Below are 144,179 nucleotides of genomic sequence, written 5' to 3'. Positions count from 1 at the left end.
AGGATCCAGAGGAGGTTCACAAGAATGATCCCTGGTATAAAGAGCTTGTCAGGTAAGGAACGGTTGCGAACTCTGGATCTGTACTCATTGTAGTTTAGAAGGATGAGGGGGGATCTTATTAAAACTTACAGGATACTTTGAGGCCTGGATAGAGTGGACGTGGAGAGGATGTTTCCACTAGTACGAAAAACTAGAACCAGAGGACACAATCTCAGATGAGGACGAATTTCTTCAGCCAGAGGGTGGTGAATCTGTGGAACTCTTTGCTGCAGAAGGTTGTGGAGGCCAAATCACTGAGTGTCTTTAAGGCAGAGATAGATAAGTCCTTGATTAATAAGGGGATCAGGGATTATGGGGAGAAGGCAGGAGATGAGGATGAGACAAATATCAGCCATGACTGAATGGCGGAGTAGACTCGATGGTCCGAGTGACATAATTCTGCTCTTATGGTTTTATGGTCTTATTATAGGGACGAACATAGAACATACAGTGCAGAAGGAGACCATTCAGCCCATTGAGTCTGCACCGACCCACATAAGCCCTCACTTCCACCCTATCCCCGTAACCCAATAACCCCTCCTAACCTTTTTGGTCACTAAGGGCAATTTATCATAGCCAATCCACCTAACCTGCACATCTTTGGACTGTGGGAGGAAACCGGAGCACCCGGAGGAAACTCACGCAGACACGAGGAGAACGTGCAGACTCTGCACAGACAGTGACCCAGCGTGGAATTGGATCTGAGACCCTGGCACTGTGAAGCCATAGTGCTAGCCACTTGTGCTATGTGCTGCCCATGAGTGCTGTCATGTAACAACTGGCACCAGTGCCTCAAGGATGGCGGTGGGGGTGGGGGGGCCGCTGCTGATTTAGCTCAGTTGCCTGGACAGCTGGTTCATGATGCAGAGCAAGGCCAACAAAACAGGTTCTTTTCTTGTATTTGGGATTTCCAAAGTACTTTAGAGTCTATTAAGTACTTTTCAGAAGTGTAGCAACTGTTGTAATGTAGCAAATGCAGCAGTCAATGTTCACACAGCAGGCTTTGCAAATAGTAATGAAGTTAATTGTCAGGTCATCTGTTTTAGTGATGTTGGTTAAGGAACAACTGTTGGGCAGCGTGCCAGGAGAGCGCTCCTTCTCTTGGATCTTTCTTTCCACCTTCGAGGGCAGACAGGGCCTGATTTTAATGCTCCATCCAGATGATAGAATCTCTGCTGCACGAAAGTGAGTCTCGAGTGTGTGCTCGATGGGACTGCGGCGCTGAGGACCCGGGTTCGAATCCTGGCCCTGCGTCACTGTCCGTGTGGAGTTTGCACATTCTTCTCATGTCTGAGTGGGTTTCACCCCCACAACCCAAAGATCTGCAGGTCAGGTGGATTGGCCACACTAAATTGCCCCCTAATTGGAAAAAAAATAATTGGGTACTCTAAATTTTTTTAAAAATAGAGTGTGTGCTCGAATCTCAGAGTGAAGTTTGTACCCACTACCATCTGATTCAGAGGTAAGAATCCCAGCATTGTGCAATGACACCAAAATATCAACCCACTGCCTTTCAGGATCTAATATTTTGAGAGAATTGTTCTTCATGAAGTGCATTTTTTCAATGGAATTGTTCAGGACATTTGAAGCTTGCTCCTTCTCCTTCAGGAAGTTTCCCACGTTCCAATCTCCCGTTTCATTCACTGCTTGGGCAACTTTCAGAAGTGTGCCCAGAACAGTGGGATAAATTGGGATCCCAAATCACATTAGAATTTATCAGTTCATGGGAAGTGCCCAGGCACTGGCATAGATTTTGATGGTACTTTAGAAAAGGGGGGAGCACGGTTTCAACTTGCCTAATGAAGAACGTTGCTGTCAATAGACAGAAACAATTTCAATTTCAAAAAACTATTTCCTGTTAAGGAGCGAGACAAATATAACCACGCCAATCTACTAGCAACAATGTACAATGCCATAATGATAACTCATAAAGGTTATTCATGAAGGCCCCGGCATCTTAACCTTGCCCATCACCTGAGGTGTGGTGATCCTCAGGTTAAAACGCCAGCAGTCAGCTCTCCCCCTCAAAGGGGACAGCAGCCTATGGTCTTCTGGGACTATGGTGACTTTTATAGATCAGGAAACTAAGTTGGTAAAATAAACCCCCAGCAAGCAGGAAGGTCGACCAGTCTGGGGGACGGGGTAGAAGCTGTGTTGGGATAACTCTGCTTCTCACAGAAGGAAGGTTTGCTAAACGGGGGCCTAGAACAAGTTGGCAGATGACATCTAAAGCAGTAGCTGAGCTAACAGACTGAGGAAGGTGGGGAGAAGTAAGTGAAGCCCAAAACCCAAATCCAAAATAATGCTGCATGCAAAACCTTGCAAATGAATGCAATAATTTGAAGAACTCTGCAATATGTCTTTCCCTAATGGAGAGCTTATCTGATCATGAAAGGACATGGTGGGAGTGGGGTGGGGCGTGGTGAAGGTTGTCAAAAAGGTTCTGCGAAAGCTTCAAAGGAAGCTAATATGATCAGTCAGATTGAACCTTCCCAGTAACAAAGCATTGTTCTGACCCGGCATTTTCCTGCTCTGATTGTCTTTCACCCTTGTGGTATGATCATCATAAAAGCAGCAACAGCAAAAGATTACTGCTTTGCATGGCATCCTTTGATGCTATCCTTGGATCATGTGACCATGTTGTGTCTGCACTGTTGTAAGAAACCACATACCAGGTGGTCCAAACCAGCTTTAAACCTCTTTGAAATTGCATCACAGCTTTAGCACGAATTGGAAGAGACATAAAGCACTCAGATATAATCTACAAGGGCCTAGTACACAGCAAAATCAGGTTGAGAAGTTGTGTAATCATTATCTTATGAATAGTTAGCAGCAAGCAACCTTTTTTCCATTGAATGAAATGCAGGTAAATACATTAGACCGTGCTAGAAAATATAGAAACAATCTTTAAAGTTGCCAAACTGGATTGGTTCGGTGATTCCATAATTGTTCAAAGTTGTTTGCAAACTGGATGTCATATTTGACCTCAAAATGATCTTCCAACCACATATTCACAGCATAACTATGGTCACCAATTTCCACCTTCTTAACATCTGCAGACTTTGCCTATGCCTCAGCGTGTCTGCTGCTGAAACCCTCATCCATGCATTTGGTACTCCGAGACTGGACTATTCCAAAATGCTCCTGTCTGGTCTCCCAGATTCTACCCTCCCTACACTTGAGGTCAGCCGAAACTCTGTTGCCCATGCCCTAACTCGCATCAAGTTCCGTCGACTATGGATGGTGACCTACATTGACGCCCAGTCAAGCAAATTTGTGATTTTAAAATTCCCATCGTGGCTTGCAAATAGCTTCAGCTTTTGTTAGCTGCATCTTCATTCCCTTCCTAAACTGCCCTGCCTCTCTATCTTGCTTCCCTCCTTTAAGAGCCTCTTTAAAATTGACCTCTTTGAACAGACTTTTGGTCTCAGATCCAACATCTCCTTATGTGGCTCAGTGCCAAGTTTTGTTTTATAGCTCTTCTGTAAGTTGCCTGAGGGAATTTTATTATATTAAAGGTGCTCTATAATTATAAGTTCTTGTTTCATAAATCTTGGGCGGGATTCTCTGTTAGCCGACGGCGAAATCAGAAAAGGCGATTGGGCGGAGAATCGGTTCCCACGCCGAAATCGTGGCAGGTGCCGATTTGAGGCCAAATCGCAATGCTCCAGCACCTCGACAGCGGCGTCACACATACAGTAGGCATCATTTGCATATCATTAGCGGGCCTGACCTGGTATTCTCCGGGGCCTCCGCGTTCTCTGACTCCAATGGGCTGAGCTCCCGACAGCGCGGTTCACTTGTGCTTTTAAAATCGTGAAACCGGCATGGCGGCTGCTGAGGGAGAGAGAAGGTGTACGGAAGGTGTCCAACATCGCCCTAGTTTGCTGACCGTTATGCCGTTGGCTGGGGGGCTTCGGCCAGGGCCGTGGGGGGGAGTAGTGGGAGTGGCGAGGAGATGGGCTGTGCGGTCGGGGTGGGTGGGCACAGAACACCATTGCCGCAGCCGGCAAGGCAGCCATGGACCTGTGCATACCGCTAACAATCCACTTTGAACTTAGTGCCATGGGTCATATAGGTGTTCCCCCCCATGGCACCCCTCTGGGTGCCTTCTGGTCCTAGTCGACCCATCAGCTGTATGGGCACGCTCCAGTGTAACCAGTCCCATCTTGTTGGCTGGGATAAGTGTGTATAGGGAGTGTAATGTGTATGTGCGGCTGTAGCTTGTCAGCCCCCCGAATGTCAATCACGGACCCGGCGATTCCCGTACCATTTTTCATTAGAATCGATTGTATTCCACGCGGCACCGGTGCTAGCCCCTCAACCTCAACAATCGCAGAATCGGTCCAGGTGCGGTGCCGGTCCACGGATTCTCCATTGGTGTCAACACATAGTCGCAGAACAGTCTCACGGCGTCGAGGTCCCAGGTTCGATCCCGGCTCTGGGTCACTATCCGTGCGGAGTTTACACCTTCTCCCCGTGTTTGGGTGGGATTCGCCCCCACAACCCAAAGGTGTGCAGGGTAGGTGGATTGGCCATGCTAAATTGCCCCTTAATTGGAAAAAATGAATTGGGCACTCAAATTTATTTTTTTTAAATTCACTTAGTCTCAGAAATGGAGATTTCCACCCCTTATTTTTGCATTTCTATTTTGTATTTAAGTGCCATGTGCGATTCAAAATACTTTTGATAATCTTAAAACGCCTCCCAACCCATTTTACATTTCAAGGGCAGTCACTGGTTATGTAGACAAAGTTAGCAACCACTGGTAATTTAGACATTAAGTAGATCCACGCACAGATGTGGCAGATTGTGCTACGTAAATGACATGTCTTGCTGCTGTATAATTAACCATGGTTTCACACTTTGGAATTGCAAGTTTATTCCGATCCGCAGGCAGCAAAAATAGATGGATTAACCGGTTAATCTGATATTGGTTGAGGGAGGAATAGTGGCTCGTATGTTGAGAAAACTGCTCTTCTTTAAATACTTCCAGGATCCTTCTGCATCCACCTGAACAAGACAGATTGGACTTCAATTCAATGTCTTGTCTCAACAATTACACTTCCAATGGTGCAGCAATCCCATCGTACAGCAAAGAAATGCCAGACTAGATTTAAAAACTCACCTTCAACTAGAGTTAAAACCCCATGTCCTTCAGCTGCAAGCGTGATCTCAAGTGAGCATAACCAGCATCTAATTTTATGGGCAAAACAAAAAATCATTTAACGTACATCTTAATTGTTGTAAGGTTGTAGTTTGTCTGCTTAAGAAATCTGGAGGTTTGTATGGGTTGAACAATAACTGTTTATTAATAATACATAGATGCAAGATACAGTCCTGACCAGTAGCTATCTTCATATTGACTCTACCAGATTCAGTTCTATTACTTCCATGTGACTCCTACATTTTAATGTGGGCAACACAAAGTCCAAAGTCCCACATTAACCCTTACAACCCAGAACACCCTAATACATACCTCCTGCCAGGTCTTTACCCCCATGTGTTTACAATAGTATTTGCATGCTACCCCTTCTCCCCGCAAGGCTCTGACTTTACAGATTTACAGGGGCTGGTTTAGCACACTGGGCTAAATCGCTGGCTTTTAAAGCAGACCAAGGCAGGCCAGCAACACGGTTCAATTCCCGTACCAGCCTCCCCGAACTGGCGCCGGAAAGTGGCGACTAGGGGCTTTTCACAGTAGCTTCATTGAAGCCTACTTGTGACAATAAGCGATTTTCATTTTCATCTGGAGGCGTTACAACTCCACCAGATCTTGCTCATTCCACGTTTGGAGTGGCCTAATTCTGCTCCTGTGTCTTATGGTCTTATGGAGGCGTGGTGGCCTCAACTGCTTTAGGTTGACGTTGTTGGTCTGGAGTTGACGTTGTAGAACTTGGTGTTTCAAATACTCGGGTGTCAACGTCTGGTTCTCTGCTTGCACTCATTGAACCATAGAATCTCTACAGTGCAGAAGAGGCCCATCGAGTCTGCACCAACCCTTAGAAAGGGTACCCTACCTACGCCCTGTGCTTACCCTGCCCACACCCCGACCCTATCCTAGTAGCCCAACCTAACATTTTTGGCACTAAGGGGCAATTTAGCATGGCCAATCCACCTAACCTGCACATCTCTGGACTGTGGGAGGAAACCGAAGCACCCGGAGGAAACCCACCTAGACATGGGGAGAAAGTGCAAACTCCACACAGACAGTCACCCGAGGCCAGAATTGATCCTGGGTCTCTGGCGCTCCGAGGCAGCAGTGCTAACCACTTTGCCACTCGTAACTCCACAGTGTTTTTTCTTTGCCGACAACCTGCGTATCTTGCTTGGATACCATGGCCCTCTCATCCAGAGGGAATGTTCACTCTATTTATTCATAGAATGGACTTGGGTTCCCTCTTTCAGTGGGTCCACCATGTTCTTCCTGGAATGCAGAAGGTTTACCTTTCCTTTATTTGTATGTTCCTTATTTTTGAGCTCAACCTGCACTTTGCCTTCTAATGCTATTTTACTCCATGAGTTCTTGTACCTCATTGAGTTTTGTTTTGATGAGTTGGTGGTTGCTTCTCTGTTGCTCCAGGATTGATTTTATGTTTTGAGTGTGAGCTTCGTTGCTGTAGCTTTTCCTGGTTCTGCGATAGCAACTGTTTGACCCTGAAGTTCCAGCTCCACCTTCAGCTGCTGCTCCTTCTCCTCTGCATCTTCTGTTTTAAGTATGTTAGTACGCATCTGAAGGTTTGACTGGTCTGACAGAAGAAAGGTATTTTCTGCCGTCTGCAAAAGAGCTGGAATGACTGCCTCTGCAAAGAGTGAGGACAATTCTGAACTGAGGTTCCAGTTGAGATCATAGCACTGGTGGACGTCTCGAGAATCTCCTGATCAGTGTAGGTGACTACAGTTGTTGTTTTGACATCTTCGGCCATTTGGAGGAGGTTGAGGACAAGAGAAAAGGGGTAATTTCAGATTACGTACAGAATTATGATCATTTGTTTGTTGTCATATCCAAGCAGCTCTTGAATCATGCCTATGACTGGTGGTCAGATTCCCCCATTATGTTGTCTGTAGCCAGAGGTCGTTTTTTTAATAAACATTTTTATTGAGATAGTTTTTCGGCATTGTAAACAGTTACAGACATCAACAGAAAGAAAGCAAAAAAGGCAAAAATGTGCAATCATCCACGTACATTCAATACTTCAATCGTAACATACTGCACAAGCCCGCTCCTCTCCCATCGGCACTACCCGCCAATTTATCCCTCCTACCCTACTCTAACCCCCGCCCCCCCCCCCCCCCCCCCCCCCCCCCTCTGCTGACGCTCACTCTCCCGCAAAGAAGTCAATGAATGGTTGCCACCTTCGGGCGAACCCCTGCACAGATCCCCTCAAGGCGAACTTAATATTTTCCATACCCAGAAAACTCGACATGTCCGAAAGCTACAACTCAGTCTTCGGGGGCTTTGAGTCCCTCCATGCCAATAATATTCATCACCGGGCTATCAGGGAAGCAAAGGCCAAAACATCGGCCTCTTTCTCACCCTGGAATCCCGGGTCTTCCGAAACCCCAAACATTTGGGGCAGCACGGTAGCATGGTGGTTAGCATCAATGCTTCACAGCTCCAGGGTCCCAGGTTCGGTTCCCGGCTGGGTCACTGTCTGTGCGGAGTCTGCACGTCCTCCCCGTGTGTGCGTGGGTTTCCTCCGGGTGCTCCGGTTTCCTCCCACAGTACAAAGATGTGCGGGTTAGGTGGATTGGCCATGCTAAATTGCCCGTAGTGTCCTAAAAAGTAAGGTTAAGGGGGAGTTGTTGGGTTACGGGTATAGGGTGGATACGTGGGTTTGAGTGGGGTGATCATTGCTCGGCACAACATCGAGGGCCGAAGGGCCTGTTCTGTGCTGTACTGTTCAAAGAATTGCCACCCCTGGACCCATCGCCACCCTTGCTTTTAGCACCCGGGACATGATCCCCGCAAATCCCTCCCAGTACCCCCTGAGCCTTGGGCATGCCCAAAACATGTGGTAGCCAGAGGTCTTTTAGCCACCTTTCCTGATCCAACAGGACCATCACACTGTCTCCTGGGTCTAATTTAAAAAATAAAAATTAATTTAGTGTACCCAATTCATTTTTTTCCAATTAAGGGGCAATTTAGCGTGTTCAATCCTGCACTTCTTTGGGTTATGGGGGCGAAACCCACACAAACACGGAGAGAATGTGCAAACTCCACACGGACAGTGACCCAGAGCCGGGGATCGAACCTGGGACCTCGGCCTCCTGGGTCTAATTTAAAATTCATGAGGCGTCTAATTTCTGACATAGCAACATTCCAAAATGGGAACCTGGGATCCTTAGCACTGCTGCCTCGCAACACCAGGGGCCCAGGTTCGATACCGGCCTTGGGTGACTGTGTAGAGTTCACATTTTCTCCCCGTGACTGTGTGGGTTTCCTCTTGGTGCTCTGGTTTTCCACAATCTAAAGATGTACTGGTTAGGTGAACTGACCATGCTACATTGCCCCTCAGTGATCAAAGATGTGATGGTTAGGTAGGGTTACGGTGATAGAAGAGGAGGGAGTGGGCCTTGGTAGAGTGCTGTGTCGAAGGGTCGGTGCAGACTCGATGGGCGGAATGATCTCCTTCAGTACAAGATGCACTGTTGAGGCTATACAAGCATCTGGTCAGACCCCATTTGGAATATTGTGATCAGTTTTGTGCCCCGTATCTAACGAAGGATGTGCTGGCCTTGGAGAGAGTCCAGAGGAGTTTCACAAGAATGATCCCCGGAATGAAGGACTTGTCATATGAGGTGCAGTTGAGGACTCTTGGTCTGTACTCAATGGAGTTTAGAAGGTTGAGGGGGGAATCTCATTGAAACTTACAGAATACTAAGAGGCCTGGATAGAGTGAACGGGGAGAGGATGTTTCCATTAGTAGGAGGAACTAGAACCCGAGGGCACAGCCTCAGACAGAAGGGATGATCCTTTAAAACTGAGATGAGGAGGAATTTCTTCAGCCAGGAGATGATGAATCTGTGGAACTCATTACCCCAGAAGGCTGTCGAGGCCAAATCACTGAGTGTCTTTAAGACAGAGATAGGTAGGTTCTTGATTAATAAAGTGATCAGGGGTTATGGGAAGAAGGCAGGAGAATGGGGATGAGAAAAATAACAGCCATGGTGGAGCAGACCCGATGGGCCGAATGGCCTAATTCTGCTTCTAGGTCTGTCTTAATTGCTTCCAAGAAGCATTATTTGGCTTCTTCTTGGTGTGGGGCCTGAATTTGGCACTCATTGGGAATGTGTGATCGACGGGAGTGGAAACAGCTGTGTTGACCGCTTCTGCCCGCAAAGGTCCAAAAGACAAAACTTCAAGCTGGCTGGCCCAGTAAGGGCCGGCGTGAAATATGCCTCTTCCCATTGGAGAAGGACTGCCGGCAGGAGAAGGAGCATGGCAGACGCCGGGTCTATTGAGGACCCAGAGGGAGGTATACACACGGTTGTATCAATCCACAGAAGACAGCTGGGAGTCACAGAGGAGGCAGATGGAGCTAACCAAAAGAACAGACCGATGGCACCAGAATCACAGCGGGGGTGGGGGTGGGGGAATGCCTGGGGATTCCCTCATTGGGATTTGGGGGTGCTCGGGGGTCGTTCAGGGTTCCAGGACTTCTCAGCACACTGAGGGGTTCTGGCGAGTGGAGCTCCTCAGCGAAGGAAACGGGTCCATATGCAGCCTCAGCTCCGAGGTCCATGCTGAGGCCCCCTTTTTAATCCGAGTGCCATTCAATAGCGTTGTGTTTCTCGGCGCTGCGAGCACTGGGAAACTCGCAGCCAAACGTGCTCACTGTTGGATTTGTTCCCATTTAGTTAAATACCGCCCAGAATCTTTGTAGAGGTCCATCTTCTTTCTCCAGCAGGACCATCTTCTTAGTTCAGTGATGGGTCAGTTACATTGGGCGCCTTTTCAATATGGCACACAGGTATTACAGCAGGAAGCAGTCCATCAAACTCTCCCCACCACGGAAGACAAAATCCCCCGATGCATAACTAATAACGTTGGGGATGGACGATATGGCGTGGTTTCCTGTCGGCCTTCGCAGCGGAAAACACTCCTCATCCTCGCCCTTGCCACAGGACTTAGTCCCAGATGGGAGACCTCCGCCGCATATCCCTGTAATCTCCTCCAGCTTCACAACCTTCTGAGACATCTGTGCTCCTCTAATATTCCGGCCTCTTGAGAAACCCCATTAGGCCCTAGGTACCTTCAGGTACCTCGGGCCTAAACCAGGGATTACCCTCCTCATGCCTCTCTGCCTCGCCTCGCATTCCTCCTTCCAGACACTCCTCAAAATCCCTACCTCTTTGACCAAGCTTTTGGTCATCTAACCTAATATCTCCTTATGCACCTCAGTGCCACACTTTGTTTTATAATGTTCATGTGAAATGCCTTGGGATCTTTTCTTATGTTAAAGGCGCCAAATGAATAAAGGTTGTCGTTGTTGTTGGTGGGAGTGGTGTTCTCGGGTCAGGGTACCAGGACCACTGCTCCTAATGTGCGTGCAGCTCTCCACCTCAAAGTAAACTTGCTAGATTCACTCGGGCAGACGGAGAGAGGATCTGGTGAAAACAGGTTCTTCCAGCTGTGGCTGAAGGAGACATGACAATTCTGCAGTTAGCTAACCAAGATGTAGACACACTGAAAGCAGCTCAACACCTCACTTAACACAGTTTAAAAATACTTTTCTCTGAGGGAATCATGTACTCTAAAGCCACATCCTATCATCCTGCAATGTAGAACGTGAGGCCACCAACAGACAGACCTACATGACCTCTCTCTCTCTTACTTTAGTTGGGTTCAGCAGTGAATAAACGAATGGGAGTGTCCCGCTCTCCAGTGCAAACATTCCTATCATCTGCAGACTATAGCCTTTTTCCAGCATGTTTATATTTAATTAAATCCTCCTATATTTGATGATTGTTAATAATCATGATTCAGTAAAGAGGTAATTGCATTTTCTGCTAAACGTGCTTCAAAATTTGACACGAATACCTGGGACAATATCAATTAAAGAGTTGCTGTCACTGTCTGTAACTATCATTACTCCGAGAAGATTTGTATATAACTGAATAAGCCTTTTAAAGAAAAGAAAAGCTGGGAGGTCTCTTTTAGGGGGAGCTTTTTAGCGCTGCCTAATACATTAAGTGCATGTTAACAGATGTGCATATTTTACACGGGGTATACTTTGGTCATTATTCTGTTTTATGTGAAGGAGGGAAGCAGCAGTAACTAGTTGTAATAGGGCATTTCTGGGATGTGACTTTCTGCTACTACTGCCTGGTGGGGTGAGAGCCATGGGGCCTCAATGTCTGGATCACTGGCGACTGGGGCACCTGACCAGCAAATGGCCCTTCGTCTCTCTTACCTCCATCACAGCTTTACCTTAACTCCCTTACCTCATTCAAATGGATATTTGAGGTTGCCAAACGGGCACCAGCAAGGTATTTGAGCCGGGCAGTGGTAGGTACACTTGAATTGCCTCAGCAGCTCGTGGAATTACACAAATCAATTGTCCCATCCGACACAAGTGGCACATGGCGGGAACTGTGGGCGAAATTTGCCACAAAACTGTCAAGGTGTCAGGTTCTGACTGAAAACCGACGTGTTTCTCTCCAGAAACACAGCCAGGTTTTTCTGACCAGATCTTCTGACACTCTGTCAAAAAGAAAATCGGGGGTGGGGAATCCGCAGTTTGCGCCGTCACTTTGGTGGGGTGGGCCTGATCGGGACACCGTTTTAAAGAGTGCCCTGATCTGTGAGAACCCCCCCCCCCCCCCACAGCCATGGAGGAACGCCCCCGACAAGCCTCAGGGGACCCCTCGCCAACCACAGAAGTATCAGGGGGCACTCTCCCCCATATCCCCCCTTTGTGTGTTCGTCGGCATGCACCCCACCCACACCACACACAAGGGGAACCCCCCTCCAATAGAGAAGGGTTACCCCACTGGCACTGCCCTCTGGCAGTGCCCACCTCACTGCCTCAGCACTGCATTGGGGAGGTGCCAGGGGATTGCCCAGCCTTGACCCCCGAGCCACCAGACACCTCCACCCCAGGTGTGGTCAGCACGACTGTTTCTTATTTTTGAAACCCAGCAGTGATTTACGCCAATATGGCGTCACGTCACTCGTGCAGTGGGGGAGGTGGGGGGAGCTCTCAAACCAAGATCTCCCCAGCGCAAATTCTGTTATGGCCCTCTCTTGAGATTTAGTGGCCATAGCTGATTTTCATCCATGGCGAACGGACCGGATAAAATTACCCCTCTGTGTGTTTTCTCTGCTATTTTGCATTGAGCGATGAAGGTAACAACATCACTACATTTAAAAAGTTGCAAACGTGGTCATTTTGACTGCTTCAATTCCTGTGTCCCAATGCAGCAGCACTAAACTCAAGCAATAAGTACTTTGTTAGCTTATAATAATCTCTCTTTAGTTTTGACTCCAGGAGGTTGATGTTCTTCAAAGGCCCTGGTAAGATGTGCAAGTTGCCCTGGTGACACAGTTAGCAATAGATGATACCGCGATCCACACACTCAGGACCTGGTTTATATCCAGACAGATGAATGGTTGAAAGAATGCTTCTTCTCTCAACTAAATGGGTTGGCTAACCCTAATGTAATTCGTAACCATGCAGAATTGAACCAATTTTGTACTTATTGGTCCTTTCGTTCAGAGAGCTCATAGGTAGGCTGCTGTTAGGTCAGATGTAAGCAGCCAACCATCAGTCGTAGGTTAGAGCACAAAGAGATTTATTATTACTTACAGCCAAATTACCACCACCCCCCGGAGGGTCTCCTTCACAGGTCGGGGTTTTTATACTAGAAGGGTTACACCCTTGACATCAAGGCAGCATTTGATTGAATATGGCATCAAAGAACCACAAAGACATCAGAAGATCTGGTCAGAAAAATCTGCCTGTGTATCTGGAGTCAATGGGAATTGGGGGATAACTCTCCACTGGTTGGAGTTCAATCATCTCAACTCCCGGACATCACTGCAGGAATTCCTCAGAGTAGCGTCCTAGCGTCCGTGCTGCCTAGGGGCAGCACGGTAGCATGGTGGTTAGCATAAATGCTTCACAGCACCAGGGTCCCAGGTTCGGTTCCCGGCTGGGTCACTGTCTGTGCGGAGTCTGCACGTCCTCCCCGTGTGTGCGTGGGTTTCCTCCGGGTGCTCCGGTTTCCTCCCACAGTCCAAAGATGTGCAGGTTAGGTGGATTGGCCATGATAAATTGCCCGTAGTGTCCTAAAAAGTAAGGTTAAGGGGGAGGGGGGGGGGGGGGGTTGTTGGGTTACGGGTATAGGGTGGATACGTGGGTTTGAGTAGGGTGATCATGGCTCGGCACAACATCGAGGGCCGAAGGGCCTGTTCTGTGCTGTACTGTTCTATGTTCTATCTTCAGTTGCTTCATCAATGACCTCCCTTCCATCATAAGGTCAGAAGTGGGGATTGTTATATTATCCTTGGTGGTAATATGTCATGTTCTTTGTCTTCTGTTCCAGAATGGTCAGTCGAGTTGATGACAAAGAATTCACCAATCATTAGATTGAAATAAAACTAATTTATTGTATAACGATTAATTAAATGAAGTTCGCACATGCTACTGAGCTATAGTTAATAATAAAGTAATATTGAATCTGTCTAGCAATGATCAATGATCTAATAGTCACCAATAATATCCTTGTGTAACTCTCTCTGATCTAATACTCTCCTAGTACTGTTCTCAGGTTTTTTCCTTCACCAACACTATTCAGCATTCCCTGAGGTCTGATTTATATACAGAGAAATGGTGGTGCTCTCTAGTGGTTGAATTACACAGAGTGGTAATAATTAACCCTTCACTGGCTTGCCTGTATAAATATCATTACAGGGATGCTTGCAGATGACTGCACAATGTTCAGCACCATTTGTGACTCCTCAGATAATGAAGCAGTCCATGTCCAAATGCAGCAAGACCTGGACAATATCCAGGCTTGGGCTGACAAGTGGCAAGTTACATTTGCGCCACACATGATGATGATAATTTGATTTAGTGTCACATATACCGATGTACAGTGAAAAGTATTTTTCTGTGGCCAAGGGAACACATACAGTGCGTACATAGTAGACAAAAAGAATAATCAACAGAGAACATTGACAGATGGTACATCGACAAACAGTGACTGGTCACAATGCGGAACAAGGGGCGAAGCAAATACATGAGCAAAAGCAGCACAGGGTGTCGTGAATAGTGTTCTTACAGGGAACAGATCAGTCCGAGCGGGAGTCGTTGAGGAATCTTGTAGCTGTGGGGAAGAACTGTTCCTATGTCTGGATGTGGGGTCTTCAGACTTCTGTATCTTCTGCCTGATGGAAGGGTCTGGAAGAGGGCAAAGCCTGGGTGGGAGTGGTCTCTGACAATGCTGTCTGCCTTCCTGAGGCAGCCGGAGGTGTATACAGAATCAATGTGGGGGTGGCAAGCTTGTGTGATACGTTGGGCTGAGTTCCTTTAAGAAATGTTTTGTCTTATCACATGGCTCCAGAGATGTCATTGTGTGGGTGGAGCTGGGCTGTGCCTCTGAGTTTTACTTTCGCTTTTGTTTGGGGTTGTTTTGTGGCTCTGAGTTTTTTGCTTTCATTTTCACAATTGGCTGCTGTATTCAGACATCTTGGAGTGTCTCTCTTTCACTGCATTTTAAAAGCTGTCTCCAGATTACTTGATAACTTAAAAGTGATAACTGTTTTCCGGAAGGAATTCAAACGTACTATTTTGGTAAAAGGGTTTTTTGGTATTATGGGATGTTGTTATTAAATTGAAACAGTTAAGGGAAATTTATTAAGGGTTATACATAGAGTACTCTAGTTGTGTGGGGTATTTATGTTGGTAGTTGATAAAAGTAATAGTGTGTGTTTACAAAAATGTTAACGTAATTCGCAGAATAAACTTTGTTTTTGATTAAAAGTGCTTACAGTCTCTGTTGAATAACACCTGGAAAACAGGCCCTTGTGCTCCCCGTAACCAAAATGAATAAACAGTTGTAGGTAAGGTGAACTCCATGATATACTTTGGCGTTTTCTAAACCCTGACCCATAACAGCAGGAAAACACGAGGTTCCGTTGGTCCCCATGGCACCGGGGCTTGATGGATGGCCTGGGCCCTCTCCCCCATGGAGTGCAGACCGCGGCGGTCCACATGGTACCCGAAGTACACCAGCTCGGCTGCGTTAAAGACTCACTTCTCTCGGCGGAGATGGACCCAGTCGCCTCAAGTGGCTGGTTTAGCTCCAAGGCTAAACCACTGGCTTTTAAAGCAGACCAAGCAGGCCAGCAGCACGGTTCGATTCCCGTACCAGCCTCCCCGGACAGGCGCCGGAATGTGGCGACTAGGGGCTTTTCACAGTAACTTCATTGAAGTCTACTCGTGACAATAAGCGATTTTCATTTTCATTTTCAAAGCATTATAGCACATCTGCCAAGTTATGCAGGGGCTCCTGGTTGGACAAACCGATCATCACTAAGTAGACCGCCACACAGGTAACTTCCGCAATTTTTTCTCCATGATTCTCTGAAATGTTGCGCATGTCGAGGAGACCCCGAATGGTTGCTGGGTTACTCATAGAGCCCCTGGTGCGTGTTGATGGTGATGAATCTTCTTGATTTGGCGGTCAGGACCAGCTGGAGATAGGGTGGCTCATATCTAGCTTGGTGAACAGTTCCTTGTTTGGAGTCTACGTGACTCTTTGAAGTGTAGATGAACTGTGTATATGGTATTCTTTTATTGTATATCAGGCCCATGCACAAGATGTACATGGAGGCCATTGGGAATTTTTACATCATCCATTCAGGGAACATAAATTACCTTCTGCCATTATTCAACTCGATCTTGTATAAAGACCGCTTCAAGGACTGATCACTCTTTTAAAGCAATTCTCCCATAAAGTTGTTCCACGTTGATCTTTCAGCAGTCTTAACCTATACCTCGTTGGTCGAATGTCTTTCCTAACCTTTCAGTTAATGCTGCTATCAAGTCGGTTCTCAGCTTCTTCCTTTGAAGATCCAAGTGGTCCCATTTTTCCAGTCTTTCCTCATAAACCCCAGCTTTTTATACCCGGGGTCAATTTGGGTGTTCTTGCCAGAAGCATTTGAGCAATTTGAATGTGTTCCTTTGTGACTGGCTGACCACAAAACTGGATTTAAGGGCTGGAATTTTCCGACCGTTGAGATTCTCTGCTCCCGCCGGCAGCGCACCCTGCCTGTATGTTTCCCGGCGGTGTGGGGTGTTTTTGATGGGAAATCCCATTGATGGAAACAGAGAATCCCGCCGCCAGTGAACGCCATGCCGCCGAACAACACCTGCCTGGGGGACCGGAAAATCCAACCCAAGGTATGATTCAGTCAGAACTAATTGCATGCACTAATTTGCTTAGCATTGTCACGTTGAGACTTTATTCTGTGTGCACCCAATTTGACTGAAGGTAGCAGAGATCATTTGGACTGGAGGCAGTTAGTTGCAGGTCTCCAACACTCTTTCAGTTATGAACCTAAAACCTGACCAATTTTAATGAATCTAAGTACAAATGATGAGAGGTTGGGAAAGAGTGGAAAAGGAGAAACTGTTCCTATTCCCAGATGGTTTGAGAACCAGAGGACACTTATTTAAGGTGAATTGGTGAAGGAAGCAATGATATGATTTTATTTTTTTTGATTTGATTTGATTTATTGTCACATGTACCAAAGTACAGTGAAAAGTATTTTTCTGCGGCCCAGGAACATACACAGTTCATACATAGCAGACAGAAAGAATAATCAACAGAGAACATTAACAAATGGTACATCGACAAACAGTGATTGGTTACAGTGCGGAACAAGGGGCGAAACAAAGCAAATACATGAGCAAGAGCAGCATAGGGCGTCGTGAATAGTGTTCTTACAGGGAACAGATCAGTCAGAGGCAGAGTCGTTGAGGAGTCTTGTAGCTGTGGGGAAGAAGCTGTTCCTATGTCTGGAAACAGTGTACATACAAATATAAACATAGTGCAAAGGTCGTCTTCCTCCCTCACAAGGCCCACCTTGTCTCCAGGCTACCAGGGAAGCAAAGGCCAGAACGTCTGCCTCTTTCTCCTTCTGGATTCCCGGGTCTTCCGACACTCCGAAAATCACCATCTCTGGACTCGGTGCCACTCTTGTTTTTAACATCTTGGACATGACATCAGCAAACCCCTGCCAGAATCCCCTAAGCTTCGGGCATGCCCAGAACATGTGGACATGGTTCGCTGGTCCTCCCGTACACTTTGCGCACCTGTCTTCTATCCCAAAGAACCTGCTCATCCAGGTCACTGTCATGTGTGCTCGGTGAATGACTTTAAATTGTATCAGGCTGAGCCTGGCACATGCTGTGGACGCTTTGACTATACTCAATGCATCTGCCCAGAGACCATCCTCTATCTCTCCTCCTAACTCCTCTTCCCATTTGTGTTACAGTCCCTCGGTCAGCATTTCCTCTGACCCCATGAGTTCTTTACAGATGTCCGAAACCCTCCCCTCTCCCACCCATACTCTGGAAACTACCCTGTCCTGTATCTCCCTGGGTGCTAGGAGCAGGAAGATTGAGACCTGCCTGCGTAGGAAGTCCCGTGCCTGCAGGTAAACTCATTCCCTCCCGTCAATTCAAATTTCTCCTCTAACTCCCTCAGGCTGGGAAAGCTCCTCTCTATGAACAGATCTCCCATCCTCTCAATCTCTGCTCTTTGCCATCTCCAAAACCCTCCATCCAGCCTCCCCGGGGCAAACCGATGATTATTGCAGATTGGAGACCAGACCGATGCTCCCTCTGTTCCCATATATTTCCTACATTGCCCCCAGACTCTCAGGGTCGATACCACCATGGGGCTGGTGGAGTACCGTGCAGGCGGGAATAGCAGAGGTGCCATTGCCAATGCCCCCAAACTCGTGCCCTTACATGATGCCGCCACTACTCGCGTGGGAAGGATCTCTGACAATGCTGCCTGCTTTCCTAAGGCAGGGGGAGAACCAATGTGGGGGTGGCAAGCTTGTGTGATACGTTGGGCTGAGTTCACCACACTCTGCAGTTTCTTGCGAACTTGGACCAAGCAGTTGCCATACTTGGCTGTGATGCAGCTGAATAGGATGCTCTCTTTCGCACATCTGTAGAAGTTTGTGAGAGTTGATGCAGACACACCAAATTTCTTTAGCTTCCATAGGAAATAGAGATGTTGTTGGGCTTTCTTGACTGTTGCATCAATGTGAGTGGACCAGGACAGTCTGTTGGTGATGGTGATCCCCAGGAACTTAAAGCTAGCGACCATTTCCACTTCGGAGCCATTGATGCAGATGGGAGTGTGTGTCGTGCTATGCCTCCTGAAGTTGATGATCAGTTCCTTGGTCTTTCCGACATTTAGCTTGAGGTTGTTTTCGGTACACCATGCAACCAAGTGATTTATCCCCCTCCTGTAGTCTGATTCATCGTTATTTATGATATGGCCCACCACAGACATATCATCTACAAACTTATAGATTGAGTTGGAAATCTTGCCTCACAGTCATGTGTGTACAGGGAGTACAGTAGAGGACAGAGCACACATCCTTGTGGGGCCCTGGTGTTGAGGACTATTGTGGAGGAGGTGCTGTTGCCTATCCTGACAGATTGCAGCCTGCTGGTGAGGAAATGTTGTTGAGGTAAATGGCGACATTTACTCAGTGACTGGTTGTGATCGGGAATGAACTGCCTGCGAGGAGGCAGATTCTGCTTTTTGAATAAATTTAGAGTACCCAATTCATTTTTTCAAATTAAGGGGCAATTTAGCGTGGCCAATCCACCTAGCCTGCACATCTTTGGGTTCTGGGGCCGAAACCCATGCAAACATGGGGAGAATCTGCAAACTCCACACGGACAGTGACCCTCGGCTCCGTGAGGCAGCTGTGCTAACTACTGCGTCACTGTGCTGCCCTGAGGAGGCAGATTCAATTGCTGCCTTCAAAATGGAATTGGATAACTATCTGATGGAAATTATATTGCAGGGCTATGGGGAAAAGGAGGGACTAGGTGAGTTGCACAAGCAGAGACCCATCATAGACGTGATTGCCAAATGGCTTCCGTTTCCACTGTAACCAATCTATGATTCTACTTTTTACAGATGGCCAATATACTCTGTGTGCTCCGGATTCCTCCCACGAGTCCCGAAAGACGTGTCTGTTCGATAATTTGGACATTCTGAATTCTCCCTCAGTGTACCCGAATAGGCGCCGGAGTGTGGCGACTCGGGGCTTTTCACAGTAACTTCAGTGCAGTGTTAATGTAAACCCACTTGTGACAATAATAAAGATTATTATTGTTATTACTGCTTATTTTAATTAACTTTCTTTCACCTCTTTCAATGAATAGTAAATAGTTTCCTTCTGCCCTCTCAGTTTGTACTGAGTAAAATATTGCAGCTAATACTTTCCCTCCTTCAATATGTACAAGGTTAAAGTCCAACCTGTTGGACTTTAACCTGGTGTTGTAAGACTTCTTACTGTGCTCACCCCAGTCCAACGCCAGCATCTCCACATCATAACATATACAAGGACAGTTTTGAACCTCCATCAGAAGATTGGTTAAAGAGCTGTCTCATATTTCAAGAGCTCCCATATTGTTGGTTGCACATCAGCAAGTTTTGTTTTATGGAGATTTTTATGAGCAGTGAACATTAGGCCAGAGTCTGTAAACCACATTAACACATTAACCCTCTACCCTTACTGAGGGGCACTTTTCAACAGAAGCCATTCACTTCATGCAAACAGTATTTTTCTTTCTTTTATGACGGGCGGGGTGGGGGGCTGCTGGGGAACTGGAGGGGTGGTGGTGTTAAAGCATGAACCATGACAGCTAGCTTTAGCACTGAAGTTTAAAAGTACAGATTAAATTGAGGTAAAAAGACAGATTGACTTGCAGAGTTAAAAAACAAATAGTTTTCTTGGATTTTCAATGGATAAACCAGAGTTTTGGTCCACAAAGTAAGTAAATGTTGAATTGGAACCATACTGGACATTACTTTGAAGGGAATGCTACTCCTTTATAGATTATACCTGTTTATACATGTTCCCTATTGAGTTCCCAGACGCACTGGGAATGAAAGGTTTATTTACAGAGGTATAAAAAGACTATGTACAGTTCCCGGCAGGGACTACCACACCCGGCTCACACTCGGACCAGGTTTAAATACTCGTATTTTGGGCGGCACGGTGATGCAGCGGTTAGCACTGCTGCCTCACGGCGCCAAGGACCCGGGTTCGATCCCGGCCACGGGTCAATGTCCGTGTGGAGTTTGCACGTTCTCCACGTGTCTGCCTGGGTCTCACCCCCACAACCCAAAGATATGCAGGATAGGTGGATTGGCCACGCTAAATTGCCCCTTAATTGGAATTTTAAAAATAAATAAATACTCTAATTTCCTCTCCTGCTGGTAAGGGGGCCCTGCCCTTCAGCAGGGAAGCTCGTACCCCACAAGACCCCAATGGAGCCTAATTGGCCTGGCCCCGTGGGGGGTTACAACAGTCCCCTTTCATAAATGATCATTAATGAGGAAGGGAGCAGCTCACTTTCCTGCTGGATTCACTGTTGATCCTTAGCTCCTCTTCACTTCTGAACTTGGTTTTACACAGCTTCTGTGGGATCCTGTGGCCGTCAGACTCGATTATGTAATAGCTGTATTTTTGACACGACGGATACTTTTTCAGCTCCAAAATAACATTTTCACTGTGCATGCACATTTCTAGTGCTGACCATATTAGGCACCATTTTGCAATAGGTATTAGCACAGGTGCAGAGAGCCTGCAATGGAAGTTTATCCCAGCCTCCTCAGTCTGCAGTCTCAGTTTGGGATGAGGGTGGAAATGCTAGTGGCTGGGAAGACTCTCACGGTGACTATGAACTTTTATACATCTTTTCTTTACAGTACAGCACAGAACAGGCCCTTCGGCCCTCGATGTTGTGTCGAGCAATGATCACCCTATTCAAACCCACGTATCTACCCTATACCCAACAACCCCCCCCCCCCCCCCCCCCTTAACCTTACTTTTTTTTAGGACACTACGGGCAATTTAGCATGGCCAATCCACCTAACCCGCACACCTTTGGACTGTGGGAGGAAACCGGAGCACCCGGAGGAAACCCACGCACACACGGGGAGGACGTGCAGACTCCACACAGACAGTGACCCAGCCGGGAATCGAACCTGGGACCCTGGAGCTGTGAAGCATTTATGCTAACCACCATGCTACCTGGTTCCTTCTGGGCTGGAGCAGGCAATACTACCAACATCACCGAGTTTGGCATCTTGGCATAAGAGGTGCTCACTGAGGTATGCAAATGGAGTGTTGACTACATTTCATTCTCTCTTGCCAGAGACCAGTGGGCAAAGTGAGCATGTGTCTTTGCATGGATTGTAGATTTCCCCACTGTGCAATCGATCGCGCACGCGTCACCTTGTGGTGTGAAATGCAAATCCCCTCAATACTCAGCTTCTGTATGATTATGCTATACCCAGGGCATTCTGTAGGTCAATGTCTGAAATCCTGGCACCAGTCATGGTGCCTTCATTCTGTGGCATCCTGCTGTACCATCTACATTTCAGTCACCATAACAACCACTGGGCGACAAGGGCTTTCTAGTGATTACTTGTTCATGATTTTGTTATGTAACCAATGCACACTCCATCAGTATGCATAGAACAAACGCCATGCTGCCATATGAAAGGTCATCAAGTGGACCATTGGGATGCTTAAGCAACACTTCAGCTGCCTGGACCCCAACTCTGCAGTATTTGCTGAAGCACGTTTCATGGTTCATCATGGTCTGCTGCATTCTGTAACCCTGCTTCCTGCTGATTTTACTAACATTCTGTCTAAGAAGACTTCTCTAGTTCTCCTCAGATTATTCCTTGTTAAGAAACTCGCAACCATACTTCTTGTCTTAGTTTGTTATTACTCACAATGTTGACCTTGCCACAGACTCACGACTTGCATTTAACTTTTTCCTGATCAGAATATTGCTATTTTACACAACATGGGGATGATTTCTTTTATATTCCTTCCTGAGGGTTACTCATTTCTCATCCCATGTTTTGTAACAACTGCTGTTTAATTACAAATTACAAAATGAAAATGTTCAAAACAGAACAACTTTGAATATTGATGGCTGCAACCTTCCTTTCTGAAGTCTAAGTTAGGTGGCAGGTGTGGAGGTGAGAGTGATTTCCGCTGTGTGCTGGGTGTCTGACCATGTGCGATCTCATTCTGTTCAACTTATTAAATGTGCATCCACGAGGATCCTGCCGATTCCCGCAATGGGACAGGCGTGAAGTTGCCATTACCTCATGGGGGTTGTAGGCCCGGACACCATATTTAAAGGGCACACGGGCACTGCACCACCCCTTCCACTTTTGCCCGACCACTGCTGCACCCCGTCCCCACTAACCCTTCCTCCCTTCCTTGCTCACCCTCCACACAACCCGCCCTGCCACCAGCCAGTCTCAAGCCTAGGCTGGCAGTTACAGATGCTCCCCAAAGAGGGCAAGGCAGCGGCAACTCACCGTTAACCATGGAAGAAACCTCACCATGTCCATGCCACTTGTGTGGAGTCGTTAAAGTGAACATCCGAATTTCGTCCTGGTGAGGGACTTAATTTTGGAGGGGGAGGTGAATTCCGATGTGGTGGCCTTCTAATGAGTGTGCATGACATGCTAATGAATGCAAACTGGCTTCCTGACATTGATCGGTTGGAAGCTGGACCCGCCTTTAACCCACCTTGAAAGTCCTGAGAACTTCATTCCTGAAGTTCACCCCGCCGTCGGGAAGCTGAATCTTGGCATCGCGCTGAATTAAATTCCCCTGCTCGTCAAGCTTTCAGCTGCTGGTGGGGCCGGAAGATTCCACCCCAAAGCAGGGCTTCCCAAACCTTTTCCCATGTGATCCCATTTTAATGCTGGAAAATTGTACAACCCCAGAATGTGAGAGAGGGGTGGGGAGTGGGAGAGCCGTTGCGTGGTGGAGCGGGTGGTGGTGGTGGTGGGGGGGGGTGGAAAACAAGGCCTAATGATTTTAACCACAGCCGTTTTGAAATTCTGATGGGGCCCATGGAGCTAAGAACCACACCCACTGGTGTAAAGAACCCTTAGTGCTAATTCCAGGATTGCCTGGCGAGAGTCTCCACTCGACATTGGCCATTGCTGCCTCGGCGATCAGGACTCTGATGACTATTAACTTGCCAACCCTCACAACTAAGCTTAGCTATTCGGACAGAATACAATAAAACACATAATTCAAGGAACCCTTGATATTGCTGCGCCAATAAAAACTTGAAATAAAAGGGCAGCACGGTGGCCTAGTGGTTAGCACAGCTGCCTCACGGCGCTGAGGTCCCAGGTTCGATCCCGGCTCTGGGTGACTGTCGGTGTGGAGTTTGCACATTCTCCCCGTGTCTGTGTGGGTTTCACCCTCACAACCCAAAAATGTGCAGGATAGGTAGATTGGCCACACTAAATTGCCCCTTAATTGGAAAAAATAATTGGGTAATCTAAATTTATATTAAAAAAAATTGAAATAAAAGAATTCGGATTAGTTGCTGACACCCTCCCTATAAGTGAATTAACAGCTGCTCTGAAGAGACTGCCTTACTGATGGAGTCTCTCAGAAGCTTGAAATCTTGATTATACTGGCACTAGGACATACCTGGTTTATTCTCCATATTACTAAAATGAGAATCTGAGCTTCTTTGTTTTTTTCGACAGTCAGGACAAAGGAGTTCAGGGAAGGAAGGCCGCTGTGTCTGGACTGCGTGAAAGTGCAAGATATCCAACAGGATGAAATGTACATCATTACATACATGGTAATCCTTTGTGAATGCGCTACTGAAACAATTTAAAAGTCTCTAATCCCGGCGTTATAAATACTGCCTTTTGAAGAACGAACAATGTTGCCAGTGTGAACCGTGGCTAACATAAAAACCCAGCATGAAAGTAGCACAAAGATTTACCTCTCAGGAATTGGTTTCAATGTGCTTTGATATCAGCTTATGTGTAGGTATGAATTCTTTCTGGTTTAAATCTGATATCCATCTTTCTTTCCTCTGTGATTAGAAACAATAAAACGCTGAAATGTTTTACATCAGCAATTGTTAATGGGGATGACATGATGCTATAGTCATACAGTTCTATCTAGTTCATGATGGACAACACTAAGGGGTTTGCTTTATGCCCATAAGATTAGGTGAAACCACTGCTAATTATAAGGAGTGATTTCAGCCATGTTTTAACAGAATGGTTAAGAAGTACCATCTTTTGGATTAGCGTGCTGATGTGATTGGCGATCTACCTGTTTCAAACATGTGTGTCTATTAGCAGGGCAGCACAGTGGCGCAGTCGTTAGCACTGCAGCCTCACGGCACTGAGGTCCCAGGTTCGATCCCGGCTCTGGGTCACTGTCCGTGTGGAGTTTGCACATTCTCCCCGTGTTTACGTGGGTTTCACCCCCACAACCCAAAGATGTGCTGGTAGGTGGATTGGCCACGCTAAATTGCCCCTTAATTGGAAAAAATGAATTGGGTACTCTAAACTTTTTAAAAATGTGTGTCTATTAGCTATTACAACATGACCTACTGAGAGATTTAAACAAATTCAACATCAGAGAAGTAAAGTGAGATGGACGACTTTAAAGTTCGGGGTATAGAATCATAGAATCGTAGAAATTACAGTGCAGAAGGAGGCCATTCAGCCCATCGAGTCTGCACTGGCCCTTGGAAAGAGCACCCTACTTAAGCCTCAGCCTCCACCCTATTCCTTTTATCCCGGTAACCCAGTAACCCCACCTAATCATTTTGAACGCCAAGGGGAATTTAGAATGGCCAATCCACCTAACCCGCACACCTTTGGACTGTGGGAGGAAACCGGAGCACCCGGAGGAAACCCAGGCACACACGGGGAGAACGTGCAGACTCCGCACAGACAGTGACTCAAGCCGGGAATCAAACCTGGAACCCTGGAGCTATGAAGCAACTGTGCTAACCACTATGCTACCTTGGGTAGACCAAGTATGTAATTTGATTGATGCTTTGTTTTTCCCAGAATATTATACATATACTCATTGTTTTCAGCTCCCTCATTAGAATAGGAGCACTAGCAAATTCATCATTTACAATGACGTTTTTGAATTTATTTGTACACTTTCAGTGGAGAGTCTCATACAACAATTTCCTGTACTGAGACATCCGGGGCTGAGCTTTGTACAATGTATCATCAATTTGATGATCTGGGGGTTTTCACAGTAACTTTATTGCAGTGTTAATGTAAGCCTACTTGTGACAATAATAAAGATTATTATTATAAACAATGCTAACCATGTGGTCATGGGTATAATTTCCTACATTACAACAGTGACTACACTTGAACAGGTGCTCCTTTGGCTGTGAAGCATTTTGAGTTGTCCAGTGATCAGAGAAGTTGCAAAATAAACGCAAGTCTTTTGTTTAATTTTTACTGAAAGCTTTACAAATTATATTTGTTCGATCCTTGAATAAAATATATTTATTTTAATTTTCCAATTAAGGGGCAATTTAGCATGTTCAATCCACCTACCCTGCACTTTGGGTTGTGGGGGTGAAACCCAAGCAGACATGGCGAGAATATGTCAAACTCCACACGGACAGTGAACTAGGGCTGGGATCGGACCTTGTGCCTTGAGGCAGCATTGTTAACCACTGTGCCTCCCCAATCCTTGAATAAAATCTTGAGTATAAATGAGAAATAGAGTTTCTCTGATTTAGTTCTGAAAGTGGAATAGTTTAACTTTCTGTTTCAACAACCGTAGAAATTGGTTGTGGGGGTGAGACCCACACAGACAAGGGGAGAACGGTCAGTGACCTAGAGCCGGGATCGAACCTGGGACCTCGTCGCTGCGAGGCATCAGAGTTTTTTTTTTTTTTTTTTTTTTTTTGTTAAAATTTAGATTAGCCAATTATTTTTTCCAATTAAGGGGCAATTTAGCGTGGCCAATCCACCTACTCTGCACATTTTTGGGTTGTGGGGGCGAAACCCACGCAGACACGGGGAGAACGTGCAAACTCCACACGGACAGTGACCCAGAGCCGGGATCGAACCTGGGACCTCAGCGCCGTGAGGCGGTTGTGCTAACCACTAGGCCACCGTGCTGCCCTCCGAGGCATCAGAGTTAACCACTGCGCCACCGTGCTGCCCTGTTGCTTTTGTTTTTAACGGGATGGCCAACCTCAACAAAAATGAAGCCATCTGGTAGCATTTCTGTGAACTAATCCGAGCTATCCCATTTTATTTCACTTTAGGTTTTGAAATCCAGTTCACAGCTTTTGGAATAAAACACCATCACCTTGAAATTTCCCTGGGCGCCAATTAATGCAAGTAAGGCGGGGTTCTCACCCATTGACTTGGGGAGCCTCTTTTCAGGAAGGCCTGCTGTATTAAATGCCCATAAGGCACTTAAGTGGACAGCTTTGGATCTCCGCTGGATCAAGGATCTTGAGGTGGACGTCCTGTCGCTCAGAGCTAACAGCCCCCCCCCCCCCCCCCCTCCAAATCGCTGGTTGAATTCCAGTAGCAGTGGAATGAGGCCCTTAAATGGACATTCATTACCCACTTAAGGGTTGGCAGCAGGGCGGGAAGGTCTTCCATGAGTATTCCTGCTCTGGACTTAATTGGGGCAGAGGTGAGAAGATGGTGGGGTCCCCATGTGCCACCCACCAACCGGGTTAATGCCCCATGCTTCAAAAGGGGCATTAAATTCTGCCCACTGTGTGAGTCGACCCACTGAATGCTGGCACATTCCTCCGAAATTCTGCTTTCTATTTTGATTATGTGTGCATTAATCTGTTTAATTAAAATTTGTGGAGAGAGGAACTTCAGACAAATCATTGAAGTGTTGTCCAAATTTCTAATTTCAATTCATGATGAAAGGCCTGTTTCTCCTTCGACGCACACTGCCTGCTGAGTGTTTCCAGCACTTGGTTTGTATTCCAGATTTCCAGCATCTGCAGTTTTCTTTTTGCCTTCAAGATAAAGACCCTACTTGATATGAGGTCCCAGAAGAAACGCTGCTAAAACAGCAACAGAAATCTGCTGTCAGACGGTTTCGGGAAGCATTTCCTTTAATAGTTATATTGTGTGAAACGACTGATAACAGTACATTGTGCCAGGATGAGTTAATACACAAAAGAATGTGCTTTGTTACTGAATACAAGTAACATGAATGAAAGTTGCATGATTGAAATGTAATGGTGTGATAAAAGCTTTCTGTGACTCTGCTTCAATCTACAGACAGACGCTGACCGGATACCGTCGATCATTTCTATTCTTGCTGGGAAAAACAAGATAAATTTTCAACAAGCCCCATGAACTCATCCCCATAAATTGGCTTTTTTTCTAATCCTTCTCTTCCTCTCTTGATAGAATTGATTACCGCTGGGCTTTGGTTCCACAAGTAACAGACCTGCTCTGAAACCTCATGCGAGTGATCACTTTTCACGTGCGAGACTGGAGAGTAAATGCCAACAGATCATTTCACCAAGAAAGGCTTTACAACCGGGATTGATCCTGCCCGCATCTGAGCCATCTTGTGGCGTCTAATATTCCCCCGACTGCCACTTAAACCAAGAAAAACTATTTCAGCATAAACTGGGAATTTTTGCTGCATATAGCTCATTTACATGTTGCTATTACCACTTGAGCTAGTTGACTTTTAATAATTGTTTATTTAAAAAAAAAGTTTAGAGTACCCAATGCATTTTTCTTTCCAATGAAGGGCCAGTTTAGCGTGACGAATCCACCTACCCTGCATCTCTTTTGGGTTGTGAGGGCGAAACCCACTCAAATACGGGGAGCATGTGCAAAGTCCACACGGACAGTGACCCAGAGCTGGAATCGACCCTGGGGCCTCAGCGCCAGGTGGCAGCTGTTCTAACCACTGTGCCACCGTGCTGCCCATAACTTTTACAAATTGTTTAAACCAGACTAATCTTTTGTCCTTTTCTCTCTGAGTAGAAGTAGGCAGGCTGTAGTGAGCCAGAGCGTTTAAACAGCACACCAAAGAACTCCTTTTTAAGTGAGTGCCAAGGAGTTCACTGGCTGGGAAAGTGCAGGTGGACTTATCAAGGGCTAGCTTTGCATTATGTTAACAGTATGGGGTAGGTCATGGGTAATTCTTCCTTTGAAAATAGAATGCTGTTTAATCATTTATTTCATGTAAAAGGACCCAGTTTTCTAGTTTGCAATTGACCGTGCCTCATTACAGTGCCAGCAGTCCACATCTGGGAAGGTGGGTCAATTACATAAGGGACATTCCTGAGGTCACAGAATTGAGGACCGAGGTGAGCACTGAAGACCCACTATTTGAAGAAGGGCATGTCTGGCGTGTCCTCACAAACATTCATACTTCAACGAGCACCCAAAACAGATGATACGGTCATTTCTTTTGATACTGTTCACAGGACCTTGTAATGTGCGGATTGGCTGCTGTGTTTCCTGCATTGAATCAGATAACACTTCAAAAGTACTTCAATGGTTGTAAAGCACTGTGGAACATCCTGAAGTCATGAAAGGCGCCAAATAAATGCAAACTTTTTAATGTTTTTGAAAAACCAGTTGCTTTGAAGTATATTTTACCAACGAGATGCTCTTTCTTTCCCTGCAGTGATTTGTGCGAAGAATTTAAGCAACACTGCTGATGACTTTTGACTTACATTTTCAAAATCAGTGAGGCTGTCGCCACTGGCCTGGCTTCGAGTGGAGGGTAAGTTAGAACTGAAATCATTAGTGCAAAGGCCTGATGAATCGATTCAACTGAGTGGCGCTGTGAACATTCTTTGAACCCCAATCAAATCTATTGAGAACATTTCCATTCATTTTTTAAAAGATTTAGAGGTCCCAATTCATTTTTTTCAATTAAGGGGCAATTTAGTGTTACCAATCTACCGACCCCACACACCTTTGGATTGTGGGGGCGAAACCCACACAAACACGGGGAGAATGTGCAAACTCCACACGGACAGTGACCCAGAGCCGGGATCGAACCTGGGACCTCGGCGCCGTGAGGCAGCAATGCTAACCACTGTGCCACCATGCTGCCCACGAACATTTCCATTCTGCCTCATAGAATCACAAACGGGAACGTTGGGCAGGATTTACCGACCTCCCGCCGTGTGTTTTTCGGCGGCGAAGGCGGCCTGCCAGCGGGTTTACCGACCCTGTCGTTGTCAACGGGATTTCCCCTCATCGCCGGGAAACCCGGGCACTGGAATATCCCACCAGCGTGAACAGCTGGTCGGTAGATTGCGGACATTGTTTTTGGGTTTCGACAAATAAAAACAGTGGATCTGGGTACAGACAATAAGGAGAAAGGCAGGCTGGCATTTGTGTCGTGACATTCCAAACCTCAGGCCATCCGAAACTGCTTTATAGCCATTGAAGTGCAGTCACTGTTATAATGTAAGAAACACAGCTGGCAGGATTCTCCGTCCTGCCGCCTGGCCGCGAGATCTTCCATCCCGGCAGCTCACCAATGGGGTTCACCATTGTGGGCACCCCCATGCCATCGGGAAATCCGTGGGCGTGAGTGCACTGCTGGCGAAGCGGAGGGTCCCGCTGACGGAGAATCCCGCCCAGCAGCTCTGGACGCCTGTAACACATGTAATAACAGGCTGTATAGTTACAGTCTGTCTCACCCTTTCTCAGATCGAAGCTGATGAAAGGAATAGAATTAAAAATGGCCACCCAAAGTTATTTCTTTCTTGTTTGTTTTTTTTCCAGCAAAGGTCACACCTTCTCGTGAAACAGATTTTTGGGTGTGTGAACACAGAGCAGCAACATTAGAAAGAGAATGACACCCAACACTTTAGGTAACTTTGTGCGTGGAAGTTACAGGTGTGCCCTGACAGCTATATACTTTTTAAAACTATGATTTGAGCTCTTAAAAAATTCTTGCCTTGAGGTTACACATTGATGAATGACGGAGAACATAACAAGGGCTTCAACTGTGAAAGATTAATGTTCAAACCCTGGATTAGGACAGCTTGCTTCTCATTTTTCATTTACACAGGCCTTTTCAGTGGTATCATTTTGCTTTGATTTTTTTTTATATGGAAGTGCTTGTCCTCAGAAGAGTGGCCTTTGAAAGTGTACAAAAAGGTAAACACAACGTTGTGGCATTTTTAAAGGATAGGCTTGCAGACCACAAAGATGCAAACAAAAAAGAGCTTTATGGAAAGGTGTTTACTCTGCAGACTGTTAGGATAGCCTGCCCATTTGTCTGCACAAACGTCCGATGACCTCATCAATACGCCACATGATCGGACTCTTAAAGTGACCATGTCCCAACTATGAACAAACATGAATACACAACACTTTCCTCCCCCTTTACATTAGAGGTGACGGCGGTGAAGCACAATTTATTGTTAATCAAAATTTACAACATGAACAATTAATAAATGATGTGTTAGGCAGGTTAGTTCGATGTGGACTGCATTTGATGCAGTGAAGCTAGAAACAGACGTCTAACACTGGAGAAGACCCAACATGGTTTTATTCAACGATAGAACTAATATACATATTCAGCTGTGGGTCGACACTCTACTGAACTGACTGGAGACCTTGTACTAGCCTGACCACACTTACTAGCTACTGCATGGTGTTTGCAGTGGCTAGCTCGTGGACTCTGACTGTCTCAGTGGCTGGGTCCAGAGAGAGCGGGAAACCTAGTGCCCTCTGGCTTTATAGTGGTAGTGTCCTGTCTGGTGATTGGCTGCACTATGCTGTGTGCTTACTGGTCATCCTGTGTGTCAATCACTGCCAGTCTGCACTTCATTATATACATGAGTGGATATTATGACAATAAACACAACAGCCAATCAGTTAGATGTCTTGGAGGATGTTAATTTTTGTGTGGTTGTTGGTGAACCTCAGGCCTCTGCTTGTTCGTGTTGACTGCAACTCTGGTGTTTTTATTTAGTTTGGCCGTATTCCGTAGTTGTCTCATCCAGAGTCGACGTCGTCTTCGGAGGTTGACTCAGTGCCAAAGTGTCCTCAACTGGGGTACTGTCTTCCGCAATTGTTTCTGGAATTGTCAGATTCTCAGGAATATGGGGCCTCACGGTAGCATGGTGGTTAGCATCAATGCTTCACAGCTCCAGGGTCCCAGGTTCGATTCCCGGCTGGGTCACTGTCTGTGTGGAGTCTGCACGTCCTCCCCGTGTGTGCGTGGGTTTCCTCCGGGTGCTCCGGATTCCTCCCACAGTCCAAAGATGTGCGGGTTAGGTGGATTGGCCATGCTAAATTGCCCGTAGTGTAAGGTTAATGGGGGGATTGTTGGGTTACGGGTATACGGGTTACGTGGGTTTGGGTGGGGTGGTCATTGCTCGGCACAGCGTCGAGGGCCGAGGGGCCTGTTCTGTGCTGTACTGTTCTATGTTCTATCTAGGTCTTCACTTGGCACAGTCTGATGCGGACTCTTGCTTGGCTCAGTCTCTGACAAACTAGTTCTAGTTGCTAAAGGTTGATCGGTGTGTCACCCACACTACACCGTCCCGAATTTGAACCAATCCTGTCTGTGCTAAGATGATGGATGGTATCCACTTCTCACTGGTAGTATAGTTCCTTGCCGTTGCTTCCTGACCTTTCTGAAAAACACAGCGTTTAGCCCAGATCTCATGTCGCAAATCCTGACTTTGCCGTTTCCTTTCAACAATTTCTCTTGTCTTAGGCAGCTTCACCAAAACAAATTCTGTGCATAACTGACATTTTACCCGAGTAATGCCGGAGAACTTTAGGCTGTCGAATGTGCTGCATTTCTGCATGTCATTGGGCATTGGCTCGTCATTCTGACAATGATCTTTGCTCACGAGTTATCTTCGATGAAGAACTTTGTGGCATTTTTAAAGGATAGGCTTGCAGACCATAAAGATGCAAACAAAAAAGAGCTTTATTGGTGTGGTGGTATGACAAGGAGGTTTACGGTAACGCTGCCATTGGTGCAGAGTACTCGCTGCCCATTGGCTCAGGCAGGTCATGTGTCTCTCGGCCTATTGGCTGAGGTCAGTCATGTGACTGCTCACCGATTGGCCGGGAGATAGGTAGCCCCTCCTACGAGGCGGGGTATAAGAACCCGTAACAGCCGGCAGTCGGCCTTTCTCTGTATGTCGACTGCCGGGCACACAATTAGTTCATTAAAGCCTGATATTTGGAACTTCTTCACGACTCGTGTCCGATTGATGGTACATCAATTAGAAAAGTGTTTACTCTACAGACTGTTAGGATAGACTGCCCATTTGTCTGCATAAACGGCCGATGACATCATCATTCAGACTCTTAAAGTGACCATGTCTGAACAAACCTATCAACCAGCCCATTTGTGGCTGTGGTTGTCAGTGGTCAATGATTTGTTGATAAAGAAAATCTCTTTCCATATAGACGTTTGATTCCGAAATGATGTCTGGAGCTTCTTTCACTATCTGTGCATAGTTCATTTTTGCTTTGTTCAAGAATCTTGATGCAAACTCTATTAGCCTCTTTTCACCACTGGCCATTATGTGAGAACAGACAGCTCCCACCCTATAAGGTGCTGCACCACAAGCCAGTTGCAAGTGTAGCTTTGGATTAAAATGCGTCAGGCTCACTGTCCATATGGAGTTTGAACATTCTCCCCGTGTCTGCGTGGGTCTCACCCCCACACTCCAAACATGTGCAGGTTAAATGGATTGGCCACGCTAAATTCCCGCTTAATTAGAAAAAAAATTAATTGGGTACTTCAAATTTTTAAAAGTGTGTCAGGACATCTGACTTCAGTAATGCCTCCTTAGCTAGTACGAAGGCCTTCTAGCATTGACCCACCCAATTCCATTTCCTATTTTGACACAAGAAGTTGTGTAGACGCTTGAGGTTAGTTGCTAGATTAGGGACAAACCTTACAGAATAGTTCTATAAGCCCAAAAACAAAGTTGATTTATGTTTTGAGGTGCAGGTGCCTCAGTTATGGCTTTTACTTTTGTAGGCAAGATGTTCAGTCTCTTTGCATTTATGACATGACCCAGCTACTCAATATAAGTTTTGAAGAACTCACATTTATCACATACGGATGGAGGGTGCATGTGAGACTGTGCTTGAACACTCAACCGTCGGTTTTTGCTGGCTTGCACAGTCTCCACAAAGTTTGCACGATCTCATTAAAACTTAATGAACAAGACTTTCTATTGGAGCAATTCCCCAATGTTTGCAATGCTGATGCGCCAAGAGATCAGTTTGCCCGTATAATCTGAGCAAAAAAGGGCAAGTGTGTTCAGGTCTTTGAGGAAATGATTAGCAGGAACCCAAGTACAAAAGTCTGTGGCTACTGATTGGAGAATACAAGTTTTATGTTGGAGCCATTAAGGCTTTATTTCAGAGAACTTGCAAAATTGATGTCATACATAGGACTTATTTGTAATTGTTGGCATCTATCCCCCTGAGGAGTGGATGGACTGTGCCCAGAATGATGCCACCACTGTATTGCTCATTCTCTGCTTGGCTGCAGAGGCTGATTGATGTGTGAGTCGCCGTCCCTTCCACAATTGTCTCAAATAAATGGGGTTGGCCCGAGGTCTGGGCTTTATTTTCCACCATCCGGTCTTTTCTTTAGTTTTTCTGTTTTTTCCATGCCCATTCTGACTGGCTGTCTCCACACACTCTGGTCAGCAGTGAGGAGTTCCACACATAATCCCCGTCAACTTGAAGTATTGGTTGACGACACCCTCGTATTGCAGGATGTGGGTAACCTGTTATTCTCGTGCCTATAACAAGCTCACCTTTGAGCATGTCTTTGGCAATGCGGCCATCGTTCATTCAGCTCACATGATTCAACCAATGGAGCCGCCACTGACCCAAGAGGGAAAATAATATGGGGATCTCCGCAAGCTGGCGTACTTCCACGTTCGGCATTCTTGCTTGACAGGAGATGCCCAATAATCATCTGAGGCAGCGGAGGTGGGAGCTGTGCATCCACTTTTCTTGGTTTGCATATCCGTACCTAGCTGCCCTGAAGGAGGATGCTGAGAACACAAGCCTGGTCCACACAGAGATTGGCATGGTCAATTAGTTTGCTGTTGGTCTACACTCAACCTCTCAGCTTTACACGACAGCTGCAGCTTTGCCAACCCTGGTACTAATTTTGGCAGCAAGGGACAGATTGCTAGCAATTGTTGATCCACGGTATGTGAAGCAGTCAATGACCTAAAGAGTGAGGATTTGTTTGGAAATACAACCTGTACGTATGTCTTTCTACCCCAGCCCCGGTGCCCCTGGGCCAATTACCCGATTTCCAAGATGGCTACTCACCTGCTCCAATCCCCACGGCAGCCATTGCGCTAGCTTCATGTTTTTAAATAGGTATGCTAAATGGTGCCCGCGTGACTGCTCACTGGGGAGCCAATTAGATCATGGAAGGCCATTCGATAGGGGGTCTTTCACAGTAATGAATGGAGATTGGCCTTAATTGGTGATTAATGGTTTCTTGCCACGCTGCATTGGGATCCAGATCTCACCAACGGGATTGGGCTGGTTAGATCAGAAACTGACCAGCACCTGGTGTGGTTCCCAATTTCGGACTCTCCCATGATCTAACCGGCTCGCCCAGATCCGTGCCCGCACGACGCGATGTTAGATCACGCCATATATTTCACACGGAATCATAGAATAGCATAGAATCCCTTCAGTATAGAAGGAGGCCATTTGACCCATCAAGTCTGCACCGACCCTTCAAATGAGCACTCTATTCAAGCCCACTCCCCCCTATCCCTGTAACCTAACCTGGACACTAAGGGGCAATTTAGACCAGCCAATCCACCTAACTGAACATCTTTGGACTGTGGGAGGAAACCGGAGCAGCCGGAGGAAACTCACGCAGACATAGGGAGATCATACAAACTCCACTCAGACAGTCACCCAAGGCTGGAATTGAACCCGGGCCTTGGCGCTGTGAGGCAGCAGTGCTAACCACTGTACTATAGTGCCGTCCCTTGTGCCGCCCACACCTATTATGAAGACCACCTGAAAGGAAATCATTTTGTTCACACCAAGGTTTGTGTACTTTTCAGCAATGGCCAGTCACATTTGTTGGACTTGTGCTGATGGCAGATTCAGAATGCAGAAGCGAAAGACAGAGATCTCAGGCAGAGTGGATGGGCCACATATTGTGGAGACGGATATCTGTAGAAAGTTAAATGTGTTCACATCAATCTAGTGACGTAGCATTTGCTATTGTTACCTGCAGTTATGGGTTGTCACCTGTATGGGCAATACTAAAGTAATCCAAAATTGCACTTTTCTCCTTCCAACCCTGCTGCTGGTCAGTTAAGAACCTCAGGTATATCTATATTACTGCTTACGATACATATCCTGCAGCACAATCTGTAAAAAAGGAACATGGAATTAAAATGCAGCTTTTGTGTCCTCGGCTTGTGTAAAGATACTTCACAGCGCATGAAATTAGGGGCTGGTTTAGCACAACATTGAGGGGCTAGGCCCGCGCCGGAGTGGTTGGCACTCCGCCGGCTGGCATGGACGGACTTTGGTGCCATGCCAGCCGGGGCTGAAGGACTTCGCCGGCCGGTGGACGTCCGCGCATGCGCCGGAGCATCAGTGGCTGCTGACGTCATCCCTGCGCATGTGCAGGGGAGGGGGCCACTTGGTGGAGGCGGAAGGAAAAGAGTGCCCCCACGGCACAGGCCCGCCCGCCGATCGGTGGGCCCGGATCGCGGGCCAGGCCACCGTGGGGGCACTCCCTGAGGCCAGATCGCCCCGCGCCCCCCCCCCCCCCCATCCCCAGGACTCCGGAGCCCGCCGTGCCACCTGCTCCCACAGGTAAGGTAGGTGGTTTGATCCACGCGGCGGGAGAAGCATGACAGCGGTGGGACTTCAGCCCATCGCGGGCCGAAGAATCGCCCGGGGGGGGGGGGGGGGGGGGGGGGGGGCGACTGGCGCGGAGCGATTTCCGCCCCCGCTGAATCTCCGGTGCCGGAGAATTCGGGACATGGCGGATGCGGGATTGACTCCGGCCCTTGGTGATTCTCCAACCCGGTGGGGGGGTCGGAGAATCCCACCACTGGCTTGTAAAGCAGACCAAGGCCAGCAGCACGGGTTCATTTCCCGTACCAGCCTCCCAGAACAGGCGCCGGAATGTGGCGACTAGAGGCTTTTCACAGTAACTTCATTTGAAGCCTATTTGTGACAATGAGCAATTTTCATTTTCATTTCAAATATTTCTTGAAGTATAGTTACTGTTGTTATGTGTGAAGAGAACATTATAAGATCCTAAGGCGACTTGACAAGGTGGTGGCTGAAAAGATGTTTCCCTTGTGGGAGAGGCTAGAATTAGGGGACACAGTATGAAGTAAGGAGTCTCCCATTTAAGACAGAAATGAGGAGGAATGTTTTTGTGAATCTTTGGAACTCTCTTCCCCAGGGAGCGGTGGAGGCAGGGTCATTGAATATTATTAAGGCAGCGGTAGATAGATTCGCATCTAACAAGGGAGTCAAAGGATGTTGGGGGTAGGCAGAATGCAGAGGCTGCAATCAGATCAGCAATCATCTTACTGAATGGTGGAGCAGGCTTGAGGGCCGAGTGGCCTACTCCTGTTCCTAATTCATATATTTGTATCTGAAATTGTAATTTTTGGGGGGCTACAATCCTCCATGGTGGCAGGTAAGGTAAAGTCGCCATAGTCTCAGGTGACATAGGCTGCTTTCCATTTTTGAGGGGGACAGCTGACTGGTGGTGATTTAGTCTGAAAATCACCACACCTCAGGCGAGGGGCAAAGTTGAGAAGGCGGGGCCTTCATGAATAACCTCAGCCGGTACGGGAATTGAACCCGCGTTGCTGACCTCGCTCTGCATCATGAACCAGCTGCCTAACCAAGGCCCCACACTTGGCAAATCCTTTTTGATGTCAACTTAAGGGCATTCGGTGAGTTACGGACATTGATGTGGAGGTACAATAAATAAGATTTTCATGCACCTCCTCAATAATTAATCACGAGGCACTTTGCTCTTAATATTAATCTTTATTATTGTCACAAGTAGGCTTACATTAACACTGCAATTAAGTTGCTGTGAAAAGCCTCTGGTCGCCACACTTCGACGCCTGTTCGAGTACACTGAGGGAGAATTCAGAATGTCCAATTCACCTAACAAGGACGTCTTTTGGGACTTGTGGGAGGAAACCGGAGCACTTGGAGGAAACCCACGCAGACAGGGGAAAACTTGCAGTCTCCGCACAGGCAGTGACCCAAGTAAATCGAACCTGGGACCCTTGCACTGTGAACCACTGTGCTACCAAAACTGGCTGCAGTTAGTATGAAGATTAAAATGGCTACAGGGTGAAGCTTGTAAACTTGACAATGGTCATTTTGCAGTATTGCCCACATGAATGTACAAATATCAGAGAGAGTTCCCATGGAGTGTGTGGGATATATCAATACTACAGCGTTGGTGTGGTATATGGTATTATTGTTATAGCAGATGGTGTGGGGTATGTCAGTGTTACAGTAAGGGGTGTGGTTATAACATTTTGTGGGAATTGAAAGTAATAGATATCTGATGATGTGATTTGACTTGTGGGCAGCGCGGTAGCACAGTGGTTAGCACAGTTGCCTCACAGCTCCAGGGTCCCAGGTTCGATTTTGGCTAGGGTCACTGTCTGTGCGGAGTCTGCAAGTTCTCCCTGTGTCTGCGTGGATTTCCTTCGGGTGCTCCGGTTTCCTCCCACGGTCCAAAGATGCACAGATTAGGTGGATTGGCCATGATAAATTGCCCTTAGTGTCCAAAAAGGTTACGTGGGGTTACTGGGTAATGGGGATAGGGTGGAAGCGTGAGCTTAAGAAGGGGGCTTTTTCCAAGAGCCGATGCAGACTCGATGGGCCAAATGGCCTCCTTCTGCATTGTAAATTCTATGATTCTATGTACTGTAACGTTGATATACCCCACACTGTAACATTGATGTATCCCACACTGTAACATTAATAAACGCCACGCCCTTTACTGGAATACCGATATACCCCATACCTCTTGCTATAACAATAAACTGTATACACTGCAGCATGTTGGAACATGTGTCCATGATATTACTTTTAACGTTGGGGCATTTTATATTACCAGTATTAAATCCTCTGGCCACAAGTTAACAAATGACTGAAATTGAAACCGGAAATCTAATTCTTGTGTGATACAGTGTACTGAACTGATATTCCTTTATTGTCTATTTGGTATTTGGATTAGATAGAATCACATGGTCTAGACATGGTTTCCCTCTATTTTTGCTGGCATGTCAGAATTTAAGAGTTCAGGGAGGATTTCGAGAGCTTGAAGCCAGTTTCTAATAACCCTGAAATTATAGTAGGAATCACGGGCGGGATTCTCCCGCAATTGGTGGGGCGGCCCATACCGGCGACAAGAGAATCGTGAACCACTCCGGCATCAGGCCACCCAGAAGTTGCGGAATCCTCTGCACTTCCGGGGGCTAGGCCAACGCTGGAGAGGTTGGCGTCGCGCCAACCGGCGCCGAAGGGTCTCTGCAGGCCGCGCGAATTGGCGCATGCACAGAACTGCCGGCATGTTTCCTGCGCATGCGCAGGGGGTTTCTTCTCCGTGCCAGTCATGGCGGAGCCTTACAGAGGCCGGCACGGAGGGAAAGTGTGCCCCCACGGCACAGGCCCGCCCGCAGATCGGTGGGCCCCGATCGCGGGCCAGGCCACCGTGGGGGCCCCCCGCGGGGCCAGATCCCCCCGCGCCGCGCCTCTCCCCCCCGAGGACCCCTCTAACCGCCCTCCAAGCCAGGTCCCGCCGGGATGGACCATGCCCATTTCACGCTGGTAGGACTGGCCAAAAACGGGCGGGCCGCTCGGCCCATCGGGGCCTGGAGAATTGCCAGGGGGGCCGCTGCCAACGGCCCCCAACCGGCGCGACACGATCCTCGCCCCGCCCAAAAACCGCCGCCGGAGAATTCACCAGCCGGCATCGGAGCAGCAGGATGGGATTCAAGCTGCCCCCCGGTGATTCTCCAACCCGGCAGGAGTTCTTTGGTGTGGATCAATTGATAATACTGCAGAATATTTCATTGTCCCGGAGAACTGTAGAGCAAATCAAAACAATTCTCTGATATGGTGGAGTTCCTGCCTGTGGCTGAGCATGTTGAAATGCTATCCAAGGAATACAGAACATTGTGTATCGCAGTTAAACTATGCTTACTTCAAAGTCCTTGATATGAAAGTGGCGGATGACTTCAAATTCTCCAAAGTTTGCAAGATAACGTTCGGTGACTTTAATGAGTGCAATAATGTTGATCAAAAAAAAACCCAGCAATACTTGGAGCCCTGTCAAAATTTACCAGTTACCTTTGATATCTCTGTGTTGGAAGCACAACTGGATGATGGACATTACAGTCACTGCATATATTCTTCAGACTCTCATCTTTGATCATTTAACTTCTTCCGGAAAGCAAGCACCTTCAGCACCCAAAGGTGCTTTGATGACAGAAGCGAACAATTCCTTCAAGTGAATGGAGAACATGACAGACCACTAGAAAAACTTGGAATTATGGAAACAAATTCCAATACAGAGGAGGTTAAAGGGGCTCAAGTCAGCATTGTTTAAATTTGGATGCTTTGCAAACTTGGAATTAATGTTCAACTGTGTTCGTGCTCCATATGGAAATGTTCCTTTAATACTCTCCCAGTTTAATCTGTACTTTCAGCACCTAACATCTAATACAGATAGAGATTGGATCATTCATCCTGATCTGATCATCAATCCAATTCTCTCTCCCACCAATGCATAGTGGCTGGTGTGTTCTACATAAAAAAATGCACAGCAGCAACTCAACAAGCCTCCTTTGACAGCACCTTCTAAACCTGTGACCACCTAGAGAGACAAGGGAAGTAGATGTGTGGGAACGCCACCACCTGCAAGAACCTCTCCAAGCCACGCACCATCCTGACTCGGAACTATATCGCCGTTCCTTCATTGTCGCCATGTCAAAATCCTGAAACTCCTTCCATAACAGCACTGTGGCTGTAACTTCTGCAGCTCAAGAAAGCAGCTCACCATCACCTGCTCAAGGGAGGTGAAGGATGGGCAATAAATGTTGGGCTTGTCAGTGACATCCACATCCGATGAATGGTTCAAAAGAAGATAGTGTCCACCTAGACTCTTATTTCATCAGTTCCAAACAATAACATACAATAGAGTACAATCGGTTTGTATTTATGAAGTACAATGCACACAACTCAAAACATTTAATGTCTGATCAGTACATCTTGTAAATGCCTCATGCCGTGTCTGCGTGGGTTTCCTCCGGGTGCTCTGGTTTCTTCCCACAAGTCCCGAAAGACATGCTTGTTAGGCGAATTAGGCATTCTGAATTCTCCCTCAGTGTTACCAAACTGGCGCCGGAGCGTGGCGACTAGGGGCTTTTCACAGTAACTTCATTGCAGTGTTAATGTGAGTCTACTTGTCACAATTATTACATCGGCTTAATTTCTCATGAACCAAATAATTATTATCATAAAACTGCAGCAAGAATACCCTAGCTATTACCATCGTAACAATGCAATTGCAATAATAAATGTATTGGGGTAGATTTCAACCTTGTATGAAATCTCTTCCAGCCTCCCCGGGAACTCTGCATTGAGGGCATTCCTGATTTTAATTACTCCGGCATTGGTGGTCATGCTTCAGATGCCAAGGTTCCTCCCAAAATATTTGAACCTCTCTACCACACATTGCATTGCTAAGTTGCTCCTTTAACCCTATTTTGCTACCAATCTTTTGGTCTAATATCTCCTTATGAGACTTTGTGTAAACGTTTGATTGATAACATTTACAAAGCCCCTCAGGACTTTTTATTGCACTGAAGGTGCTGTAAGTTCTCAATGGCAATGATATTAGGAACTCCGAAAAAAGTTACTATAATAAGAAAAACGTTTGGTTGGCTGTGGAACTCAACGTTCTTTTATTTCACGGCCACAATTTGCATGGGCAGGATCAGAAAGTTCAGTCACACTGCAGGTGAGGAATGTGAGGCTCAAGTTACCTCTTTAAAGAAGATACTGATATTTCTGCTCTTCTTCACATTAGGCTGCTGTCTGCCGGTGTTTCAATGATTGAGCTGAAGTGTGTCAAAGTATGTTGCAGATGGAAATGCCAGTTCTTAGTGAGCAACATTACTGATGGATCTAACTGATATGGTTGAAAACGTGAAAGAAAACTACCTCGGGGGTTATTTCATCGGTTGAAGACAGAGGTCGACTTATGAATTCCAATTCAGCCGTGCGTGAAGTGTGAGAGTGCAAAGACAGAGAATAATAGACGCACCAAGCATTACATCTGTAGCAGGGGTTTGCTTTTCTCTTCCCTATGATCAGATATATATATATATATATATTTTAAATTTAGAGTATCCAATTCACTTTTTCCAATTTAAGGCCAATTTAGTATGGCCAATCCACCTACCCTGCACATCTTTGGGTTAATAGAATTTACAGTGCAGAAGGAGGCCACTCGGCCCATTGAGTCTGCACCGGCTCTTGGAAAGAGCACCCTACCCGAGGTCAACACCTCCACCCTATCCCCATAACCCAGTAAACCCCACCCAACACTGACGGCAATTTTGGACACTAAGGGAAATTTATCATGGCCAATCCACCTAACCTGCACATCTTTGGACTGTGGGAGGAAACCGGAGCTGCCGGAGGAAACCCACGCACACACAGGGAGTATGTGCAGACTCTGCACAGACAGTGACCCAAGGCGGAATCGAACCTGGGACCCTGGAGCTGTGAACCAATTATGCTATCCACAATGCTACCGTGCTGCCCTTGAAACACATGCAAGCAAGGGAAGAATGTGCAAATTCCACAGGGACAGTCACCCAGGGCTGGGATCGAACCTGGGACATCGGCGCCGTGAGGTAGCAGTGCTAGCCACTGCGCCACCGTGCTGCCCTATGATCAGGGGCGGAATTCTCTGACCCCCCCGCACGGTTGGGGAATCGCCCGGGGCCGGCGTAAATCCCCCCGGAATTCTCCACAACCCGGGAATCGGCGGGGGCGGGAATCGCACCCAGCTGGTCGGCGGGCCCCCCGCGGCGATTCTCCGGCCCGCGATGGGCCGAAGTCCCGCCGCTGTCAGGCCTCTCCCGCCGACGTGGTTTAAACCGCCTCTGTGCCGACGGCACGAGCGGGCCCCGGGGTCCTGGGAGGACAGGCGGGGCGATCTCACCCCGGGGGTTGCCCCCACGGTGGCCTGGCACGCGATTGGGGCCCACCGATCGGCCGGCGGGCCTGTGCCATGGGGGCACTCTTTTTCTTCTTCCGCAGCCACGTTCTCCACCATGGCGAAGGCCGTTGCCACCTGTCGGCGGAGCGGGAGCCACTCCGGCGCGGGCCTAGCCCCTAAAGGTGTGGCGAATTCCGCACCTTTGGGGAGGCTCAACGCCGGAGTGGTTGGCATCACTCCGCTACGCCGGGACCCCCCGTCCCACCGGGTAGGGGAGAATTTCGCCCCAAATGTCATGGACTATGGTTAAAATTTTAAGATTGTAAACCAGTTAACCCAATTGGCATTATTTTAAATCCAGCAGTAGCCCATTTGAAAGTATTAATGTTTAAAACAGCGAATTAGAAAACGTAGCTTCATGAGTACAAAGAATTAATGCTAGATTTTTCTTCAAAGTACTATTTGGGCATAAGTTACAACATTTTCACTGGGAGCTTATAGCAGACCTGCTATTTACCTATATCAAGAGGAATTGGTTAATCTCAACTCTTATCATTCGGCTGAATCATCAGACCCCATTTGCAATATTGGGAGCAGTTTTGGGGCCCATATCTAAGGAAGGATGTGCTGGCCTTGGAGAGGGTCAGGGGAGGTTCACAAGAATGGTCCCTGGAATGAAGCACTTGTCATATGATGATCAGTTGAGGACTCTGGGTCTGTACTCGATGGAGTTTAGAAGGATGAGGGGGGATCTGATAGAAACTTGTAGCATACCGCGCGGCCTGGATAGAGTGAACATGGCGAGGATGTTTCCACCATTAGGAGCAACTAGAACCCGAGGGCACTGCCTCAGACTGAAGGGATGATGTCTTAAAACTGAGATGAGGAGGAATATCTTCAGCCAGCGGGTGGTGAATCTGTGGAACTCATTGCCCCAGAAGGCTGTGGAGGCCAAACCACTGAGTGCCTTTAAGACAGAGATAGATAGGTTCTTGATTAATAAGAGGAGCAGGGTTTATGGGGAGAAGGCAGGAGAATGGAGATGAGAAACATATCAGCCATGATTGAATGGTGGAGCAGACCCGATGGGCCGCACGGCCTAATTCTGCTCCTATGTCTTGTGGTCTTAGCCTATGTATGATGAACAATGTTAACATAAAATGCTTCTGATTATCTGCTCAGCAGTTCAGATGATACAAACCCAGGACACCTATATGATAAGCCTGCATTTCATACATGAAGTATGATCTTGATAATTCAGCATTCTGAACACGCTGCTGAAATCAGTCCCTCTTCTCATTGATGTTGGGGAGTCACATGCTTGACATTGCACAAAGAGGCAGCACAGTGGTTAGCACAGTTGCTTCACAGCTCCAGGGTCCCAGATTCTATTCCCGGCTTGGGTCACTGTCTGTGCGGAGTCTGCACGTTCTTCCCGTGTCTACGTGGGTTTCCTCCGGGTGCTCCAGTTTCCTCCCACTGTCCAAAGATGTGCAGGTTAGGTGGATTGGCCATGCTAAATTGTCCTTAGTGTCCACAAAGGTTAAGTGGAGTTACTGGGTTACAGGGGTAGGGTGGAGGTGCGGGGTGTTCTTTCCAAGGGTCATTGCAGACTCGATGGGCCGAATGGCCTCCGTCTGCACTGTAAATTCTATGTCTATGTCTAAGAGTATTCTTACTGAGGTGTGATTGGTTGTTTCCCTGTCAGTATAAAAGGCAGCACACACCCGGGTGTCAATTTTCTTTCTTCTGAGATGCAATGTCGAGCCTTCACCGTCTATCTTTGTTCATTTAATGCAGATTTCTGATCTGGATAGCAATAATGTAATCAACCAAACGTTCTTTAAAAAAGGGCATGCTCAACACAGCTTTATTGTGCAAGTGGCCGCTCATGATATATTATAAATTGCCTCTCTCTAACTGTTTAAACAGTCAAAACTAACAATATCTGTTGCCAGTGAAAGGCAAGTATGTATTTTTGCTAAATACCTGCCTCTGAATCGTGGCATCAACAATGACCCATCTTTCCTATGGCAGAATTTTCTGACCTTTAGAGAAATGGTCATCCATGTTCTCATAAATTTAAGGAGTTTCCCATCAGATGAACAGTTAATGCAAATAATGTCTGGTTTGAGTTTGCATCAAAGGAACTTAAACTAACTCCTTGTAGCCACCTTCAACTCCATGGCTACCAAGTATTCTATAAAGAAAGGCAAGAGGTAAATTCTATCTCCAAATTCTTATCATCTAGTAATTATTATCAAATATCGAGGTCTTCCACTGTTGTCAGAAATAAACCTCACCAACCTTGAAAATGAAAGAAATACTGTTCTCCGTACACATTGGTCCTGGTGTTTCCTGATGATCCATGAAGAAGCCTTCAGTCATTTTAAGTTCCAGCTTCAACATATCACAACATTCCTTTTGTTGAATGGGCCATGGTGCCAAAGGGAGGATTAAAGCTTCTACTGTTAGCCCCACTCCAAGTCAGTGCTTGGCACCTTTCAACTCCCAGTTGTTGATCTGGGTTGCACTAAGCAACAACAATCTCCAATGACCAACCTGCTCAGAGTGCTTCAATCTGTCTGTATTAAAGCTCCTCGGGTAGAATACAGAGCAGATCTCACAGGGTATTAAGAAGACTGGAATCTCAACAAATCTAATTTTTTTTCAAATCATTGCGATTTATGATATCAATTGACTTCCTTCCAAACCTACGTGTGGGACAAAAGTGCGTACCACCTATCTGCAGGCGAAGCATTTTGTACAGATTGACTCACTGATACCTGTCACCTATTTGCCATTCAGTGCTGTCAAATCATTATTCCAATTCCCTCACATATATCTCTTTTCCTGGGTTAGTTGACCCTTTGCCTGCAAATAACAATTTTCACCATTCTCAGTTTGATGCTCTGGGCAACTCTATCGCAGTCTTGGTTTAATCTGTAAACCATATCATTTTGCCGATATTTGAACAAACTTTATGTCATTATGAAACTCGATATGGACACCCTGCCTCCAGATTTCTAATACTCCAGTACCGTCTAGTCATGAAGGACCCAAACGCTAGAGCACTGCGGAGATTTATTTACCAAAGCTCATCAAGACAGTATTCCCAAGTTTATCAAAAATTGAATTTCAACGCTTGGAAGACACACCTGCCAAAGTTCCAAGTACAAAAAGAGAATCCTTATTGCAATTTTCCCATAAATCTTAGACTTTTCTTTCCAGAATTCATCATGTTAACCGTTCTCAGGTAAATAGTCAACACCTGTTTGGGGAACATCTGAAAGTTGACCAACGTTGAACGTCAGCTAATTATAAATTTGCATTAGTTGAATCTTTTAAAAATAAATTTAGAGTACCCAATTCATTATTTCCAATTAAGGGGCAATTTAGCATGGCCAATCCACCTACCCTGCATATCTTTGGGTTGTGGGGGTGAAACCCACGCAAACACGGGGAGAAAGTACAAACTCCACAAGCTCAGTGACCCAGAGCCGGGATCGAACCTGGGATCTCGGCGCCGTGAGAGAGCAGTTCTAACCACTGTGCCACCATGCTGCCCTTGTTGAATCTTTCATTGCATCCTTTCACATACTCCATTGGATCTTCCCTTGCTTTGAGAAATCTGTTAGACAAGCTCATTAATCTGAAACAGCGGGCTGGATTCTCTGATCCTGAGGCTAAGTGTTGATGCCGTCGTAAATGCCATCAACAGGCCCTCAGGAGTAGCAATTCCGAGCCCCTCAGTAGGCTAGCACGGCACTAGAGCGACCCACGCTGCTCCAGCTGCCGATGCCGGTGTCAAATGGGTGCCGTTTATGCGCACGTGCACTGCGACCTTCACGAATGCGCGCATGCACACTGCGACCGGCGCAGTTGCGCGCATGCGCGGTGGCTCCCTTCTCCGTGCCGACCCCGACCCAACATGGCGTAGGGCTACAGGGGTCAGCGCGGAGCAAAAGAGAACCCCAGCCCGAGAGGCTGGCCCGCTGCTCGGTAGGCCCCAATCGCAGGCCAGGCCACAGCGGAGGCCCGCCCCTGAGTGGGACACCCCCTCCACCAGGCTGCCCCCGGATGGATGCATGGCAAGGTCCCGCCGGGTAAGACCACATGTGGGTGGCGCCGGCGGGACTCGGATTTTCTTTTGCGGCCGCTCGGCCCATCCTGGCCAATGCCGCTGATTCTACACTCTCCGGCTTGGGTCACTGTCTGTGCAGAGTCTGCACATCCTCCCCGTGTGCGCGTAGGTTTCCTCCGGGTGCTCTGGTTTCCTCCCACAGTCCAAAGATGTGCAGGTTAGGTGGATTGGTGATGATAAATTCCCCTTAGTGTCCAAAATTGCCCTTAGTGTTGGGTGGAGTTACTGGGTTATGGGGATAGGGTGGAGGTGTTGACCTTGGGTAGGATGCTCTTTCCAAGAGCCGGTGCAGACTCAATGGGCCAAATGGCCTCCTTCTGCACTGTAAATTCTCTGATTCTATGATATCACTGGAAGGAATTGCCATACTGTGCATATGGTTAAATATGCTGTGTCTTGATATTATATTTTGGGTAAAGAGTCATGTAGAATTCTGTAAAAATAAAAAAGCTCTTCCTCAACCAAGGGCCTATTGATGATATCCAAGAATCTGTGTTGTAAAACAATCACAATTCACTTGGGAAGCTTGCTTATTGGGCTTTTCAAGGCCTAATAGGTTGTGGATGCTGGATCAATTCAAATGTCAAGACTGAGATCAATAGCTTTTTGTTAGGTAAATGTATCAAGCAATATTGAGCAAAGGCAGACATACGGGACTGGGATGTAGATTAGCCATAATCTAATAGAATGGTGGAATAGACGCGAGAAGATGAGTGACCTATTCCTGCACCATGTCTCAGTGCCAGTTATAATGGCCACATTTCTCAGTCCTCGTTCGTGACTGGGATTTTACGGTGCCATTGAAGGTGAATGGAATTTAAAAAAAAAAAAATTTTAGAGTACCCAATAATTTTTTCCAATTAAGGGGCAATTTAGAGTGGCCAGTCTACCTATCATGCACATCTTTGGGTTGTGGGGGTAAAACCCACACAGACATGGGGAGAATGTGCAAACTCCACACGGACAGTGACCCAGGGCCAGGATTCGAAACTGGGTCCTCAGCACCGTAGGCAGCAATGCTAACCACTGTGCCACCATGCTGCCCTGAAGGTGAATGGAATCTTAGCTAGAATGTCAGATTTTCCATTCTTGCTTGCAACGGGTCGCGCTACAGACGTGGCCAGGGAAGCCCGCCAAATATGTATTGAAATATATTTGAGTCATGGCCAATATACCAACCCAGTGGCTCTGTTAAAGGCTAACATTGGCTGGACCGTTGTCCATAATTCTGGAAATAAAATCAATGGGTACTCTAAAATTATTTTTAAAAAGGAAAAGCACATACTAGTTCATGTAAAAAAAACCCTTTATGTTTATCATGGTTGACTAATGAGAATGTAGACATATTCCTCCAGTGACCACTGCTGAAAACTACTTCGCCTTCATGGATTGGTGTGTGTAGCAAGTGTGGGCAAAACTATGGATGTTACATTTAAAGCTTGAGTGTTGATGTATTGATCTACAGGTAATTGGTTAATTAAATTAAAGTTTCAAAATACTGTGGCAGTGCAGGTATTATTGTGATGTCTGCCACTTAACAGGTGAGTGGCTGTATGTTATGCCAGATGTGGGTTTGTGCTCTGCTGGGCTAAGACTGAGACAGAAGGATGTTTAAATAATACCCTCTTCATTTAACTACATTGGCTTTTTATGTCAGGCTATTGAAGTGCAGGAGTTCATGTTGACTTTGTGCGATGGTGTAGAACAGGTATTAATGCATCATTGAAGTCATGTGTTGGGGGAGAAACAACAAATGATTTATCAAATACATTTTCCCACAAATGTTTGCTCTTTTCTCCTGGAAGTTCTTTTTTTTAAAAACGCATTTCATTCAAACTTGTATCAAAGTAGGTTACAGCAAATAAACACCCTGGGAAACATTCTTCCCAACAATCAATTGTACAGTTTGTAGAGATTTTTCTCCTTTTTCACCCCACTGCCCCATCACCAACCCCCCCCCCCCCCCCCCCCCCCCCCCCCCGCAATGAACAGCTCCTCAAACACGGTCACAAACATCCCCCACCTTTTCTCAAACTCCCCTGCTGAGCCCCTTAACTCATACTTTATCTTCTCTAACCGCAGGAAGTCATACAGGTCACCCAACCAAGCTGCTAACCCTGGTGGCAATGCCGACCGCCACTCCAGCAAAATCCGTTGCCGTGCAATCAGAGAGGCGAAGGCTAAGACATCGGCCTTCCTCCTCTCCATGAACTTCGGCTTCTCTGGAATCCCAAATATCGCCACCAAAGGGTCCGGGTCCACTCCCTCCTCCACTATCCTGGCTAAGACCGCGAACACTCCCGCCCAGAATCTTCCCAATTTTTCACAACCCAAAACATGAGCGCATGATTCGCTGGCCCTGCCCACACCTCTCACACTCATCTGCTACCCCCTGAAATAACCCACTCATTCTCACCCGAGTCATATGCACCCTGTGCACCACCTTAAACTGTATCAGGCTCATCCTTGCACAAGAGCAGGTCCCATTTACACTTCGTAGTGCCTCACTCCATACTCCCCAATTGATCTCCATTCCCAACTCCGCTTCCCATTTCTCCTTGATCTTCACCACCTGCTCGCCTCCCTGCTCCCCCAGCCACTAATATATATCCCCAATTCTTCCCTCCCCTTCCACATCCAGAAGCAGCAGGTGCTCCAGCAGGGTGTATCCCGGCAATCTAGGAAACTCCTTCCAGACCTTTTGTGCAAAGTCCCTAACCTGTAGATACCTGAACTCACTACCCCTTGGCATCTCTACCCTCTCCCTTAGCTCCTCCAGACTGGTGAACCCTTCCTCCAAATACAAATCCCTCACCTTGACCAGAACCACTTCCCATCACCTCGTGTATACACTGTCCATCCCCCCGGCTCAAGCCCATGATTCTCGCACAGCAGTGTTATCATCAACATCCCTTCCACCCTAAAATGCCTCCTCAGCTGATTCCATATCTTCACTGTGGACTGCACCACTGGGCTCCCTGAATACCTACTTGGAGCCATTGGCAATGCTGCCATCACCATAGCCCTCAAACTAGACCCCTTACAAGATTCCTCCTCCATCCTAACCCACTCTACCCCTTCTCCTTCCCACCACCACCGCACCTTCTCCACATTCACCGCCCAATAATAATGAAGCAAGTTTGGCAACGCCAGCCCCCCCTGCTGCCTCTGCCTCTGTAGCAAGGTCCTCTCCACCCACGGTACCTTCCCCGCCCATACAAAGCCAGAGATGATTGTGTCCACTTTTTCTCCTGGAAGTTCTGACTCTGACTGAACGGTGATGCTTGAGCTCAGGCAGTTTGCTTGATTGTTGAGGGTAATCACACTATATCATTTCCATGCTGGGTCACTAATTGCAATTAGCAGCAGAAAGCCAGTCTGATTTTACCTCTATCGTACCCAAGGTCGCTGAGGACAATTGTAGCTCATAATTGCTGCCAGGCTGAAACAGGGTAGAGCATTCATCTCGTGAGCGCAAAGAAGGTTTATGACCAGGTGCCTAGGGAGGAAGTCTGGAGATGTGCTAGAATTTGTGGAGACACTGAGAAGTACATATGGCTATTACAGGACATGGACAAGGAGTGTCAGACAAGGGTAAGCAGCAATGTGAGGGAGAGCGAGAGTTTCAAAGCCAAAGTTGTATTACATCGAGGATCAGCACTGAGCCCCTTTCTGTTCCTGGTTTTCATGTATGTTCTAACCAAGCAACTAAGACAGAAAGTGCCATTGTCACTGGTGTTTGCAGGTGGCATTGAGCTCGGTGGTGGAGATGATGAGAACATGACCGAATACCTTGAAAACTGAAGGAAAGCACCAGCTGAAATATAAGGGTATGATGATCAGTAGAATAAAGAGGCAATTTATGGACTATCCGTTTGAGCTCAAGGAACTGGATCAGAGTAAAGTTGTAAAGATTCTGGGTGAAAACCTGGCGTATGTGAATAGTTTCAAGTACCCAGTGTCATGGTGGCAGAAAATACAAGTATAGAAATGGAAATCATGCAATGGATTAGTTATTGAGGGGAAGATGGTGATGTATTGGTAAATTCGCTGGACCAGTGCTCCAGAGAACCCAGCTAATGCGGCAGCTGGTGGAATTTGAATTCAATTAACACATCAGGAATTGAAAACTAGTCTCATTGATGGTGGCCATTAAACCGCCATCGATTGTTGTAGAAACCCATCTGTTATCCTTACTTGGGTCTGGCTTACATGTGACTCCAGATCCATAGTATTGTGGTTGGCTCTTAACTGCCCTGCGATATGATGTGGCAAGCCACTCAGTTCAAGGGCAATTAGGGTTGGGCAACAAATGCTGATCTTGTGGGTGTAGCCCACGTCCCATGGAAGAATGAAAAGGTGGCTCTGGTTGGAGTAAGTGGAAGAGATGCAATGGGGTGTTATAGAAACTAGGAGCAGGAGAAGGCCCAGTGGCCCTTTGAGCCCGATCCGCCATCCAATGAGAGCATGGCTGGGCATCTCTCTCAATGCCCTGTTGCCACTTTCTCCCCATATTCCCTGAGGCCAGTCAAATCTGTCATAGAAAGGTCTTGTTGGAACTGAAAAGAAGAAACTACAAGACAGTTGTGAGACTGACCTTGTTGAATCATGCACAAATTAGGACTTAAAACAGCAAAAAGTGAGGAACAACTGGAGTTGCTGATGGCGAGGTGGATGTGTGGAGTAATGAGAAAGGACAAAATCAGGAACCAGCGCATCGGGGGTCAGAGAAGATTGTGGGAGCCTGAAAGACTGTAGCTGAGAAGAGGTTGAAATGGTAGGGTCAAGTATCGCAGGGAGAGCAAGGAGATGTGGTGAGGTGAGTGATGGAAATGGATTGCCTAAAAGGAAGAAGAGGAAGATCTAAGACCAGATGGAGACGCAAGTGCAGTGGGATTGGAGGACTGCGTGTCTGACAAGAGGAGATGGAGAAGGGCGATTGCATTGTGGCAATCCCAAGTAAAATGGGAGAAGGACTAAGAAAATAGAGTATTGCATGTGTTGCCCATTATATGCCCTGCCAGATATAGAGCTCTATTGATCCAATAGAACTGAATATTGAACAGGGTGTGTTAACAAGGGACTGATACTATACCGCTAGTCTTGAACTACTTCCCAAAGTGAATTCCGACCTCAAGGATTAAAATGTGGTGAATTCAGGTCTATAATGTTTTGTGCTGCATCAGTCAGTACCTTTAGCCATTCTGTCTCAAGGGATATTTGGCCCAACAGGCTTTCATGATTGACAATAACCCATTAAAAGGAAATCCAAAAGCTTATATTATTTAAAGTTTTATGACGGCCATCCCTATAGACAAAAGCTTTTACGAGCATTGAATTCAAGAAGTTTTCTTCCACAGCAAAAGCTTCAAGTTGGGACTAGAGCCTGTTTACCTCATGCATTGTTTCCACAGGGGAATTCAGACAAAAGACAACAGTTACCACAGGATAAATTGCTGTATTTCAAATGGCCTCACAACCTTCACTGCTGCAGCCAACATGAAAGTTAAAGGGAACCAGACAGGTTGGATGTTAATTAATATCATTGTCTGCCTACGAATGTGAACCAGACAAAACACAGCCTGCGGCTGGCTAAGCAGGATCCCACTCATTTTGTGACGAAAGTAGACTCAAATTAGCACCTGAGACATTAAGCAGATCTCTCATGCTAGTTAATAAAATGTTTCCCCAAGCAACTAAAACGCTCATTATTTGCCAATAGCTACCTTTGTGTGTGAGTATTGGCACCATGAAGATTGTGCAAAGCAAATGATTGGTTTCACTCGTGCTTGCCAATAGTTGCTGCTGAGCCCGGAGTTGGTAAGCAGCTAAATTTGCCCTCCTCCGCCCCCGCCAGAATCAGGCGAATGCAGAAAAACAGGAGAAGAGTTACAAAGAGAAAAACTACCCAGAAAAATACCTCCTCTGAAAATAAAATGCTTCACGGGAGATTTTTAAAATTGATGATGGAAAATCTGAAGTTTAAAAGGTACAAAAGATATACTCAACTTTCAAACGATTTAAAATCTGCAGAAGGACTGCTCCAGCATAAATGTCTGACCAAATCTCACTGAGGACATACCATCAGCACTTCACATGTTGTTGTGATTCCTCTGCCAAGTCCCTAATAGTTACTGAAAAGAATTTCTCAAGTTGGTGAAACATAGACATTTAAGGAAAAGATTGTGCTCGTCTTATACTGCCAGCATGCCCTTTCATGGGTGCCAAAGATTTTCATTCCTTCCCTCTTTCGACATGGGACTTTCCTTATTCCCTTTTTACTTAAACACAGTTACGGTGAGATTATCGGCTTACTCAGAGGAAATGAAAAATTGCTTAAATCAGGGTCGGCTGCCAATTTGTGGGAGTTTAGTTTTTCAACTCCAAATGTCAGTCAGTTTTAACTCCAACCCAAAACTACTGTTATATTTCTGTCTCAATTAGGATCTCATCTGACCTTGCATAAAGCAGAGTGTGACGTACTCCCTGGAGGAAAGGGCCTCACTCCTCTCCAGAAACAGTTTGGGCTTCAGATTTGGATTCACAAGGCAGCACGGTGGCCAAGTGGTTAGCACAACCGCCTCACGGCACTGAGGTCCCAGGTTCGATCCCGGCTCTGGGTCACTGTCTGTGTGGAGTTTGCACATTCTCCCCGTGTCTGCGTGGGTTTCGCCCCCACAACCCAAAAATGTGCAGAGTAGGTGGATTGGCCACGCTAAATTGCCCCTTAATTGGAAAACATAATTGGGAAATCTAAATTTATAAAAAAAAGATTTGGATTCACATGGCACTGTTTTAATACTGGAGCAAATTAGAAACTGCAATACATCTGTGCTAAACCCGAGGGGGTTATTTTCTACAATCATACCCAGCAGGAAACTGATGAGATTAAATTGACTGCCTGTTTTATATCCAGTTTTATTATCCAGTGACATCAAGTGGGTGTTCAATAATTGGTCAATCCACTCCAGTCAGTTTCTCAGGGCAGGTTAAAACAACTCCCTTAGTGTTAATCACAGGATGATTACAGCACAAATGGAGGCTATTTGGCCCCTCATGTTCATGCTGACTTTCTACGAGAGCAATTCATCAAGTTCCACTCTCCCCTTTTATATTCCCCGTAGCCCTGCAAATTCTTTTACTTCAGATAATGACTCAATTTAACTTTTGAAAGCCACAATTAAGTCTGCCTCCACCACATTCTCAGGCAGCTGGTACATTCCAGATCCTAACCAAAACAGGTTTTTCCCCTCATGTTGCCTCCAGTTCTTTTGCCGGTCCATTTTTAATCAGCGTCCACTGGTTCTTGACCCTTCTACCGAACAGAACAGTTTCTCCCAATCTACTTTATCCAGACCCCTTATGATTTTGATCACGGCTATCAAATTCCCTCTCAACCTTCTCTTGAGAATAGTCCCAACTTGGCCAATCTATCCAAGCAACTGAAATCTCTCATCCCTAAAACAACTCTCATCAATCTTGTCAGCATCCTCTCTAATGCCTTCACCTCCTTCCAAAGGCATGGTGCCTAGAATTGTGCGCAATCCTCCAGTTGTGGCCAAACCAGTGTTTTATCACAACAATCTCTTTGCTTTTTCACTCTCTGCCTCTATTGTTAATCCCATATGCCTTTCTCAACCCTCTCTGCCATTTCCAACTATTTGTGCAAATATACTTCAGGTCCCTCTGCTCCTGTAACCCCTTTACAATTATACCCTTTATTTTATTTTGCCTACATTATTCTACAAAAATGTATCACTTCAAACTTCACTGCGTTAAATTTCATCTGCCACACGTTCCCCGCCCCCCCTCCCCAATTGATCAGACTGTCTATGTCCTCCTGAAATCTATCACTTTCCTCCTCACAGTTCACAATACTTTCAAGTTTTGTGTCACCTTCAAATCTTGACATTGTGCCCTCTACACTGAGATCCACTCATTAATAAAGATCAAGAAAAGCAAGGATCCTAAATCGATGCCGGGGAACTCCACTATACACTGTCCTACAGCGCAAGATGCAACAATTAACCACTTCTCTCTGTTTTCTGTCACTCAGCCAACTTCACTTCCAAGTGGTTGTTGTCCCTTTTATTTAATAGGTTTCAGGTTTGCTGGCACTTCATCAAACTCCCTTTGGAAGTTCATTTACCACACATGAACAACATTACCCTCATCAATCCTCACTGTTACCTCATCAAAATAGTCAATCAAATTATCTTGACACAATTTTTCTTTAACAAGTCCATGCTGGCTTTCCTTAATCAATCCACATTTGTCCAAGGGACTAGTAAAAATATCCTGGATTATCATTCCCAAAAGCTTTCTCACCACGGAGGTTAAACCGAGTCCTATGAAGGCACATCCAAAAAAAAAGGTTTAAATGAGAGGTAATCAAACAGTGAGTTAAATATTGTTTTTTATTTCATGGAGGATGGCAAATCTCTTTCTAATTCGCCATCTGAAATGAGAAATGTTTTCCCTTTGGACTGAGTCACACAGCTCACTGTGGTTTACATGGTGACAGCTGAAAGGGAGCCAATTCTATGGCACTGACACAGAATTTGTTCAGACATATCAACGGGCAACATCACAAAAGCATAACCCTGGAGTCATGTCCCAATACCGCTCTGGAATGTGCAAAAAGCCAAGTGGTGAGAGAACCCCTTGGGGAGGTTATCTTATGCTGCATGGGCCTGACACCATGAGGAGTACAACGTCAGTGCAGTTCTGAGGCTGGGTTTAAATAACACTTAGGTGCTTGACTTTCTGCAGACTTTATAAACTTATAGTAGAAGTTTTAATAAAATGGAGGTGTGCATCTTATCTCAAAACATTAAAAATCTTCTGTCTAGAGTCCAGTGTTTTGTGTATATGCTTCAGCATACATGAATGACAAGCACCCACAATATAATTGCAAGAACATTATACACCTCCTCTCACGTCCCCAATTCCCAAAGCACTTAACCTGATTCTTGCCACCATTTTATACTGTCCAATGACTGATTTCAGACCAGTTGTACCAAAGAATATCATCTGAAATAAACCAGTATTTTAAGTGTTACTATAGAATTGTCTCTTTCCAGAGGAGCGGTCAACATTAAGGGATTTTCATATTGTGTATTAATTTGATTTCAACAGCAAGCATATTAAAATGTCATTGTTCGGAGTTCTGACATGTATGTTCATACTTTGAAAATGTATTGAACAAATAGGATTTCTGGTGACATCATTAAACTGGGTTTTAAAACATGGACTGCTAGTGCTGGCCCATGTTGTTTAATACAAACTACTTTAACATCCTAGCTACCCTGATGATGAAAAGTGACGGGCCGGTGTAAAAATTAAAAAAAAATAAAAATAAATTTAATGTACCCAATTCTTTTTTTCCAATTAATGGGCAATTTAGCGTGGCCAATCCACCAACCCTGCACATCGTTTTGGGTTGTGGGGATGAGACCCACACAGATACAAGGAGAATGTGCAAACTCCACACGGACAGTGACCCGGGGCTGGGATCGAACCCACGTCCTCGGTGCCGTGAGGTAGCAGTGTGAGCTGGTGTAAAAAAAAAGGACAAAGGAAGTTTAAATGTATAAATTAAAGAGTTACGTTTAGTACTTTTCTTTCAAATGACCAGAGCGTTCCTGTGGAGTTTTTAAAAAAGTATATTGCTGCATATATCCCTGTCTAAAACAAATCCCTGTCTAAAACAGATCAATCATTCAACTTTAGCAACTTACTGCCAATGAATACCACATTGGCTGTATTCCCAAGCTAGTTTAGGTGTGTGCATTGTCTTTGAAACAGGGGTTGAGTGCCGAAGCTCATACCAATAGTTTTGTGACAACAAATTAATTTGGCTAGAAATTAAAGTAGGCAATTCAATATTTCACAGATACATTTCTCAGAGGAGCATAAGAATCCTTTGGAAAATGTTTGACAGGTTACAATAGGAAACCCCAAACCATCCCTGAACAAGAGAAAGTGTGGGCAGATCAGGTATCAAAAGAAGTGAAGCAATTTGCTTGACAAAATTTAAGTTAAAACCAAGAGCCTTTTGATTTATGTACAAAACACGGAAAGGCTTTTCAGAAAAAAATTATAATTGCTGGACAAGTGAAAAGCAAACCAGCTCTACAGATTTGAAAGGCAGCCCACAAGGCTATTAGTAACACAATGTCTGATAAAGCACAGAACCAGCTCCAATCCCAAGGTCAAAAGTGTAATGGATGGGAATGTTGCCAAAGAATGGAAACCAAAGGGAGACTCAAGCACAAACACAAGGTTTGTTCTTCTTCCAGTTGCCAAGATTACATCGAGGTACACTATCTTCTTATATAAAAAAGGCTTTGAACATTATGTGGCCATGTGCTACCTCTTTAATAAATAAGTCATTGGTAATTAAATAGTGACTTAGTAACACAAACAGAGTGGGTTTATCAGCCATACTGTCCTTTCAATAGCATTACAACAGGTAAGTTCAGAATGATGTCATGCTTCATTCATGTTGTTGGCATGAATGACTCCAAGCTCCGTAATTAGATATTGTTTTTTCCCTTTGAAACTTCACACAGCAACTCCAATTCAAAGTGACTTAGGTTATAAGAGTGAAGTTCTGAAATATGGGTCACACTATCTGATAAAGCACCAAACTAATATCAGCTTGTTTAAGTGTGAATATGTTATTACTTGAGCCACTCATTCCGCCTTTTGTGAGTCAGCTATTTGTGCGTGGGTGGATGATTTGAGTGAGTGTGAACTACATGAGCATAGCTCAAATGACATCGTGCTTAAAGCAAGAAAATTGACCTTGGTGTTTCAATAATTTCAAAAGAATTATATCAAATGATATGAAGAATTTCCTTCTACATGACAGAATTCTCTTGGAGCCAAGTGACAATGCTTCAGATTACCTTAGCAATATGCACTTTGTGCAGTTGCTGAAATGTAGAAAACAACTGTTTCATAAAATGTTTGAATAATGCAGAGTGCCAAATGTTAGATTATCAATAAAAGATTTCAGGAAATAAGGGACTGGATTCTCCGAACTCTGACGCCGAAATCGCGTTCGGCGATGGGGCGGAGAATCGGAATTCGGGGACGGCGTCACTTTCACGATGCTCCGCCCCCTGAAAAGTGGCATACTCTAGGCGTACATCGCACGCTGTATCCACGGCCTCTGTACATTGGCTGAGGCCTGCCCCGCGATGCTCTGTCCCCGATCGGCCGTGTTCCCGATGGCGTGGGACACATGTGATCACACCCGTCGGGAACGCAGCGTAGCGGCTGCGGATGCTGCCGTGCGCATCTGCGGTCATGGACCAGGCAATTCTCCAGGCCGTATCGACAGCTAGAGCCAGGCGCTCTACGCTTCCTCCCTGCTAGCCCCCAGCAAAACGGGGCATTGGTGACCGTTTTGCGCCAGTTTTCCTGGCGTGGGGACAGAGTCTCCAAATCTGGTTGAATAGTTAGAGGTTTGTGAATCTTTGGAACTCTCTTCCCCAGAGAGTGATGGGGTAAGTGTCTATGATTGATTGATTGATATTTATTGTCACATATACCGAAGTATAGTGAATATTTTTAAGGCCGGAGTTGATCGATTCCTGACAAGTCGGGAAATCAAAGGTTATCGGGAGGGGGGGGGGGGGGGGGGGGGGGGGGGGTGGGGGGGGGGAGCTGAAATGCAGAGTTTTTTTTTAATAAATGTTTTTTTTCAGTTTTCATATTTTATATTGAACAAATTACAAATTGTTAGGAGAGAAAAAAAAAACAAACACGCAAAAATTAACATACATATTTACAGGTAAGCATCTTCTTAGTAGTAACTGCGCCCCCGCCCCCCCCCCCCCCCCCCCCCAACATGTTTATTTAGTTTGGTTTTGGGCCTTAGCTAGCCATCGAACCCCCGTAACGAACCTGTAGCCCCCCCCCCCTCCCGCTACCTTCCCCCGACTATTCTTCCTCTTGTACATTGGCCACAAATAGGTCCCGGAACAGTTGCATGAATGGCTCCCACGTTCTGTGGAAGCCGTCGTCCGACCCTCGGATGGCAAATTTGATTTTCTCCATTTGGAGAGATTCCGAGAGGTCGGACAGCCAGTCCGCAGCTCTGGGCGGTGCTGCTGACCGCCAGCCAAACAGGATTCTACGGCGGGCGATCAGGGAGGCAAAGGCAAGGGCGTCCGCCCTCCTCCCCAGGAATAGATCTGGCTGTTCTGAAACCCCGAAGACCGCCACTATCGGGCATGGCTCCACCCTCACTCCCACCACTTTGGACATAACCTCGAAGAAGGCTGTCCAGTACTCCACGAGTCTGGGGCAAGACCAGAACATGTGGGCGTGGTTGGCCGGGCCTCTTTGGCACCGTTCACATCTGTCTTCCACCTCCGGGAAGAACCTACTCATACGGGTTCTTGTTAAGTGGGCTCTATGTACCACTTTTAGTTGCGTCAGGCTGAGCCTTGCGCACGTGGAGGTGGAGTTGACCCTATGCAGTGCTTCGCTCCAGAGTCCCCACCCTATCTCCATCCCCAGGTCGTCCTCCCATTTCCTCCTTGTTGTGTCCAGTACGGTGTCGTCCCTATCTACCAGTCGGTCATACATGTCACTACAGTTCCCTTTCTCTAGGATACTTGCGTCCAGTAGGTCTTCCAGTAGTGTCTGTCGTGGCGGTTGTGGGTACGTCCTTGTCTCCTTTCGTAGGAAGTTTTTGAGCTGCAGGTACCGTAGCTCGTTCCCCCCAGCTAGCTGAAATTTCTCTGTCAGTTCGTCCAGTGTTGCGATCCTGTCGTCCGTGTATAGGTCCCTGACTGTCAGTGTCCCCCCGTCCTGCCTCCACCTTTTGAAGGTGGCGTCAGTCAGTGCTGGTGTGAACCTATGGTTGTTGCAGATGGGAGCCCTGTTCGACATTTTGGTCAGGCCAAGTTGCTGCCGCAGTTGGTTCCAGGATTGGAGGGTGGCTGTCACCACTGGGCTGCTGGAGTGTTTTTTGGGTGGGGATGGGAGTGCTGCCATGGCGAGGGCCCGGAGGGAGGTTCCCATGCAGGAGGCCTCCTCCGCACGCACCCACTCAGCTTCTGGCTCCTGGATCCATCCCCTTACTCGCTCGGCTGTTGCTGCCCAGTGGTAGAATTGTAGATTCGGGAGGGCTAACCCTCCCCTGGTTTTTGTTTTTTGTAAGACCTTCTTTGGGATCCTAGCATTTTTACCCCCCCCATACGAACGCCATGATGAGTTTGTCCAGCGCTTTGAAAAAGGTGAAATGCAGAGTTGAGGCCACAATCAGTATTAGCCATGATCTTATTGAAATGCAGAGCAGACTCGAGGGGCTGAATGGCCCACTCCTGCTCCTAATTCGTATGTCTGGATGTATGTAAGCTGATCGGCAGCTTGTCAACTTTAAGTCTGGCTGCCGCACAGCGATAATACACTGGGAGCGGCCTTAATGAGCTGGGAGTGAAATGCCTCCCCCTCAGTGACAGGAAGCCTCATCCTTGAGAGTTGCTGGGCAATTTGATTGGCTGACAGCTCTGTAGTGAAAGCAGCAGCAGAAGCAAATAGTGGCCACTTCTGGGACTACAGGCAGTTCTGTGAAGAAGGAAGATGTATCCAGGTCTTAAGGGTGCATCCAGCGATTTTGGTTGGGGAGAGACGGGGATCCCGGCACAGAGGTTGGGGGAGGAGGAGGCGGTGGGGGTTGGTTATAAGCTGTGGGGGAGGCACAAGCAGGGATGGTGTCATCTTGAGGGAGAGCATCTGCTGACCGTAGGGGCCCTGCCCAATGGAGCTACTCCCCTTTCTTCCCTCCTTTCACCCTGAGCTGTCAAAGCTGCAGGCTGGCCACCTCCCTTCTGTCTTCTCCATCTGCATGCGTTATTGTGGCAGAGGCAGAACTAACTCCTTAGGTGGCCATTAATTCGCAACTCAAGGGCCTCAATATGTCCACGGGTGACCAGCAGCCTCCCATAAGATGTGGGTCAACTCAGGGATGGGCATAATATTTTACATAATCCTGCCTTCAAATACACCAGCACGAGGCTGTAAACACAAGATGCTGGAAATACCCAACAGGTCAGGCATCATCTCTGGACGGTCGAACTGAAATAAATTTACATTCAGCTGCAGAGGTGGGACCGGAGGTAGTTGGGCCCACAATTTCCTGCGACTATATAGCGAGCCAAATTCCCACCAGGGTCCCTCCCACCTCCGGACAATTGTCATGGAGACAGCATCAGGGGGTTAGCAGACAGTTGGGGAAGAAAATGGCTACTAAATGCTAATTAAAGAGCCTCATAAGGCCATTCTGAAGATCCATACAAACAATTAGGAGGAGGTGTAGGCCATTCAGCCCCTTGAGCCAGCACCACCACATTCAATAAGATCATGGCTAATCTGATTGTGGCCTCAACTGCATGTTCTGCTTACCCCCAATAACCATTGGCTCCCTTGCTAGTGAAAAAACTTCCTCCCTGCCCTACATCGCTCTCCAGAGAAGGGAGTTTCAAAGTCCTATGATCCTCTGAGAGAAAAAGAATCTTCTTATCCCTGACTTAAATTTAAGAACCCGTATTTTAAAACTGCGTTCTACTAAGATTGCTTGTCCAGCTGGCAAACAGGCTCCTGATACTGAAGCCAACACATGTTTGATGGCTGGAGGCTGCCTCTTGACAGCAGACTGTGGGTTGTGAAGGGGTGGGACAGAGAGGGGGGTGTGGGAGGCAGTGCGCCATCCAGCTAGGATACCCTACCCTGACATGCACTCTAGCCATAGGGCTATTGCTGTGGCCACTGGTTGTCCAGTTCTGGGGTTGTCCCTCCACAATGATGGCCTGGCAGATGGGGACTCTTTGATTTTAAAAGTTTGTAAAAACTCTTCAGTGGGCACCTCCATATTGAGGTGCCCTCTCCTCCCTCTACTTACATCGGCAACTTCCCCCTCGCGAAGGGGCTTACAATCTCTGTGATAGAGGATCTCCTATTGGACCTACAGCATAAACAACCTGCCCGTTGACCTTAATTGAGCGTTGGTTAGGGCAGCATAGTGGCGCAGTGGTTAGCATTGTTGCCTGCGGCGCTGAGGAGCCGGGTTCGAATCCCGGCCCTGGGTCACTGTCCGTGTGGAGTTTGCACATTCTCCCCGTGTCTGCGTGGGTTTCGCCCCCACAACCCAAAGGATGTGCAGGACAGGGGGATTGGCCACCCTAAATTGCCACTTAATTGGAAAAAATAATTGGGTACTCTAAACTTTTTTTTTTTTAAATTGGGCGTTGGTTTTGGGGGCAGCCATTTAATTGTTTGTCCCATCTAAAACCGCATACAATGGGAAAACCCATTGACAAGCGGCGGGAACAGAGAATGCCGCCCCCAGCGAATCGCAACTGGGGATCCGGAGGACCCAGTCACAGATAAACCATACCACTGCAATCAAATCTTGGCCAACAAAATCATAGCAATAATTCCAAATTGATATTTTTCGAGGAGTGCAAGCAGCCCGTTAGAATCAACATTTTCAGCTTTTTGTTCATGATTTACACAACAAACTGGTTCCGTCCAAACAGGTCCCTCATAGAAATTCAGCAGATGATGAGGATTAACATCCCGGTCTTGGCCAAAGTTGCAAGGCTCTTGTTCCACTCCTGTCCAAGTTATGGTGGGAATGTGCTGAAAGGGCTGGCGAATATCAAGATTTTCAGGGTTAGGGTCTGGCTTCCAAGAATAAAACTATTTCTTCTGTGTAATTGTGCGCGTATTGGACTGTATTGCTTCATCTCTTATAAACTAAGAAAAGGAGACAGTCAGCCAGCATTTGGTTCTTAGATTCCAGTCATTAGGGTAAACACCATTTTGCCACTGTTCCCATTAAAGCACTTCATGTGTATATTTCAAGGTCCTTACCTGCTACATTAATGTCCGAGTTAAAATAAATCAGTGATGAATCGGATATGTTTTTACGACCCGGTTAAGGACATTTTGTTTAAAGTACACAAAAGTGTGGAATCCCGGGTATTTACTAAGGGACTAAACCACAAGATTCCACGGCTTTAAAGAAACAAAATAAACTTTGCTTTACTTTTATGATTTTGCATCATGATCAACAACATCTACTCCAACATTCAGAATTTAACACAAGGTGAATAGGAATCAACTGGCAAACTGTGGTCAAACACCCCATACCACACGCTAAATGGCAAACGCTACCAAGACAGGTCCCACAGATTTCTCAGAAACCCATCCAGATGTCACTGACCGCTGTGAGTTACAAAATCTCCTTAGAAGTTTGGCTCCCTTATGAAGGGTTTCACCTTGACACTTGTCAAGTCTCTAGATTCTGAATTTCTTCTATTTCAATCTATTTCCTGACACTAGCATGAGCCCTAGCCGTCTACAGCATGGAACCAAAGGCCTTCCACCACCATTTCAGCTTCCCAGGACTTCACTGAGCCCCAACAGCCTGGAACCTACCAACAGAAGCACCCTTTTGGTAGACAGCATCCTCCCCTACTGTTGAATATTGAGATAAATTGAAACAAGAGAACCTTCTTAATCTTCACCCATCTCCATGATGATGTAACCTTTCAGCGTCTACTTTATACGTTTAAGCTGATGTAGTTCTAATGCCCAAAATAAAACATCTCTTTGGTCCAGCAGTACAAACAATATGCTTCCATATCTCGTGAAAAAAAAATACCTACAGTTTTAGGATCTTGCCTTTCTTGTTGTTAATGCCTCAGGTCAACATTGCATCAACCTATTGATTTTAATAGGCTCCAAGGTTGCATTTATCCTATTTTTTACAGTTAAACTTTAATATTCACAGAACTTAAATATTGGGCGGGACTTTCTGGCTGTAGCAGCTGGTGGGACCATCTGGTGCTGCCAACAGCCACCTCTCACTGTGGGTTACCCGGTGAGGGAGGGTGCGAAGAATGGGAAACCCCATTGATAGCTGCGGGACTGGAAGATCACACTGCCAGCTAATTGTAGGCCACATCCGGCGCAGCAAAACATGTCCCAGGGTGCTGGAAATCCCCCCATAACCCCTAAAATATTAACATGGTCAGCATAATTTGCATGTTATGACTTTGACCATTTGATTGTTATTCCATGCGGTCAGAATAAACTTCACTGGAAATTAGAACCTTGGCTATACGAGACAGTTCCTCGGTGGGATACTCTGATTTTGAGGCTGTGTCTGCAGCATGTGTCGAGTCTTGCGACCAAAAGGTCGGCGTCGACCTGGCACCGATGCTCCACCCAGTGGGGGGATAGCAGCTGCCCCACGCCCGGTTTTATATGCAGATACGGATGGAGAATTGCCGGGTCCGTGGCCGCACATGCGCACAACGGCGACCTGTAGCGGCAGCGCTGTACAACGTGACGCTGGCCACAGTGGACCTGGCCTGCCAGATAGTGTGCCCATGTAACCACCCTCTCCACCCCCACCCCCACCAGTACCCCCCCCAGCACCAGCCCCCCCCCCCCCCCCCCCCCCCGAAGCCCACCCGGTCAGCAGAATGGTTGCCCCACCGACTGGACTGTGGCTGTGCTGGACACAGTCCGCAGCCGCCACGCAAGGTCCCCAGAAATTGAGAGCACACTCGCCCCACGCCGTCAGGAAGTCGGGCCATCGGGGGTGGAGCATTGGGGGAGGGCCTCAGGTGATGTACTGAGGCCGCCCCAATGGCGTGCGGCATACTCAGCAATTACGCCATTTTGAGGGGGCAGAGCATCTGAAAAACGACGCCGTCCCCGATTTCGGCATAAAAACGGTTCTCCGGCCAATTGCCGAACGCGATTTCACTGTCGGCAATCAGAGAATCGCGCCCAAGGTGTTGGCACTGGATTACGATTTGTGGACTCCCACGACAGCAAAACTGGCGCCGCACCTGGACCGGTTCAATGACTGTTGAGGGGCTTGCACCGGCACCACGTGGAACAATCAATTCCATGGGAAATGGTGCGGGATTCGTTGGATTCGCGATTGATACTCAGGAGGCTGACATTCTGCAGCCGCATATACACACTGCACTCCCCACATACACCAGCCCAGCCAACAAGCTGTATTGTGCTGATCGGGCATACAGGGCCTCCATGATGGCACCTGTGCACCAAGTTCTAAGAGATCCCGGATAGGTCTCCTCTCAACGCCTGGTAGGGGCCCTTAGTGTAAAACCTCCAGGTGACCATCACCTTGACGGCCATTGGGAGCAGGTGTCCTTCCCCTTACCGCCAGACCGCCAGGTGTGCCATGATCTGGCAGATATGTCGCACTGTCTCTCTGCTCAACCAGAGTCTTGGGCGGTATGCCCGGTACGGCAGGTCCTGGAATGCCAGGTGCTGCCGGTACACACGAGGCCTCATGCGACGTGTCCTTCGCACCTCCTCCTCCTTGGCCTGTTGGGCATCCGGCTCTCCACCCTGGGCGACTGGGACCTGTTCACCTGGGGCAGGCTCCACTGCTGCCACTTACTCCGAGAGCAGCTCCAGCCTTTACTGCCGCAGCCCCTAGGGCTGCAGCGACTAGGAGGAATGCCACCATTGCTGGTTGAATTCGAATATCCATTGTCTGCAGGGGTGAAAGGCTGACATGTTAGCATGATGCATGCCAATGCCCAACCAAATCCAATGGGCTACATGGTGCCCCTGGTTGGCACTATGGACTCTACCCCCACACATCCCCCCATCCTTGTACCCCTGGCCCCATCAGTGCCCGGCACCATGGGGACTCTGGTCCTGGTGCCCATCCCTGCTCCACGGGTACCATCGGCTGGTGTTGCCCTTGCTAGCGGTATGTTCAGCGGCATCTATCCGGCGTTCCTGTAGGGACGATGGTGGGCGCTGCCCTAGTTGGGCTGCATGGTGCCCCTTCGGTGGTTGGCAGCCGGTTGAGTGGGGGGGGTGGGTGGTGGTATGGAGGAGTGGGGGTACGGGGGTGGTAGGATGGAGGGTGGGACCTGGGGTATGGGGGTGGAGTGGCTGGGAGCACCAATACGTCCTGTGTCACTCTACAGAACCAGGGGCCAATGTAGCTGGTCAGTATGGCTGCAAGATGGCTGCCTTGCAGACCGCAGTAATGGCCATTCATGCCTGGACACCACCCCAGCCCTGTGGGGAGTCACCCCAACCATAAGGTCCTTTCCCCCATCACTGCCCCTCCTCCTGGCCCTGGCAGTGTTCCCACTCCAGCCAACCCGGCCAGTGCCCGGCACAGGTTTATTTTGAAAGGACTACAGATCCCAAACCTACTCAAGTACTTAATTACCTGAAAAGACTCGCATTCGGAGTATCATCTTGCATCATTGAATTTGTCTATATATGCGGTTGTGGAACCCATGTCTTCATTCACCTGAGGAAGGAGCTGCGCCCCGAAAGCTAGTGATTCAAAACAAACCTGTTGGACTTTAAACTGGTGTTGTAAGACTTCATACAGTGCCTACCCAGTCCAGCGCCGGCATCTCCACATCATATTTAATTATAGTTATTATTAATTTTTAAAAATTGTTTAAATTTACAAACCTGGTGACTGTAGTTATTGGGCTGCCAAAGTCCTTCAGAACCTAACGTTGATTCCTTTGAAAATCTATGGGTGGGATTCTCTGGCCGCGCCCACCCGAGATCAGAAGTTCCCGCCTGATGTCAATGGATCTTTACATGGTCCGCATCCCGCACATGGCGATCTTGCTGTGGGCGGCCAAAGAATCCAACCCTACGTAACACTTAAAGTTGTGATTTTTAGCAACGCAACCATAACTTCAAATGAGGACTTACTGTATGGGGCAGATCCGCTAAGGATCAGCTAAGGATTCGGGCAATCCAACAGTTACCTAGTTACCCCATTATTGATGCAGGGCAGCACAGTGGGTGGCACAGTTGCTTCACAGCGCCAGGGTCCCAGGTTCGATTCCCGGCTTGGGTCACTGTCTGTGCAGAGTGTGCACGTTCTCCCCGTGTCTGCGTGGGTTCCCTCTGGGTGCTCCGGTTTCCTCCCACAAGTCCTGAAAGATGTGCTGTTAGGTGAATTAGACATTCTGAATTCTCCCTCAAGCAACGTTATCAGTATGCTACCTCACTGTAAATGAGTTATGTGTCTAAGAATATGCAGCTGCTTTCACATTCCTTCTGTTACCAGCACATTGCCTCTTATGAGATGAGGAATGTAAGTGAGTGGAATTGATTCAATAGGCGGTCTCCCTTCAAACAACTGGGATTTTACTGGACAAGGTCATCCTCTTTTGACACAGCAGGGCCCTCCAAATTGTAAGCTGCAGAAGTAATTTTCATAGAATCCCGACACTGCAGAAGGCGGCCATTCAACCCATCGGATCTGCACTGAACCATCAGCGTGAACCACTGTGCCTGTTTTTCTCATATGCCATTCTGAACAATTACCCAGTTTTTGTGTCCCCCCATTGCGACCTGCCCATCATAGTAGCAAGTTTTGTACAATCCATGTGACAAGCAACACTCCCTCAGCGTGCAATTTCATGTGCCAGATGCCTATTTGCCAGTTTGTGAGGTCAACCTCTCGGTTTCCAGTTCAACCCGGTTTTGTTGCTCTTGCAGTCATGTCTGTGTTTTGGAACACCGAATAGTGTGGAATACTCTGCAAATAATCAAGTTTATTAAGTTACCTGTGTAATTTTACAAATAATCTGATTAATTTGATGTAAAACAAGAGGCAGTTCTAAGATAGAAGGCATCTGACGCACTTATCGAGCAAGGTGAGATTTGTCCAGGACCTTTCAAAGATAAATAATCTGCATATTGTTTCAACTGTTGAATTTACAGCAGCTTGAGTATTTCTAGCACCATCTATTGGTGAACATAAGAGCGGGAGTAAATCAAGTGGCCCTTGAATCTGCTCCACCATTCAATAAGATCATGGTTGATTTGATCTTAGCCTCAACTCCAGCTTCTGCAGAAAATAATTGACAGGGAAAGTAATTAAAAACTTTCTTCAGAGTTACTTCAATTTAGATGCGAAGAAACACCAGCAATCCAATGCTCGTAGAACATAAAATAATTCTTAATGTAGTTCCAAAGTCTGCGGTGTACTTCAAATAAAAAGTTGGTTACGTTAATATAACAGTAAATGTCAGAAGCTCTTAGCAAGCATCTTCAGAGAGTACAAAGTTGCCGTAGGTCGCGGCACACTTTTGCGTGTTGAAAAATGCTTCAAAAAACAAAGGGCACCTTACACAGAGGATCAAATGTGAACTGCTGTGGTGAAATGTGCATTTTGCATAGAACATACAGTGGTGAAGGAGGCCATTTGGCTCGAGTCTGCACTGACCCACTCAAGCCCTCACCTCCACCCTATCCCCATAATCCAGTAACCCCTCCTAATCTCTTTTTGTCACTAAGGGCAATTTATCATGGCCAATCCACCTAACCTGCACGTCTGACTGTGGAAGGAAACCGGAGCACCCGGAGGAAACCCACGCAGACACGGGAAGAACGTGCAGACTCTGCAGAGTGACCCAGCAGGGAATCGGACCTGGCACCCTGGCGCTGTGAAGCCAGTGCTAATCACTTGTGCTACCATTCTGCCCACTGCTAATTCAAACTAAATCGTTCTACAGATTTCATTGACTTAATTAATTCTACAAGAATACCTTTAACCACAGTCAAAACATTTTTAAATCTGTCAAATTCACCTGTGAACTCTCCAACGACAGTTTGTACTTTAGTAGCACACCACGGGGCGATGACAAATCTAATCAAACAGCAAGTGGAGCAGTGTGCACATTTCTACTCTTTGTGAGGGATTTTTCTGTCAGTTAACCACCTATTCTACTTGGCACAAACATCATCCTTGCCCCCCCCCCCCCGTATAATGCTAAAAACTTTTACAGGATGTGGCTGCCGCTGTCTAGTCCAGCATTAATTTCCCATCCCTAATTGCCCTTCGCTGCCTTCTTGAACCACTGTAGTCCCTGAGATATAGATAAAGATACAGGGAAGGAGTTCGAGGATTTTGACCCGCGACAGTGAATGATCGCGAGATATTTGCATGTCAGGATGGTGGAGCGACTTGGGAGGGAACCTTCAGGTTGTGGTGCTCCCAGGCACCTGCTGCTCATTCTTCTAGATGATATAGTCGTCATGGATTTGGAAGGTGCTGCCTAAGAAACTTTGGTAAGTTCCTGCAGTGCATCTTGTAGATGGTACACAGAGCTGCTGTTTGTCGGTGATGGATTAGATGTTTATGGAAGGGGTAGATATCAAGCAGGGTGCTTTATCCTGGATGGTAGCGAAGTTCTAGAGTTGCACTTATCCAGGCAAGTGGCAGGTTTTCCATTACAGTTCAGACTTGTGCTTTGTAGATGGTGGTCAACCTTTTGAGGGGAGGTCAGGAGGCGAGTTACCACAGGATTCCTAGCCATTGGCCTGCTCTGGTAGCCACATCATTGCAATTTAGATAGTAATAATCACAGGTGCCTCTTGATATCATTAACAATATGGGATCTGAAAATGTTGCACACTAACAAATGAATAACATCACCAATTGATCTACAACTGGACTTCATCCTCATCGATCCAACCGCTGTCACGGCAAGCACATAAACCATTGCAGGGTACACGGTTTTACATTTAAAAATTACAATAGGCTTTAATTTTGTTCTGTCAGCCGTTTGCCGTTTGTGATCTGCTGTGTGAGCTTGTCTTAATGAAATCTTTATTAGTGTCACAAGTAGGCTTCCATTAACACTGCAATGAAGTTACTGTGAAAATCCCCTCGTCACTACACTCCGGCGCCTTTTCTGGTACACTGAGGGAGAATTCAGAATCTCCAATTCACCTTACAAGCACGTCTTTTGGGACTTAAATTCCCATACATCTTTTTGGCAACATAGCCTATACACACCAACTTAATGAGTAAAACATGCATTTGAGGTCAATTCCTAATTAGGGGTTTGACTTGTATGTCGCGTATATGCCTACCCTTGAATTTTGGCACTGAAAATGGGGTTGTTAACCAGTATTTAAAAAGATACAAAATAAAATAAAGGTGACGAGGGCAGGGTGTGCAATTATAAGGATGTAGAATGACATGCAAATTGCTGAAAAGTTAAAGGGGAATGGATAATTAAAGTAATATTAACATAAGGTAGTATGAAAAAATGAGAATTGTAAGATACAGGTCCATGTAAATAGTTTAAAATAAATTTAAGAGTGCCCACTCATTTTTTCCAATTAAGGAGTAATTTAGTGCGGCCAACACCTACCTTGCACAACTTGGGTTGTGGCAGCGAATGTTCAAACTCCACAGGGACCCAGAGCCGGGATTGAACCTGGGACCTTGGCGCTGAGGCAGCAGTGCTAACCACTGCACTGCCCGGTATTTGTTTGGATTAAATGATTTCTTCTCAGTTGAGTATCCATCTCCACCATCACAGACAAAAGTCGTTTCATCCCAGTTTCCCTGCTCTAGTTTCATCCTTTACCATCCCCACTTTTCACGCCACTGCATTCACCTGCCTGCATATCCCATGCTAAATACATCTTTCCCTCTGCTTTCATAGATAGATCTTACTGGAAAAAATAAGACCCCGAGGATACTTCATAGGGTGGATGCTGAGAGGATGTTCCCCCTTGTGGGGAAGTCCTCTATTTCTCTAGAAAGTCCATTATGTCTGTAGAATTTTCTTCTACAGAGCAGTGGAGAGTGGGTCAATTAATATAGTCAAGGCTAAGTGAGACAGACTTTTACTCAACAAGAGTCAAGGGTTATGGGGGTGGGGGCAGACAGGAAAGTGTAGTTAAAGCCAGTCTGATGAGCCATGATCTTTTCTGATGACAGAGCAGGTTTGAAGGGTTAATGGCCTACTCCTGCTCCGAATTCTTGTGGTCTCTTGGCATTCGATTATTGGCTTGGGTCACTGTCTGTGCGGGGTCTGCATGTTCTCCGTGCCTCCGTGGGTTTCCTCCAGGTGCTCCGGTTTCCTCCCGCAAGACACGCTTGTTTGGTGAATTGGACATTCTGAATTCTCACTGTGTACCCGAACAGGCACCGCAGGGGATTTTTGAAGTAACTTCATTGCAGTGTTAATGTAAGCCTACTTGTGACGATAAAGATTGTTATCCTCCTGTGCAAGCATTTATCTACCCATTTATCACCTGACACCACTGGACAGGGCACCAACCCTTGCAGAGGAAACTGTGATCTGTGTACAGTACTTCCTCTAACTTAGCATATGGTGCCTGCCTCAATATGATCTGTTCAATACCGACTGGGATGACCAAATGCAAATTAAATTATTTTGTTTAGCACCATGATTCTGTTCACAAGTATAATCCCTGTAACCTGCCATTTCAATTTCCCATTCAGGCATCTCCATTTTAATCACATGGCTTTTGATCAAAAGTTCTTTTAAGATAGTCCTTTAGAAAGCACGCATCACAATGGTAGTCCAGGAAATAAACACTCTTCCAGTATTGTCACACCGTCAGAAACAATGGCTCTCTTGCCGGCTGACAACACTGGCCCCTCTGTATCCTTTATCAGCAGTGATCACCAGCCAATCCATTGTTATTCGTGGAAGCAAGGAAGAGCTGCTGATGGATAATGCTACATTTACACCGTAGCTATGGATGAGAGCCTGGTATCTACCTCATTATGCTTTGCAATTACAGGCTCCAAATTGCAGTGACATTGTTAACATTTTTCAAAGATTTTCTACAGGTCCAAAATTCCACCTGGATGTTTTGGAAATGTAACCGTACACTGGTTTGGAGTTGGAACGCACTCGTGTCAGAGCGTGACATGGCCCCAAGGAAAGTACATCACACTGCTTGGTTCGACGGAGCATTGATCAAAACGCAACGAGCACCTGATACTGGTTCACACTGATCGAAAAGTAACAGAGTAACTGAACCTTAAGCTGACTGATGTTTCTTTGACTTAAATTTGCATCTGCTCAAAAAATGATCATACAATTCAAAAACTACCAGATTATGCAGAAATAAATGTTTCAAGCAGATCAGATTGCCCCATTATCAGGAACTATTTACTCGCATAGGTGTATATGCTTCTTTCACCGTGCGGTCTGCTGAAAAAACGAAGTGCTTCCATCAAGTGAACAACAGCCAGTAGTAAGCTGTAGTATCAAGGAAAATCCTCAAAATGTTAAAATAAGAGGCCTGTGAGGTCAGATTTTTATTGGACCAACAGACTGGCCACACAGCAAGCAAAGGATGTGGAGAATTCTCTACATGGTTTCTCTGTATTGGGCAAATTAGTAGCACGTAGAAGCACAGTAAACCATGAAAACAATTTGAGCCAAATAACTATTTGCTTGCAACTTTAAATAAGTCGCTTTGATGGTAAGTACCTTGTGATGCACCCAAGTATCACTCATTGGGTAAAATTAAAACTACCAATTGTGTGTGGCTTGAATTTATTTTTCTCCTGTCACCAATGACAAAAAAGCATGAAGGGTCTTTATGTTTTTGCTCGGCTTTTTATTTCTATACAAACATGAAACTTCTTATAACTCGAGTCTTCAGCTTGTTAGACAGCTCTGAAAAAACAAACAAAAGGCAGAAGTTAGAAGACACATTCAGAATCAATGCAAAACAAATCCTAGGCCCAACCCACCGCCCCATCCCCCCAACCCCACCCAACTGTTGGACACTAAGGGGCAATCTAGCAGGGTCAATCCATCTAACCTGCACTTCTTTGGACTGTGGGAGTAAACTCATGCAGACACGGGGAGAATGTGCAAACGCCACAGTCACCCGAGGTCAGATTAGAACCCTGGCCCTGAGTCAGTACTGCTAACGACTGCCACCCAAACACATGTCAAAACTGTGTTTTGTGTGGCTGTACTTGCAGATAAATCCATTGCATTTTGGTACTTATTTCCAAAAATATGTGGCCTCCTTAATCTTTTTATCAAGATGCAGCATCTCACAGCTATCGATCCGTACTGAAGTTAATTTGCCAAATATTCATCAATTCTGCAAGTTTGCTAATAACTTCCTGTATTAAGGGGTGAGTGGTCGAAGGCAAAAATATCTGTATTAGCGTGCAAAGTCAGAAAGGTCTGAATATTTTTTCTCCTTTTTAAAAAATAAACTTACCAGAGTGCCCAATTCATTTTTTTCAATCAAGGGGGCAATTTAGTGTGGCCAAAAACCATGCAAACACAGGGAAAACATGCAAATTCCACAGGAACGGTGACCCAGAGCTGGGATCGAACCTGGGACCTCGGCGCCGAGAGGCAGCAGTGCTAACCACTGCTCCGCCGTGCTGCCCTGTATGAATATATGTTTGTGACAGGAAATTATTACAGCACTTTTTAAAAAAATAAAATAATTTTTATTAAGATTTTCACAAAATATAAACAACACATTAACAAAACAACCATGGTAAACACCCAAGAACAACACCCACCCAACTACAAAACAAACAAAAACCCAGCAAACAACAAAAACAAAAAGGAAAGAGATAACACCCGCCACATCCCACAAACCCATGTACACAGTTCTCCCTCCCACCGAACCAAACCCCCCCCCCCCCCCCCCCAACCCGGGTTGCTGCTGCTGCCGGCCTATTTCGCTACCGTTCCGCCAGGAAGGGCTGCCACCGCCTAAAGAACCCTTGTACTGATCCCCTCAGGGCAAATTTCATCTTCTCCAATTTGATGAACCCCGCCATCATTGATCCAGGCCTCCACGCTTGGGGGCCTCGCATCCTTCCACTGAAGAAGAATCCTCCGCCGGGCTACTAAGGACGCAAAGGCCAGGACACTGGCCTCTTTCGCCTCCTGCACTCCCGGCTCCACTGGAACCCTAAAAATTGCGAGTTCCCAGCCTGGCTTGACCCTGGATCCCACCACCCTCGACACCGTTCTTGCTACTCCCTTCCAAAACTCCCCCAGCGCTGGGCACGTCCAAAACATATGGGCGTGGTTCGCTGGGCACCCCGAGCACACCTGTCTTCGACCCCGAAAAACCTACATCCTCGTCCCAGTCATGGGGGCCCTATGCAGCACCTCGAACTGTATGAGGTTAAGCCTCGCACAGGAAGAGGAGGAATTCACTCTCTCCAGGGCATCCACCCACGTCCCCATCTCAATCTCTTCACCCAGCTCCTCTTCCCATTTACCCGTCAGCTCCTCCACAGGCCTCATCTACCTCCTGCATTACCCGATATATGTCCGAAATCCACCCTCCTCCAACCCACACCCCCGAGAGCACCCTGTCCCGTACCCAACTTGGGGGCAACAAGGGGAACCCCTCCACCTGCCGCCTGGCAAACGCCCTAACCTGCATGTACCGAAACATGTTCCCGGGGGAGCCCAAACTTCCCCTCTAACTCCCCCAAGCTCGCGAACCTCCCCTCCACAAACAGGTCCCTCAACCTCCTAACCCCTACCCTGTGCCAGCCCAGAAATCCGCCATCAATGCTCCCTGGAACAAACCGATGGTTCCCCCATATCGGGGCCTCCATCGAGCCCCCCACTTCTCCCCTATGCCGTCTCCATTGCCCCCGAAGTTTTGAGGGTAGCCGCCACCACCGGGCTCGTGGTATACCTCGTTGGAGGGAGCGGCAACGGCACCGTTACCAGCGCCTCCAGGCTCGTGCCCACACAGGACGCTACCTCCATCCTCTTCCATGCTGCCCCTTCCCCGTCCATTACCCACTTACGCACCATCGCTGCGTTGGCAGCCCAATAGTACCCACATAGGTTGGGCAGCGGCAGCTCCCCCTATCCCTGCTCCCCGCCAGTGACAGCGGTAACATATCCCACCTTTTGAACTCCTCCTCCATCTGCTTCACCAACCTTGTGAGGTTGAGCTTGTGCAGGGCCCCCCAGCTCCCAGCCACCTGGACTCCTAGGTACCTGAAGCTCTTCCCTGCCCGCTTCAGTGGGAGCCTACCAATCCCCTCCTCTTGATCCCCCGGGTGCACCACAAACAACTCACTCTTGCCCAGGTTCAGCTTATACCCAGAGAAGCCCCCAAATTCACTAAGAATCCTCATCACCTCCGGCATCCCCCCCACCGGGTCCGCCACATACAGCAACAGGTCGCCCGCATAAAGCGACACTCGATGCTCCTCCCCACCCCACCAGGCCCCTCCAGTTCCCCGACTCCCTCAACGCCATGGCCAGGGGCTCAATTGCCAACACAAAGAGCAAGGGGGACAGGGGACACCCCGTCTTGTCCCCCGGTACAACCGAAAGTACTCCGACCATTACAGCACTTTTTAAGCGGATGCAAATACTTCTAGGCCGCTGGTGGAATTATTAGATCCACCCCCAACATGGTTGGAAAACTGCACCCAGCAGGCTCATCCACCTAGTCAGAAAATCAAAGTTATTCGGAACCTGGAATGTACGAAGACTCATGGTAATGAGCAAAACAATCGACCGGAATGGAGAACTGCCCTTGTTGCCCGTAAACTCATAGGTACTTCAACGTCGTTGCCTGCAAGAGACCCAAAGAGAAGGCAAAGGGCAGCTGAGGGAAGATGGCGCTATTACACTTCTTCAGCTGAGGAAAACCCGAGGATCAGCCCAGGACGCATGGAATTGGTTTTGACATGAAGAACAAACCTGCCAACCAACTTTTGGAGCTCCCCGTCAGCATCAATGAGCGCCCCATGACCTTCTGCTTACAACTTGCCAAGAACAAGCAGGCAACAGTCATGAGTGCCTAGGCCCCAATCCTCGATGCCAATGATGAGTTCAAAAAAGGCTTGTACTCCACCCCGGACAACATCACTAAGGAAGATAAGCTGCTCCGTTTTGGGGCCTTCAACGCCAGGGTTGGAAAGAACTCCCAACTCTGGAAAGGAACCATTGAAAAGGAAGGAGTTGGAAATTGCAACTCCAAAGGGGTTCTCACCAGTACACTATTACACCAAAAAGACAAGTTCAAGTCCCTCTGAAGATATCCACAAAGGACTGGCACATGTTCGACTTCGTCATCATCCAATCCCGAGACTAAAAAGGAGGCCCTCATCACCAAAAGCAATGACCAATGCAGATGACTGCTGGACAGACCCACCGGCTCACCCGCTCCGCTATGTCCACTTAACTCCACCAGGAGTAGCGGAAGATGAAGAAAGAGTTCAGGAAAAAGATCCAACGTGGAGCGGTTTCAAGAATCAAGCATGCAGTGAACTTCCAACAATGTCTTCTCCAAAATGTCCATCCATTCTAATTCAGAAAGAGCTGAAGATAGCCATCATCTCTAGCTGTGAAGAAACCACTGGCTACTAAACCAGGAAACACAAAGACTGGTTCGACAAGGACAACCACACCATCCAAGATCTCATTGACAAGAAGAGGAAAGCTCTCCACGTCTAGTAAAACAACATACCCAGCAAGGCAAAGAGGAGAGCTCATCAATTAGCCACGGCAGAGGTACAAAGAAGAACGAAAATCAAGAAAGATCAGGAACTCAACTCCTCGCCGACAAACACAACACCCAGGCCTTCTTCAGTGCCAACAAGAACCCAATGCCCTCAGCCTCAAACTGGTGTGGAGTAAGAACATTTAGTCCTCCTCTTTTATAAAATAAATTTAGAGTACTCAATTAATTTTTTCCAATTAAGGGCCAATCCACCTATCTTGCACATCTTTGGATTGTGGGGATGAAACCCACGCAAACGCGGGAAAAATGTGCAAACTTGACACGGACAGCGACCCAGGGCCGGGATCAAACCTGGGACCTTGGCGCCGTGATGCAGCAGTGCTAACCACGGTGCCTAATTTCTAACACGAAGTTGAGCTATTTATTTGTTAATCTCCCCACCTTCCCTCAGTTCAAAGCTACCATCCACCCCCATTCCACCACTCTTCTGCTCTCCTGTTCATGGTCTCTTCTTTTATTCCCTAGTTCAGGGGTGGGCAAACTACGGCCCGCGGGCCGCATGCGGCCCGCCAAAGGTATTTCTGCGGCCCACCAAGTCATTAAAAAAAAAAAAAAAAATTTTTTTAAAAAATTTTTTTTTTGTTTTAAATTTTTTTTTAAGGTTAATGGGGGGGGGGGCTGTTGGGTTACTTACTGGTATAGGGTGGATACGTTGACTTGAGTAGGGTGATCATTGCTCGGCACAACGTCGAGGGCCGAAGGGCCTGTTCTGTGCTGTACTGTTCTATGTTCTATATGAGGCGCCCAGAATCATAACCGGGTGAAGTAATTATTTTACTTAATATACTATGCGGCCCTTTGTGAATTGTGAATTTCTGAATGTGGCCCTTGCACGGAAAAGTTTGCCCACCCCTGCCCTAGTTCATGCAGCAACCTTTGGTTCAAATTCAGCCTCTCTACTGATGGGATCAAGATTTCCTCGACCTTCTAGCTGTAATGCTAGCTATATATAGTCTTAATCAAGTTCTGATGTAAGATCATAAACTTGAAAAATTAAGACTGTTTCTCTCTCCACAGATGCTGCATGACCCAATGTTCCCACCTTTTTCTGATTTTCATCAACTTCATGTTGAGTTTGGGATCACAGGAACAAAACTGCCTCTAATTTGGTAGCCTGCGTTAGAAACATAATGTGCTCCACTCCCCAGTACTAACACCTCTCATGTGCTAGTTTCAGAAATACATCAACACCACTACAAAGAAAATCATGGCATATAAAAGGCTCAAAATTCAACTTACTTAGCCACAATGCCATCATTCTTAGCCAGCCTCAAGATGCAATCATCTGATTCACCCTGTAATTAAAAAATAAACTGTAACATCCCTCCTCATACACACACACACCAAGTTTGATTGCATTCCCTGGTCACCAAAAAAAATGGTATTTGATGTCAAAAATATTTTGCTTTTTTGCCACCACAAATCAAATGACAAATTTATAAAGTTACCTCACTGAGTCAGATACTTGCAATCCAGAAACATTCAACACAAGCGTAAAATTTTAAAAAGCAGCCCTAGTTCTATATGCACGGATGTGAAGGCAAATCTTTTGTCAGATTTTGTATCTCCTGACCTGAAGCTGTTGACTCCTTGCTGAGGTGTGACTCCACAAGTGCCAGTCACTCTCTGGCACGGTAACCAAATCCCATTATCCACAAGAACATCAATAGGTTATTTTATCATGGGGGGGAGGGGGGCTTCAGCTGACAATAGTTCTGCCCACTCCTCCAACCGAATTCAACTGAGCGAATAAAACTTTACCCCGTACTTTGGGCAAGCAGGAAAATATTAACCTCTTATTTTGTGGAACATACTTCAAATTCAGTACTGATTCTTCTTTCCTAGAGTGTACTACCATTCTGAGCTGAGGCATTCTGAAAGCCCCAGCTCATTATTGAATGGTTCCAGAGGTAATAAGGAAGATTTCTTGTTTATGTAAATTTAAAGTACCCAATTCTTTTTGACCAATTAAGGGGCAATTTAGCGTGGCTATTCCACTTATCTCGCACATCTTTGGGTCGTGGGGGTGAGACCCATGCAGACATGGGTAGAATGTGCAAATACCACACAGACAGTGACCTGGGGCCGGGATCGAACCCGGGTTCTCGGTGCTGCGAGGCAGAGTGCTAACCACTGCGCCACGCACACATTCCCTGTTAACTGCGATATTGACAAAGGGGCAGCTAAGGCAAGAATGGCATTTCTTATAGACACATTCTTGGGAAAGAACAATAAAATTAAAGCTCTCCTGTGATATGAAGCCGTTGTAAATTTTACAGAGCTGCCACTTGTTTAAAAGTACTTACTTTTTCTTCTTTCCCGATTTATTTTACACACAGAAAAGGTGAAACAGGAGTTCAGGAATATTCTAAAATCTCTCCAAAATTTCCATAAGGCATAAACATAAGTAAATTTGATTTAATGTTAGAACACACGGACTCATCTATAAAGTTCTTGTGCAATAATTTTAATTTCAAAGAGACATAAAATTGATGCCACCAGCAGCCTGCAAGACGGGGACAGAAACAATCCTAATACAGAAGGTTGATTTTCTTCAGTGTTCCCAAAATGCGTACATACCATCCTACGGATAGCTCCACAGATAGCATAGGTTTTGTGCTGACCATTAAATCTTCCTGTTACTTTGTCAACCTAAGATAAAAAGAACCAAGAGATAAATGATTTTGGAAAGCACCAACAGGTATCCCGGACGATTTGAAAAAAAATTCAACAATTTATATTCTACAGCTTAATATGTATTATCGTGTCAATCCACCAGAATCAGCATCTCCCATGAAGTAATAGACAATAGGTGTTCAGGGCAGTTCGCTTGATGTTGTTCATGTGGACTTTCAAAAAGCTTTCAGCAAAACATCACATAACTTATTAGCAAAATCGAAGCCACTGGGATTAAAGTGGCAGTCACAATGTGAATCCAAGACTGGCTAAGGGACAGAAAAGTAACGGTGAATGGTTCTAGAGGAAGGTATGCAGTGTGGTCCATCAGGGTTGGTATTAGGACAATTGCTCTTTTTTATGTATATAAATTACCTGGACTTGGATATGAAGGGTTTAATTGCAAGATTTTCAAGTCACAACAAACTTGCAAATGTGAGCAATAAGGACTTCAGGCAGTCACAGATTGACACACGGTGGATGATTAACGTGGAGAAGTGTGAAGTGATAAATTTCGGTAGGAAGTATAAAACTAAATAGCACCATTTCAAATCAAGTGAACAAACAACCCCTTTGAAGGTGGCAGGATAAGTTGAGAAAGTTGTTAAAAAAGATGGGATTCTTGGTTTATACACCAGAGGACTAGATTACAGTGGCAAGGAAATAATGTTAACCCTTTCTGAAACACTCTGTTAGGGAGCAGTGTTCGATTCTGACACTAGGCATAGGATGTTAAGGGCTTGAGGGGGAGTAGATCCTCTACCGCCTAAAAGAACAAGGGCTGCAGGTGCACCAGAACACCATCAATGGCAAGTTCCCTCCAATCCACACACCATCCTAACCTGGGAACTATGCCATTCCTTCACTGCTGTTGGTACAAAATCGTAGAATTCCTTCCTTAGCAGCATTGGTCTGTAAACAACTCACCACAACCCACTCAAAGGCAACTAATAGGGGCTTTTCACAGTAATTTCATTGAAGCCTACTCATGACAATAAGCGATTATTATTATTAATGATGGACAAACGAGGGTGTTTGTCAGCAAAGCTCAGATCCCAAGAACAAATAAAAATAGAGATTCTCTAGAACAGGACCAGGCATGAGGGGATTTAGTTATGTGGAGAGACTGGAGAAGCTGTTTTCCTTACAGCAGAGAAAGTTAGGAATAGACTTATTCAAACTGACAGTTTCTATAAGCGTAAATATCAAGTAAGTGCAGGACAGGGGTGATTGGCAAAAGAATCAAAGGCGGCATGGGGAAACATTCTTTTTGAAAAATACACAGGGAATAATGTTCCCTTCCCCCAAATCAAATGCAATTCCCTCCTTCATTGTGCAGTTAGAGAAATGTCCAGCTTTTCTGAAACACCGTGTTTAAATGTTTCCAATCAGATTTTAACTCCTGCCAACACAACATAAAACATAGTGCAGAAGGAGGCCATTTGGCCCATCGAGTCTTCACCGACCCACTTAAGCCCTCACTTCCACCCTAGCCCCGTAACCCCACCTAACCTTTTTTTGGTTACTAAGTGCAATTTATCATGGCCAATCCACCTAACCTGCACGTCTTTGGACTGTAGGTGGAAACCGGAGCACTCGGAGGAAACCCACTCAGAACGTGCAGACTCTGCAGTGTCCCAGCAGGGAATCGAACCTGGGGCCCTGGCGCTGTGAAGCCACACTGCTATCCACTTGTGCTACCGTGCTGCCCACAACTGATGTGCTATGTGAGTGATTAAAGTAGGTTACCCCATCTTTCTCAACCTCTGCGCAATCTCTGACACAGTTGACTGTACCATCCATCTCCAGCACATCTGCTCACCAGCTGGGCTGAAATTGACAAGATCCGTACTTATCTTGCGAGCCTCTCTAACAATTGAACATTGATTCCCTCCTGTTTTCCAATTACACACTGCTCTTCGGTGACATCAACAAAAACACACCAGATCTCACATGCACGCCGACACTCAGTTCTACCTCACCATCACCTCCTGCAAACCCTCCACTCTGTCTCCTTTGTCACATTCATAAAAACATCTAAAGTCCAGAAGGAGGTCACCTGGCCCATCGAGTCTGCACCGACTGTCTGAAAGAGCACCCCATGCAGGACCACTCCCCCACCCTATCCCGGTAACCCTGCAATCCCAGTTATCTTTTGGTCACCAAGGGGCAATTTATCATGGCCAATCCACCTAACCTGCACATCTTTGGACTGTGGGAGGAAACCGAAGTACCATGGGGAACCCCACAAACACAGGGAGAATGTGCAAACCCCACACAGTCACCCAAGGTCAGAGTCGAATTCAGGTCCCTGGACAACAGCACCAACCACTGTGTCGCCCATTGCCTGCCTGACACCCACCACCTCCTCTTGCCCTGCCTCAGCTCACCTGCTACTGAAACCCTTATCCATGACATTACCTCCGGACTGGACTACTCTGTTGTTTTCCTGGTTGTCACCCACAAACTTGAACTCACCTAAAACACTGTTGGCCGTCCTGTTAACCAACCATCTACACTTCCTGATTACAACAGTTCCGGACTGAGCAACAGCTTGACATTAAACCCATTCGCTCTACTTTAATATCCTTCTATGGCCTTGCCCATTCCAATCCCTACAGCCTCCCAGATATCTGTGCTATTCCTATTTTAACCTCTAGTGCACTCCTAATTTTAATTGTTCCACCATTGGTGACAGAGAGTCTGTTACTTGGGTCCTAAATTGTACGAATTCCCTTCCTAAATCTGTCTTTGCTCCTTTAAGATCAGGGGTGGGCAAGGGCCACATTCAGAAATTCACAATTCACAAAGGGCCGCATAGTATATTAAGTAAAATAATTACTTCACCCGGTTATGATTCTGGGCACCTCATATAGAACATAGAACAGTAGAGCACAGAACAGGCCCTTTGGCCCTCGACGTTGTGCCGAGCAATGATCACCCTACTCAAGTCAACGTATCCACCCTATACCAGTAAGTAACCCAACAGCCCCCCCATTAACCTTAAAAAAAAAAAAAAAAAAAAATTCTTTTAAATTTTTTTTTTAAATGACTTGGTGGGCCGCAGAAATACCTTTGGCGGGCCGCATGCGGCCCGTAGTTTGCCCACCCCTGTTTAAGATGCTCCTGAAATCCTACCTCCAAGCTTTTTGTCACTTGCCTCTATATCCCATTCTGTACCTGAATATCCCATTCTGTACCCGAGTGTCAAATTCTGTTTGAAAACTCTCCAGTGAAACATCTCAGGACAGTTTACCATATTAAAGGCAGGAGAGCGGGATTAATGGGAGAATTCTACCAATGAGCCAGCACACAGTGGGCCAAATGGCCTCCTCCTGTGCTACCTCATTTGATGATAAGTCACTCGCTCATTTTCAATCAGGGGAAGTGTACCAGGAAGGTCATTTATATTAGGGAATTAGTTCTCATTTTCATGGAGTGCGCTCTCTACAGGGACATACTTAGTCGTGAGTTGCAACGGTCAAGATGATTTGGGGACCAGCGGGCACCATTCTACTGCTTGTGTTTAATCAACTTAAATCATGCCAACTTCATAAACACAAAAAACTGGTCAGATTACTTCCGAGTTGGACTTCCAGTGGTGGCCATAAGCGGATCAGTCACACACAAGGTGGCTCCCGCTTGTTTTTGGCCCTCTCTACCCAGTTAATGGGAGACTTTTGTGGAAAAAGTGCGATGCGAGAGGCAGTTTCTCCCCCAGAGTGGAATTTCGGCAGGGCATCACACCCATCAAAAGTCATTGAGAGCCCTAGCTCAGGAATTGGAGGACACATGGTGGCTCAGCACCAGGGTCGTGGTCATCTGTCACACTGCTTGTGCAGCATTTAATGGACTTTATCAAGGGAGAGTTTTGTCAACAGCGAAAGGAGATGCAGAGAGCCTTCTCCAGTGCGACTGAGGGAGCAGCAGCCCCTATTCGCAGGACTTTGGATTGGGTGAAGAGTTGCCATGCTAGCAGGGAATGCTAGTTAGCGGAAGCACAGTGGAGGTGGGTGCCACTCTGGGTGGCCAGAGGGGAGGGAGAAGCAGTTGGTTTTTAATTACGATTAGGAGGGGATGGAAGTCATGGCTGTTTTAGGTTGCCCCAAATGACAGGGGGGCAGGACAGGGATTGAAGGTGCCATTGGGGTTGCAAGAAAGAACGGAGTGTGTAGGGTTCATCCAATCGGGGCGGCACTGGGGCTGGATGGCTTCCTGGTCGAATTTTACAAGCAGTAGGGCACATGGACTCTGGCCTGCATGAGTGGGTTTTCCTCAGAGGTAGAGGATGTATGCGAGAGATATGGGAGAGGGCTAGTGAGCCATGTTCATATGTTCTGGGGATGCGCAAAGTTGAAAGTTTTTGCGATCCTGTCAGAACTAGTGGGGGGCAGGGTATTGCTGTTCCCTTTGGTGCCGATTTTAGGGGTTTTTTCAGACATGCTTCAGCTGATTTGGGGGGGGGGGGGGGGGGGGGGGGCGGCGTATGTGTGCGGGGGGAGGTGGAGAGAGAGAAGAGAGATATCATGGTCTTTACCTCTCCTGATTGCCCACCGGTGAATCTTAATGAGTTGGAGGTCGGCTGCACCGCAGTGGTCTCAGCTCGGTTGAGGGATTTATGTGAGTTCTTAAGTCCGGAGAAAATTAAGTTCGTTCTTAGGGGTCGGAGATGGGATTTTATGTCCTTGTCTGAAAACCTGTTTGTCACCAGTGGGGAGAGAGTTTAGGGGCACATATGATGCCGGCCTGCATGAGGGGGGAAATTGACAAACCGTTTGAATTACATTTATATTGGGTTGTTGTATGTGTATGTTTTTGATTGTGTTTGGAAAAAATATATTTAACAAAACAATTATTGAGTTGCCCAAGGATAAAAATTACTTTTTAGGACACAGGCCTCTTAAGGTTACCAGGAATTAGTAAACAATTCTAACCTTTGGTGATGCATTCATCCCTCCATGACACAACACCCAAGCTGACTGTTCAATCAACTGTGTCCTGAGGTACTGCCGACATCCCTAGTCAGGGGCTGGATAACAATCAGCTCAAAACCAATCTCCTATTGTCCAGCAAGTCACTGTGCTACTAAATTAAACAAAAATACACTCCTTTCCCACTATTCGAGGGGATAGTTACTACTTGGTCAGGCAAGCCTTCACTGGGCAGGGGGCAGGCATCAAGAATTCTTTCCAAGCACTATAGTGGTTTACAACAAAGTGGGGATGCATCCCGAATTGCATAGCCCACTGGAAGGTAGCTCCATCAGAAAAACCTTAGCACCGACAGCTTGTTTTCCATTTTGATTGGCAAAATGAACAGCACAGTGCTTCAAATTCTTTTTTTAAAAATAGATTTCGAGTACCAATTATTTTTTCCCCAATTAAGGGGCAATTTAGCATGGCCAATCCACCTAACCTGCACATCTTTGGGTTGGGGGGAGTGAAACCAACGCAGACACAGGGAGAATGTGCTAACTCCGCACGGACAGTGACCCAGGGCTAGGATTCTAACCCGTGTTCAGCGCCGTAGGCAGCAATGCTAACCACTGTGCTGTCCACAATGCTTCAAATTCAAAGAGCACAAAACCGAGCCGTTCATCCCTCAGGCTTGTGCTGGTTCTTTACTGGAACGATCCAATTAATCTCGTCCTCTTACTTTTTCTGCAGAGCACTGCAAATGTCTTCCTTTGCATATTTTTCCGATTCTCTTGACTTCAACTAGTGAATCTTCTGCCACCCTTTCAGGGAGTACATTTCAGATTGCACTTCATTAAAAATTTTTTTTTAGCGCTGCCAATCTACCTACTCTACACATCTTTGGGTTGTGGGGGTGAGGCCCACAGACACGGGAGAATGTGCAAACTCTACACGGATAGTGACCTGGGGTCGGGAACGAATCTGGGACCTCCATGCCTTGATGCAGCAGTGCTAACCACTGCACCACTGTGTCACCCCTCAGGTTGCCATTCATCGTGTAAAAACGTGTTTTTTGTAACACCTTGCGTTCTGCCAATCACCATAAATCGTTGTCCTCTGGTTACTGACCCTTCTGCCACTGGAAATAGTTTCTCATTATTAAGTCTACCGAAACCACTCAGGGTTTTTAACATCTCTATCAAATCTGCTTGAGTGTTTTCACTGGCACAGCAGGAGGATAAAAATATACCATGAATGCACATGCATCATTTAGCCTTATGAATAACAATTCAGATCCACTTTCTCATTTACTGAGACTTAACTCACATCAGCAAGGTTGATTTGAATGGAAGCATGATCCTTGGCACCAATAATTCTGTTGCTCGCAGAGCTAAAAGAAACGAGTCACAATTTAGTTAAATTATAATGCATGCAACACAGAGGTCATAACATGCACATATTTTATACCCACCATTTACGTGGAACATAAAGATCAACAAATTCGCCAGCGTCGTTCTGCATGTTGGGTTTTATTTAGTTTCCGCTTTTGTTCAGAAGTTGGATTGTATTCAGTTGCTATGCAGGGATCTGGGCACATACAAAACAAAGTTAACAGTCGAGCACATCAGCACCCATTATCCATCAGTTAAATTAAATGCTCCCAACTTCAGTCAAAAATTACTCATCGTATAAATGTAAATTACTGACGCCTTTACAGTACTTTATAAATCATCATTACTGAAACATTTGTCCAAAACTATATTGACAATGTTTGAGTCCTGCATCAAGATTTTTACTACTCGATATAACTTATGGATGCTCATGAATAAATGATCAACCAACAGTATAAAAACATATGTGTATATAGCACCTTTACCATCTTCCTACGGCATTTCCCTGGGATGTTTTGACACTGCATCTTAAGGAGTTAATATGTCAAAAGCTTTGTCAAAGTGGATGGGCTTAAAGGAGGAAAGCGAGGTCGGGGTGCACAGGTTTTAAGGGCATTTATGAGTTTACATGCTAAGCAAATGAAGGCACGGTCTGCAGTGGTGGAGTATTTAAAATCGGCACTGTTCAGGCAGCCAGAATTAGATGCCTGCAGATATGGAGGGTAAGGGGCTGCAGGCGATTACAAAGATAGAGAGAAGCAAGAATGGATAACGGTAGCATGGTGGTTAGCATCAATGCTTCACAGCTCCAGGGTCCCAGGTTCGATTCCCGGCTGGGTCACTGTCTGTGCGGAGTCTGCATGTCCTCCCCGTGTGTGCGTGGGTTTCCTCCGGGTGCTCCGGTTTCCTCCCACAGTCCAAAGATGTGCGGGTTAGGTTGATTGGCCAGGCTAAATTGCCCTTAGTGTCCTAAAAAATAAGGTTAATGTGGGTTGTTGGGTTACGGGTATAGGGTGGATACGTTGGCTTGAGTGGGGTGATCATTGTTCGGCACAACATCGAGGGCCGAAGGGCCTGTTCTGTGCTGTACTGTTCTAAAAAAAAAAGACATTGCTTGATTGTGTGCCTATATGTGTCAGCGTACATAAGGGTGAAAGCCAAATGGTTCTTAAACAATGGAGAGGCATTGGAGGAGGATGGCATAGTCAACCAGGTAATATCTGCAGACAGGTTGTCAAGGATAAGGAAGGATTATTTCGTCAGTCACATAATAATCGCTTATTGTCACAAGTAGGCTTCAATTAAGGCATTATTCAATGCAGGACTTACGTATGAGGAGAGATTGAATCGATTAGGTTTGTATTCGCTCGAGTTCAGAAGAATGAGGGGGGATCTCATAGAAACCTATAAAATTCTAACAGGACGATACAGGGTAGATGCAGGAAGGATGTTCCCGATGGTGGGTGTGTCCAGAATCAGGGGCCAGTCTCTGAGGATATGGGATAGACCAATAAGGATAGAGATAAGAATTTCTTCACCCAGAGTGGTTGGCCTGTGGAATTCGTTACCACAGGAAGTAGTTGAGGCCAAAACATTGTATGTTTTCAAGAAGCAGTAGCAGTTAGGGTGAAGGGAATCAAAGGATATAGGGGAAAGCAGGATTAGGCTACTGAGAATTGGATGATAACCATGATCACAATGAATGGCAGAGTAGGCTCAATGGGCCGAATGGCCTCCCCGGCTCCTATTTTCCATATCAGGTCTTATTGCAAGAGCAATTTGGTTAACCCATGTCCAACTCTTTCCCAGTAGCCTTCTATTTTTTCCTTTCATGTTCTTATCCAATTCCCTTTTGAAAACTGAGAGGGATAGAGGAAGTGAGGGACATTGGAGTGCATGTCCACAGGTCTTTGAAGGTGATGGGACAAGTAGGCAAAACGGTAAACTAAAGCATATGGAATGCTTTTCTTTTTTGAATGGTATAGAACAAACATTGTCAAACCCGGGGCGCGGGTGGGTGTCGGGAGGGTCGTGGAATCGCACGTCACGGTGCTCCCGATCGCCAAATCCACGCAAAACAGTCGCAGCAGCTGGCTTTTAACTATGCAGGCTGTAAGCGGCATTCAAAAAGGCCGCAGCCATACCAAACAAATTTGGTCGCACTGTGCATGCGTGCCCAATCATTGGTGTGCACGTGCAAAACTATGCGCGCCAATGATGGGACACGCATGTGCGGTGCGGTCGCATTTTTTATATACGGTCGGGGAGCCAAAGGGATCAAAAACCATTTCCTACATTTTTGTCAGCAACAAACAAGGTAAGAGAAAATGGTGGGTCACACATGTGAACCGACATGGGTCGCGAAGGTCGGCTGGAATGGGTCCCGAAGGTTGGTAATGCTGGAACCGGCAGCACAATGGGTAGCACTGTTGCTTCACAGCGCCAATGTCCCCGGTTCGATTCCCGACTTGGGTCACTGTCTGTGTGGAGTCTGCACGCGTTTCCTCCTGGAGTCTGCACGCGTTTCCTCCGGTTTCCTCCCACAAGTCCCAAAAGACGTGTTGTTAGGTAATTTGGACATTCGGAATTCTCCCTCTGTGTACCCGAACATGTAGCGACTATGGGCTTTTCACAGTAACTTCATTGCAGTGCTAATGTAAGCCTACTTGTAACAATAAAGATTATTTAAAAATGGGGAAATTTTGTGTACATTTATGGTCACCATATTACAAGAACATAATGCCCTGGAGAGAGTACAGAAACAATTTACAAAAATGTTGCCTGGGCTTGAAAACTGAAGTCGACCCTGCTTCACCATTCAATAGGATAGATTGGATAGGCTAGAGCAGTTTTCTTAATAGAGGAGGCTTAACTTAACATTGAGTTCAACAACCTGACTGTGAACTCTCTCTCCACTATCACATTTTATTTCTATCAATTCATTTTGTATTTCTTCCATTCATCCGTTCCCCCCGTCCCGCATAAGCCACCTGTTTCCTGCTGCCCTTTGACACACTTGATACTTACTTTTGTTCTGACATTAACGTATTTTGATCTCTATGTGCCACCATCATTCTTAGCCTTGATCATCAGCATTTACATTTGCTTTGTCTTTCTGGCCACATCTTTGTCAAGTTCCACCTATTGCTGGACCTTATCCAGCCGCACTGCTCCACGCCACCCCCCACCACAACAGTGTAATCAGACCCAATTTCCAATTCTCTCCAGTTTTGACAGTCATCTAGTCTCAAAACGTTAGCTACCTTCTCTCGCCACAAATGCTTTCAAACCTACTGAGATTGCCCAGAATTTTCTGTTTTTGTTTCAGATTCTAGCACCTGCAAGAACTTGCTTTTATAATCCCAGTTTCTCTAATTTATCCGTGTAACTAGAGTCCCTCATCCCTGGGACCATTCTCATCAATCCTTTCTGAAACTTTTTAACTGCTTCACATCCCAGAGTGTGGGGTCGGCCTGTGGTTTATGGGACGGTGGAGAGGGGTTCACTATCTGCTATTTACAGGGCCCTCATGCGGCCTCACGGTGCCAGGGACCCAGGTTCAATTCTGGTTTTGGGTGTCTGCGTGGGTTTTCTCTGGATTCCTCCCACAGCCCAAAGATGTGCAGGTCAGGTGGGTTGGCCGTGCTAAGTTGCCCCTGTGCTCAGGGAGGTGTAGGTTGGGTGGGTTTATGGGGATGGGGCCTGGATGGGGTGCCCTTCCACAGGGTTGGTGCAGACTGGACGGGCTGAGTGGCCTCATTCTGCACCGTAAGGATTCCATTCCCTCAGCGCCGGCTCAACAGCCTGCGGCCCACTCGCCCGGGACACGCGGCCGCTCCACCATCGCCGTCCTCTCGCATCTGGATACGGCCTCGCCAAGCCGAGTTCACTCCCCCTCCCTCTTCACCGGGGCCAATCATTACCACACGGGTCCGTTATCCCAGGCCAGGCCCACTCAACCACCCTCTCCCTCCGCCGCCGGTCGGACTTACCCTGCACTCGGAATGGCGGCCGCCGAAAAAAGAGAGCGAGCCGGAGGCGGAAGCGCGGCAAAGAGATCAAGGGAGAAGAAACGACTTCCGGGTCACCCTATGGCTTTGCCCCACTCCCTCGTACTGCGCGCGCACTGAGGGGCAGCGATCACTGCGGGGCAAAGATTGAGCTGCAGCCTAAAAAGCAGCTTCCAGTTTAAACTAGCAGCTCACTGTTTTGCACGCGCTGCTCTGCTAATTGTTCACATTTATAATTCTATCGAAGAAATTTGCTTTCTGTTGATTCGTTTGTGTCCTCTGGTCCTGCTATCTTAGGATCATAGAACAGGGGGAGGCCATTCAGCCGGTCGACCCTGCTTCACCATTCAATAGGATTATTTAAACCAGTGTTTTTCAAACTTTTTTGCCCAGGTCCCATTTTTACCAACCGGCCATCCTTCGGGACCACGCCGGCTGACCTTCATGACACACCATTTTCGCTTACATTTAATGTGGCAGGTTGTGGTGAATGTGTAACCACTATAAATTCACACTGTACATTACTGTGTCCCTGTGGGCTCCATCTGTGAGCCGTTGCGCGGCTCTGCCCAAAGGGGGAGATGAGGAGTTTGTACAGGGCTCCACCCTTGGCTCCAACCCCAGCAGGAAGTATAAGTGCTGCTGTCCTGTGGTGTTCGCCCTCAGTTCAGTATAGTCGCAGGCAGGCTCAGTTGTAAACCGATTAAGGCCACAATTTACTTCAACTCGTGTCTCTGAATGAATTGATGGTCGCATCAATTTAATCGACTTAAAAACTACTATGGAATCAGCCCTCAAACCTGACCGACTGGAACTCGATCCACAGGCCGCAGAAGCAAAATCAATTTTTTTGCATTGGCTTCGGTGCTTCAAGGCCTACCTGGCTGCGTCGACTACCTCCTCTGTTACAGAAGAACAGAAACGCAGTCTTCCCCACGCACGGGTAAGCCATCATATTTCAACTCAACTTGATGTAACTGACTCTTATACTGAGGCCCTCGCGAAAACTTGCCGCCAGCACCCTGCAGAGTCGCTAGAAGACTATCTGCGGGGCCGTAAAGCTCTAGCACGAGAATGTAACTTCCAGGCCGTGACAGCCGCCCAACACATGGAACTCGCCGTCCGAGACGTGTATGTTGCAGGGGTCCGATCCAATTATGTGCGGCAGCGTCGTTTCGAGAAAGGGGCCCAGGACCTGGAGAACACGGTAAAACTGTCGCTTTCCAAAGTTTAAATGCATTCCTGGCCGATCACGTGACTCCATCGTGAACCCCTGACCAGAGACTGCCCCAGGCCTGCGCCGTGCGGCCACCCGCCCACCACGGAGGGCTATCGTGCCACTTTTGCGGCCAGCCCCAACACTCCCGGCAGCACTGCCCGGCCCGCAACACGACCTGCAGGAGCTGCGGGCGGAAAGGGCACTTTGCTAAGGTCTGCCTGGCCAAAGCTAAAAACTAACTCGAACCCTAACGCGAACACTCGCTCCTCCAATTCACAGGCCTGCAGACCCCGCAATGTGGCAGCGTGTCTGCTGACTCCGCCTCCGCACAACATGTGCGACTCACGGGGGGGCGCCATCTTGGCAATCCTCCCCCACGCGGCCGGCCATGTGTGATTCATGGGGGCCGCCATCTTGGACGCCATCTTCCTCGCCGCCCGCCATGTGCGATCCATATCCATGGGGGTGCCAATCTTGGACGGCATCTTCATCGCCGCCCAACACGTGCGATCAACGGGGGTCACCATCTTGCCCATCACCCACTACGCCACTCGACGATTACGACCTCCGCGGACAGTCATCACGGGGCCGCTCCAGCACCGCCGACCACGCCACCGACTACCCGCAGCTCAGTGCAGTCACCCTGGACCAGTCGCGGCAAAAGCACCTCAAGAGCTCCATGATGTCCCTCCAAATCAACGGATACAAGACACCGTGCCTGTTCGACTCCGGGAGCACCGAGAGCTTCGTTCACCCAGATCTGGTAAGGCGCTGCTCGCTCCCGATATTTCCGACACAGCAAATCTTTTTTCTTCGCCTCGGGGTCGCACTCCGTTCAGATACGGGGCGCACCATTGTGACATTAACAATACAGGGCGCCAACTACACCAACTTCTAACTGTATGTACTCTTGGACCTCTGCGCCCCCCTCCTCCTAGGACTGGATTTCCAGTGCAACCTCAGGAGCCTAACATCAGCTTCGGCGGACCCCTTCCCGCACTCACTATATGCAGTCCAGTAACTCTGAAAATCGAACCCCTCCACTCTTTGCTAATCTCACCGCCAACTGCAAACCAGTGGCCATTCACAGCAGGAGGTATAGCTTGCAGGACAGGGTGTTTATTAGATCCGAAGTTCGGCGTCTCTTACGTGAAGGAGTCATAGAGGCCAGTAATAGCCCCTGGAGAGCTCAGGTGGTGGTCGTCAAGACCGGGGAAAAGTTCCGGATGGTGGTTGATTACAGCCAGACCATTAACCGGTTCACGCACCTCGATGCGTACCCCTCCCCCGGATTGCAGACATGGTAAATCAGATCGCCCAGTACCGTATATTCTCCACGGTAGATCTGAAGTCTGCATACCACCAGCTCCCAATCCGCCCGGAGGACCGCCACTACACGGTGTTCGAGGCAGATGGCCGCCTTTTTCATTTCCTCCAGGTTCCCTTTGGCATCACGAATGGGGTTTCGGTGTTCCAACGAGCAATGGACCGAATGGTGGACCAGTACGGGCTGCGGGCCACGTTTCCGTACTTGAATAACGTCACCATCTGCGGCCATGACCAGCAGGATCACGACGCCAACCTCCACCGATTTCTCCAAACTGCCCAAAAACTCAACCTCACATATAAGGAGAAATGCGTTTTCCGCACAACCAGACTAGCAATCCTCGGCTATGTCGTGGAAAACGGGGTCCTAGGACCCGACCCTGACCGTATGCGCCCCCTCTTACAACTCCTTCTCCCTCACTGTTCCAGGGCCCTCAAGAGGTGCCTCGGATTTTTCTCATACTACGCCCAGTGGGTCCCCCAGTATGTGGACAAAGCCCGCCCACTATTTAAGGCTACACTCTTCCCACTGTCAGCCAAGGCTCGCCAGGCCTTCAACTGCATCAAGGCGGACATCGCCAAAGCCGCCATGCGGGCGGTAGATGAATCCATCCCATTTCAGGTGGAGAGCGACGCCTCAGAGGTTGCTCTCGCTGCCACTCTGAACCAGGCAGGTAGGCCAGTAGCGTTCTTTTCCCGAACCCTCTCCGCTTCGGAACTTCGACACTCCTCAGTTGAAAAGGAAGCCCAAGCCCTTGTGGAAGCCGTACAGCACTAGAGGCACTACCTTGCTGATAGGAGGTATACCATCATCACCGACCAGAGATCGGTTGCCTTTATGTTTGATAACTCGCAGCGGGGCAAAATCAAGAATGACAAAATCTTGCGGTGGAGGATCGAACTCTCCACCTATAATTATGATATTGTATACCGTCCTGGGAAGCTCAACGAGCCCCCAGATGCCCTGTCTCACGGCACATGCGCCAGCACGCAAGACGACCGACAGCAGGCTATCCACAATGACCTCTGCCACCCGGGGTTTACCCGGCCCGCCCACTACATCAAGGCCCGCAATCTGCCTTTCTCCACCGAGGAGGTTAAAGCTGTCACCAGGGATTGCACTTCTATAGACCAGACAAGGCCCACCTGGTAAAGGCATCCCGGCCCTTTGAACGACTGAGTATTGATTTCAAAGGGCCCCTCCCTTCGACCAACCGTAACATCTACTTTCTCAATATTATAGATGAATTCTCCCGTTTCCTGTTTGCCATCCCATGCCCCGATATGACCTCCCACACAGTCATCAGAGCCCTGCACAGTGTCTTCACCCTGTTCGGTTTCCCCAGCTATGTCCACAGTGACGGGTTTGTCCTTCATGAGCGACGAACTGCGTCAGTACCTGCTCGGCAAGGGCATCGCCTCGAGCAGGACTACAGCTATAACCCCAGGGGGAATGGGCAGGTGGAGAGGGAGAACGCGATGGTCTGGAAGACCGTCCTACTGACCCTACGGTCCAGGAATCTCCCGACCTCCCACTGGCAGGAGGTCCTCCCTGACGCGCTCCATGCAATTAGATCCCTCCTTTGTACGGCCACAAACCAGACTCCTCATGATCGATTATTTGCCTTCCCTAGGGGCACTACCACAGAGGCCTCGCTTCCATCCTGGTTGAGGACACCGGGCCCTGTCCTCCTTCGGAAGCATGTCCGGACACATAAAACAGACCCCCTGGTGGAGAGGGTTCTGCTCCTGCACTCAAACCCCCACTACGCGTTTGTTGAACACCCCGATGCCGGCAGGACACCGTTTCCCTCCGGGACCTGGCACCTGCAGGATCTACCACTACCGCCGAGGTACCCCCCACACTACACCCCACCCGACCCCCCACGCCCTACGCCCCTGTACCTATTTGCTTCCCGCGCCCCCTTCCACCCGTCACACCGGTCCGCAGGAACGAAGCTCTGGAACAACCACCCCCGGAGTCCACCCTCAGATTCACACCGAACATCCTTCCACAGCCATCCGAAGTGGCTGCAACTCCAGAGCTCCGTCGGTCTCAACGCACGATTCGAGCGCCGGACCGACTGAACTTATAGACCCGTCACCCCTGCCGGACTTGATTTTTTTTAAAACAGGGGGTGAATGTGTAACCACCATAAATTCACACTGTACAAACTGTTCCTGTTTATAAAAAAAACAAGGATCAAGAACGAGAGGGCACAGATTGAAAGTGATTTGCAAAAGACGCAAATATGTGAGGGGAATAAAACATTCACACAAGTTGGATTGGATTTGTTTATTGTCACATGTACAGAGGTACAGTGAAAAGTATTTTTCTGTGTGCAGCTCAAAGAGATCATTTAGTACTTGAAAAGAGAATACGTAACAGGGCAACACAAGGTTCACAGTGTACCAGGACTGGAATGCCTGGAGGAGGTAGGTTAATTTGAGGCTTCAAGAGGGCATGAAATGATTATCTGAATAGGAACAATGTGCAGGGTTACAGGGAAAAGTCAGGGGAATGGCATTCAGGCATAATGAGTTGCTGCACATAATGGGCTGAATGGCCTCCTGCGTCATAACAATTCCGTGATTCAATCTATTTAAACACTTCTAATCCAATCACCTTTTGAACATAAACTTCCTTCTTACCATTTTTATGCCATTATTGAGTTGGTGCATCTCTACTCAAATTAGATTTATTCTCGAGACCTATTTGGATGTTTTTGGACAGAGAACAATGTTTGGAACATTACTGATATTTTGAAAGGACACAACAAAATGACATTCATGTTAAGGAAATGTCATAGCAGCACTTACACTGAAGAACGTGACACACGGCTTTTCTGCTCAGCACAGCATAAAACATGGCAAGGCATCCAGTAACATTTCGCCATCAAAATAATCCCACTTAACTTCAATGACAATTTCCAAGTTAGACACAAAGATAAACGCAAATTACTGCGAATGCTGGAATCCAAACAAAAACAGAAAATACTGGACAATCTCAGGTCTGACAGCTCCCTTTTCTCTCCACAGATGCTGTCAGATCTGCTGAGATTATCCAGTACTTTTTTGTTTTTGTTCTAAGTTAGACACCACTGCTGAAGCAATGACATGTGCTGTATTGCAACTGAAGGACTTTGTATCTTCTACGAGTGTACGGACAATGCTTATGGAGTGTTTTCTGTCTCAAAATGTGTTAAGAGTAAAGCTTAGCATATGGTAAACTGACTCAACCTGCAAAGGTAGCAGGTGAAAGAGATAATGCAGCAGTCAGGAGTGAAAACAAGTTTAATATTTGCCATTCAAAAGAATCAATTCACAAAAAAAGTAAACCATGTCCAAATCTCAGCTACAATGAGGGAAGGAGGGAGAGTTTGTAATGTAATAGGTTCAGAGGAACTAGAACAGGACAAAACCAAGGCACACAAAGGGGGAAGAAATACATTTAAGAGCAAGGGAAATTAATGCAAGAAAGTATGAAACATTGAGAAAGCATAAGGATAAACAAATGAAATAGCTGCAACAGCAGGGTCACTGTTCATTTCACAAGCACAGCATTCCTCACCTTCTGTGGTGCAGGAAAGTTACATCAAGATATGCTCAGCAAAATACATCACCAGCAGGGATTATTCTGAAAAATCAAAGTCCATGCCGCTGACATGAGTTCACTGTTATACTTGCAGCCTTAACATATGAATTATGAGTTTTTTTTTTTTTGGGAAGTGATTGAGATCAGTTTTGTGCTAGAATCATTGAAACGCGTAGCAGCTTGTCCCAAACATCAGTTTGAATATTTTCACTAGGGGTGGATCTACATTACTTGGGATTGGGTCAAAAACTTGGATCTCCTGACATTTAGTGGAAATTTGACTACTGCTGAAAAAAAGACATGCATCTAGCAGGAGAGACACACAAATACCAAATTTCCGAGGGAACAATTTATTATGCATGAGAAAAGTGTGCTGATTGGTTGGGAAGTGGACTCTGGTCACGGCATTACCATGGAGCATACGCCAGGGAACAGTTATTCCCTAAGCTTTAAGTTAACTGAAAAAGGCACAATTCCTGCACGTATTCTGTTTGCAGAGGACAGGGCAGTGTGTGTGAAAGGTGCATTCCCCATGGCAACACCTCGACTAGTCGACCTGCCTTTGTGAATTTAACCAAAGGTTTGGAGGAATAAACATTCCCGGTGCAACAACTCAACTTGCCAACCAAACAGCACTCTTTTCTCATGCAGTATAAATTGTCATTCCCTTTAAAATTTGATACTCTTGCGAATTTGTCCTGCTGAGTGCAAAATGAAAAGCTTGGCCACATGTCCCCTTTTCAGCAATAATAATGTTCTGTACTTCTGGGTATCTGAGCGTGTCCACTTAGTCCATGAGAATGGCCTTGTACTTCTATAGTAAGACTCAGGAGAAGTATTGGTCTCAGTATTGAACATATACTAGCCTTCCGCAACTAAAGAAATAACTTGCACCTAAAAAATAATTTTCAGGGCAGCACGGTGGCGCAGTGGGTTAGCACTGTGGCCTCACGGCACCGAGGTCCCAGGTTCGATCCCGGCTCAGAGTCACTGTCCGTGTGGAGTTTGCACATTCTCCCCGTGTTTGCATGGGTTTCGCCCCCACAACCCAAAAATGTGCAGGCTAGGTGGTCTGGCCACGCTAAATTGCCCCTTAATTGGAAAAAATGAATTGGGTATTCTAAATTTAAAAAAATGATTTTCATGAGCTCAAGACATCCAATTAGGTATTTTTAAAATGTTGTTATCCTTGTAAACTTAATCTTTTATATTCCATAACGGCATGCACTTTTATTTCAGTTCTGCTCTCAGAAAATCCTCTGATAAGGAGCAAGAAAGTGACCAAAGACCCGATTATATTAAAATTGAAAATTTTTACTTGAAATTTTGCAGTTGCACTTATACAAAATGAATAAAAATATGCATCAACTTTTATAATACAGAAGCTTTTAAGTCTCTAGACAAAGGCATTTTGTGCAATAAGAGACAGTAGAAAGGAGACAGACCATTTAGAATTACCCAAATGTTTCCCGTTCTCCTAAAGCAAAACTAAGACAGACATGTACCATTACAGGAATAATCAGTTCAATTTTTCCATTATATAATAAATAAATGAGCACATACTTTATAAACCAATTTAATTTTCAGCACCCATGTAGCAAAATAATCCACATTTTAGTTAACAGTTAAAATATAACAAAATGGGGAACAGGTGTATATTCTAAAATTTTATCTAAAAGCTACAAGATTGGTAAAGGAGGGCGGAAAACTATGGCAATTTAATGGAGGAAGTTATGGGGATATGAAAGTGGTGCAAGAGCAAAGGGATTGACATGTCCAAGGTTAGTGCACAAAACATTCAAAGGCTAATGGAATGTTGATCTTCATCTCAAGTTGGTTGAAATAGAAAAATGCCGAGTCATTATACAGTCCCTTGGTCAGATCCCTCCTAGAATACTACACTGAGTTTCGGCACCAAACCTCAGGAAAGATGTACTAACCTCAGAGGAGGTATGGTGCACATTTTCATTAGAAGGGTACCGGGGGTTAAAGGGTTAAATGATCAAAACAATCCTAGTTTGTAATCTTTTGTAATTAGAAGGGTGATCTATTCAGGACTTTTAAACGATGGAGGAATTGTAGATCAAGGGGACATAATTTTAAAATTAGAGCTAGCCATTTGCAAGTGATACTTTTCAGAAAGGACAGCGGAAACCTGGAACTTCTCAGGAGACTGGGCGCCGGGTTATTTCCAAGACTGAAGTGGCTGGATTTTTGTTAGGCAAGGAGAATCAGGAGATATGGAGTTAAAGTAGGCAGGGGAAAAGTCGGCAGGGGAGATCAGCCATGATCTCAAGGAGTAGCTGAATAGGTTTGTGGTTGAATGGTCTACTTCTGTTTCTATGAAAGACAAATACAAATGAGCAGATAGCCAATGAAAATAGTACAGAAACTATATGGTATTGTGCTCTTTTCACAGTTTTGAAGTTGTTGACTGATCCATTTTTCATTAAAAGGTTGCTTATATTTGAGCATCATAATTTGCTCACTGTTGGTTCTACTACCAGTACTCGAAATGGCTTCACATTGTGAAGCAATTACAAAACATATAGACAAAAATCAAAAATACTGTCAATGCTGGAAACTGAACATAAACAGAAAATGCTGAAATAGTAAGGTCAACCAGCATCAATGGAGGAAGATATGGTTAATATTTCAAGGTAATGGTTCCAATAAAAGGTAATCAATCTGAATCATCAACCCCATCTTCCTTATTTCACAAATGTTACCCGACCTGGGAGTGCTTTTTCTTACAAAATAAAATCTCTGGGAAGACAAAGAACATCAAATTTTAAAGCCAAATGTAAACTTTCTTTGAGGAAAAAAGGACAACACATTCAACATTTAAATATTAAATTGTTGCCAAAACCAGTATTATTACTCCGTTCAAAGGGGAAACTAAAAGCTGGATTACAACATTACTTTTCAACATACTACAATCTGTAATAAGAGTCTAAGTGCATCTGCTAACCACCTCCACCTCCTCCTTACTGATAAAGGTTAGGAATTTCACAATAGAATATCTAACAATGGAGCAGTTAATTTAGACAGTTTGCATTTTACAAACAATGTGGTCGAAATAAACATTTTCACTGAAGACTGCACACATTTAAACATACTATGCACAATGAAAAACAGAAAATTCAAAATAGATTAAATATTTGACTGCATAGCACTATAAACGTGCTTAATTTGAATCTCTAACATAGAGTGGTGACTTATGTGTAACTAACAGCAGAGTCAGTTTTATAAATACAGTAAGACAATGCTTGGAAGAACAGATAGCACAGAACGTAATATCACAGCAACGACAAGTCACCATGTAGGAAAGTGCTGTTGCCCAGTACTAAATTTTTGGTAATAGTTATGACTATAATTTGCCATTGGACATGACAGGCCATCACCCAAACATACCCCTTTACAAGACTCGCCCTATTTTGAATAAAGGTGCTTTAATTTTTTTTAAAAACAGGAAAACTGGCACAAATCATTTTTAAGAAACTGGACAAACTTGTGACTGTCACTAATTAGCACTGTACTTTGTTATAGTACTTCCTGTGATAACACAGAAAAAATAAACAATTCAACTGCAGCAGCATTTTAGGGGAAGGACTGCTGGCTTCTCTTAGTGCCCATCATCTTCAGTAGGAATGTAAATTGCATCTAGGATTGCTGGACAAGGCGTCTGTAGTGAGGTAACACTTTTTTCTCAGGAAGGTAAAGGCCAAACTCTAAAGCAACAAGCGTGGTGAACTCAAACGAAACCAGCTCTTTTGAGTTCAATCTTAATCGTTCTTCCAGTTTCTGTGTACAAGGATTTAAAAAAATTAATATCTGCTGTAAAAATGGAGCATACTTATACCATACATGGAAAACAGTTTTTTGGTTAGTAGAGGCTAAGTTCTTAACATTTGCAGGACTGACAAACATATATTAACAAATTTACAATTACATCAAAATGTGGACACATTTAAAGTGGATCAGTACATCTGACCAGACAAGTATAGGAGCTGCAGAAAAATCACAAGGATCCAATTAGAAGTACTAGCATTGCAGATTTCAGCAAGGTCAATTTTTGATGACTATTAAAACAAAAAGACTGGAGTCCAATTAGAATTCATGGTTTCTGGTTTGCATTTGTAAACAAGTTTCCAATGATATATGGTTTAAAAAGTAAAAAAAAAATCTGAAAGTTGATTAACCTTTAGGGCAAATCCTTAGGTTAACTCAAGGGGATCCTTCGTATGGCCATATATTGCATCAGCTGGTTCAGTAGGCTATTCATTTAAGAGGGCTTTAGGTCAGAGTGTTAGGAAAGCATCTTCAATTGTCAGATGTCCTCATTAATTAAGTTACGCTGAAGCTTACATTGATATGGTTTTAATACCATGTTCATACTGGTTTTATGTTGGTGTTGAAGACTAAAGCACCAAATTATTTTTAGCAACATTCAAGGAATAAATTACAAGGATACACAAGTTTTATGTATATTTAGACAATTATTTAACAATTTTCCAACTTGTTACAAAATTGAATGTTAATATACTAAGTAATAGAGCCATATAGAGCAGGCATTGCCAAACTCGGGGGCGCGACCCGTGGGTGGGTGTCGGGAGGGTCGGGGAGATGTCCATTGTTGCGCTCCCGATCGCGCAAATCTACACACAACAGCTGCAGCTGCTGGCTGTTAAGAACGGCCGTGAACGTGTAAAAAGAAAATGCAGCCGTACTGCACATATGTGCCAGATCATCGGCGCGCATGCGCAAAAGTATGCGCGGACACACCAATGATCAGGCAAGCATGTGCAGTGCGGCCGCTTTTTAAAAAAACGGTCGCAGCTTTTCGTTTTACAAGTTCGGAGGGGGGGGGCTTTATTAATTTTATTCATTTAATTTTTTTTCATTTATTTTATTCATTTTTTAAAAAACAAGTTCAGGGGGGTTTTATATGATAAAATTTTACAGGGAAAAAAATGCAGAACTTTGGACAGATGGAGACTCCATACTTTCCGACACCGGAAGGCTTCACCTTCATCCAACAGGTTCTATTGGAGGAGCGTGTACGAGGGCCAAAGGGACCCAAAACCATTTCCTCTATTTTTGTCAGCAGCAAACAAGCCAAGAGAAAATGGTGGGTTGCGCAGGTCGGCCGGGCTTGGTCCTGAAGGTTGGCCAGTTGGTAAAAATGGGTCCCCGGAAAAAAGGTTTGAAGAACACTGATACAGAGCACAAGGGAGGGCATTTGCCTCATCAAATCTATGCCAGCAAGCCGCAGAGCAATCCAGTTAATCCCACTCCTCCACCCGATCTGAAGTTTATTGCCTTCAACTGCCCATCCAATTTCCATTTAAAATCACCAATTGTTTCTGCTTCCACCACCCGTGGGCCGTGAATTTCAGGTCATCACCATTCACTGCATAAAAAGATTCTTCTTCACATTTCCACCGATCCCTTGCCTAACCCGTTAAAATTAGTCCCCTAATAGGAATAGATTCTGCTCGTCTATTTTAGCCTGTCATAATCTTGTAAACCTCTATCAAATCTCCCAGGCTCCAAGGTGAACAACCCCAATTTTCGTAACACAATCTTGTAACTAAAATTCCCCGATCCGTGGAACCATTCTATAAATTGCCTCTGTTCCCCTCTAAGGGACCCATGTGCGGCATGGTAGCACAGTGGTTAGCACTGTTGCTTCAGAGCTCCAGGGTCCCAGGTTCGTGTCCGGGCTTGGGTCACTGTCTGTGCGGAGATGCACGTTTCCCCACATCTGCATGGGTTCCCTCCCACAGTTCAAAGATGTGCAGGTTAGGTGGATTGGCCTTGCTAAATTTCCCTTGGTGTCCAAAAAAGGTTAAGTGGGGTTACTGGGATAGGGTGGATGTGTCGGCTTAAGTAGAGTGCTCTTTCCAAGGGCTGGTGCAGACTCGATGGGCCGAATAGCCTCCTTCTGCACAGTAAATTCTGTATCCTTCTGAAAGTACATTGACTAAATTGGATGCAATACTCTAGTTGGGGCCTACACAGAACTTGGGTTAGGTGTAAGCTCTACAGCATCAACTAATATCAAAATAGCTATTTTGAAATTAGGCTCCCCCTGTTTTTAACTAGATTATTTTTGAAGTTTGAATTCCATAACGATGGAGAGAAAATGGTTGGCTACTTACATCAATGAGATGTCTAACTTCATGCTTCTTGAGATCACTGCTGATTTTGGCAGCTAGTAGTAAGCAGGCACCAGAACAAAGTTTTCTGTTCTGCTTATTGACTTTGCCTTGGAGTACAAGCTTCTCAAAGTAAACAAATGATAAAGCCACAGTACAAGGTTCTAGGTTACACTCTTCTGCCAAGTTCCGCATTTCCCGTTTCAGACTGTAAAGAAAGCAGAAAAATTTACCGTAAAGTTTCCTTTGTAGCAATAAACCACTGAAGTCAACAAAATGTACCATTTAACATACTAAGACCTAGGATCAGCACATTATAATAATCTTTGTCACAAGTAGGCTTACATTAACACTGCAATGAAGTTACTGTGAAAAGCCCCGAGTCACCACATTATGGATAATGATAAGGAATAATTAAGTGTTCGAACCAGAATAAGTTAATGTGGGCAATCAATCCATAAACTCACTCCATCAAAACAATGATCACAAATCTAGTGATACACATGGTTGATAATTACCTCAACTGAAATTGGGGCAGCAGAGTGGCACAGTTGTTAGTATTGCTGCCTCACTGTGCCAGGGACCTGGGTTCAAATCCGACCTTGGGTGACTGTCTATTGTGGAGTTCGCACTTTCTCCCTGTGTCTGTGTGGGTTTCCTCCCACGGTCCAAAAATGTGCAGGGTAGGTGGATTGGTCATGCTAAACTGACCCTTAGTGTCCAACGGTATGCAGGTTAGGAGGAGTACGGGGTTAGGGCAGGGTACCGGGCCTACGTTAGGGTGCTCTTAGAGGGTTGGTGCAGACTTTTTTTTTAAAAATGTTTTTATTCTCCATTTTCACATTTTCCTCCAAAATTTACACCACACCCACAAACAGTAAACGGTAACAAATACAAAATCAATCCCCTTAACAATAACAACGATCCCATCCTCCCACCGCCGCAAACAGCAGCCCACCTGTCAATATATGCATCCAATAAAACAAACCCTCCCACGGTGGAAACAAAAAGCAAAGGAGAAAAAGAAAAAAGGAGTCCGGGACCGCCCATGGTCACCAGAGAGTCCGCTACACCCCCCCCACACCCCCAAACACACACACTCAACACCATCCAACCTCTGAAAGAGTGCCATACATGATACCCAAGAGTTGTAAACCCCCCCCCCCCCCTTCCGTCCACTACCTCTTGTAAAACTCCTTCCCCCAACCTCAGTTCCTTCCCCTCCAACTTTCCACCCCGGTTAGACCACTCGGACCCTGTTCTGCCAAGCTCCGATGGCCGCAGCCCCTCCCCCCACCTCACTCCCGTTCACTGGCCGGCTTAGACCGGCCAGCATGGAGGCCCCCGCCCGGGTCCCTTTCCCCCTTGCCCGACCCTAGGAAAGCCCAAAAATCCCCCTTTTAGCGTACAAACCCCGCTTATCCACCTACACCCCAAAGAGCCCTCACTTCGAGTGAAAGTCCCATCACTTCCCTTGTCCAAATATATACCACACCGGCTCCTTTAGCCCATACACCTGCACGCAGTGAAACAAACAAACAAAAAAAAAAAAAATACAGTCATGAGGTTACATCAGCACATGGCCATTTCTCAATTCAGCCACAGTCCTTCTGCCTTCGCAAACTACTTCGCTGCCTCCGCCGTTCCAAAATAAAAGTCCTTGAGCTTGTAAGTCACCCTCAGCTTCGCTGGATATACAATGCCGCACTGCACCTTGCTAATGTACAGTGCCCTCTTCACCCAGTTGAAAGCAGCCCTCCTCCTCGCCAGCTCCACCATAAAGTCCTGGTATACACGTATACCAGCTCCAGCCCACTGCACCACCCACTTCTGCTTGGCCCAGCACAGGACCTTCTCCTTCACACTGTACCTACGGAAGCACAGAGTCACTACCCTTGGCGGCTCACTCGTCTTTGGTACAGGCCTCCACGACCGATGAGCCCGATCCAGTTCATATCGGGAGGGATCCTCCCCCTCCCCCAATAGTTCCGCCAGCATCGCAGCAAAATACTCAGTTGGTCTCGGCCCTTCAATTCCTTCGGGCAGCCCCACAATCCTCAGATTCTGTCGCCTGGACCTGTTTTCCAGGTCTTCCATTTTCCCTCGCAGATCCTTGGTAATCTCCATCACCTTCCACATCTCCTTCTCCATCGACGTAAGTTGATAACCATGCTGCAATAATGTCTCCTCCACTTCCTTCAGCGCCTCCCCTTGCTCCCGCACCTCTGCCACTGCAGTCGTCACCGGGGAAATCGCCTCCTCCACCAGCACACTCAAAACCTCCCTCATCTCCTTCCTCATTGTCTCCATGTATTTTGTAAACTGCCTTTCGAATTCCGCAGCCATTACCATCGTTAATTCTTCAGCCGTAAGCAATGCGGCCTCCCCGATGCTCCAGCCTCCATTTTCCTTGGTGACCCCGCGGTGACCTTTCTACTCCCCCGCGAACTTTGTTGTTTTCACAGCTGTTTTCTTACTGGACCTCGACATATCCCTTCCCTGTACATTCTCCTGGCCTTCACCGCCTTCGCTGCCCCTAGGACCGGGCGTCAATCCCCGACAATGCCGTTCCCGAACAGGAGCCCTCCAACACGTGGCTGCCTCCCGCCCATCGTCACCGGAAGTCAGCCGTCACCGCTTCTTCAATGGCCTTTGTGAGATCTTTTCACAGTTGTTACCTCTGCTGCTAGAATTCAGCTTTCATAAAGGCCCTCAAGTCAGTTTGAGGCCTTTAAGCTCGCCCTTCCCCCACCTGCATGCTGGAAGAGGCTTTTGTCTCTGCTGTATCTTCAGCCAAATCTTTCACTGTTTCTGCGGGTCTGGTAACCAAGAATCATACCATTCCTGGGGGAAAGTACTCCTCCAACATTCACCTACGCCTTTTCATCAAAATTCCACCCCGTATTGCTTAAAAGAGCTCTTTTCTGTAACCGTGGGCAGGAGCTGCCTTGTGTGTGACCACTTACTCCATGGTGCACACCGGTAGCCGTTGGTGCAGACTTGATAGGCTGAATGGACTCCTCCTGCGCTGTAGGAATTTAATGGTTTCAACTGAGCAGAAATGCTGTTATAGTCAGGATAGCACTCTTATCCTTGTAAGTAGACAGCAATTAAAAAAATACAAATTTCAGTAAACTATTTTAAAGTCAGCCTTTCATGTAAATAGTTTATTTTTTTTCTCTCTAAATTTAGAGAGCCCAATTAATTTTTTCCAATTAAGGGGCAATTTAGTGTGGCCAATCCACCTACCCTGCACATCTTTGGGTTGTGGGGGCGAAACCCACGCAAACACAGGGAGAATGTTCAAACTCCACACGGACAGTGACCCAGAATTGAACCTGGGACCTCGGCGCCATGAGGCAGCAATGCTAACCACTGTGCCACCATGCTTCCCGATGTAGTTTATTGATAACTTTGATCAAAGTAATTTAAATCTCATCAGTTTAGCTCTCAAGTTATTTTTTGACATTTATTCTTATCACGTCCTTATAGAAGCAATTAAAGCACAAGAGCTATTCAGGCACAGCGTCACCAAGACACGGACAAGAATGATCCCAGATTTCATCATCGGTTCATACTAGCCAACAATTAGATTTTAGGAGCACAATGATATCCAGCGACACCTGTGTGAAGCAGATGTTGGGGAACAGGACCCAGGTCAAATAGGAATACTGGAGGACAACCAGTGCTTGTGGAACCATAACCCAGCAGGTTCAAATACTTTCAGGAAATGGTGGAAAATCAGGAAGAAATATCTAAAAAGTTTATTATTGGATGGAGAAATAAAGTTCTTGTAGGTATCATACATTTGCCCCAGCTTTTATTTAAAAATTGTTTAAAACGTCATACCAGCTTCATATTTTTCCATCATTAAGTAAATGTACCTTCTTATCTTACTAAGCGTCAGCTTAATGTGAGGAAACTTCTCCTTGAAGGTTTCATTCATATCCTTTTTCAGGTCAGACGGTTTTACATATTCAATCACTGTGGTCTGGCGAAAAGTAAGAAAGCTCATTATTGAAACTAAGCACTAGATGATACAAAATGGTTGTGGATTTCAATTACTCTACATTGTTGAGCATTACATACATTAGAATAGCTATAAACTTTATTGAGAATTTGTAATTGAAAAAAAAACAAAGTTTGCAGATGATGCAAAAATTGGTGGGGTGGTAATTAGTAAGGAAGATAGCCTAAGATACAGGAGGATATAGATGGGCTGATTAGTAGCAAGTGGAATTGAATCCAGATGTATGTGACCTGATGCATTTGTAGAGGACAAACAAGGCAAGCATGTACAGGATGAATAGCACAACCCTGGGAAGCACTGAGGATCAGAGGGACTCTGGTGTGTATGTACACCGGTCTCTTAAGGTAGCAGGGCAGGTGGATATAGTGGTTAAGAAGGTACATCATATACTTGCCTTTATTAGTCAGGCATAGAGTTTAAGAGCAGGGAGGTTATGGTGGAACGGTGTAAAATGTTGGTCGGGCCACAGGTAGAGTATTGTGTGCCGTTCTGGAATCCACTTTAAAGAGGGATGTGAGAGCATTGGAAAGGGTGCAGAGTAGATTTACAGGATATTACCTGGGTTGGAGAGCTTTAGTTATGAAGGGAGATTGGATAGACTAGGGTTGTTTTCCTTGGAGCAGAGGAGACTTGAGGGGGGGACCATGATTAAATATATAAAATTATGAGGAGCATAGATAGATAGGAAGAAACTTGGTGGATGAATCAATGACTGGGGGTATAGATTTAAGAAGGGGCAGGATATTTAGAGGGGCTGTGAGGAAAAGCCTTTTCACTCAGAGAGTGATGGGAGTCTGGAACTCATGCCTGAAAGGGTGGGGAAGGCAGAGACCCTCATATCATTTAAGAAGTATTTAGACATGCACGTGCCATGCAACGGCATACAAGGCTATGAGCCAAGTGTTGGAAAATTGTTCTGAATAGTTAGGTGGTTGTTTCTGACTGGTGCAGATGCAATGGGCCAAGGGGTCTTTTCTGTGCTGTAGACCTCTGTGACTTCCATTTACTCAATAGTAATGACTTTTAGAGTCAATAATACTGACAATAAAAGGTTAAATATGAACATAATAATGCCACACTATAATGTCAAGCTTGTAACAAGATAAATCAAATTATCTCATTTCTGTTAACTATGTGTTACAGAATGCCTATTCTGAATTGCAGGATGCAATGATGAGCCCTCAAGCTATAAACTATGAATGACAGGGAACTCGCTGGTCCACACTGTCCATCTCGCACAAAGCATATAACTCTCTTGAGAAAGGTGAAGAATTAAGATAAAAACCCAGGCCAGTTTGAAGGGGGTGGGGAGGGAGAAACCTGGCAAATCCCTCTCCAACTCCCCTAACTGATTGGAATTAGTCAAGGTGGCCAATCTGGCCATTTGAGATTTGAGCTTGAACAAAAGTTTTCATCTCATCAACGGCTTCTTTGGTAGGACTATTTTTATTCATCTAGCAATCCAATCAAATTAAATGCAATTAGCATATATGACACAGCTGACCAGATTTCATGCAATATTAGTGATTCTATACTCCACTATGGTAGAACTATTGCAAATGCACATTTTGTCACTATAAATCCACAGTACCTCCACACCAAAACATTATACCAAACTAGCTGTAGAGGATGTCAAAACAGATACGGTTCACAACTTCAAGATTTCAACATCACTGTAATAATTTCGCCTCAGTCACTTTCTATCAATAAAACACCAAAAGGGTAGCATTCAGAATAAAGGTTGGGGCAGCACGGCAATGCAGTGGTTAGCACTTCAGCCTCACGGCGCCGAGGTCCCAGGTTCGATCCTGGCCCTGGGTCACTGTCCGTGTGGAGTTTGCACATTCTCCCAGTGTTTGCGTGGGCTTCGCTAAATTGGCCACACTAAATTGCCCCTTAATTGGAAAAAAAATGAATTGGGTACTATAAATGTTTTTTAAAATTCTGAATAAAAGGTATATATCTCAGTCCACCTCCACAAATTCATTTATTTGTTTGGCATATTTCTCAACAATCTCAATTAATTTTCCTGCTGTGGAAATAATTGAATAAAAGCAGCAGTCCACAATCACTATTGTGAATTGTCATAAAAACCATGACAAGTTTCAGTGGTGCGACATTCTACACTTACAACATAAATGACTTGGCGTACGATAATAAAGCTGATGTTAAGACAAAAAAATATTGCAAACGCACAAGACACTTTCCATTTTAAACCATAATAATGTTTTTTCCTTCCCAAATTATTCAATAATTAGTATTTAACAACACTAATCCAAAAAGGAATTATAGACAGGTGTGGTTGAAAATGGTTTTAAACACCATGCAGTGGATTAAAGGAAATGTATGCCGCTGCTGAATTGGAAGGAGGAAATTATATTTGAGACATAGTTGAATATGTTGAAGGTTTTACCATGTATGATGCAAAGATCAGAACCCGTTTGTGTTTTCCACATGGCCACTGGGGGTCATCAAGAAGATTAGGATCATATTCTATTAAATCTCCAGCTTCACTACCTAGACAAAGACAGCAAACAATACATGCCTGAGACATCACCTTTGTTTTTAGATGTTCAATATGCACACATTTATCACTGTACAAATTGGCGTTGAGCATAAACCATACTAACAGCTGGATGTCAGAAAAGAAAAAGATCCCAAACATTTTAAGAGGCAGCCAACTCACTGACTACAGTACTGTTTTTTTGGTTTCTTTCATGGAATATGGACATGGCTGACAAATTTTGCCAACCTAATTGCCCTTGGAACTGAATGGCTGAATCCTTTCAGAAGGCAGATCAGAGTCAACCACATCTGGTAGGTCAGGAGTCACAGGTCAGCCAGGCCAGGTAAGGATGGCAGATTTTGTTTCCTTAAAGGAAATTACGAGCATTGTTGATAGTTTCATTGTCACCATTAATTGTCACCATTAATGAGACTAGCTTTATATTCACAATTTTGTTAATTGAATTCAAATTCCACTCGTTGCCGAGGTGGGATCTGAACGTGAGCCCCCCGAGCATTGGCCTGGGCCTCTGCATGACTTGTACCACCACACCACCATCTTTGTCTAAACTTCGCCTTGGAACACAATGCAAATTAGGCAGTGTGATCCAAAGCTGTGTCTTCCATGGGTCATAACACTCAAATATATTTGCAATGGAGCAGCAGAACCAGAAACCAGGAAAGAGCTAAATTTAACTGGGGTTACTGTGCACAGATTTGGGTGACTTAAAAACTATTCACTATTTTCTACACATCAGATGAGTGTTTAATGCAAATATCGAACACATGCAATGAAGAAAAAAGTACCTTTGTATAAACTAATGATTTAGGACATCAACTCTTCAGTGCAGCTGGAACAAATTGACATTCCCAAAGGAATTTAAAATCTATTAAACATATGCAAGAGCTAAGATTTTGGTTTATTTTTACAAAGATATGCAGCATTGAAAGTAAAGTCAGAGAGGGCATGATTTTTTTTTCCATTAAAAAAAAATCAACACGAAAACAGCAATTATGCAAGCGTGTCTCAGGTTCAGAGTACCTGTATGAATATACATACAAGTCACACTTTCTCTGTCAACAAAAACATTGTTTCTTTAAAATAAATTTAGAATATCCAATTATTTTCTTCCAATTAAGGGGCAATTTAGCGTGGCCAATCCACCTAACCTGCACATTTTTGGGTTGTGGGGATGAAACCCACGCAGACACGGGGAGAATGTACAAACTCCACACGGACAGTGACCCAGAGCTGGGATGCGAACCCAGGTCCTCAGCACCTGCCGCCCCTAACAGAAACATTGTAAATAGTGGGTGCTGTTTAGATTCAAAACTCTCAGACAATCCAAGCAGCTATCTAGTGCATCCTTTCCATCCAAATAATACTTAGTATACCACTTTTATTTTACCTAATTCCATTGACATTGCAGCAGTTCCATGTCTTCCTGGTGTAAAATTCCGATGCACGCTATTTCGAACCTGTGCTACTGAAGCTGAAACCTCAGGTAGAGCTTTTGGCATCACAAAGGCATTGGTTGGATAAAGGAACTGGGCATATGAAACGGACTGTGAAACAGGAAGAAATGCACAGTAAACAATTTTATTATTCCCTGGTCTATTACGCTGCTTAAAAAAAAAGTGTCACTCAGAGTTTTGTCGTTCACAGTCAAATTACAAAATTAATTTTACAGATCAACAGTAAAATCAAAGTGCAATTGAATTATCAGGTCACACTGAGCGTCACACAAAAACATCACATTTCGGACAGTATACCAAATACAGGAATTCAGATCCAGCAATATGTCCTCATAATTGACAGGGATATACAGACCATAGCCCAGACTCACATTGGTTAATTGTACAAGACTGGACTCTTAGTACTTACTGAACTATCTTTAACTTACAGGTATTATTTAATTCACCTTTCAAACTATGCAACTATTTCCATTTTGATGAGAAAGCAAAATGAGAAACAACCATAAAACAAAGCAGAAAAACTCAGTAGATCTGACAGCAGGTGTCGAAACAGAAACAGAATTCATGTTTCGAGTCAAATGACTTTTGGGTTCTGACGAATCGACTCAAACGTTAACTTTTTCACTCTACACAGGTGCTGCCAGACCTGCTGAGTTTTTCCAGCACTTTGTTTGTAATTTCAAATCTCTGGCATCCGCAGTATTTTGTTGTTATTGATTAGGCTACTTTGTCTACATCTGCTGGGAAATATTAAAATTTTCAATTGAGGCAAACAATAGTATTGAAGGGGTTAAAACAACTCAGTTGTGTACAGCATAATTTTACAGGCATTTTTCAGTGCAGATCACTATGGAACCATTTAAAAAACATGACAATTAATTCAGTTTTTTGTACGAACCATTGTTCTAAAAGATAGGAGCACAAGATAATTCAGATTTGAGGACTTCCAGTTAGCCTAAATGTATTGTTTGGCTGCTGCATTCAGATAGATCAACAGTTATTTTAGACTCTGCATGCACATTCAAACATTGAATGAAAATTTTCCTGAAATACATTCAACCGCTATGCACCTTGAAAAGCTCAAACCACACTACTTTGTACAATAGTTAATTGTTACCTTCACATCTGCACCAAGCTCAATTCCATCGAGTCCAAGCAGCATGTCTGTTGAGGATGAAACACCACCAGACGGGTTACGTTGCCTTGGCCCTTCCAGCTTGCCCTCTCTGTGTAACGAAAATGTTAAATCCAGTTTCTTGCAAGCAGTTAGAAAACACTGACGATATGCACAAGGAGTGGTCTACACATATAATAGCTGCAAACTAAACAATGAAAGGAACCCGTTCCTTTTATAGCTCATTCAAAAATTAAAGCTGCATACCAATAGGAAGTGCTTTCGCAAAGAACAATAAAAAGCTTCTGAGAAGCTTATCAGACTATCGTGAAGCAAAACCGGAATTTTGAACATCGGTTATTCATTGGTTGTTTTGCCCCAATAGACCCAAATTACTTCTGAACTGCGGTTTACCAAAATAAACTTCCCAAACTCAAGCTGAAGCTAGATCACAGGGCTTTTTCCTGATAAATGGGGAAAACAATACACAATTTTCCTATGGATCTGCCAGCTTTAATTTTCCATTCTGTCCGATGCAGAATGCTTGCTGCAGTTTCCTCTTCAAAGTATCCGTTCCCATGGTAGTGGCCCCATAAATTACAAAAAGGAAGACAGACTATTTGTGAATGCACTACCCCCCGCTTCCCTGACACATAACAAACAGTGTAAAATCATTCCTAACAAAAGAAAAGTGAATATCAAAACATTAATACAATTAAATTACAAAAGGTTTCAACTTTTGCATTGCATTTTGGACATTTATTAGGTAATGCTGTGAAACCTAAAAAGCTGAAGAAAGACCGCAGTTCCAACAGCAAAGTCCTGCTGCCAGTGTAGCAGGATGATAAGCAGCTAGTGATACAGCTTCAAGCACACAGGCTGCCTCTTCAAAAAAATATTCACGAGTCTTCCCCCCCGTTTGTGCAAAAATAACCAATTTTACACTGCAAAAAAATGCCGTATGCACCAAGCAGTAGTAGAAACACACCAATTTTGGCCTTTGGTTTCAAAAAATCAAATGGTTGCAAATCTAGATGTAAGGAGCTACCATTATTTGGGTATATATTTTGTGGAATCAGTGTATTATTGTCAGAATGCAGTCAACCCAGAACACAGTGATACAGGCAGACAGAGCAGAAATCGGTATGCAGGAACAGATAATATTATGCACTTGTATAGTGTGTGCATTAAAATCGATGGCAGCAACTTTTACACAAGCTCACCAGCCTTCAAAATGATGGATCACCCTTGTTTGGGATGAGGAGTGCAAATTAAAGGCAATAATTTCTTCGATGGAAGCGACAAATGGGTTTTATTTTATGAGAGACATGGTAGCACAGTGGTTCGCACTCTTGCTTCACCGCGCCAGGGACCCAGGTTCGATTCCCGGCTTGGGTCACTGTCTGTGCAGAGTCTGCACGTTCTCCCAGTGTCTGCGTGGGTTTCCTCCAGGTGCTCCAGTTTCCTCCCACAAGTCCCGAAAAACGTGCTTGTTAGGTGAATTGGACATTCTGAATTCTCCCTGTGTACCTGAACAGGCGCCGTAGTGTGGCGACTAGGGGATTTTCACAGTAACTTCATTGCAGTGTTAATATAAGCCTACTTGTGATACTAATAATAAAGATTATAATCTGGTCATTAATATTTTTCTAATTGGCAAAGAACTTCAACCGCAACGCTCCCAATATTTAAATAAATCCTCTGGTGTGCCCTTGTACAACTTTGATTTGGTCTACCAATTAATATACTTATAGATCATGAACATGTCTTACCAACTAAGAATGAAAATTTCTCATCTACATGCTGTCCCTTGGTGATGTAATCTGAAAGCAGCCAGTTTCCCATTTACACTAATGAGACACAGCTCTCACTACCACCTCACCCCTCCATTGTCAAAACTCCATCAGCAATGAGCATTAATCTTATCCAATCAATACTGAGAAGACCAATGTCCCCGCCACAAACTCCATCCCCAAACCACCCCATCCATCAGACGAAGGGCACCAGGTGCATGGAACACAACCACTAGTAAATTAACTACTGAGACTTAAAAGTAAATGACAGAGTAAAGTCAACAAGGAATAACGTTTTCATGCAATATGATTGGGGTCCGGAATGCACTGCCCGAGAGCAAGGTGGAGGCAGCTTCAATTGAGGCATTCATTCAAAAGGGAATTTGACTGTTCGCTGAAAAGGGAGAAATGAAAGGTTGTGGGGAGACGGCTGGGGATGACACTAGGTGAATTGTTCATTTGGAGAACCGATGCAGACATGGCAGGGGGGGGGGGGTGGCATGTATAGGACTGTTGCTTCCGGATGTGGAAGGGGAGGGTAGAATCGGAGATTTCACCTGAGGAAGGAGCTGTGCTCCGAAAGCTAGTGATTCAAAACAAACCTGTTGGACTTTAACCTGGTGTTGTAACACTTCTTTCTGTTACCTCTAAACTTGTTTATTCCAATCCTAGCTTACCGTTAACATTCTGGCCTCCTTAAAGTTGAAGTCATCCAAATCTCTGCTGCCCATCGTACACCAGGTCCTGCTGACACACCACCCCTGTAATTGAACTACGTTGGCTCTCAGTTCAGAAACACTCAGATTTTAAAATTCTCATTCTTCTCTTCAACTACCTTGCCTTTCATTTCTAATCTCCTCCAGCGCTGCAATCGTCAGAAATATCTGCGCTCCTCCAATAGCGACCCCGCCAAAGATGGCTGCACCTGTAGAAAAGCCCTACGGACTTGAAGGGTTAACTCTTTCTCTTCACAGATGCTGTCAGAACTGCTGAGTTTATCCAGCATTTTGTTTTTATTTCACATTTCCAGCACCCACAGTATTTTGCTTTGGGGAGGTGGCGGCATAGTGGCATTGTCAAGTGCCAGGCAATGACCATCTCCTACAAGAGGGGATCTAACCATCAGCCCATGACATTCAATGGCATTACCGACGTTGAATCTGCCACAATCAACATCCTGGGGGCTACCATTGATCAGAAACTGAACTGGACTAGCTATATTAATACTGTGACTACCAGAGCAGGTCAAAGGTTAGGAACCGGCAGCACGGTAGCATTGTGGATAGTACAATTGCTTCACAGCTCCAGGGTCCCAGGTTCGATTCCAGCTTGGGTCACTGTCTGTGCAGAGTCTGCATATCCTCACCGTGTGTGCGTGGGTTTCCTCCGGGTGCTCCGGTTTCCCCCCACGGTCCAAAGATGTGCAGGTTAAGTGGATTGGCCATGATAAATTGCCCGTAGTGTCCAAAACTGCCCTTAGTGTTGGGTGGGGTTACTGGGTTATGGGGATAGGGTGGAGGTGCTGACCTTGGGTAGGGTGCTCTTTCCAGGACCCGGTGCAGACTCGATGGGCCGAATGGCCTCCTTCTGCACTGTAAATTCTATGATAATCTAACCTACTGAGAATAAGTCACCTCCTGACCCCCCCAAAGCCTCTCCACCATCCAAGGCACAAGTCAGGAGTATAATGGAACACTCTCCACTTGCCTGGATGAGTACAGCTCCAACAACACAAGATGCTCAATACCATCCAGGACAATGCAGCCCGCTTGATTCACCTCCATGTCACTCACTATCCAGACTTGGAAACATAGCTCCATTCATTCACTCTCACTGGGCAAAATCCTGGATGTCCCCCCTAACAGCACAGTGGGTGTATGTACAGCTCAGCGACTACAGCGGTTCAAAAAAGAAACTCACCACCACCTTCTGAAGGGCAACTAGGGATGAACAATAAATGCTGACCTAACCAACAACACACATATCCAGAAATGAATTTATTAAAAAATTGGCTGTACTTTCAGCTGCCAAGGTCCTAATCGTTGGAATTTCCTCACTTAACTTCTCTGCCTCTCTTTCCCCCTTCAAAATATTCCGTAAAGCCTAACTCCAGGGTTTTAGGTCAATTCCCTAATATTTCCTATGCGACTCTAGCAAATTTTATTTTGTTATCATACCTGTGAAGCATCTTGAGATGTTTGACAGGAACGTTGTTAAAGGTGCAACATAAATGTAAGGTTGTTGTTGTTTCTGTTGATGGTCCAAAGTGGTTTCAGCTTCATAAGCTTGATAGCATGAATTGGGTATTAAGGTCCAAACTAACTTTGAAATGGAGTAAAACTACTTTGCCTGGGGCATATCACCATACCCTGGCCTCAGCTCTGGACTGGATTCAGGAGTCTGGCTTTATGTACAGCAGTGGTTCTCAAACTGGGGTCTGTGACTCTGGAGGTTGCCATTAGAAATAAGCAGGGAAAACAAGTAGGCCAATGACAATAAGTACAGGTGGCACAGTGGTTATCACTGCTGCCTCACAGCACCAGGGACCCGGGTTCAAATTCACCCTCGGTGACAGCCTGTGTGGAGTTTGAACATTCTCCCCATGTCTGCGTGGGTTCCCTCCCACAGTCCAAAGATGTGCAGGTTAGGTAGATTGGCCATGCTAAATTGCCCCTTAGTGTCCAAAGATTTGGTGGGGTTACAGGGATAGAGCGGCAATTGGGTCTGTGTAGGGTGGTCTTGCAAATGGTTGGTGCAGACTCAATGGGCCGAATGGCCTCTGTCTGTTATCTTTTAACAACATACATTTTCAAATCTAGACTTTCGATCCACGAGCCCCCCCACTGGGTGCCACAGCTAGTAAATAAGTCTCAATAACTACTGCAAAGTTCTTGTTGCAGCAGACGGAGTCCTTAATAGTTTGACAACTGCCATTTTGTAATTTCACGAGGAAGAGCAGGGTGCTCTTCTACCGATGAAATGAGATGCTATCCTGCTAATAGCAGGATTCTATGAACAGTGATTCTATGAACCTCGTGGAGCACTGGATTCAGTGATTTGAGAGGCCTTGCTCTGGTTGGCCCATTTGATTTGTTCAAATTCACTGTTGCAGGGCATAAAAGCCCAGGTTAAAGCAAAGACCAACAGTGAGCCATCAGGAGACCACAGAAAAGTTGCAGTCAGTAGTGGGTAGCCCTTTGTGCGGGGGCATTGGCCGCAGGCGAGGTGGCAGCAAGGTGAGAACAAGAGGAGCAGCGATGGTGAGTACTATTTCAGAGGGGCCTGGCCAGAGTGGTTCAAGTGAGGGGCTTATACAGCTGGTGATGTATTTGTGACTATATACCTCGGATATCAAGTGGTTGAGTGCACAGAGGCAGTATCACTCCTCATACTGAAGATGATAGGAAGGTCAGCTTTCAGATCTTACTAATAATGTTTTATTGGTGATATATGCACAGATGCTGCTAGAAATGGCTTGTTTACATTTGATTTCTGTGTTTGCACCGATTTTGCGGCAAAAAGGAGAGTTTATTTGATGGGAATATTTGGGGTTCCTCGACGCTCTTGGGAGGTCTTGAGGAAACCGTGACTTGTTTTAAATTGATGCTGCAGTGTGGCTTAAAAGTGCTTTAAAAATGAATTGAGTTTCACTTATGTAAAATGAAGTTTTAGAAAAGCTGATGAGTTTAGTCAGTACAGCAGAAAATTGCTACTTTTGAATCCACTCAAAAAACAAAATATTCTTACACCAGGTTGTTACATTCTCCATAAGGCAGCACAGAAAAAGCGGAGCACAGCGATCTTTTAGCACAGATGAGGACTATCCTGAAATTAAAACAATAAAATCAGGTATTAGTTGACTACTGCACACGGTTACGCGCAACAGAAAATACTAGTCATTATTAAGTGTAATATTTACATAACTTAAACTGAAACCTATTCAGAAAAAATTTTCACTGCAGAATAGGCAACATTCCATGATTTATCCGCAATATTATTAAAAGGCATTCACAAATTGTGTGCTGGCTCTGACCACATTGTGTGAACGTATTTGGATATGTAAGTTTTGCTGGAGGACTGAAGGTTGTTAATTTAGCACCTCTGCTCAAAATAAATAGATTAACGAGTTAACTGAAAGCGAGCCAGCCTAATTTGAATGTACAGGCTCACAGATATGGGATAGTCAAGAGCAGCAAACTCAGATTTGAAAAAGTCAAGCCTTTTCTTTCTTTTAAAAAAAATCTTAATTTAAATTTTTACAAAATATAAACATCACAACGATATTAACAAAACAACCGCAGTAGCAACCCAAGAACAACACCTACCCAACTTCAAAAGCAACTACAAACAAAAGAAAAAACAAAAGAACACCCAAACAACAAAAGGGAAAGAAATAACACCCGCCACATCCCACAAACCCATGTACACAGTTCTCCCTCCCACCGAACCAGACACCACCCCCTCCCCCCCACCCGCTGCTGCTGCCGGCCAAATCCCCTACCGTTCTGCCAGGAAGTCCAGGAAAGGCTGCCACCGCCTAAAGAACCCTTGTACTGATCCCCTCAGGGCAAATTTCACCTTCTCCAATTTAATGAACCCCGCCATATCATTGATCGAGGCCTCCAGGCTTGGGGGCCTCGCATCCTTCCATTGGAGCAAGATCCTCTGCCGGGCAAGTCAAGCCTTTTCTGATGGGTTGTCTGGTCTGAGCACTTTGAGAAAATAATGGTGTGTCGATGCATGAAATTCAGTGGACGTTGTGTGCATGTGGGTTTCCATTAGGCATTTTGATTATTCAACTGGAAACATTGAGTCAGGAATGTGGTGGCATAGATGGGAGGTTACATGACAGAAAACCTTGTTTTTATGAGGGTACTTCAGAGACCATGTTGAAACCAATATTCTTTTTAGTAGATATGATCACAATTTATAAGGAAGACTACATCAAGATTTAGATAGAAATCAGGTGACCTATGAAAAGGAAATCAGGAATATAGAAATAGGTTAGTCAATCGCACAGAGAGTCGTCATATGAAATTTAGTGCAGAAAGTTCAGAAAAAATACATTCACTGGTTAGACTGCAATTGGAATGGGTAGCTTTTTTTTGCACCTAATAGTGGGGCAAAGAGTTAAAGCCAAAGCCTGGATAGGATACAAAAAAAAAATCATGGATGAGTTTTTATTAGGGGGAACGACAGAAACAGGGACTCGTTTTATCAGAAGAAGCTCCAAGAGGGAACCTGATCGAGTTGTTGAAAATTCCTTTGAGAACACCTTTCACGAAGAGGAGAAAGCAGCAAGCAGACACATGGTAACACCATCATCTGCTATTCCCCTCTAAAACACAGACTATCATGACTTGGAACAATGTTGCTTTAGAAATATTGATGAGATTAGTCCTTCACTGTCACGAGTCAAAATTGCAGCATCTATACCACATGAACAGCAGCAGTTCAAGTACATAGCTCACCACCCCCTTCTCAAGGGCAATGCCAAGAATGCTCACACCCTATGACTGAATTTGAAAAAACAATGAGACTTTGGTTAGGCAAATGGGAAACGTATTTCCACTGGATGGAGTTACTGGGCAAAGAAATTATGAAAAGAAAGAAGGGAGGGATTAAGGTTTTGTTTTTCAAATATACAGAGAGGGCTTTAGTGAATTCTACATCCTAACAAAACAGCAAAACCTGTAGTCGCTGTTCAAAGGGAATTCATGAACACTTGAAAAAATAGAAAACTAGAAAAAATAGAAAGCCTGCTGACAAGGGTGGCGCCACTGCTGCCTGATGTACTGAACTCTGCCTCGCAGAGGCCGAGCTCCAACTCTCAGACACTTCCTCCCCCACCACCTAACATTAAACCATTGCTTCCAGGACGGTCACGGACTTCATTTGCCTCTGGGGATCTTCCCTCCACAGTCTCCAACCTTATAGTCCCACAGTCTCACACAGCCTGCTTCTACATCCTTCCCAAAATCCAGACAGGTCTGCCGTGGTAGACCCAGCCCACAGAACTCATTTCTTCCTAACTTGATTCCATCCTCTCTCCCCTTGTCCAGTCCCTTCTCACCTACATTTATGGTTCCTCTGATTCCCTACATCATATCAACAGTTTTCAGTTCCCTGCCACTAACTGCCTTCCCTTCACTATGGTTGTCCAATCCCTCAACACCTCCACCAGGACAGTCCAAGGGATTTCCTTCCTTGAGCATAGGCCCGAATAACCTACATCCACTTTAGAATCCCTACCGCACAGAAGGCCATTCGGCCCATCATGTCTACACCAACTCTTGGAAAGAGCACTCTACCTAGGTCACTCGCTTGCCCTATCCCCGCGCCTTGATCATGGCCAACCCACCTAACCTGCACACCTTTGGACTGTGGGAGGAAACCCACAGGCGTGGGGAGAACATGCAAACTCCACAGACAGTTGCCCAAGGCCGGAATTGAATCCGGGTCCTTGGCGCTGTGAGGCAGCAGTGCTAACCACTGTGCTACCGCTACTCTCTTCCGGCTGGCTGAACTTGTTCTCTTGTTGAACAATTTCTCCTTTAACTGGTCTCACTTCCTGAAACTAAAAGGTGTGGCTATGGGTACCCTCCATGGGTCTCATTATGACTGTTTTATTGTGGGTGATGTGGAACACTCCTTTCCAGTCCTACTCAGGTCCGGTCCCACAACTCTTTTTCTGTTACATTAATGACCATATTGGTGTTATTCCATGCCCTTGAAAAGCTGTAAAATCTTTTGATTTTGCATCCTATTTCCTCTTCTCTCACCTTGACATGGTCCATCTCTGACACTTCCCTTCCTTGACCTCGCTCTGCCTCCATTTCCAGTGATGGACTGATCATCAGTATTCATTACAAACCCACCAACTCCCACAGCCATCTCGACTACAGCTTCTCACATCCTGCTCCCTGTAAGGATTCCATCCCATTCTTCCACTTCCCCAGTCTCCATCGTATATGTTCTAATGATGCCACCGTTGAAAATGATGCTTCTGACACATCTCTTTTTTCCTTAACCGAGGTTTCCCTCATCAGTGGTTGACAGACTCAACTGGGCTTGACCCATTTCCTTCACCGTTGCCCTCATCCATTACCCTCTTGCCTAGAACCATGATAGGGTTCTCCCTTATCCTCGCTTTTCACCCCACCAGCCTCCACATTCAAAGGATCATCTTCTTGCCATTTCCACCAACTCCAGCATGATGCCACTCTGAATCACATCTTCCCCTCACAAACTGCCCCTCCCACCCCGTCAGCATTCTACAGGGATTGCTCCTGATCCACTTCTCCATCGCACTCGACTCCCCATCCCCTTCCCACTGCATCTTCCCTTGAATTCACAGAAAATGCAATGTCTGCCCATTTACTTCCTCACCATTCAAAGACACAAACACTCTTTTCAGATTCAGCTGCGTTTCACTTGTGTTTCCTTCAACTTAGTCCACTGTATTTACTGCTCCCAATGCAGTCTCTTCTACATTGGACAGACTAAACATCGACTAGGTGACGCTTTGCTGAACACCTTGGCTCAGATTGCAAGCATACATTTATTGTCTCATTGCAATAACCCTCCTTACTCTCCCTTACCTGGCCATCTGTCTTTCGTTCTTAAAGTTGCTACATCTTGTTGCAATCTCCCTCAGCTACACTTTAATATCTAACACATTCTCTCTCAGTTCTGATGAAGAGCCAAACGGACTCAAAATGTTAACCCTTTCTCTCCCTACAAATTCTGCCAGACCAGCTGACTTTTTCCAGGATTCTCTGTTCTTGTTTCAGATTCCAGCATCTATAGTATTTTGCTTATTTTAGAAAACTAGGGGAATGGATTTTACTGTGCAGATTTTCCAGAGAAACAGTACAGGTATGAATTGTAGTAGAGGGAGAAATAGGTTGCACAGGCATGAATTATTTCTCTCAGTGGAAATAAGATATTGATGGCATTATCCCGTTTCTAAATGCCTTATTACCTGACAAATGAGCCATACAAATAGTACTCGTGTTCAGAGTGGAATTTGGACTGAGCACATGTACAAGTGCAGACATCACCCCTGCTGTAAATTAGTATATATCATGAACAGGAATTACCCAGATATAATAAGGAAATTATTCAAATTCAACATCTGAATATTCTAATTGGTAACCAAATCTCACCCCAGGTAGTGGAGGTTTTGTTAAATGGTTGCCTATTTTGTTGAGAAAATGTTGCTAATTTAAATACCTACACAAGTATGAAAGATGGGCATTAAGAGTGCAAGGACAAGGGCAGCACGGTGGCCTAGTGGTTAGCACAGCTGCCTTACGGCGCTGAGGTCCCAGGTTCGATCCCGGCTCTGGGCCACTGCCCGTGTGGAGTTTGCACATTCTCCCCGTGTCTGCGTGGGTTTAGCCCCCACAACCCAAAAATGTGCAGAGTAGGTGGATTGGCCACACTAAATTGCCCCTTAATTGGAAAAAAATAATTGGATAATCTAAATTTAAAAAAAAAAAAGAGTGTAAGGACATCTTTAATGTTCAGATATGCCATTACAGAAAGAAAAATGGTTTGCAACCTTGTTCTACCAATTTTGTGGTCAGTAATGTCACTGGAAAATAACAGATGGGGTGCACTCACACTAGGACCACAACAATAATGCAGAACAAAAGTTGCTTTGCACCGATACTATATTGTGGTGCGAATGTAGCCCAAATGTACAACTCTTGATAAACATGAAGCCACAGGATATCAAGAGGAAAGTTACATACATTTAATGAAGTGCTAACATACACCAATCCACAAAAGATTATTGCTTCGCATGTTATTTGCATAAAATCAACAGTGGTGTATGCTTATTCGTATATTAATTACCTGCTATTTCTCGTGTCATATTGCCGCATATTTTTGATAAAGTGAACTTTCTTTGTATTTTTTGGAAGGGGAGATCCAGAAGAGGTTCTGCTTCTGCAAAATATAAAAAAAGTTTATTGAATAACAACACTAAGAATTAATTACGTGACGGAATCTGGGCAGGCAGGATATTTTAGATAATCAACAAAAATTGCATTTACTGAGTCATAACACTTAGATTTGTGAAAATTTTAAAATTTTGGTGGTTGGGGAAGAGAAGAAACATAGCAGGTCCCGATTTAAACTGAAGTACACCCTTCTTCAACTTTCCTTCCACTTTCTTCAAAATCTATATATGTTTAAATAATCATTCATGAATTTCCCCCCCTTCCAAAAAAAATTACAATGCTTCTCAATGGTGCTAAATCAGTGCCTCAGTTGCATTAATAATAATCTCATTTGAAATTTGACACCAGGTGTAAAATGTGCGAACTCCCGTGATGAATATAATAAAAACAAAGAAACTTTCAAACACCTTCTCATGACTGCCAGCTTCAGCATGGAAAAAGGCAAATGCCAAACATTCATTTTTGACCATTCACAACACGCACACCATAAAAGGTTTGATGCTGCGAGTATGTTGGTGGCGTTCACAATGTTCTCAAAATAAAATTGGCTTGTACATCGCATACCTGCTGCAGCTGCAAAACTGGTCTGAGTCAGTAATTTCTAGCGTGACTGGAGATAAAGGCATTTTAAAAATTAGAGATTTTTTTCCCCACTTGAGCATACAAACGGCCGGTCAGAGTTGCCATTAAGAATGGACTTTGTTGTAAACGATTCTTCAGCTTCACCTTTGAAGGTCAATTATAGTTTAGTTGCTAAATCAGCACACACTTTACAGTTGCACCAAAGTGTTAGGATTCATGACTTATTGTTGTCTTCCCAAACCACCCCACCCTCTAAAGATTTACATACTGAAAATGCAGAATAAAAAGGGTAAAATTAACATAAATTGTCCTAACATTGTAACCAGCAGACAACAGTGACCAAAAATACAAACAGGCGAGGAGCCAGGAGGGTAAGAACATACTCTTTCAACCACGTTATTTATTTGTTTCCTCACCCATGGTAATATCTGCAAACATCGGGCCAGCTTCCATCTACTCTCCTGACACTCAGTTCCAAATGTTTACCAACTTCATTGTCTCAATCATGCGTTTGTCTAACATCATGTCTTGGGTCAATCATATTTTCTCTAGCTCAGCTTTGGGATGATGGAAACCAGTCGCTGGCCCCAGCCATAAACTTCACTCCTTTGCCGTCGATACAATCCCCTTCACATATCAAACACAGGTTGAACCTAGCTGTTCACAATCAGTATCCCATTCATCCCCGAGCTAGGTTTCCGACTACATATCAGCTCAATCATAAAAATCGTTTTACTATAATACTATTTGCTTTAACCATACTGCAGCCCCAGTTATAACCAGATAAAAGCCTTAATCGTCTCCATAATTGACGATTTCAATATGCTCCCTGCTGACCTTCCATTCTACACGTCCAAAAACTCCACCTTTGCAACAGGTCTGTCATGCACGTCATGCTTTCCCATCACCCTCAACTTCACTGACCTCCACCGGTACTCTCCACTTCCAATTCTTTACATCACTCCCAGGTCTTGCTGCATCTTATCTTAGTCATTTCCTCCAGTCTTACAGCCACACCAACCACCGCTCCGCTAGGTTATTCTTTTTCTACATCCCCAAAGTCATAAGGTGCAATGCCTTTAGCAATTTGGATTTTATGTCCTCTCAGAATACTTTTTCTTCTTTGAAAACTTCCATTTCTTTGACCAAGCTTTGTCAATTTCACTGCCCTGGCTCAGGGTTTCTCTTCGCAACATTGACTCCGTGCTTTATTAAAAATGCTACATAAATGTAAGTTGCTGTAGAAATACTAGTCTCAAAACAATGAACACTGATATTAGAAGGTGATTATATGCAATTGAGATATTATAGGCATTTCTTGTCTTTGTACAGGAAGATAAATTACAAACTTCTTGTTTGCACCAATTATAGTTTATTCATTGGTCCCACGGTAATATTTCAAACAATGGGGCAGGCCTGATGACCAAGGAGTCTTTCCGTTGTGTATGTTTTGTGTTAGAACATGTTGGGAATGCCAAGATATTCCACTCAATTGGTCACTCGCTTGCCATTGGCACAGTATTGATCAGCTGGGTGGAGCTTTGTACAGAGATTTAAAAGCTTTTAGCCATATTTCGAAATAATAATAATAATAATCTTTATTATTGTCACAAGTAGGCTTACATTAACAGTGCAATGAAGTTACTGTGAAAATCCCCTAGTCAGCACACTCTGGTGCCTGTTCGGGTACACAGAGGGAGAATTCAGAATGTCCAATTCACCTAACAAGCACATCTTTCGGGACTTGTGGGAGGAAACCCACTCAGACTCGGGGAGAAGGTGCAGACTCCGCACAAACAGTGATCCAAGCAGGTATTGAATCTGGGACCCTGGTGCTGTGAAGCAACAGTGCAAACCACTGTGCTACCATAGGAAAAAAAATATTTTTTGAAATCTCATCCACCTAAGCTTCTTATAGGTGGGAAAATGATTTCAACCCTAATCCATTTAAATGTGTCACTGACATTCATGCAAGAACACACACTGCACCTTTGACTAAAATTAAGAAAATTACAGCTAAGCTTCATTATCAATACAGAAAACATAACTAAAAGGTTTAATTTGGCATCACATTGCTATGAAGCAAAGGCCTATCACACTACATCCTGCAATGCAATTATTTTGTCTCTTCCAATAATATTGTTCAAAAAGCACAGGGACTTGGCAATGACAGTGACACAGGCAGTCTAAAACTGGCGATTTCACCACAATACTCAGTCTATTCTTCTAATTTCGGACTCTGGTGCAAGTCACTTCCACCCTTTAACAATCTCCTGGTCTATCCCTCTTGACCACAATTTAGCTTCTTTACCATATTTGCCTCATTTTTTCCCCCAAGCCTCTTATGTGACCTAAAACAGAAATATGCTATTTATTGCCCTTTGTGCTTTGTTAATTTTCTCACCTTTCCCATAGTTTTTCTATATTTATATTTGAATATTATCTACCCCACGGATGCTGTTCTATTATGTTTCAAATTTGATCTATTATCCATTATTCATCAATAGAATTCCAACCTTCAATACACTCCCTTTTCCTTCTTAAAAGATACTTCATTTGTACCCTACTGATCTCTACTCCCATCACACCACTTTGGGTAAGTAATCTCACGATAGATGTTCTTCTCCCCCCCCCTTCCCCAAAGTTTCTTATATATTTCATTTTTCTACTCTTTCACCGAGTCTATAGTGTGGATACTACATTCCAAATATACCCCTATTTTTAGATTGCCTACTTCAACACTCACAACTATGGCTGGAGAGACAACATACTGACAGAGTAAACAGCCCTATGAACAATTTAAAAGTAGAAGTCATAGATCTCCTACAATTATGTCCATTATTGTTGATAAAAACATAGCTCTAATCGGGCTATTAATATCTTCAATGTTCTATTTACTGTTCTGTAGACTAATATAGAGTGCTGTGACCAATTCCTTCGCTCAATCTGTTTAAATCATTTCTCTATTTAAATCCGTTTGCATTTATTGCCTCTAATTTGTGGCACTAATTTTCCCCATTCCTTCTGAAAGTTTCAGACCAGGGTATATTTAAAGGCCACTGACTCAGATGTAGCAATCTTTGTTATTGCTACAATGTAATGTATTTCTATTTTAAATAAATGATTAGACATCTATTTTTTTCAGAATTTTTGGTGATTAATCTACATTTCAGTTTAGATTTCCGTAGTCTGTTAGTCTTCCTCTTTTGTTTTTAGTATCTTACTCCCTCCCTCATGTCTGTCGAGGCTCAGCCAGACTGCTCAAACCCTTGTCGTTGTATGACCACATATCTGTGCCATCATTAAGACCACCTGTGATGACTTCTAAAATTGTCTGTCTCTAACCCTACCTCAGCGCATCTGTGGCTAAAGCCCACATCCATCACTTTTATCTCCAGACTTGACTGGTCCAATGCACTCCTGGTTGCATCCCCGCCCCTACAAAGTTCTACACATTGTAAACTTCTGATCATCCGAAAGCCTGCAAGGTGAAATTTTATCACTTTTGTTACTCTAATTCATAAGATAGGAACTGGAATAGGTCATTCTGCCCCTCAAACCTGTTCCATTCATGATATCATGGACAATCTAGGTCTGACTCCATCCACCTGCCTGGATTTCGTATTTCTTAATACCCTTGACTAACAAAAGAAATCTACAGGCAGCCAGAAAATCTAGTAGCCGTACTTCATTCATATCTCACTGTGTGTCTTACGATTTGGTCTGCCTTTCAGAAAGATTGGAGCAGTACACATGCAAAAGACTGCATCCAATTAAGATCACAGGAAACCAGTTAACACACCCTGGGTTACATCATGTAGCTAGGAATTGGGAAGTACATGTATACTCCTAAATTTGGGTTCTTCGGACCACTTATGCTAGTGACCAGGGAGAATATTTAAAATCAGACGAGAATCTTGTACCAGCTCCATGCATTTTGCTTTAAAATTATTTTTGGCCTGCTTAATCTCCTTCAAATTGCCTATTATCAATAGTCTTAAAGATTATTTGCCTTTATAAACAGTGCTCTTTGTTTTCTACTCACTTGTAATGTTAATATAAGCCTTCCCCTTCACTTAACCTTCTGTGCTGATCTAACTCGAGATCTGTTTGTTCAAGTGTAGACTGTCCAATTGTTTGTGGAAACAGCACTTGAACAAGTCTATTTGACATTCCTTAAACCTTTGGCTGTCCTGGAAAGCTATCGGAAAGTCCCACATCATGCAAGTCCCACATAACTGAGTCCATTTGTGGTTTAAAGCCAAGTACACTTCAGCCTTGAAATCCACTTCAGTTCTAATTTCCTGTACGCATTCAGCTGCCATCTCATTAGTTAGCCCCTAACTGGCCCTCAGTGCCAGTGACTTGTAAAACCCATTTAAATTGCCTCAAAGCAACAGTTAGCATAAACAAACAGCTTAAAAAAAACCCACAGCTAATTCAAACACAAAAGAGCCATCGAAAAATCAAAAGCAAAGGATTTAGGGAATTGAAGAGACAGAAAAATCTGGGAAAACTCAGATCAGGTGGCATCTATCCTGAGAGAGAGAGAGAGAGACATAATGCATCACCTTTCATTGAGAGAAAACACACAGCCAGTCACTTTCTCATGAGGTCAAGCTCACTACTCCAGCAACCTCCCAAGATGATGATAGAAGAACGGCATTGCATCACTCTTAGTTCATCTTTATATAAAGAACTCACCTCTATTAGCAATGTTATTTTCAACACACTCTACCATGGTGTTCCAGCCCTCTCCTGTACAGACAACGATACAAGCCAAGCTCAATTTTCTTAAACTGCAAAATGCCCAGAGTAAATCATTTCTTTACACCCTCTCACACAGTTGGAGTCTTACAGTCAGTCTTGGAAAACATAAATGAACCGTGGTCATCCTAATTCACCAACTAAAGTACTCAGTTAAGAATATGATTTCTCTCTGCATGTTGCCATTTAGTGGTCATAAATTGCTTTTCTTCTAACTCGGATACAAGTAAGCTTGCACACTTCAAAGTGATCTAAAATAAAACATGCAAAGAACACAAAGTCACGTAACTAATTTAAGACCCAATCTGGACATAAATCAGCTTCAAAAGTACAATTGGTCCAAACAGTACTTTGAGAATCATTATCACCTATTGTGATTCAGTATCTAGTTTTGTTCATGATAAACCCCACTGCAAGTGAGCTGGGGATAACCATGGAATTGGATCAGATGACATTCTACCATTCACCGGCAAGAACATAAATAAGTATTGGTGCCTAATGAACAGTATATCCTCTCTATCTGCAATGCATGCTTTTACTTTGAAAAAGTTTGCTTATAATGTAAAATGAAGTTTAAAGTGGATGTTTAAGAAGGAATAAATTGGCAGCTCCTTTCTAGAACAGACTTACAACATCCAAAATGGAATACCACACCTAGTCAAAACAAAACTTTTTTTTTTAAATTTAGAGTACCCAATTCATTTTTTCCAATTAAGGGGCAATTTAGCGTGTTCAATCCACCTACCCCGCACATCTTTGGGTTGTGGGGGTGAAACCCACGCAAACACGGGGAGAATGTGCAAACTCCACACGGACAGTGACCCAGAGCCGGGATCGAACCTGGGACCTCAGCGCCGTGAGACTGCAGTGCTACCACTGCGCCACCGTGCTGCCCAAAACAAAACTTTTAAAGGAATAAAATACACAACAGTAAGTGGAATTATATTGGAAGACAATGTCCCCTGTAAATATTTCACTATACGAAGGCATTTCAAAGCACGACAGCACACGGCGGCACCTTAAAGGGGACAATTTGTGAATGACCTACATATTATTTCTGAATTACTGCATGGAGTTTACAGGGAACATTGCTGGTAGGTTCCATTATTTTAAATTCCGATTTGCACAGGCACATTTCTTTTTTGTGAAATAATTTTTATTGATAAATTTTGAATTTATACAACGGACCATAATAAAATACCAAAAATAATAATAATATTAGCAATCATAAATATTTGCCCCACCTCCATGAACAGCACAGCATTTTAACAACACAAATTAACACAATATTAAGTTACATAGTAGAAACTGCAATAAAGAACAACCCCCCCCCCCCTCCCCGCGTTGCTGCTGCTATTGACCAAGATACCTATCTTTGAGCCAGGAAGTCCAGAAAAGGCTGCCACCGTTTATAGAACCCTTGTACTGATCCTCTCAGGGCAAATTTGACCCTTTCCAATTTTATAAATCCCGCCATGTCACTGATCCAGGTCTCCACACTTGGGGGCCTCGCATCCTTCCACTGCATCAAGATCCTTCGTCGGGCTACTAGGGACGCAAAGGCCAGGACACCGGCCTCTTTCGCCTCCTGCACTCCCGGCTCTACCGCAACTCCAAAAATCGCGGGTCCCCACCCTGGTTTGACCCTGGATCCAACCACTCTCGACACCGTCCCCGCCACCCCCTTCCAGAATTCTTCCAGTGCTGGGCATGCCCAGAACATATGGGCGTGGTTCGCAGGACTCCCCGAACATCTGGTGCACCTGTCCTCACCCCGAAAGAACCTACTCATCCTAGTCCCGGACATGTGGGCCCGGTGCAGCACCTTAAATTGGATGAGACTAAGCCTCGCACATGAGGAGGAAGAGTTGACTCTCTCCAAGGCATCTGCCCAAGTTCCGTCCTCTATCTGCTCCCCGAGTTCCTCCTCCCATTTAGCCTTCAGCTCCTCCACTGACGACTCCTCCACCTCCTGCATTACCTCATAGATGTCAGACACCTTCCCCTCTCCGACCCAAACCCCCGAAAGCACTCTGTCCATCGTCACAGGCACATTTCTGACCATTTTATAACAGATTTCATGTATGTAGCATCCTGTGGCACTTAAAGGAACATAGTCAGACAAAAAATTGACAGCCGCGAGGAGAAATTAGGACAGGTGATCAAATCTTATTCTAAGTGACAAGTTTTGAGTTGCGTCCTAAAAGGAAGAGGATTGGAATTGAAGAACCTAATGACAAGGTGCTGAAGGCACGACCGCAAATGTTGGAACAAAGGAATTAGGGAAAGTGGAGGAATGTCGAGTTTTCCGAGGCAGTCAGAGATAGAATGGGACGAGGGCATGGGGGTATTTGGATAAGAGGATGAAAATATTAAAACCAAGGCAATTCAATGTAGGTCAACAAGGACGATGGAAGAGTGGTAGCTGGTATGATTTAGGATCCAGGCAGCAGAATATTTGATATGTTCAGTTATGGAAGATAACTGGCTAGCCAGGAGACCGTTGGAACAGTTGCGACTGGAAGCAACAAAAAGCTCGAATAAAGGTTTTAGCAGATGGACAGAGGTGTGTGATATTAAGGAGCAGAAGTACCAAGGGCGCGATTCTCCGCTGCCCACGACGGGTTGGAGAATAGCAGGAGGGCCTTCCGACAATTTTCAAGCCCTCCCGCTATTCTCCCCCCCCCCCCCCCACGGCCACCCCATGACACGAATCGCTGATCGCAGTTTTTTACGGCGAACAGCGATTCTCCCCAGACCGATGGGCCGAGTTCCCAGGCCTTTACGGCCGTTTTCACGAACGCGATCACACCTGCTCTCACCGTTCGTGAAAACGGCCGCAAAGTGCCGTCCCGGACAACCATGGCACCGATTGGCACGCCCGTGCCAAGGGTGGCATGGGCCTGCGATCGGCGGGCACCGATCGCGGGCAGCGGGTCCGATACCCGCGCACAATTTGTTCTTCCGCCGCCCCGCAGGATCAGTCCGCGGGGCGGCTGAGGGGCATGACGGCCTGCGCATGCGCGGGTTTGACGCGTCTGCGTGATGACGTCATCCGCGCATTGGAGCCGTCCAACCCGCGCATGCACGGCTGATGTCATCGTGCGCGTCAGCCGTCGTGACGCTTGACGTGCGGACTTAGTGACGGTCGCTAAGGCCGCGATGCCGTGCTTCACGGGGCCCCGCTGCTAGCCCCGCCCGGGGGGGGGGGGGGGGGGGGGGGGGGGGAAAGAGAATCGGGTCCCGGGAGGGAGCGTGGAGGCTGCCGTGAAACACGACCAGTTTCATGGCAGCCTTTACGACTCGCCGTATTTGCGGAGAATCGCGCCCCAAGTCTTTGTGATGGAGATGATACGGCATCAGAAGCTCAAAGGTCACAGATATTGTGCCACTTGCCCTTGGAGGGGATGAAATCAGTGGTTAGGGAACAGAGAGTGTGTGTGACAATGTTTAATCGGAGGAAATTGTTGTTCGTCCTGGACTGAACGTCAGACAAGTAGTCTGACAACACAGAGGCAATCACTAACTAGCTGGAAGCCTCGCTTACTTTTCATTCATGGTTGAATTTTTAGTTTTAAACCTTAACAATTCTGTACACGACAAACATTAAGTACCAAACACACATTATCGTTGTTCAATAACTGTCCTTGAATAGAATCTGACCACAGAAAACCTAGACTGGCTTCAGGAACCAATGGCAATTTTCATTCACATAAGAATCACCAACGTTTGCAAAAACAAACTAAAAATGGAGTCAAGCTGTGCTTCCACCCCCATCCCTTTACTGGTGTATTAAGTATGTGACATGCACAGATGCTGGTTGTAAATAAATTTAGCTCAACAATGACCCCAATTTGAAATGCCAGCTAAACATTTAGCCCTAGAGAGGTTTACTGCATTCTTTCTAAACAATCCCTCAGAGAAGGGGTCAACCTTGCAGCATATTTTCCCATGCATGTTTTTATAAAAAGAACATGGGATTAGCACAAACTTTTAATAGTTTACAGTGACTGTGCCTGCTCATACCAGAGACATCCAAGGATATACCTAATCTAAAGGCTTTTTGAAACGGTTTGCACTTCACAAGAAATGGGAGGAGTGGACCAGGCAGCCATTGTGCCTGCTCTGCCAATCAACACGGGCTTCAACTCAATTTTCCTACACACTCCCCATGTCCTTCAATTCCCAGAGACACCAAAAGTCGGTCCATCCCAACCTTAAATTGATTCAACGATGAAGCACCCAGAACCCTCTAGGGTAGAGAATTCCACAGATTCACAACCTGCAAGAGTGAAGTAATTTCGCCTCAATCCTAAATGATTATCCTGAGACATTGCCTCTCATTTTAGATTCCCTGACATGCGGAAACACATCAATGTGAAGGTGGTACAAATAAAATTTAACTTGATTTGATTCTAATCAAGTGGCAAGAATCTCCAGAACAGGGCAGCACGGTAGCATTGTGGATAGCACAATCGCTTCACAGCTCCAGGGTCCCATGTTCGATTCCCGGCTTGGGTCACTGTCTGTGCGGAGTCTGCACATCCTCCCCGTGTGTGCGTGGGTTTCCTCCGGGTACTCCGGTTTCCTCCCACAGTCCAAAGATGTGCAGGTTAGGTGGATTGGCCATGCTAAATTGCCCTTAGTGTCCAAAATTGCCCTTAGTGTTGGGTGGGGTTACTGGGTTATGGGGATAGGGTGGAGGTGTTAACCTTGGGTAGGGTGCTCTTTCCAGGAGCCGGTGCAGACGCGATGGGCCGAATGGCCTCCTTCTGCACTGTAAATTCTATGATCTATGATACTGCACAGTATTTCCATTTGATGCTATGCGGAGCCTAAATCCAGTGCAATGTAACATCTATCCCGGGGGTCAATTTGACATCTGGACACTTTTACAAAACCCACCCATACCCTACAATTAATTTGTTCATAACAGATTGCCCAAGCTATGTATGTCTTCACTGGTCATTGAAGTGAGTATCATGGAGATTTACACAAAAGACTAAAGTCAGTGTTCCCATTAATTTGCATTCACCCTTTTTCATAAAGCAGCAATAATAGGTAGAATTCTATTCACCCTGCCGCAGGAAGGGTTCAATGGTTAGTTGGACACATTTGCCATGTTGTTGATTGGAAGTGATGCATTTCATTACTGCATTGCAAATAGTTTATGAATTCTTGCAGTTACTCTTTGAAAATGACTGCAAATCAATAACACAAAAGATAGAGAGACAGATGAATATTCTAAATCAAAACCAGTAAATATGAACAGCAAAGAATCCTTGGCTGGAATTTTCCGACTGTTCGCGCTGGCGGGATCTTCCAGTCCTGCTGATGGCGAGCCCCTGGTTTCACGGCATCGAGGGGTGCATTAAAAACAAGAAACCCCACTGACAGCGGCAGGACCAGAAGATCCCGCCATCAGCGAATGGCAGGCTGCCGCCACCTGCCGTGAAAAATTCCGTCTCTTCGTCATCTCCTAGCTTTTAAAATGTGTCTAATGAAGTTTTTAAAAAAAACTTTAAACTGTCAGAGGATACTTTGCTATTTCCTAGGAACTAAACAAAGGCAAGGAAAGTAACACAGTCAGTGTCTGAATTAAGGGCTGCCCTTTTCAGCCTGTACGCTATTCAGTAAGATAATGGCTGATCAGGTCGTGGCCTCAACTCCACATGGGAACATACCACTGAAAATCTTTGGCTCCCTTATTAGTCATGAATCTACCTAGCGCTGCCTTAAAAATATTCAATGGCCCTGCGTGAAGATCTCGAAAGACTCACGATCCTACAGAATAACGATTTATCATCTCCCATCTTAAATGAGAGACCCCTTATTTTTAAAGTCCCCAAGTTCTGTCGAAAGTCGGTACTGAGATAAATTGTGACAAATTCTGGTAAGTTGGAAGTCAAAATTAATCACTTAGAAGGCAACCAGAAAATAAGTTATTAATGCACTGCAATACAATCAATTTGCTTAAAGCAATTTTTTTTTAAACACTCAAATATAATGTGACAAATAACGCTAACATTATGTTGACACTGCAAGGCTGTAAAGCAAAATACTAGTTCAGAACTTGAATGGAGAGGCATGTTACCAAAGCCAAAATGGTTTAGCTTTATTTTCAATCAGATCACCCCATCACCTTCTAAATTATAGTGAAACAGGCCTAATTTGTACAATCTTGCCTCGTAACTTAACCCCTGTAGTCCAGGTATCATTTTTATAAACCTACATTGTACTCCCTCCAGGTCAAAAAGGTGTGGCGCCCAGAACTGCTCATAGTACACCAAGTGGGGTGTAACCAGGGTTTTGTACAGCTGCAGCATAACATCTGTCTTCATACTCCAATCCTCTGGATGTAAAGACTAGCATTTCATTAGTCTTTTTGATTATTTTCTGCACTTATTCGTGGCACTTTACCGATCTGTGCATTTGAACCCTTAACTCTCTTTGTACATCCACCATACTTAATCTCATCCCATTTAGAAAGTACTCTGCTCTATCCTTTTTTGGACCAAAATGGATAACCTCACACTTACTTATATTGAATTCCACCTGACACAATTTTGCCCATTCGCGTAGTCTGTCAATATCTTCTTGCATTGTATGCAATCATCTAGACTGTCTACAAATAAGCCACGTTATGAACTAGACAGATTATCTTAAATTGTTTGTTGTGCAGCTATTAGTACACTTAGGATTGATTATCACGTGCTGCCCAAATATGGAATCACATCTAACTGTAAACATTTTGGTTTGGGCTTTGCAAGCCAGGTTGGCCATGTATGGTCTGTACTCTGCCTATTACAAACAGCTGAACAACATGCTGTTTCATGTTCTGCCTACCACAGAATTGCGCGCCATCTATGAATTTCCGTGCTGGTTCGATGCCAGACATCATAGGTCCCATGTCCGAGTGATTGACTGATCAAATCAATGCATTGTTAGTAACAGCCCACGCTTGCAAAACTCAAAACAAAACCTTCACCGTTAACGATTCCATGACTGTTCAGCAAATGCAGCACAAACCAGTGCATTAAATGCTATACAAACATCCAATTTAAAATCATCAGTTGAGCTCGTACTGTGGTTCATTAATGCTCGGTAGAAGAAACATACATTTTGACTTGTTATCTGCAAACAAAGTGAATATGTTCAACCTTGCACTTTTTTTCAATTACCAGGGATCTTCATAATTCCCCATGGCAATGTCTAGACCAGAGTTGCCTCACGAATCAATCAGCACCAGTAGTATAAATCGTAGTGATTGTTTAAAATGTGGTATACTTGCATTTGCCCTGCCTAGTCCAAGATGAAGAGCATTGGCAACTTGTCCCTTTTCAGCAATACTGAAATACTAGTTATAACTGCACAAGACTTTTAAAGCTCAGAAGAAAAAATAGTCTTAGGTGTTGAAGCTTAACCTTTGTGAATTTTATACTGAGTCAGTGATCGTGCCTGAAAGCCGAGCTACTTTGGCCTGGTCAGATTCATTTCAACAGGCTCAGAGCAACGCATTAAAATGTTTTAATGTCAAAGCATTGGCACCATCCCGGCCTTTTACCCAATATCTTCAAAATCATCCTTTCCCGTTTTGCTGACAGGTTTAATACAATTCTACACACTATTCAACAATAGATGGTGATGTCTGTCACAACTGCATTCTTTCTGTTGCACAATAGCGGCAACTAACAATCAAACCAAAGCAGTCAGGGAAAAGGTTTTTTTATATGTGTCTTTGCTATAAAGCTGAATTGCAGTAAACTTTTCTTCTTTACATTTCTTGCAGCCTGGCAATTCCTGTTTTATATTTAATACTTAACAAACATGAAAGCAAGTTTTACATATACCCATGATCATGGCTACTAATAGTTTACACAGTGCAATACTACATAACTGAAAGATACCATGAGGAATATGGCACTTCAATCACACAATGTGATCTATTGCTGGTCAAGGTTAAAGCTGCAAGAGCGGATTGGATATTTTATTTACATAGAATTTACAGTGCAGAAGGAGGCCATTCGGCCCATCGAGTCTGCACCGGCTCCCGGAAAGAGCAACCTACCCAAGGTTAACACCTCCACCCTATCCCCATAACCCAGCAACCCCACCCAACACTAAGAGCAATTTTGGACACCAAGGGGAATTTATCATGGCCAATCCACCTAACCTGCACATCTTTTGGACTGTGGGAGGAAACCGGAGCACCCGGAGGAAACCCACGCACACACGGGAAGGATGTGCAGACTCCGCACAGACAGTGACCCAAGCCGGAATCGAACTTGGGACCCTGGAGCTGTGAAGCGATTGTGCTATCCACAATGCTACCGGGCTGCCCACAATGCTATCAGTACACTGCTCACAGACGCTTCACCGTTCACCTCCCTGTGCCATTGTTCAATTAGCATTTGTTTCCACTTAAGTCTTTCGTTGCAACTGTTCAGTTTGTTACCCTGCCATAACATTTATCAGTTTTTCAATCATACCGTGCTCTAATATCTTTTCTGAAGCAGGTCATCATGGATTGTGTTGAGGGGTGTCAAGTCTGAGAAACACATTTATTAATGTGAAGACTAAGCATAACAGAAGGGATGAGCTCGTAGCTGGTTTACGCTGCTCTTGTCAAGTTACATATGCAATAACAATGTTGAATTATTCTCCTTTTTGTACACTGCGTAAGCGAAACATATGCCCTCTATTTAGGCACGAATTTAGGTGGCATGTGGTAACTTTTAGCTGAATACCACGATTAAAATTACTCAAAGTAGAGTAATGGGAATTTTGAAATAAACAGGTCTGGCTGCATGGAGGGGGGTAAGCTCACTTTCTGAGTTTAGACTTTTAATCTGAGCCTTGGCAAAGTATCTACCATCAGAATGTAATTATTTTCAGATAAGGCCAGGCCTGTCATACGTCTTAGAAAATAATTCACATTTCAGCCAGCTTCCTGACAAAACAAGGAAATTTCATTTTAAAGAGGAGGATTGCATTTCCTATGGAATAGCAGATCTCAGGACGGCACGGTGTCACAGTGGATAGCACTGCTGCTTCACAGCGTCGAGGACCTAGGTAGGATCCCTGCCCGTGTTGAGTTTGCACATTCTCCAGTGTCTACGTGGGTCTCACCCACACAACCCAAAAAGATGTGCAGGGTCTGTAAATTGGCTACGCTAAGTTGCCCCTTAATTGGAAAAAAAAACTGGGTCGTCTAAATTTTGAAAAAAAGAAAACAAAACAGAATTCGAACACTGGATTATTGAGTCAAAAATTACAGCATGTTAACCTACAAAAATCACTCAGAACAAAATATGTTATGTTGTGTTAGCTATGACTCAGTGCGCGGATGACTCTCGCGTGCGTTCACTCAGAAACTGATCTCTGGTCATTGACTCCTCTGAAGCATATGAGAAAATAGGCCTTTTATTAAACATCTAGAAAACGAAGGTCCCCTTCCGACCAGTTCCCACAGCAAAACACCTCCCTCCAAGGTTAAGATGAACAGCTAGATGCTCCAAAATGAGAACATTTTCTATACTTTGCGAGCCTCCTCATGCCGAAGGAAGACATAGATGATGAAATTGATCAGCTCAGATTTTGGTCAACAATGGAACACAGAAAAGAGTATTTGAGGACTAGGATCTTAAACCTTAGACTAAGGTCTTGGTTTACTGAGTAGCAGTGTTCCCTGTGCTCTTCGGAGACTTGGATGACCTACAGCAGGCAGTGTAGAAGTACCATAAGCAAGTGCCTTTGCAAGATCCTCAAAATCCAGTGGTAAAAAAAGCTATCCATGAGCAGCACTCCCTCCCAAGCCAATTTGCCTAGCATTGAGACGCTAATCTTGCAAAACCAGCGCATTGGGCGAACATGTCATTTGTATGCCTTCGGAAGCACCTTCGCTCAGAAAGACAGCGGAAACAATTGGGGGTGTCCTCAAAGCAGTCAAACATGCCCACCGACTCAGTGGAGACCTTGATTGACCACGATGGAGAAAGCTCATTCATGAAGACTTTGAGCACATCAAGAGACTCCGTCAGGATCGTGCAGAAGTGAAGTTGAGTTGTCGGAGGGAATGCACAACACTCCAAACAACCATCTATCCAACCCTTCAAGCACCACTGGACCACACATGGCACAATCTGCTGATCATATATTGGACTTTTCTGCCACTGCATAAACCATGAAATCTGAGGGAAGCAGTAGTCATCTCCATCGAGGGACTGGCTGAGAGAAGCTAGAGCCCCCTCGCTTGTCACCAGGTTCAAGTTCCACTCAAGAGGCTTCAGCACAAAAAACAACACTGACATTTCCAATAAGTACTGAGGAAGTGTTGCACTGTCATAGATCATAGAATTTACAGTACAGAAGGAGGCCATTCGGCCCATCGAGTCTGCACCGGCTCTTGGAAAGAGCACCCTACTCAAGGTCCACACCTCCACTCTATCCCCATAACCCAGTAACCCCACCCAACACTAAGGGCTATTTTAGCACGGCCAATCCACCTAACCTGCACATCTTTGGACTGTGGGAGGAAACTGGAGCACCCGGAGGAAACCCACGCACACACGGGGAGAATGTGCAGACTCCGCACAGGCAGTGACCCAAGCCAGGAATCGAACCTGGGACCCTGGAGCTGTGAAGCAATTGTGCTATCCACAATGCTACCGTGCTGCCCTGTCATGGAGTGTCATTTTTCAGATGAGGATTTAAACCGACATCCCATTGGCCTGCTTAGATGTAAAAGATGCCATGGAACCATTTGAAGAGGAGGTGGGGCATTATCCCTGGTGTCTTGGCCAATATGTAACTGACAAAGAAAAGCAGATTATCTGATCATTACCTCATTGAAGCTTGCCTAATTTTTCTGCTGTGATTCATAATTGTAACAGTGTCTATATTTCAAAAGTACTTCATTGGTTGTGAAGTGTTCCGAGATGTCCGATAGTCATGAAAGGTACAATATATGTAAGCCTTCTTTTCTAATTCAAGTGTTATCTTTTTGTTTTGTAATCCAATTAGTCTCAGGCATGCTCACCACTCAAGCATTCTATAAGACTACCAAGATGCTAGGTTACTTCTGTTCCGAAGAGGAGTCACATTGGACTCGAAATGCAAACTCTGTTTCTCTCTCCACAGATGCTGCTAGACCTACTGAGGTTTTCCAGCACTTTTTTTAATATAATGCTCGATCACTTTATGGTCAAATAGTACAATTTAACTCATATTTGCAACAGTAAACTAGAACAATTTCATTTCAACATTGTTGTTCTCTAAAACAATCTGTGCTACAGGTTTACTGAAAATTGATCGCGACTCATTTACTTATATTTTTTTTTAAAAGGAGCGGTATGCGAGAAATTATTTTTCTTTTATAATGTTTATCTTCAATTCTCCTAACATATGAATATGATACAACCTCAATCCAGTAACCATGAGCTTGTGCGCTCTTGGAACAGACCTGAGAAACAGACCTGAATTGTCACCACTGTCTGTCACTTTGATACGCTACCATGGAAACATGAAGTGGCTGCTGAGCAGAGGGAATATACATGCTCCCCTCAGCTTAACAAATATGAAAAAAAAAACGCCCACAGGGAAGAGCAGTTTTTTTTGGTTGGTTAATTAAATGTTGTGTGTCCAATTGTCATACAGTATCCAAAAATACATGTTTACAGTGACAGGTAACCAGTAAAAACATTTTGGGTAGGAACCAGGATCTTAAAAAGTAGCCAAATAAAATTTAGCAAGAATGCATCATCATAGCGATTGGTGCAATGCATCTTTTAAAGCTTAATTGGGCAAACATTTGAAAGAGGACGATACTGGACTTTGGAAGATAAGGTTTCAGCAGAATCGGTTTTTGATTGCTTTGGCCAAGAGCTGGTAGGTCTGATGGGTTGAATGGTAGTCTTCTTATAAACCTGCATTGATACATGCTCAAAAGTGTGAAATTACAAACAGGAATATTATTAAATGTTTTTTTTTAATACTTAGGATAAATTTCAGTGACAAGTTCAGCACTGGCCCAAGGCAAATTCTATTTACACAGATGTGAACTGCATGTAAATCTGGAATCTGAACAATTCCAGTCAAGGAGGAGAGAAAATGCCTGAAAGGAACCTGACATTCAAATATCTAATACACCTGCCTAGTTTTAACTCTACATGAATGTCAAGTGTACTGACATTCTCTTTCCACACCGCCAAACTCATTAAACATATATATTTCAATTGTTTCAAGACTGACATTTACCCAGGTATAGCTAGAACTCTTTCTTAAAGAGGTCAGAGGAAATTTAGCCAACATTACATTTTCCTGCCTATATGGAACACGTGTTTCGAAGCAGTAGTTTCCCTGTGTATGCATCTTTAAATATATTGCACCAAAGATAAATGGGAGGACAAACCTCAGCAACGGGCATAAAAGGAACTGAGGTTTAGCAGGTACTTATAAGATTAACCTATCTCCGTCTTGTCATATAGTGACAACTAGTATTGTAAACAGACAAAAGATAGCTTATTAATCTACCACATTCCAAAAAGCTCGAGTGACAACAGAATAAAATTTGTCAATTTCAAACTTAGAATTTATCAATATTAAATTTACGGCTCGTTTAGCAAAATACCAACAAAACTGGGCAAAGTTTTAGGAACTGAATAGGACTGTCCGGGTCCCATCCTTCCTCTCCCCGGTCAGTGCTCGCCCAGCCCTCTCCCGGTCAGTGTGCTCGCCCGACCCTCTCCCGGTCAGTGTGCCCACCCGGCCTTCACCCGGTCAGGGTGCCCGCCCAGCCCTCTCCCGGTCAGTGTGCCCACCCGGCCCTCTCCCGGTCAGTGTGCCCACCCTGCCCTCTCCCGGTCAGTGTGCCCACCCTGCCCTCTCCCGGTCAGTGTGCTCGCCCGACCCTCTCCCGGTCAGTGTGCCCACCCGGCCCTCTCCCGGTCAGTGTGACCGCCCGGCCCTCTCCCGGTCAGTGTGCCTACCCTGCCCTCTCCTGGTCAGTGTGCCCATCCGACCCGCTCCGGTCAGTGTGTCCGTCGGACCCTCTCCCGCTCAGTGTGCCCGTCCGGCCCTCTCTGTGTGCCCGTCCGACCCTCTCCCGTTCAGTGTGCCCGTCCGGCCCTCTCCCGCTCAGTGTGCCCGCCCGGCCCTCTCCCGGTCAGAGCGCTCGCCCGGCCCTCTCCTGGTCAGAGCGCACGCCCGGCCCTCTCCCGGTCAGTGTGCCCGCCCGGCCCTCTCCCGGTCAGTGTGCCCGCCCGTTCCTCTCCCGCTCAGTGTGCCCGCCCGGCCCTCTCCCGGTCAGAGCGCTCGCCCGGCCCTCTCCCGGTCAGAGCGCCCGCCCCTCTCCCGGTCAGTTCGCCCACCCGGCCCTCACCCGGTCAGTTGCCCGCCCGGGCCTCTCCCGCTCAGTGTGCCCGTCTGACCCTCACCCGCTCAGTGTGCCCGCCCGGCCCTCTCCCGCTCAGTGTGCCTGCCGGGCCCTCTCCCGCTCAGTGTGCAAGCCCGGCCCTCTCCGGGTCAGTGTGCCTGCCTGGCCCTCACCAGGTCAGTGTGCGGTCAGTGTGCCCGCCCGGCCCTCTCCCGGTCAGTGTGCCCGCCCGGCCCTCTCCCGGTCAGTGTGCCCGCCCGGCCCTCTCCCGGTCAGTGTGCCCGCCCGGGCCTCTCCTGGTCAGTGTGCCCGCCGGGCCCTCTCCGGCTCAGTGTGCAAGCCCGGCCCTCTCCCGGTCAGTGTGCAAGCCCGGCCCTCTCCGGGTCAGTGTGTCCGTCCGTCACTCTCCCGCTCAGTGTGTCCGTCCGTCTCTCCCCTGGTCAGTGTGACCGTCTCTGTCAGTGTGTGACCATCTCTCGCCCGGTCAGTATTGACCGTCTCCCCCCCGGTCAGTGTGTGACCACCTCCCCCCCCCCGGTCAGTGTGTGACCGCCCCCCCCCCGGTCAGTGTGTGACCGCCTCCCCCCCCCCCCCCCCCCCACCCCCCCGGTCAGTGTGTGACCGTCTCTCCCCCGGGTCAGTGTGTGACCGTCTCTCCCCCGGGTCAGTGTGTGACCGTCTCTCCCCCGGGTCAGTGTGTGACCGTCTCTCCCCCGGGTCAGTGTGTGACCGTCTCTCCCCGGTCAGTGTGTGACCGTCTCTCCCCCGGGTCAGTGTGTGACCGTCTCTCCCCCGGGTCAGTGTGTGACCGTCTCTCCCCCGGTCAGTGTGTGACCGTCTCTCCCCCGGGTCAGTGTGTGACCGTCTCTCCCCCGGGTCAGTGTGTGACCGTCTCTCCCCCGGGTCAGTGTGTGACCGTCTCTCCCCCGGGTCAGTGTGTGACCGTCTCTCCCCCGGGTCAGTGTGTGACCGTCTCTCCCCCGGGTCAGTGTGTGACCGTCTCTCCCCCGGGTCAGTGTGTGACCGTCTCTCCCCCGGGTCAGTGTGTGACCGTCTCTCCCCCGGGTCAGTGTGTGACCGTCTCTCCCCCGGGTCAGTGTGTGACCGTCTCTCCCCCGGGTCAGTGTGTGACCGTCTCTCCCCCGGGTCAGTGTGTGACCGCCTCTCCTCCCGGTCAGTGTGTGACCGTCTCTCCTCCCGGTCAGTGTGTGACTGTCTCTCGCCCCGTCTCTCCCCCGGTCAGTGTGTGACCGTCTCTCCCCCCCGGTCAGCGTGTGACTGTCTCTCCCCCGGTCAGTGTGTGACCGTCTCCCCCCGGTCAGTGTGTGACCGTCTCTCCCCCGGGTCAGTGTGTGACCGTCTCTCCCCCCTGTCTCTCCCCCGGGTCAGTGTGACCGTCTCTCCCCCGGGTCAGTGTGTGACCGTCTCTCCCCCGGGTCAGTGTGTGACCGTCTCTCCCCCGGGTCAGTGTGTGACCGTCTCTCCCCCGGGTCAGTGTGTGGCTGTCACTCCCCCTGTCTCTCCCCCGGTCAGGGTGTGACTGTCGCTCCCCCAGGTCAGTGTGTGACCGTCGCTCCCCCGGTCAGTGTGTGACTGTCGCTCCCCCGGGTCAGTGTGTGACTGTCTCTCCCCCGGTCAGTGTGTGACTGTCTCTCCCCCGGTCAGTGTGTGACTGTCTCTCCCCCGGGTCAGTGTGTGACTGTCGCTCCCCTGGGTCAGTGTGTGACCGTCGCTCCCCCAGGTCAGGGTGTGACCGTCTCCCCCCCGGGTCAGTGTGTGACCGTCTCTCCCCCGGATCAGAGTGTGGCTGTCACTCCCCCTGTCTCTCCCCCAGTCAGTGTGTGACTGTCTCTCCCCCGGTCAGTGTGTGGCTGTCTCTCCCCCGGTCAGTGTGTGACTGTCTCTGCCCCGGTCAGTGTGTGGCTGTCTCTCCCCCGGTCAGTGTGTGACTGTCGCTCCCCCGGGTCAGTGTGTGGCTGTCTCTCCCCCGGTCAGTGTGTGACTGTCTCTGCCCCGGTCAGTGTGTGGCTGTCGCTCCCCCGGGTCAGTGTGTGGCTGTCTCTCCCCCGAGTCAGTGTGTGGCTGTCTCTCCCCCGGGTCAGTGTGTGGCTGTCTCTCCCCCGGGTCAGTGTGTGGCTGCCTCTCCCCCGGGTCAGTGTGTGGCTGTCTCTCCCCCGGGTCAGTGTGTGGCTGTCTCTCCCCCGGGTCAGTGTGTGGCTGTCACTCCCCCGGTCAGTGTGTGGCTGTCTCTCCCCCGGTCAGTGTGTGGCTGTCTCTCCCCCAGGTCAGTGTGTGGCTGTCTCTCCCCCGGGTCAGTGTGTGGCTGTCTCTCCCCCGGGTCAGTGTGTGGCTGTCACTCCCCCGGTCAGTGTATGGCTGTCTCTCCCCCGGGTCAGTGTGTGGCTGTCTCTCCCCCGGTCAGTGTGTGGCTGTCTCTCCCCCGGTCAGTGTATGGCTGTCTCTCCCCCGGGTCAGTGTGTGGCTGTCACTCCTCCGGTCAGTGTGTGACCGTCTCTCCCCCCGGTCAGTGTGTGGCTGTCTCTCCCCCGGTCAGTGTATGGCTGTCTCTCCCCCGGGTCAGTGTATGGTTGTCTCTCCCCCGGGTCAGTGTGTGGCTGTCTCTCCCCCGGTCAGTGTGTGGCTGTCTCTCCCCCGGTCAGTGTGTGGCTGTCTCTCCCCCGGTCAGTGTGTGGCTGTCTCTCCCCCGGGTCAAAGTGTGGCTGTCACTCCTCCGGTCAGTGTGTGACCGTCTCTCCCCCGGGTCAGTGTGTGACCGTCTCTCCCCCGGTCAGTGTGTGACCGTCTCTCCCCCGGGTCAGTGTGTGACCGTCTCTCCCCAGGGTCAGTGTGTGACCGTCTCTCCCCCGGGTCAGTGTGTGACCGTCTCTCCCCCGGGTCAGTGTGTGACCGTCTCTCCCCCGGGTCAGTGTGTGACCGTCTCTCCCCCGGGTCAGTGTGTGACCGTCTCTCCCCCGGGTCAGTGTGTGGCTGTCTCTCCCCCGGGTCGGTGTATGGCTGTCTCTCCCCCGGGTCAGTGTGTGGCTCTCTCTCCCCCGGTCAGTGTGTGACCGTCTCTCCTCCCGGTCAGTGTGTGACTGTCTCTCCCCCCTGTCTCTCCCCCGGGGTCAGTGTGTGGCTGTCTCTCCCCCTGTCTCTCCCCCGGGTCAGTGTGTGGCTGTCTCTCCCCCGGTCAGTGTGTGGCTGTCTCTCCCCCGGTCAGTGTGTGGCTGTCTCTCCCCCGGGTCAGTGTGTGACTGTCGCTCCCCCGGGTCAGTGTGTGGCTGTCTCTCCCCCGGGTCAGTGTATGGCTGTCTCTCCCCCGGGTCAGTGTGTGGCTGTCACTCCCCGGGTCAGTGTGTGGCTGTCTCTCCCCCGGGTCAGTGTGTCTCTGTGGGTGCCTGTGTGCCTGTTGACAGTGGATGTTGAGAGCAGCTCCCGGCCACCCACCTCTGCTTCTGGAGCTCCAGGCCGAGGAGGCCGGCGGTCTGTGCTGGCCCCAGGCCGCTCTTGGGCAGAGGCGTCCCGGGCCCCGAAGCCCCTTGCTGAGCGGCGGCCCCATCGCAGAGAGTCTCGGCTCCCAGGCTGGCACTCGGCTCCGCGATGGCAGGTCCCACATAGACGGTGCCCACCGGAGGCCCGAGCCGGGGGGTTTGGGTGATGACCGCGGCGCTCGGCACCCCGGAGATGCAGCTGATGCAGCCGAGGCCGACCGGGCCGCTCCGGCTGCTGGCCGAGGCCGCCACTGCCACCGTCACGGCGGGCACCTCCACCTCGGGCCGGTAGCCATTGCTGACCTCCAGCGGCCGGCGGCCGTCCAACGAGATGTTACTGAGGAAGCTGAGGGCGGCCTGGCGCCGCCGCGAGTCGGCGCGTTTCCTGGGCGGCTGCTGCTCCTTGGGGCCGCCACCGACGCCGTGTTTCACACTCGTAAAGCGAAGCGAACCGCCGCACGTCGCAGCCGCCATTCTCCGGAATAAAGGGCGGCGGCGGCGGCGGCTTGGGGAGGGGGTGGGGCAGGGGATTCCGGGGGGGCGGGGCTGTGAACGCTGAGGGGCGGGGCTTGGACCTCCTGGGGCGGGGATAGGACCGCCTGGGACGGGGATAGGACCTCCCAGGGCGTGGCTTGTGCTGAGGGGCGGGGCCCGGACCAGCTGACCATTGGGCTGCGGCGGCGCCCGCCACCACGCCCCCCCTCAGCCGCGCCGCGCTCACCGCCCGATTGGTCCAGATCTCACTCGGGCACGCCCATTTGTCTGTGACGCCGCTGGATACTCCACCAATGGGACGTCGCCCATGCCCCAATGAGGTGAAGTCCGACAGGTTTGTTTGGAATCACTTTTTTCCGGATCGCTGCTCCTTCCTCAGG

General features: G+C 46.2%; 2 protein-coding genes across 3 annotated transcripts; both read right to left on the bottom strand.

Annotated features, from left to right (window-relative positions):
* Window positions 1–71,909: 71,909 nt before the first annotated feature.
* Window positions 71,910–88,998, bottom strand: rps21 (ribosomal protein S21). 2 transcript variants are annotated; one of them, XM_038803516.1, is made up of 6 exons: window positions 88,887–88,998; window positions 84,975–85,090; window positions 84,830–84,893; window positions 78,492–78,563; window positions 77,151–77,206; window positions 71,910–72,046 (listed from the first exon to the last, which is right to left on the bottom strand). In XM_038803516.1, exons 2-6 carry the CDS (start codon window positions 85,022–85,024, stop codon window positions 72,037–72,039), a joined length of 252 nt encoding a protein of 83 aa, XP_038659444.1. In that variant the 5' UTR covers window positions 85,025–85,090; window positions 88,887–88,998; the 3' UTR covers window positions 71,910–72,036. The 2 variants fall into 2 exon arrangements, with proteins under 2 accessions (XP_038659444.1, XP_038659445.1); XM_038803517.1 differs by lacking the exon at window positions 71,910–72,046 and having other exon boundaries at window positions 77,147–77,206.
* Window positions 88,999–96,337: 7,339 nt separating this feature from the next.
* On the bottom strand, window positions 96,338–143,814 carry LOC119969628 (CDK5 and ABL1 enzyme substrate 2-like). Its single transcript, XM_038803515.1, has 9 exons — window positions 143,261–143,814; window positions 120,986–121,078; window positions 115,871–115,948; window positions 110,334–110,442; window positions 109,150–109,306; window positions 107,649–107,752; window positions 105,090–105,196; window positions 101,209–101,413; window positions 96,338–98,848 (listed from the first exon to the last, which is right to left on the bottom strand). Exons 1-9 carry the CDS (start codon window positions 143,776–143,778, stop codon window positions 98,708–98,710), a joined length of 1,512 nt encoding a protein of 503 aa, XP_038659443.1. The 5' UTR covers window positions 143,779–143,814; the 3' UTR covers window positions 96,338–98,707.
* Between the last annotated feature and the right edge of the window lie 365 nt (window positions 143,815–144,179).

The sequence above is a fragment of the Scyliorhinus canicula genome, chromosome 7 (genome assembly GCF_902713615.1).
Source record: "Scyliorhinus canicula chromosome 7, sScyCan1.1, whole genome shotgun sequence".
Taxonomy (NCBI): Eukaryota; Metazoa; Chordata; class Chondrichthyes; order Carcharhiniformes; family Scyliorhinidae; genus Scyliorhinus; species Scyliorhinus canicula.
The sequence above is the reverse complement of the archived record's forward strand: the minus strand, read 5'-3'. Positions and strand labels throughout refer to the sequence as shown.

Excerpts from the sequence above, each read along its gene's own strand:
- LOC119969628 (XM_038803515.1), bottom strand. The coding sequence starts at position 143,778 with ATGGCGGCTGCGACGTGCGGCGGTTCGCTTCGCTTTACGAGTGTGAAA. Across the intron at positions 110,443-115,870 it reads GGAGAATGTAACAACCTGGT|AGAGGGCAAGCTGGAAGGGC; the intron begins GTAAGAATATTT and ends TTCGTTACACAG. Across the intron at positions 107,753-109,149 it reads TGCAATGTCAATGGAATTAG|GTAGTGAAGCTGGAGATTTA; the intron begins GTAAAATAAAAG and ends GTCTTTGTCTAG.
- rps21 (XM_038803516.1), bottom strand. The coding sequence starts at position 85,024 with ATGCAGAACGACGCTGGCGAATTTGTTGATCTTTATGTTCCACGTAAA. Across the intron at positions 84,894-84,974 it reads CTTTATGTTCCACGTAAATG|CTCTGCGAGCAACAGAATTA; the intron begins GTGGGTATAAAA and ends CGTTTCTTTTAG. Across the intron at positions 78,564-84,829 it reads TTCAAATCAACCTTGCTGAT|GTTGACAAAGTAACAGGAAG; the intron begins GTGAGTTAAGTC and ends TTTTTATCTTAG.